Source organism: Agelaius phoeniceus, chromosome Z (assembly GCF_051311805.1).
Source record: "Agelaius phoeniceus isolate bAgePho1 chromosome Z, bAgePho1.hap1, whole genome shotgun sequence".
NCBI classification, from domain to species: domain Eukaryota; kingdom Metazoa; phylum Chordata; class Aves; order Passeriformes; family Icteridae; genus Agelaius; species Agelaius phoeniceus.
Window position 1 is genome coordinate 71,307,681 of NC_135303.1, and position 144,179 is coordinate 71,451,859.

The following is a 144,179-nucleotide window of genomic DNA, read 5'->3' on the forward strand; positions in this document are numbered from 1 at the left end:
CATAAATGAAAGTCAAAGCAGAAACAGAAGATATATTTTCTAACTTGGCTTTTTTCCTCCCTTTTCCTCTTTGTGTGTCCATTTCCTAATTCATCATTGAGGAGGCAGATTCAGGCTTTAACCACAAAAGTAATAACATCAACTCCAGCTACTTCTTCATCCAAAAAGAACAGTTACTACCATCTTTAATACCACCTAAAAGGCTGCCAAATACAACAGCTTCCATTATTACAAAATACAAAACAAAATTAACAGCCACTACTGCAGCTATTGAGAAGGGAAGTTAGAAATGTGGTTAAAATTTCCCTCAACTCCTTTCCTGATTTTTTTTTTGGTTTTCTTTGTGGCTAATAAAGGTTTAAACTTCTGGGATTTGGCTGGATTTTTGTTGTTTTTTTGGGGTTTTTTTAAAGTCTGGGTGCTTGTTGACAGACATTTGGGTGTCTCTGAATGGCCAGACTTTAATTATGTAGTATGTGCAGTGGGTCATATAAATAAATACCTTTTACCCTCCTGACTCAGTTGTTCCAGTAAAACAGGCAAAACATTTGTAATTAACACAGGATGCCACTGTCATGTATCCATCCCTCAGAGAGGACTCTATAAACACTGTGCCATTGTTTCTTCATTATTTCCTTCATCCTAGTGCTCTTCCTCTCACAGCTTAGCTGACAATCCCTGGGTTACCCCCCTGTTCTTACTGCCTTAGGAACCTCAACCATGTCTGCTCTCCCTAGGCAAGAAGCTGCTCCAATCCTGATATCCATTACTGAAGTGAAAGGCAGTCCTTTCTGCTAAAACTCAGAGTCTTCACTTTTGATTATGAAAACCTGAGAAACACAAAATGAGGTCTGAGGGCCTTCTTATATCTCAGGTTGTTCATATTCTTGCCTTCAAGATTCTGGTTTACAGCTAAGGTATAATGATTCTGCAGTATAATGGAACTGCAGTTCTACCCTCCCTTTTGGCCTCAGCAGTCACTGCCACATCTCCAATCCTTTTTACAGATTGTCTTTTGTGTAGCCACTTTCCTTGGAAAGACTCTATACATGACGGGCTCCTGGGCATCCATTCTCTCAATTTACTATTCCCTATCACGGATTCCAGCCAAATATATAGCCAAAGCACTTCACCCACTATTGAAATGACAGAAGGTAAATAAATCATACTCAAGGAAACATCTTCCCACCAGAGAGAAAACTCAGCGGTGTAGTTTACCTAACATGACTGAGAAATCTCTGCTGTTGGATACATCAGGAAAGAGATGGTAGAGTCTTCTGGTGAGTTATCTTGTGAGGAAAGAGTTATCTGCAGTGGATTACATTCTGGGAGAATGGACGTTCTATCTGATCTGTTGAGACTTTTCCAGACATAGCTCCTGATTTTGGAATAAAAGTAGGAATATCTGAGTACTGTTCAAGCAGCCACTTAAAAGCTGTGGTTAAATTGCATTAGAGCTGAGCACTTGGTAACAAGTTGCTTAACAAAAAAAAGTATGTTGCCACCACCTACGGCCTAGTTGCAGGTTGCCTTTTAAATACAAGCCTTTTCCCAGATCCTTTCTCCTGCTTTGTAGTGCCTGCTATGACTGCAAACATGACAGGAGAAATAGCAGGAATATTTGCCATACCACTTGGAATGGATAATATTCCTTTCAAGTCAGTGAGGCAATTCAGAGTAGTGAAACAAAGCATGTAATTTCTGCAAAATATTAGTGTAATAACAATGAAGATTTGAGGGATTGTGCAGACTCACACTTAAACAGATGTAAAAAGGAATTACAAATCAACCACCTTGAAGGTAAACTTTCAATGAGGGGAATGGCATTGAAGATTCTGATATTGCACAAATTAAAAATAATGTGCTTCAGGAAATAGATTTGGTAGCATTCAGATTACTCAAGAAAATTCCAAATACAATTTGTGAAATTAAAATGAAGGGTGCTAAACAAAAGCACCAAATGGGGAGTCTCCTGTTACTGATGAGATCACAAGGGAAACATTTGTTCCCAGAAAGAAATGATCAGTATCTCACTGGAGGAAAGGTAAACAAAAGATGAGGTGATAGAAATTTTTGATTCAAGATGTTTAAACTCCCCTGACATGTCCAATAAAATAAGAATGCGATGCAGCTGACTTGAATTAGTTGCAACTGGTGAAGTTCTTCAGTTGGTCCATTTCTGCCAGCAGGTGGATTCAAAACTTTGAAAACTATCAAAATAAAGAATAGGTTAAAATTCATCAAGTTTTATAGAAAACAGGGAGCCACTACAAAAATGCAGCTGTTAATTACAGAGGAATCATTGATATTTTAAATAAGCAGAAACAGAGTGATCGATGGAATGTGTAAATGAGTTTTCTGTGTTGGTAAACAAACAAGGAATTACCAAGCAATATTAACAGGGCCATCTTTCAGTATTTAATAAATACAAAATTACATAATCAGAAAATCAAAGTCTGTCCTAGTCCCGTAGACAATGTAAAGAGAAAGTAATAGACTTTAACAGCTACTGATCATATCAGTCAACAATATTTTTAAAACACATTTTTCTCCAACTTCATTTGTCTAATAAAAGGCATATCTCAGTCATTTTAACCATTGTTAGACTCTTTTTTTATAGCTATGGTTATAAAAATCTGAATATCTCCAAAAGGAATAAACATACAGAATACAGCTTTGATAGAATTAAACATAAAAGATTTGCCATGGTATGATGACAAAAAATTATCAACAGGAACTTCAATAACAACTCTGAATTCTTTAAATCTTGCATCAACAGCAAAGGATGTTGAGATGTGTTTGTCATATGATGTAATTCTAGGAATAAAGACTGGCTGGAAAAGATGTCAGCTGGTAATTAATGACGAGCATATGACAAATCTTTAATAAAAGCTTTTCCTATGGATGACCAGTTTCCATGCAAAAGGAAACAAGATCACAGTCATAAAGCAAATATACAATACCATAACAAAAGTTGTTTTTTATGTAATTCTTTTACACATGCTATATAATGTTAAAATATGTATGACATATTATGTTAAAAGTAAACTGGTGACTGTTAGAACGTGTAATAACTTATAGAGTCATTAAGTTTCATTTCAGTAATGTCAGGTATGAAACAAATTTACTGAACAGATGCTGAAAGTAAGCCTTGGAAATATGAGATGCAGAGCCTGAGCTAGTAACATTGAAACGAGAGTCTTGTACCCCACTGCTGGGTGTCTGAGAAAAAAGGCTTACACAATCACCAGCCATTACTTTGTGTCCCTGCCACTCCACACCTAATAACACTTGAATGGGCTGGCCAATTCTTTCATTTGAATTGCAAAATAATAATTCATGCTGGATGAGTCTAAGTGATGAAGAATCCAAAGTTAAATCAATTTTAACAATTTGAGTCACAAAATTATTTGTATTGGATTAGACCTCAAGAGGTCATCTGCTTTCCACTGATGACATGTCAATGGGTAATTCATTTTTTCTAAATTAAAAAAAATTCCATTAACTTACATATTTATATGCACAGCTTATGCTTTGTATCAGCTGACTGAACAACTAAGACACATGTACTTGTATTAACATAGCTCTAGGTGAGTCATAGCACATACCTATGTTTACCCAGATGGGATGGCACCCTGGCGAGTGCTGGGTGGGTGAGTTAGGACATTGAATTGAGGATACAGAACACAAATCTGTAAGAAAATAGCTTTGAACATTCTATTGCTCATGGAACTAAATTGTTTGCCTGAGGCATAAATGTAAGAACTGAAAATAGTATGACTTATTAAATGGGCTACAGAACAGTAGCATAATATCTAATGTAGGTAATCTTCTAATTTCAGTTTAAAACACCACGTTTCATTTACTCTAAAAAGTAATTAATTATATGGACATTGTTTCTATTCTAAAGGGCCCACAATCAGAAGGTGAATTTCTGTGCAGAGTTTGAGATACTGCTTGAGGGGAAAAATGTTTATTTCTAAAAACGAAAGCTTCTTCTTCTCATTTGCAAGGCTGATTTTCTTTCAGATCATGTATTCACCAGCAATTACATGAAAGTAACAAAGACTCAAAGAAACAACCACCCTCTACAATTGCTGAACATTTTTCAAACTTCTGATCAAGACTTCTCTCCCTTCTTCAACACTTGCACTTAAATCACAAATCATAGCTCTATATGATCTCTCTCAGACTTTATTACTCTTCAAAATCTGATCATCTGAATCTAAAGAGGGATTTTATACATCTGTTGGGAAGCAGGAAGGCCCCTCAGCAGAAGATCTGTACTTGTTTTTTACAGGACTGTTCTGCTTTCCTCAGTGCAGGCAGTGGGATCATATGGCAATTTATCTGAAGATGGAACCAGATGAAGATACCATCTGTTTCTTCCGTACTGTGTAACTGGATCAGACTCAAGTATGTAGCAGCTGTGGGTGTAGCTATCTCTATAGACTGCAGCTGATGCTATCCAACACTTCTCCAGAAAAGTTTAATCAGGATGAGAACTTTGGAAAGTCAGTTAATTGTCAGGCCTTCTACTGCTGCATAGAGGAGAACACCTTAGATCTCCTAGCTGTAGTGTCTTGTCTTGACATGCTCGTATGAACACTCAGGAGGAAGTCTTCATCAGCACATTACTGTGTGAACATCAGCAGCATTACTGTGACCTTTCCCTCCAGAACATGAGCTTGTGCTGTTGTGTAGAGTGTTTCCACAGTAATGTGGAAAATTTTGTTGCAAGAGTTTCTCACTCGTGTATTCCTTTGCCCAGCAGGTTGTCCTCTGTCTTGAACTGTCTCTAGTCTCACTGGATCCCAAAATACTGGAACACATATGTGCCAAACTATTACTGCTACTAGTAGCTATTTCTGCTGAAAAGCTGGTGAGGCTTAAACTTTACTCTGACTTGTGTTTTACAAGACGACAGAATTTCCAAATGCCTAGGGAAATAGCTGTGTTTAGTAAGTATCATAGAAGTCTAGTTATTTTTTATGTTCTAAAGTCTGTCAGTATTGGTGTTTACTTTCTGTTTTAGCTTCTGTCCCAACTCTGCCTCTGTTTTAGCATACTCAGTAGCTCTTTTGGTAACCAAATCCAAATTTTTTAAGATGTTCCTTGTCAAAGGAATATTTAAGTATGTCCATACCAGAATCAGAGCTGTGACTGATCCCTGCACAGACTTATACAAGGCAGCTTTAACAGAAGGATGTTGGACATTTAGAAAAGTAAAGCTGAAACAGCAGGGACATTACATACAAAGAGAGATACTGTAGTTTCTGTGGCAAGTCTAGCAAGTGAATTAAAAGGCAATGGACATCCCTGAGAGGGAGAACAAATATTAAAGATCACTAATTATTCGTGGTCTTCTCTGACCTGTATGAAAGCTGGGCAGAATGATACATATCATAATGTCTTGGGGGAAAAAATACAGTATGTTTAGAAATATAAATCACAATTTATAATTGATACTTCTTACTATTGTAAACAAAATAAAGAAAGCAATAAGGATTAATGGAACAGGAAAAGACAAATTCCCTGTCATTTCCTGAAGGTATTGCCTTGATTGACATCAAATTCCTTGTCTGGGAAGTACTCTTTGAAATCAAAAACATTGCAAACAAATCCTGATGTTTTCTTGGATCAGTGCAGATTTTTGTCAATAAATTTACCAGGTTTGAGCTAAGACCTCTTGTGTATTGGCTAGAAATGTAACACTTTACCCATAATCATGTAATTGAGCCATTGAGGTCCCTTACTCAATATATACTTGGCCTTTTAGAGAAAAGTATTTAGAAATTTTACAATCCAAACTGTGACCCAAGGACGGCATTGGCTGTGCTTACAATGAGTCTGTTAGGGTCATCTCAGACAACACATATGCAATGACGTAAACCCTGCAGAATCTTGCATAGGTCAGATTGCCTGGAAATGTACTGGAAATACAAGTGACTCATCAGTGCTCAATTTTCCTCCCTCACACTACAGAAAAAACAGCTTAAATGTTTATGGGATATGCCAAGGATTACACATGAGAAAGATAAGAGGTTGCAGTGGGTTGATCTTAGCTGTCAGGTGGCCACCACAGCTGCTCTATCACTGCCCCTCCTCACCTTGATGGAGGGGAAGAAAATATGATGAAAGACTTGTGGGTCAAGGTATAGACAGGGAAAGATGACTCCCTCATTACCATCATAGATAAAACAGACTCAACTTGGGGACGTTATTTTAATTTATTGCCAATCAGATGATAAGAGGGAATAGGAAATAAGGACCAAACTAAAGACACTTTCCCCTCACCTCTCCCTAATTATTGGGCTCAACTTCACTCTGATTTTTTCTACCTCTTTCCCTTAAGCAGCACAGGGGAAGAGGGAATGGGTCTGCAGTCAGTTCAACACAGATTGCTTTTCCACTTCTTCCTCCTCACACTCTTCCTCTACACCTGTGTGGGGGTCCCTCCCATGGGAAATAGTCCTTCATGAATTTCTCTAACATTAATCATTCCTACAAACTGCAGTCTTGAACTGCCCCAGTGTGGTTCCCTCCCATTGGGTGCAGTACTTCAGGAATCACTGGGCTCTCCATGGCTCCAGCCCAGACTCTCCATGGGCACACAATTCCTGCCAGCAAACCTGATCTAATGTGGGCTCCTCTGTCTATGGGTCCGTAGGTTCAGCCAGAACCTGCTCCACTGTGGGCTTCCAATGGGGGTTACAGCCTCTTTTGGACATCCACATACTCCAGCTTGGGATCTGTCACAGGAGGCAGATGGATCTCTGATCCACCATGGATCTCCATAGGATACAGGGGCACAGATATTTCACCATAGTCTTCCCTACAGGCTGAAGGAGAACCTCTTCAGTGCCTGGAGCACCTCCTATCCCTTCTTCTTCACTGGTCTTGGCATCTGCAGAATTTTTTCTCTCTCATCATCTCACTCCTCTCTTAGGCTGCTGTTGCTATTGCATAGTTTTATCCCCCTTCTTGAATACATTATCCCAGAGATGCTGCCACTGTCTCTGATGGGCTTAGCCTTGGGCATGGGCAGGTCTATCACAGAGCCACCTAGCAGTTGCTCCATCAGACACAGTAATCCTCTCACTGAGGCCAACCCCTGCGGCCCCACTACCAAACCCCATATAAACTCAATGTAGAGGCCAGAAGCTAAGTGGAATTGAACGTACTCTTTTAATCCAAAAGACAGTCCAGAATTCTTCATATAAATAATTTTCCATACATTCAAATAATTTTAGCACAGGCCTGGTATGATCTTGCAGACAGAGAAATTGATCTATCAGTGTACCAGGGACAGAGATGACACCTTCAAAATATCTGGACTGTTTTCTTGTCATTCGTTCCACTGATTAACCAGAAGGCAGACTGTATTAATTGCCATAGGAGCTATAATTTCCATTTTTAAGATTTGCATAGGTATTTTATCTGTTGTAACTTGATGGTTGTTCTGTGGTTTGTGGCTAGCCCTCCTAGTTACAAATGTTCTTGATTGAGTTGAATTGTGGATGTGGCTAAGCATATTACTTCCCCTTTTCTTGAGTAATCTCTTTCAACACTCCACTACAGTCTTGATACTGCTGCAGAGATCAATACACTGTATTCAGAGCCAAGCAGGCATCTTCTTTATAGAGAAATATTTTAAGATTCCTCAGGAATTACTTATGACTGCAGTTTTTCACTCTTGTCCTCAAAGAAAAAAATACTTTTGAAAAATATTTTTATAAAACTATTTTTTAAAATAATAAGATATTAAACATGACAAAAAGTATTTTCAATGCCAGAAATATTTCTTTCATTTTTATGCCTAAGATAAAAGAAAATTTTTCAAATAAAATTTTGTATTTATCAAAGTTCAAAATTGTTCTTTCTGTCATCAGGATAGTTTTCTGTATCACCATGTACTTTCACAGACAATGTGAGAATAGTGTTTCTGTTAAACAAACAAGTTGACAAATTGCTTTGTAAACCACTAAAAGAGCTGCAAGAAACACCACTCCCAAACAATCCAGCTTCCAAGAAAGGGGTGTTCCAATTTTCTCTCTTGCTGAAAAATATTTTCTATCTACCACAAAGATTACTGATATCTTTAATGCAACTTAGTAAAATTCTTACTACTTAGAGTAAAAACTAGTTAAATGGCACCTTAAAGTTATTAACTTCGGGTTTTGTAAGATTTAACTTTGTAAGATCAGATCATCATCTGATCTTACAAAGAGGGACTCTTGAGAATTATCAACATTATATTAAATTAATTCTGCCTTTTATTTGAACAGACAAACTGACCTTGTTTGCTTCCTTGTTTGACAAGAAGGGAAAAGATTAACTTTCATGAACCATTGTTTTAAAGGAAAGGAAATTATTTATACTTAAACTACTGTGCCCTCTCAGCAGTAAGCAAGAGATTACATTACATGTTCAGTTCATCACACATTTGTAAAGCTTATCATACAGTTATAATTCCACGTGTTCTACAACTGCAATAATACTTGGTTGCAGAAAGTTCTTCAGTTTAGAGCCAGCATAAATACCCAAAGTATACAGTTGTGCTCCATAAAATGGATGGGCTATCACATGCACTGTAGCTATACTGGTACTGCTGTACAATGCAAATCCATGTCCTTGGAAACTACTTGAAATGTTTTCAATCAAAGCTGTTAGGGATGGGCACTTCCAGAATCTCAAGTGCAGATACAGCTAGAAAGTATGCTTTTGGGTGGGTGTTTCATTGCTACTAAGACATCACAAAGCCAACAGTGCTTGTATGCAGCTAGTTTCTTGTCTCACTTCACACAAACAGAATCACAGAAACACCATTAAAACTTTTGCCAGAATAAAAAAAGGACTCCAACCAACCAACAACAAATAGATGTTGCTATTTGGCTTGCCCACACTAAAATTTGAATCACACTATCAACAGAAAACTACTAAAACGGCTTGTCCACTATAGCTATGTTAAGCACAATACTTAATAGCAATTTCAGGACACCTAAATATAGTCCTGATGCTAAAGTTCTTTGAAGCATACTACTGAATTACCTCCCCCTTTCATCTCAATTGCCAAAAGAAAATGCATTAACTGAGTTAATTAGTTAACTGAGACTCTATAGTCTTGTATTCAGGCAGAAATCACTTTTCTATAGCAGGTGTTTGGAATTGATCAAACCTTAAACCAGGCTTCTCAGATGAGGCCTTGTTTCTCATGAACATTTTGTACTAAAGCTCCTTTATCTAAGGTGGTCAAGGATTCAGATCCAGATGGGTATAATTTCAGCTCAGCCTGCAGCATGCTGCAGAAATCACAGACCATGTGCTGGAATGCTTGTATAAACACAAACAGGAATATTTATATTCCTGTTCACAACATCAGCATGCAAAAGACAATTTAAGCAGCATCAGATGAGATCACTTTGCAAGGGTTCAGGTTAATCAAAGCTTTTACACCTGGCAATTACTAATCTACCTCGCACATGTGCCAGTAAACATATATGTGCAGTTCCATAGGATTTCATCCCATGGCCTGTTCAGGTTTTGCATTCATTATGTATGGATCTGGCTAGGCAGGTCACCTTTCCTGCCAGATTTGGATTCTACATTTTCCCTGTTCTCCCAACACCAGCCTGAACTGAGATCACATTGATAGAACCAGCAAATAGAGGCTCAGGGAAATGATACTGCTAGGGAGAAAAAGCAGAAAACTCCTGGAAATTTGCAAATCTACTCGTTGCGGTACCACTCGTTCAAGATTTTATTAAATATCACTGCCCAGGGACAGCAATGATTCAAAGTACTCCCTACCTTAAAAGTTCTGGCACTTGACCCAGTTCTTAAAAAGAAATAGGACATCAATTGAATTCCTAACTTTACATTTCAGCTCACTAGCAACAGGACTCTTGTGGCCCTCTCTCATGGTTTGACACTGGCTGAACGTCAAGCACCCACCAGAGCTGGCTGCTCACCCTCTCCTGCCACAGCTGGGCAGAGGAGAGAGAAAAATTTAACAAAGGGTTCATGACTTGAGATAAGGACCAGGAGGAAACACTTCAAGGGCAAAACAGGTTCAGCTTAGAGGTACAAAACGAGTTTATCGCTAACAAAATCAGACGAAAATAAGGAGTAAAAATAAGCCCTTAAAGAGCACCTTTTCCCCCCAACCCCTCCCTCCTTCCCACTGACAGCACAGGGAGACAGGGCGTGGGGATTTTGGTCAGTTCATCACCCGAGGTTTTCTTCTGCTGCTCAGGGGGAGGAATCCTTCCCCAGTGAGACCGTGGGGTCCCTCCCACAGGACACAGCTCCCTGTGAACTTTCCCAGCATGGTTCCAATCTCATGAGCAGCAGTCCTCCCAAACTGCTGAGAGTCCCTCCCAGGGGCAGGCAGTCCTCCCAAAACCGCTGTGGGATGGTCACTCTTCCACGGGTGCAGTCCTCCAAGGACAAGGCTGCTCCAGCCTGGAAGCAGGGCCCTCTCTCTCCATGGAGTCTCCCATTGGACCACAGCCTCCTCCAGGCATCCACCTGCTCCAGCATGGGCAGCTGTGAATCTCTGCATCCCCCATGGATCCCCATGGGCTGCAGGGGCACAGCTGCTTCACCATGGTCTGCACCATGGCCTGCAGAGGAATCTCAACTCCAGTGCCTGGAGCACCTCCTGCCCCTCCTTCTGCACTGACCTTGGAGACTCCATGTTGTTTCCTTCACATGTTCTCATCTCCTCCTCTTCTCTGTCAAGGAAAAACTGTGCACACTTTTTTTCGTTTTTCTTCTTATATATGTTATCACAGAGACATTACCAACATCTCTAACTGGTCCAGGCTTGGCCAGCAGCATGTCCATCCTCAGAGCCACCAGGGATTGGTTCTGCCAGACACGGTGGAAGCTTCTGGCAGCTTCTCACAGAAGCCACCTCTGTGGCTCCCCTGCTACCAAAAACCAGGCTGTGCAAAACCAGCACACCCTCAAAGAGTTTTGGCTCTATTAACATAATAAGCCAGCTTGTTGCTACTTCCAGCAGCCCTCTTGGTAAGGTAACCACGCCTCTCAGGCATGCAGTTTCCATGATAGTGGCAGGAATTCCATGTGCTGCAGTGTCACACTCTCAGCAGCAGCATGGCAGCAGCAGCAGTTCCCTTTCTCTCCAGAAAGTTTTGGGGTTTTTTTCAGAGACACTTCTCAGTAGTTCTTGCAGTTGCTGCAAACTTACCATCTTTTTAAGACGTGTGAATCAACAACTCAGGTGGATTGAGTGCTACCTAAACCACTTTTTTTTAGTGGTGAATGGTCCAGTACATCCCACCACAAACTGCAGGCAATCTAGGTCTTTTAAAATGAGGTTTTAATTTTTTGCTGGTTTATTCAGGAACAATCAGTGATGTTTTTCCTTTAACCACCCTTAAAAAATTCACTAACATCTGAAAAGACTTGTCTGTATTTTTATGAATGAAGAGTTATGGATGTTCCCCAATACAGAAGCTGCTATGAAGGCTCCTCAATGCTTATTGATAATGTAATTTTAAAAAGTTACTTCCTTTCAGGTCCCTTTCTGTAGGGGTACAATTTTAGCAAAGTATGACAGCTATTGAGAGCTGATGCTATGGCTTTTCTGTGCCTGAAAAGAGGCCTATCAGAAACTCGATTGTAGCCAAGTGATTCTAGACTAGTTTTCAGCCAGCTCCTAAATGTGACATTTATCTAGTTCTTGCTTTTTGAGAACAGCCAGAAGACCTCAGCCTCTACACTAGTGTACCTGAAACAGACTAGGAGTCTCATCGTCTGATGAAACATATTCGATCCATGTTAAATTTTCTTAAGCCTGGACATTTAGGGAGAGATGTATATTGCTGCATCTTCACTGTTTTTCCTTTAACACATTAAAAAGACAAAGCTGGCCTGCTGATTACATTCCTCGCATAATTTTTTTTTTTAACAGAATATCATAATCAGAGAAGAGTGAGGGTTGGAAGGGACTCCTGGAGATCATCTAGGCCAAACCACCCACCTACAGCAGTTGTCAAGCAACACATCCAGATGAGTTTCGAATGTCTCCACAGTGGGAGACTCCACCACCACCCTTTATACTTAACAGAAAGATACTATATTTTCTTCACCAATGTATTCTTTCTTTGCTTGATTAGCCACTTCTGGATGGGTTGTAATCAAATATTTTTCACACCATTTCACAGGTGCTTTGGTCTGATGCCTACATTTACAGTAATAGGAAAGAATGCTGCAATCCAAGATGTACAGAATATGTCACCCTTAACCTTAGGAACAGAGGTAGTACATCTTTGGGATGCTGAGCCATAGTTCCCTCCTTTTTTCTAACAGCTAGGACTTTCAGAGACATAACCTCTATTCTCCTGCACACCCGAGGTTGCTTGGTTAATGCCCAGAGAATGTCTGAACTGCCAGAGGCCCTTCTCAAATACTTTGGCCTCCAGGGACAGGATGATAGTCAAGAGAGTAAATTTAGAAAAAGGTTGTGACTCATTCTGGCTTTCCTGGCAAAGTCTAATGAAATTTTTTTTTATTTCCTCAGTGTTTCCTCTAATTTGGAGCAGGACAACAATATCACCGATGGGCTGTATTTGGTCCAGCTCAGATGAATTTAATTTTCCCTACAGGAGCCTTCACAGTGCTGTGCTTTGCACTGGTAGCTACAGAGGTGTAGATAACACACCAGTGTTTGGCTTCTGCTGTACAGCACTGGCACAGCACAAGCACTGTCTTCTCAACATTCTGCTTCCTGGAGGTAAGCAAGATTTTGGAAGGGGACACAAATAGGCCAGCTGACCTGAACAGACCAAAGGGGTATTTAATACCATAGGATATAAAATATCATAAAGCATAAAAAATGTAAAATCTAGCAAAAGGAGGAAGAAGGAGGAGACATTTGTTATTTATGTTTGCCCTACAGAGCAATGGCTACTTGTGCTAAAGTCCTGCTTCCCAGGATGTAGTCTGACGTCACTTGCTGATGTGACATAGTGAATAAAATCTTGGTATTTTTCCTTGACTTGTCTGCATAGAATCTTTTGCATTTGCTTAAGTAAAATGCTCTCAACCCATAAATTGTCTTCCATCTTATTCTCTGTCCCCTGTCCAGCTGAGGAGGGGGAGTGATAAAGTAGTCGGTGGCTACCTGGCATCCAGCCAAGGTCAAGCCACCACAGTTCTTTTTGGCTTCTGATATGAGGCAAGACAATGGCAGTTTTATATCATGCATGCTATCGTTATAGTGGTTGTTATGTAGCAAGCTCCCTTTCAGAACACTAAGTTTGTGAGCTGCTTATCTCTTTATTTTGTGAAGTTTAGGAACATGTTTACACAAACAATGACTCTGTCCTTTGCCCTTATATTGATGGCTTTGCCATGCTGGGGGAGCTATCTTGTGGGGATGATGAGGGAATACATCTCCCTTTCTCTGACCAGAATTGATGTAGATGGTTATATTATGCAAGCTCCTGCAGTCCTTGTTCATCCCCACAGTGAGCTGTTTAATACTAATAATTAATACTGCTAGCATAGTACAGGATTTGGGTAATCTGGTGTTGTCCTGATGTCATGGAAAACAGAAGATGCAACAGTTAAATGTGCTGAAGTGCTGCTTCCCAGGAAATGCCCAGACATCAGTTGCTGCTGGTGAATAGAGAATGAAATCTGTCTTTCTCCTTAGCTTGCATGCAACCTTTTGCTTTTGCTTCAGTAAACTACCTTATTTGAACCTACTGGTTGTTTTCCATCCTACATTTTCTCCTTTTTCAGGGGAGAGAAAAACTGAAAATAGGGACTGATAAAGTAGCATCCAGCAAAGGTCAAAGGTCACCTACCATAAGGGCCAAAGCATATTGTCCATCAGTCTTAATTTTGATGCAAATAGTTTCAGTTTGTTTTAGTAAGAAGTATTTTTGTTCATTTGTACGTAAGGATAAATGGGATATCCTTAAGGGCACCAGGAAAGAGCTTCCCTTGAGCTTAGAATCATTCCTTTCAAGACAAGCTTATGAGAATTGTCTGTCCAACTGCACTGAAACCTACGTGTTTTGCAATAAAATTGGCAACCTGGGAAAGCACTAAAGACACTGAAAATTCCCAAGGTGTGAGCACAAAAGGCCAGGTCTCAGTGCAGTTTCCTTCAGTTATAAAGTATGCAACTGCCTCAATACAGCTATTTCGGAACATGCCCTTGTCGCCAGGATTCCTCACAGGAGCTGCACTCTATTGCAGACTAAACAGGAGTGCAAGCTCCTGTTGCACGGCTGTGCCGCTAGGCGCTCCCGACAGCTGATCTTTGAAGTATTTTGCTTCAATCGCCAGTCAGAAATAACGCACACAACTGCCACCGAACCACTCCCTCCCGCCGCCGCCTCCCTCTCCCCGCCCCCTAGCGGCCCCTCCGCACGGCGCAGCGCGAGGGCGACCGAGCAGCCGCGTCGGGGCTCCTAGCGAAGGGGCGGAGCGTCGCCCTACCACGCCCACCGAGGTAGAGCGAGCGTGGCGGCTCCGCGGCGCGGCCGGGGCGCGAGGCTCCGCCCGCCCCTCTCCGCCAATGGGGGAAGGCGTTGCGGAGGGCGGGGCTGCCGCAGGCCGCGCGGGGGGCGGGGCCAGCGCGGAGTTGCCGCAGCGCCGCCGCTTGTAAACAGATCCCGCCCCACGTGACGCGCGCGCGGTGCTTGCGCGGGGGCGCCGCGCATTGTCCGCGTTGGTGACCGGCGGGACCCGCGCGGGGAGCGGAGGAGGCGATTCCCGTCCGCCATTCCTCCCTCGTCGCTCCGGTGGGGAAGCAGCGCACCCTCCCCCTTGTACCCTGGCCGCTAAGATGGCTGGTGGTGGGCGGTAAGGCGGTGCGGGGCTGCGGAGCAGCTGACGGGACGGGAGCGCGGAGGGTGGGCGGCGTGTGCCCGTGTGCGGAGTCGCGCAGCGCCATGTCCGCCTTCGCCTTGGAGGAGACGCTGGAGGCCGACTGGGTGGCCGTCAGGCCGCACGCCTTCCAGGAGCGGGAGAAGCACAAGTTCGCCTTCATCGTGGCCTGGAACGAGATCGAGGGCAAGTTCGCCATCACCTGCCACAACCGCACGGCGCAGCGCCAGCGCAGCGGCTCCCGTGAGCTGCGCCGCGGCGGCCCCGAGACCGGAGCCGTCCCCAAGGCTGCCGGCCCCGCGGTGCGCAGGGACCCGGGGCCGCCCCGGGGCTGCGCCCATGCCCGGGCCGAGGCGCTACCCAAGAGCCCGCTGCGCCCCAAGGGCAGCCCGGCGCGGAGGCCGCAGCGCGGCCCGGAGGCGGCAGGTGCCGCCGAGGAGATCGAAGTGCTGGAGCTGGGGAAGGAGGACGTGGCCGCCGCGCTGTCGCTGCCGCCCTCGCCGCCTCGGGCGAGCGAGTTGAGCGCTCCCGACGCGGAGCCGGCGGGGGAGGAGTGCAGCTGGGCCGGCCTGTTCTCCTTCCAAGACTTGCGGGCCGTGCACCAGCAGCTGTGCTCGGTGAACTCGGAGCTGGAGCCCTACCTGCCTGCCTTCCCCGAGGAGCCCTCGGGCATGTGGACGGTGCTTTTTGGAGCACCGGAACTATCCGAGCAGGAGATGGACGCTCTCTGCTACAAGCTGCAAGTTTACTTGATTCACAGCTTGGATACCTGTGGCTGGAAGATCCTTTCGCAGGTGCTCTTCACCGAGACCGACGACCCCGAAGAGTATTACGAGAGTCTGAGTGAGCTGCGACAGAAGGGGTACGAGGAGGTGCTCCAGAGGGCCCGCAGGCGTATTCAGGAGGTGAGGCTACTGCGTGGTCCAGATGCTCCCTCTTTAGTGTCGCATTTAGTTTAATCTGTGCCATCTTTTTTAGTCGTTTTTGTTCTTGTTGTCTTGTTCCTTAGTGAGAAAAATGGGGCTTAACCTTTCCAACGTCCCTAGGGTCAGGATTTAAGGAGGTGCAGATTTCCCTACTCATCGGAGTGTGTGTGGCTCAGTACTTTTTTCCGTGCAATCAGATGTGGATGTTTGTAAATAAATATCCGATGGATTTGGCAAGGTCTTGCTCCCATATTTTTATTTTTGCGTTGCCTTGCACCAGGATGTGTTGGGGGCTGAATTTTTTTCTGTTAAATGAGAGCAGCAACATGTGGTGTTTATTTTGATACTACAGTTTAGGCATTTAAGACCAGAAAATTCCAGGTTCATACAGTGGTGCTGAATCTGGTATTTATATAGCAAGATTATGGTCTCCAGTGGAGTAAGGAGTAAGTACAACTTTTGTTCAGCTGAGAAGTTCCTAGAGTTGGAATTTAAAGAAAAAAACAAGCTGTCTGGTCCTAGTGGGTATTTGCTGTATTGCCATTGATATTGTCTGTCAAGACTTGGGTGTTTCAGGACACTTCGTGTCTTTCTTAAACTATATACTGTTCTAGACAGAGTAGTTGAGGATGCCCGTCTAACTAACTTCTAGCATCAGGGTATGAGAATTTTTACTTTATTGGTCTTCATGGACTGTGTTGTATGAGGACCCAGATTTCACAGGTATAAAATGAGACTTTTACACTCATTTTTGTGCGTTTTGTGGCCTTGGTCCAGAATATACCCGGATCTATCAAGGTGTGACTATGAGTATGAGTCAGGTTACACTGTGCTTTATTTTTACAACATCATCTTAATTCTGTTGTGGATATAGGTCAAGTTTGGCTGCTTCAGCTACCCACGTATATCCTGCCAATATTCTTTTGCAAAATGTGTGGTGTTGATTTTTTTTTTCCTTGATGGAGTGTGAGTATATCCTCTTGCTCTCTGATGGCATAGTTTTGAGTCTATAGAATTCATGCCAAGCTTTTCCTTTGTGACAGGAGTTACAGAGTATGAGAAAATTGTAGTATCCATGATGTAATCACTGTAAGAACATCCAAGTATAGCATTGCCAGGTAGTTTAGTTCCAAACTGTTGTGTTAGGGTATATAATTTTGATTTTTTTTTTTTATGTCTGTTTAAAGGACTGAATTAAATCTTGCTATATGGTCTACAATTGGTAATTTTTTTGGTAAAATTCAGCATAGAAAAATCACTTTGATAAAATTCAGCAGTAGTTTTAGTCCACAGACTATGAAAACATTGTTCTTCAGTGGTTTTTTAAACTGTGTGAGTGCTTGGGAGTGTATGCTTAAATTGGATTTAGTCTTCAATTCATCAGTTTTTAGAAGGAGCTGTGCAGGATAGAGAAGTTCGTGTTAAACACGTGGAATTTGGGAGCTGGATACATAACTCGAGGGATATGGTGTTTTTGAGGAAATACTAGTTAAGAATTACTGAGCAAGAGCTACTTGTTTCTTGGGGAATCTCAATTTCTATTTTGCCAGTACTACTGGCAAAAATAAATTAGTTTCCTAAGCTACATAATTTTATTCTGTGTTAATGTTCTGAACTTGGTGCAGGTAAAATGGCAGAGCCTGCGTATGTATTTGACTACTGTACAACCCTCCTTTCCCATGATAATCAGTCTGGTAGTGTACCTAAAGTCAATGCAGCTGTACTTTTGTCAGTTGTGTAAGTCGATCCTTCTTTAATTAAGGGTAGTTCATGTTTAAGAAAAGAAACCAGTGGAATGACCTGCTCTTTCCCTCTTGGCTCTCAGGTTTCTCTTTTCCTTACCTGTTAGGGGTTTGCTTGGTCTACAGGAAATGTCTTTTTTTAAGCAAATACTGATGCTCCTTGTCATTGCAATTCTAAGCAAATGAAGCAGTGGATGATGGGCACTGCTTGGTATTTTTGAAGTAAAGATTTATGTACTTTAAAGAAAAAACACGCATTCAGTAGGTTATCTCACATTTTACCTTTCCATCTGTGCTGGAATTCTCTCTGCTAATAGCAGGAATGTTGGATCCAAGGAATTTTAAACAATTTTTCAAATTCTTACAAGAATTTTTTGGGAAAAGAGGAAGTGATTGAGAAGCATTGGTAACCAGAATGGTATCTAGGAGGAAATGTGAAGGGTCTTCATTAATGTAAAATTGTGCAACTCCCAAGACCTTGACTTAGCATTGTAAAATGTGCCTCTGTAGTTTATAGTTATTTAATATATCTCTTATATTTTCTAGGACAAATTCCTCTGTGCAGTTAGACTATTACTTGAGAAATGCTTGCAGTTTCTCTTGATTTGTATTCTTAAGTGAGCAAGCAAACCTCATGTTCATTGTTTTAGCATCTCCTGCTTGGACAGTCATTGCTTTCCATAAATAACACACAAGTCAGTTTATTTTCACAGCAGTTAGTAATCACTGCTTTTTGTAATAGTAATTTTTATCTCAGTTCAAATTTTAGGCCTTTAATAAACCATAAGAATGTTACAAGTAGAAACAGATCCAAGATGAGTAAGTACAATAGTTGTAGAGGAACTATGTGACCTGGGATTAATTTCTTCTGCCTGATTTGTACTTTTGAAATAACACATCTTTTATTTTTTTTCAAATAAAACTTATTAATTTTGAAATAGTTGAGGAATTTATTTAAAGTAAAAACTTGTTCATTAAGTTTATACCTGTTGAAAAAAACCTTCAGGTACTCAGTTAAAAGATAAAAAGATATTATTTCAACAGAGAGTATAGCATTGAATCCTTTTTTGGGATTCCAGCTTCCTGGACAGTATTTCCAAAATACTATACTTTGTGTCAGAAAGGCATAAAAAGTTTGTCACTGTACTCTTGGTCCTGCCAGTTGCCTGTTTATGTTCTTCCTACATAGAGAAGAGTTTTTCTAGATTAAGTGTAGATGTTTGTAAATTTCTGTGAGTTTAGTAATATTGGTAATGGTGCTGTATCTCTTTGTCCATTCTGTGTTTTCAAAAGGCTGAAGGTAGTCATGTTTTTCTGAATAAAAAATGATGTTAGTGTAAACTGTGATTAGGAGGGATGGGTGGCTTAGTCATGCCCCAAACATATTTCATTGTGTGCTCTTGCATAACAGGTTGACTATTTGGGAAATCTATCTGTATGTTAAATGTCTACTTCAGCATCTTTGAAATATCAGCTTCTGGGAATGTTCCTGTTCCATACAGCTCTTAGTAGACCAAAATTTGGTCTACAGCCATGGTTGCGTGAAATTTATTGGATGATAGTCTACAGGATCTTGAGTGCCAGGTATAAAACTAGTCAGAACCTTGCTTTGGTTTTCTTTTTGCTTTATAAAATCTATGAATTCCAGTGCTTGCAGGTAGACAAAGACTCTTTTGTATCCCCACGCTGTGTGTCTTCTTTTAAATTTTTTTTTAATATGAAAGTTCAAACACTTGTAAGTGCCTGATTAAATTCTGAAGTAATTCTGAAAGCATCTTTTCTTCAGTGGCTGACTTTAGACTGCCATGAAAGTGATGGCTATTTATAATCTCCATCTCCTGTATAGTGATATATTTGCTAAGCATGAGAATAATTCTGCTTGGTTTAATTTTCTTTTGATTCAAAGAACTAGAAAGGCTAAGGAAAAATAAATCTATTTTGTTACAGTAACAACTTGTATGAGAAGAAAATGTAGCATTTTTTGATGGAAAGTTATATGGTCACTTTATTTCCTTCATAATCAGATTTTTTTTTTTAATTACTTTTGTGTGTTTAGTAGGCAAGTTTTTTTGTTCTGAATGAATGAAATATGCTTGTGAAATTAGGCAAAGTGGGAAGGAATTGGTTCAGATATATATAATGGAATTTTACATTTGTTACTTATCAACATGTACTTCTTCCATATTGTCACTCATTTCTGTTTATATCAAAAAAGGTATATATTGTCCAATAACATTTTGTTTTGTTGAAGCTGTTCTAATATTTAGTAATCAATAATATTCAGGGTTGTCTCAGTAACTAGAAGAATTTCATTTCATTGTTTTTGGCTGTATGCATTCAGTTCTAAAATAAATGTTTATATGGTAGGTAGTGGGGCACTATAACAAAAGTGGAAGTTTTCCAAAAGTGAGGTGACTGGTTGCTGTTCAGTGATCTGCATCTAGAAACAATAAGATTTAAAGAGAGTTTCAACATCAGAATCAAAGGTAATGCAAAAGTAAATATAAAACATGACAAAAAAGTATTCCATGTTCCAGTAACATGGAAAAAATGTTAGCAACAGTAGTGTTTCCATCAAAACCAATGTAACATCTTTCTATGCAAGAAGAAAGAATAAGTTAATATTGTATATGATCTGCAGTAGTTAGGTTTAGAAGACACATAAGGTGTTTCAGGAGGGAACAGAACACCAGTTTGAATTTAACATTGGGAGCACAGAAGATTAAAATAAGATACTGGGGATTTTTTTTCCTATTGATATGAGGAAAGCACAGTTAAGGCTAATGCTGGGCATTTGGGAAGTCCAAGCTAGTTTTGCTGGAATGCTTTTTTCTGCGTTTATTATTTGTAGAGTTAACACTTGTTTCCACTAACACTGTTTGGATTATAAATCCGTTGTAAATAAGCTGTTTAAGTGTTGAACTAGTACTGTAAGTTAGTACTGACCAAAATATGTCAGCAACTGTAGGGTAAACTCTGTAGAACAGGCAGGTAGCCTCCAAGCCCTTTGGAGACACCTGCAAGGTGTTAATACTCCAGCTGGTCTTGGGTGCTTGCTAGAGCAAGGTGACAATGCAGCTGTACCTGAAAGTCAGAGTGGTTGAAACAATGTACTTTTCTTCAAAACATGGGAAACTTATATGTACACAAAGAAAAGGGCTTTGACTTAAAAAATTAGATCATTCTTGACAGAATTTAAATCCTAGATGAAAAGTAGAGGTGCATTCTGTACAATATAGTGGTATTAGTAACCCTGGTCCTTATTTTTAGACCTGAAGACAGCAGCTTGCAAGTCTAGTAATCAATTTCCTTATCCAAATACCTGGAAGAGAAAAAAAGGAAAAAAAAAAAAAAAAAAAGAAATGCAGTATGTGGTCTTTTTAACTGCCTAAAGTGGGATTGGGGAACCATTTATGTCTATTACTTGGGGGAGTACTCTCATGCTGAGACCATTTAATTTGATATTCCCCTGGTTTCCCTAGATATAAATTTTCCTCTGTTTTTTGTTTAAAATTGTTGGTACCTATTTGAAGCATTTTCATATGACAGAATATTTTGAAAAGGTGCAAACAACCTGTGTAATATATGTTCTGTACTCCACTGTGCTACTCAGTATTCACAACTTCCTTCATTTCTTAGCCTTTAGAGATTATATTGGGTTGTACTTTCTTCGTGCTTACCTTTGTCTTGTGTATTTTTTCTCATTTTTTCCTACCATTATTTTCTTCGTTTTCAATTGAATGCCCTTCCTTCAAGTAAATGCTGTTTAAAACTGCTTTCTTAAACCAGCAACATTTTTTTTCTCTCCTTTTCTGGCTGGCATAGTATTTTTACCCAGGCAGGTGTTGAATTTGAAAGCAGATTCACTGTCATAGTTTAATCTTTTTATGTTTCTGTAACATGACAAGACACTGTTTACAAATAGTCAGGGACTGTTGTGCTTTACATATGTAAATATTGCTACCACAAACCTAAAGAAGGCTTTGTGAAGCAGAGATTTTTGGAAATGACTGCATTTTTTGGTTTTGAGGCTGTGCTTTTACATTTATTTTTTAATATTATTAGAAACATAGCATTGCAATGCACCAGGATATTGCTGTTACTGGAGAGGACTTCTGCAGAATTTAGGGCTCAGTCCAGCTAAAGATATATCTGCCAAACTATTTTTACAAGAGATGAAAACCTAGTCATTAGAAATATGGGAGAGAGAGAAGGAAGCTAGGACAGGAAGAGATGGAAAATTATATTCTAGGGATACAGAGCATCAGTCAATATATATATGTATATATGAGAAGACAGCTTCCCTGGCAAGCCAGGCTTTGGACATGATCATCTGCAGCCATTCATTGTAGATGTAAATAGAACATGGGTGATATATCCTCATGACACCACTCACCAGTTACAAAACCTTGGGCAGATACTGCTTTCAATTCAAAACCTTTCAGTGGTAAGACCCTATGTCTGAGTTTCTTTTCTATCTATTCTTTTCCGGGTGTGGTATTTTTGTAGGAATATCAGATGTATGTCTGTGAGTCTTTTTGATTACTAATGACAAACATTACCCATTCAGAGAAATTTGAACACTTGGTGGACTTTTTTTTGTTAAGGATTTGCTTCTGGAAAGGTCTTAGAAAACACTTCCAGTCATTCAGCAGACATTGAAATTTTTTTTAAAGGACCTTGAGTACTTCTGATTTCTTAATTAAAAATTTGGATTGTTTTATGTATTTATATACTGTTACAATACTTTCCAAAATGTATTTGTGGCAATTGGTTCTGACCTTTTGGAATAATGCTGTGATATTAGTGTGAGGAACTGGATGGGTTTGGGTTTTTTTTTTCTCTGAAAAATGTTATTTAAATAATCAATTAGCACTTGTTTGTGGTGACTTTTAGATGATTTATGTGGGTCATCTAAAATTAATAGTAGCACAACTTTTCACAAAACAGTACTGCATCATGACTTGTTTGAGCTACTTTAGGGAAAGGTTGTTGTAAAAGATTTTCAATAATTTAGAATCATAGATTATTATGTTAGGAGGAACCTTACTGTGTTTTCTAGTTCGACCCTTTGCTTAAAATACAACTAATTTTGATTATGGCTTGCTTTTTTTTAAAGGAAACTTGAACTTTAAAAAGCACTGTGTTTTATATCTCTTGAAAGGAAATATTAAGAAAATGAAGAAGAAAAAGAAGAAATGAAAAAGATCTGAATGTATTAATTAAGTTGTGAAAGTTTTGAGGGGGAAAATCTGTAGATTAGTTCTAGAAGTTTCTAAGTTTGTAATTGTTCTACAGTGTAAATAGCCCTGTGACTTCAGGTTCCAAATTCTTTAGCCTTCAGTAATGTGTTACTTGTTCATTATTAAATGTCAAAATTTTAAATTGTAGCATTTTGTCACTTCAGAGTAATATAATTCAGAAAAAAAAATCATATATGGGAGGAGGTTAAAAAATCACAAACTACTTGCAATATTGGAGGTCTTCTGGAGGAGTTGAATGAGTAGGTAAATGGTATGTATAATTTCAAATGTGTTTTATCATGCTGCTTTATCACACATGGATTTTATTTCCCTTAAACATTTAAACTGAGTATCCTCTCCCATTCATTTCCCCCTAAGAACAGGAATAAAACCAATTCAAACAATTAGCACCACAGAATACAAGTCTGTGTTCCCCTGGTGCTAATAGAAGTTGCTTTTGCCTGAAATACTGTTCTGGTATGAAAGCGATTTAGTAGCTTGTAATTTACTGTATTTGCTGTTAAGGTAGGAGGAAAAATATGCATGATATGGGATCTAAGGATTTTCTTCATATCTTATTTAGCCTTTTGTTCTTAATAGTGGACTGTAAATATGTTGTTTCTACTGGGCTTTTTTTTTGGATGTGTTCAATTTTTAAGTAAAATCCCTATTATTTCAGCTTGGAAGCTTTAAAAATTGCATTTAGTGATGCAAAATGCTGTTTCCTTAGGCCTGCCTTTCCATGATTGCACTGTAGTATAAGGTGCCATAGAGGCTGAGCTCTACCAGCATTGAAAGAATTCACAGAGGGCTATTTGAGTTACTTCTCATCTGTCACCCAGGCTTAAAGGTGGTTCATCATCTGTGTTGTTGAAGGGAGCTGAAGAACTGGATCATCATCTTGCTAGTGTTGACAGGGGGGGATGCTATCGCTTTCTGTCCTCCCCCATGTCAGCTTTGTGTTCCTTCCTGTTTTTCTTCTCTGTCCTTTCAGTATGCTGATTCAACTCAATAAACCTCAGTAAATTACTCCTAGAGAGACCACAAAGTAGTTTTTTGCCAGACACTGAGTTAGTTTGTTGAAGGATCTGAGAAATACTAAAGGCAGTGAAGTGGAGAATCGAGCACCTGAGAGCAGAAGGAACATGGAACTGGAGTAGACTGGGAAGAAGAGAGGCAAGAGGAGATGGGAAGAGGAATCTTCTCTCAATGGGTGCAAGCTATTGGGTCAGCTTTAAAAAGTAAATTCACCCTCACAAGTACTTAGAATCTGGTATTGTCGTAAATCTTTTCCTGCTTTGAAATAGATTTTTAGAACAGTCTGTATAAGTCTAACAGTAGACTTATCAGACATTTGAGAATTATTCGCTACCATGCCAAATGCACTGTAAAACTGCTAATACTACTAATTCAGTGCTGCTGATCTAATTCCCATGAGCTGACTTCACTGTGAAATTATTGTACCTTTTTTTTTTCTTCCCATCAAATGTTCTTCCTTGTTTTCATAAAAGAACATTTGCTCTTTATGGCAGGTGAGTATTTGACTAGGCCTGTGTCCTGACATGGCAAATGTTATGTGAAAGGTTTTAAGACTAGCACTATAATACCTGCTAACTAAATGTATTTGTTTCATGTAAAATTAGTTTGTTTAGATAATTGTCAGTTTTGATGCTCTTGAGTATATTGTCCTGACTAACAGCGTAGTTCAGAAGGATAGAAGAAGACAGTCTGTGGACCAAAAGTTAAAGTATTTTATGGCACAGCCTGAACACTTATGTAATGTCTGTTCTCAGTCTTCTGACCTGCATAAAAAAAAAATTACTTAGAACTCATTAGGATATGTGTAAAGTAAGTTCTTTGCCAAGCCTTCAGGGTGAGGTGTTGCCTAGAAGTCTTTTTGTTCAGAGTTACCATGTTCCAACCAACCAGTGATTCATTAGTGACTTTATCTTTTAATTATTTTGCCCCTTTTCAAAGGAAAGGAGTCCCAAAATACCATAATAACTCTGAAATACTGACCTAAACAGATCTATTTCATTCATGAAATTGTGTTACAATGTAAATACCTATTTCGGTGTTACTAACAGGAAAAGGAAAACCTACCATTCCTGTCCCATGACTGCTCCCATGCAGCTAGCCCTTCTTTGCTATGATTTCTGTAGCTCATCTATGGCTATCCAAGTAATATACTGAATTCAAACTAATACCTCGTAGTTATAGACACTCATTTGACATGGCAGTCTGACTAAGGAGTTGTACAGCCACATCACACAGTAAGGTAAGGTGACCAGACTAGTACCAGCTTAAAAAAGCAGTTTTTAGTTGTTGACATTTCCCTTTTGAGCTTTCAGAAGAGCTCTCGTTTGCCATACATTGTTGTCAGAGCTGAGAGCTTTATGCCTGAGCCTTGTGATTTTCCAACAAGTTATATATATGTACATACAGTTCTGCTGAGATTTCTATTTAGAATTCCATGTGGGAGGAGAGAAGTTGCATTGTTCAGTAATGATGCATACATGGAAGTAATGTTTTGGCTCACTTGGCTGCATTAAAGTACTGCTTCAGTTTTTCTTACTCAGTTCAGCTCTTTTCTTTATGTTTGGAGTTGTATTACGGGTAGTATGTTGAAATGAGGTGCGTTTTGGTAGGCAGTGTAAAAGAGCTAGACAAAGGTAATTGTTACTGTGCAGGAGCTGTAACCTGTGTATAAGGGAGAGTCACTGATAGGAGTGAAAAGTGGCCAAGCAATCTGTGCTGGTCATAAACTCCTGGGGTGTGCTCTTGCACTGGGTCGCTGTTGTACATCAGGTGGCCACCAGAGCCGCTCTGACTCCCCTCCTCAGCTGGGTAGGGTGAGAATATGATGTGGGTTGTAAGGATAAGATGGATGTAGGATGTAAGGATAAGAAGAAATCACTCACCAGTTACTGTCACAGGCAAAACAGAATCAGCTTGGGGAAATTAATTTAATCTATTGCTGATAGATCAAATTTTGATAGTGAAAAATAAAACCAAATCATAAAGCATCTTCACACCACCCCTCCCTTCACCTTGGGCTTAACTTCCCTACTGATTTCTCTACCTGCTCTCCCTGGATACCATAGGAGGATAGGGAAGGAGGGTTGTAGTCAGTTCATCATGTGTTTTCTTTACCACTCCTTCCTCTTCATGTTTTTCCCCTGCTCTAACATAGGGACTCACCCACAGGAGACAGACCTCCATGGATTTCTGGCAGTGTAAGTGCATCTCATTGGGTGAAGTCCTTGGGGGGAACCAAGTGCTCCAGTGTCCGCCATGAGATCATAGGGGTCCTATCAGAAAACGTCTCCAGTGTGGGCTCCCTTGTCCTTGAGGCCACAGGTTGTCAGGAGCCTGCTCCAGCATGGGCTCTCTGTGAAATTACTTCAGGGGCCGTCCATCTGTTCCAGTGGAGGGGTCTTCCACAGGCTGCAAGGATATCTCTACACAGGTGCTTGGAGAACCTCCCGCAGATTCTTCTTCACTGACCTTAATATGTACAAAGTTATTCCTCTCACCTGTTCTTGCTCCTCTCTTGTGCTGCAGTTGTTGTGCCAGCACTCTTTCCTCATCTTAAATGCATAATCCCTACTATGGTGCTAGTGTGGTTGCTGATGGATTTGGCCTTGGCCATTGGTGGGACCATCTTGGAGCTCACTGGCTTTAGCTCTGTTGGACATGGGGGATGATTCTGGCATCTTCTCACAGATGCCACTTCTGTAGTCCCCCAGTACAAAACCTTTTCCATCCACCTGGAACACCTCTACACACATGTACTGGGGTCCTAGGCTTACTGTGTACAGGTAAAGGACTGTTTTAAGTAGTGTTTAAAGGGGAATGATGTGGTTCATTTTGTATTAGTAGCTCTTAACAGGCCTAGATGACACATCTTAGGCAAGTATTCTTTATTTCTTGTGCTTTAAACACCCCGTGTTTTGCTTTCCAATATCTTTGTTGGGTTTTCTTGTTTGCTGTTCCGTTTTTTCAACACATGTGGACTTTGAACTTGTTTGCTATGTATGTTTTATCTGTGCTTTTAGTTTAATTAGTTGAATTAGCTCAGCTCTTCTTTAAACAGCCATTTTAAAAACTACCCAAATCCAGGCAATAACCTTGGCAGTGCATTAGCATACACTTCAATTCTCTGTCTTCAGAAGCCTTTTTGAAAAAAAATGGACAATTTTTGTGCACTCAGTAGGTGGTCAGTTGCTGTGTTGTTTCCAAAAAAGTTACTATAGAATTCACTTGTTTTTATCTTTTTTAAATCTTAGAAGGCTAGACAGATGTAGTGCTGGATCCAGCACTTCCCATGCTAGTCAGTATTAACTAATTTATTTATGACATCCTCCCTCTCTATCTAGATTTTGTGTTCTCTTAGATGATTTCTGCCCTAGCAGTAAAATGTACTTTAGATCTGTGTGGGAGAGTCTGGCTTTGGTCTGTTACTGCTATAGTAATGCAGCTGATCTTTTTTTACCACAAAGGTAAGGATTATTGATGGCAATGCAATCATGCAAACAGCTGGATATCCTGGCAAGTCTTAATCTCTTAACTGTGATGGGTGACATTTAAGTACAGGACCACATGTTTGTAAAGTGAGAAAAGCAGTTTGCCTGTCGTAAAGATTTCATGTAATTGAGTCTTCTGCTTATTGTCAGGACACGTAGGAGTATATTTGCTTTTAACAACAATTTCTTTTTTTTTTGGTTAAAGAGAAACAGTTCTAAACATGTGCTATGCAAAAAAAAAAAGTTGCCTTCTAAGTCCAGTCGCTAGAATTTTGCATACAGATTTTATGTGTTCTCTAGCTTTACTTCTTTATAACTCATTGTCTGAACGTCGTTGCGGACTATTGCCAGTGCATCATCAGGAGGCTTGAGTATTTTACTCCTAGGAATGCTGTTCTCTGGGCAAAGGATGGAGTATCTAAAACGACTCTTACCTGCAGTACTGTACCTCTCTGACACCAGCTATCTGTGGTTCTGCCTGTGAAACTGAATATGCTTCAATTTGAGTCTTTAGAACTCTTCTTGGAAATGGCAGGTAATACTGTCTGGCTTCTGACAGCCTAAATTAATAGAAAAATAGGGTGTTCTGTAGTTACTTCTGAAGTATGAAGGAATTTAAGAAGATACTGAAAAAATATCTTTATGACTGATTTTATCTAAAAATGCTTATGTGTCATATTGCAATGTTTTTATAAAATACGCCAAAAAATAGGAGTAACAGGGAAAGTTTTGGGAGTATTAGCAAAGGAAATGTAAGACTTGACTCTTCTATGATCAAATTAAACTTTGGATTATGCACCCAGTTGAGGTTAACCTGCACATAATTACACTGTCTGTTGTAATGCTTTTAAAGCTTTTTGAACAAAATAAAAAATACAGAAAAAATCTTTGTTATATAGTTCAAATATATGTACTGTTAAATTTAAAAAAAAAAAGTGTTTCCTGCTGGTTAGAGTGTATCTGCATAATAGTTGCCTAAAATATATGGATTCATTTAGTTGTGAACAATGTAACATCTGTGAAACATGATTCTTAAAATAAATGCAGCATTCAATGGGTATAGAGCTAGTCAGGCCTGTACAGGATGTTACTCTGCTCTCCTCCACCCACTTCTTTAAATAATGTAATTAAAAAAACTGTGAAAGCCAAAAATTCATACTGAGACTGTTGAAGTCAATGAGCAGTAACACTGAATGTCTGTGCTGAGAACTAGTGTTCACTGGGGCATAAAACATGCCACAAAAATTGTTAGTGTGTTTTATGCCAACACCTTGAAAACTGCCTGGCTTTAATATTCTGAGTTGGTCTAGACACTTGGCTAGGTACTCATTTAGTACTGCCTGTGTGAAAATGTCAGCAAACAGAATCAAACTGTCTGTGGGTCTATGGAGGGTGTGGTTTTCATTATGACATCAATTCTGTGCTAGTCCCAGCATCCCAGGTATCTAGTTGTCTGAATACTATCTGGATAGCAGCCAGCTAAAAAAAAAAGGCTTTAGCTTGCTTTGATCTGGAGCAGGAAAGCTCCATCAGACTGCGTTATAATGGGAGGTGCTCTGTGCAGCCAGTTTTACACCATCTGTTTCCTGTGTCAGTGCCCCTTCCATACTGGTGGCAGTGAAGCACCTGGACTCTTCATCAGGGTTAAAAGCCTCCATATGAAAGTAGAATCAAAGCTAATTGGTCTTCTTTTCATACCAGCCCGGACTGTTGAAGCCTTGGTGGTTGGTAAGCACTCCAGTTCCAAAATGTGAGAGAGAATAGTTCTGTATTCCTTTAAACCACTTATACAGAATCATTTAGGTCAGAGAAGACCTTTAAAATCATCAGGTCCAACCATTAATGTAGAGCTGCCAAGCCCGCCACTAAACCATGCCCCTAAGAGCTACATCTGTGCATCCTTTAAATACCCCCAGGGCTGATGACTGAGCCACTTTGCTGCACAGCCTGCTTCAGTGCTTGACAGTTCTTTCTGTGAAAAAATTCTTCTACTATCCAATCTAAACCTGGCACAATTTGAGGTTGTTTCCTCTTGTCCTGTCACTTGTTACATGGAAGAAGAGATGGATCCCCACACAGCTAAAAAAAAAAAAAAAAATTTAAAAAAACCAGTCACCAGTAAGACAAGCTCTACATTTGCATTAGGCAAGATTAGGGAAGAGGGTTGGCAATGGTATTTCCAAGTGCTGTATAGCTACACTGTCTTTTTTCTCTTTTTTTAATAAACTTAGAGTTGTCTTTTATAGTTAGTTCATACAGTTCAGGTGACTTTCCTGAACGGTATGAACTAACTATAGTAGAAGCTTCAGTAGAAGCTGATCTACTCTTCTTGGGGAAGATTGGATATTTGCTTAAATACACCTCTTCAAGTGGGTTTTAAGTAAGCTACTGTACCATTTTGAGAAGTGCTGTATCTAGAAATCCCATTTAGGTTTTTGTAGGTCTTTCCCTCCCTCTCTCTTCTCTTGGGGAAGGACACATTGCAATAGGGCACTATAGTTTTTCTGCTTCCTGGTTCCTTGGTTGCTGATAGGACGAGCAGCTATTTTTAATCAGGAGTCCGATATTTTGATTTATTTAGGCTAATCTTGTAAAACTTATTCTCTAGACAATTCACCAGTTCCATGAAAGGCACCTTAGTGCTTTTCTTGTAATGATGGTTCCAAAGCTGAACACAGTATTCAAGCTTTATGTCCAAGGTTAGTGTTTCTCATGAAAATAGGGCGTGAATAGATGGATGGGTGTAATGAGACTGTATGTAACAAGTACTCTCAGGCTGATAACTTTCCTATTTGTTTTGAAGAATTGAAGAATACCCCTATTGAATAGCTCATTGATCTTTGCATTAAACCAAATAAGATTATACTCTTTGGTTTCTAAGTAATTTTTCTTACATGTTTTTTTGGAACTGCTGAATAGACAAAATTTTGTTACCATTTTCATTCAGAAAGCCCTCATTAGTAATAGGATTCTGCTTGCATCGTTGCCTTAGGGATGAAGAATGGAAGCTCATTTTCTTGAATTGTCATTTTTTGTTGCCCTCTAGAATTTGTATCCTAGTGGAGTAGTAGTGTTTCACAATGAAACAGAGGTGTAAATTTATTTAATAGTAAGATACTAATAGCCTAAGCAACTAAAAGGAAACTGTCATGTACTGGTAGAGTTTCTCCTTTGTGCAATGGGTGGCTTGAGAGGAAAGATTTAGTAGCTTGATGGAAGTCTAATTATAGCTTTGGGACTGAGAGAGGGGTTTCTGGTTGTGCTCGGGGAAAGTAGGAGAAAGCTGGTATATGGCAACTCTGCTTTTAGGCCCTAGTGGCGTGAAGTGGAGCTGAGGAAGATGGTGCATTTTTAGACTAGATGGTTGAAACAAATAGTGAGTTGGAATAGTGTGAGACTATTCCATAGGGACTTAAGGCATGAATCCAAGAGTATCTGGGTTTCTATAGTTTCAGGTTATGTTATGTGTGTCTAAAACTGAAAGTTAATAAAGTGTTAGTCTTACAGACTGCAAGCCCAAAGGCTTGTTCTCAGTGAGAACTCAAATGCTACAAAATGCTGTGTGCTACTGGAAGAGCAGAAGAGCATAGGCAATGACTTTGTGATAGGAGCAATTGTCTGTGTGAAATGGTTTAGGTAACAAAGCAGTTTGCTTTGTGCTGAAGTTTCCTCCTTGTGAGGATTCTCACATGTGTTTTATATCCTCTTTCCCAGACCTTTCTTCTCTGCTAAACCTTAATAAGTGAAAGCTTTTCCTGTCTTCTTGTGGAATCTGTTACTTTAATGGTGAACGTATAAATAGAGCCGCTACAAGCATCTCTGCATTCTGCTCTGCACCCTCTCTCCAACCTTCTTTAGTGCTTCAAAGGTAGAGCTACAGAGATGTTCTAAAACAAACTTTCCATTACAAAGAAAGACATTTTTCATACCCATTCTGGTAACTGAAACACAGTTCACTATAGAGAGGGATTTCATGGATGGCTTCGCAGTCAACTTCAATGAACAGATAGAAAATAGGATGTATTTACGCCACAGTGTTACTAATCTCTAAGTTTAAATAAACTTGGACTGTGAATATATGCTTTTGAGATGATAATATAAAGGGCAAGAGACTTTGACTTAGAAAATTATATAAGAGGGAAATTAATTTCAGATAATCTTGTCTTCGTAAATACATTAACTACTCCACATGTCTGTATGAGATTAGTTTTTATTAAACAAGTAAACATTTTTTATTAGACATGGTGAAAGGTTTCCAGCACTATGTGAAGTCTGCTCAGGCAAATGCTCAAAATAGATGCAAAATGAGCATATACAATAAAAAAAATCATACATCGTAGCTAGTTTGTACAAGTGAATTGTCTGCTTCATAAGAACAAAAAGATAGAACAGACAGACTTTGATGTTGTATTTTCTTATATGAATTAAAGTTGTTTTAGATTAGCATCTAAGTATTTTTTAAAGGTTAGAATGCTTAGGTAATTCCTGTTGTAAAAATAAAATGAATGAAAGGTTCATACATTTGAAGTTTTGTGATTGAACTTTCTAGGAAGTTTTGTTTCATATGGGTTGCTCTCTGTCTGAGGCCACACTGATGAAATGGGGGCTGTGTGTATCCAAAGAACAGACTGACAGAAAACCGCAAAACCCAAACACCAAAAATTCTCAAAAATTTAGAAAGTTGAAAATGCAACTTCTCTTTCTGTCTCCTTGTCTATCACTCAGTTTCCCCTGCTCTGTTACCCAGAAGTGGGAAGTGTCTGAAGTAGCATACCTGAACACTACATTATAAATTGTTATGCTAAGTTGCTTTTTCTGTTTTCTTTGTGGTCATATTCATTACCTTCCAGAAATCTTTGGAAATTAAAAAATCAGTCTGAGTGTTGCTCAGTTAAGGTTATCAGAGATGTTCTCATACTTAATTGGCTGAATTGAAGATGTGTTTTGGGGACTAAGATTGTTTTGTTTATTTGTCTGGTGATTTTGTGGGAAGGGGAAGATGATACAAAAGGATAGGCTAAAAAAGTTTTTTAAATTGCTTTCACTTTTATCAGCAATGTTCCAATATTTTCATTAAAACTTGTACTTTTTCTGCAGCTTCTGGAAAAACATAAGAATACAGAAAGTATGGTAGAGCTCCTTGAACTGTACCAAATGGAAGATGAAGCCTACAGTAATCTTGCAGAAGCCACCACAGAGCTCTACCAGTACTTACTGCAACCATTCCGAGATATGAGGGAACTTGCGATGCTTAGAAGACAGCAGATAAAGGTAGGGTAAAAGCAACTGAGATGCTTATTATTTGGGAAGTTCTGCTTTTTAGTTCCTGTTTACTAGTTCTGTTATGCAGTTTATGAAGTGATATTTTTCCACTCGATGCTGACCCTATTTTTCTGGGCTCTTCACTAAGATGAGTGTTTTTGATGAGTGAGAACGTCTGACATATGTAGCTGAACACCACCTGTTTATCTTGCTGTCTTACCCTTCAAATGCATGGCTGAATTAAATAGGTCAAACTTAAAATTTTGTGGTTGGGAATATTGAGTAATATATAAAATACAAAGAGATGTGCAGTATTTATGCTATTGTATATTCTAGAAGTTTATTTCAGGAAACTAAAATGAAAAGTAATTTTTTGTGTAATCTGGTGAACTGTGAAAAGTCAGTAGCTTTTTTTCTGATGTTGCAAAAGACTTAAACTCATGGAACATAAATTAAAATACATCATTTGTTGTAACACTCGGACAGTATATTCTCCTAAGAGCTAAAAAAGCCATCTGAAGAATACTGCGTTTTGTAAATTTGATCTGGAATGAGTATGTTTGTTATATTTGAAAGTAATTCTAATCTTGAATGCTTAGCCAGAACTAACAAATGTTATCTTTATTGCATCTTGGATGTACTTTTGGTAAAACTATTAGTTCCTATGCAGATTATTAAGACTACAGCCTTCTGATTCTAAGCTAAAATTTTATTTCATTTTATCTGTATTGTAAATGTCATTTTATCTCAGCTTGATACCTTGTTCAGTTTTTTTTTTTTTACCTTGTTCAGTCAATTTTTTTACTGTTTTCAGCTTAAAAATAGTGTTCCTTTCTGGTTTTGAGAAAGAATGAGGGAGGCAAAAGGATTTATGATGTACTAGTTTTATTTTGACATATTGTTGTGAGCCTAAAATAATTTCTCAGAAAAATCAGCAGTCTTAAAAGAACTTCATCTTAACATGATGATGTTTTAACTAAAAGTGCTTTTTCTTCTCTTGAATGATGTTACTGCACAGAGAATTGGCATGAGTATTTTTTTCAGACGTACGATACAGTTGAAGCCTATAAACACTTCATTTATTAATATGCTTTCTTCAAAGCATGGTGAAATAATTCCCATTTTATTGGAATTTATAGTAGAGAAAAAGATTATTTGTTTGTTCTTTTGTCAAATAAGAAAAGTAAATATTACAATGAGTAGATATACATATTAAGAGTTATATTGTGTTTTGCTCTGTTTTGGTTTTTTTAAACCTCAGTAATCTCTTGAATTCTGGTTTTAAAATGCATTATTTAATATTCTTCCTGAAAGATTAATGTTGATAAACTTCAGAGGTGTGTTCTGTGGTTGATTATTTTAGTCAACACATAATTTATTATGTGTTTTTAGTCAATTATTTTAGTCAATACATAATTTCTTCTAAGCTACATTGTTTTCTCTTCCTAACTTGGCAATTTTTGAGTTAAAAAACTTGGTTGTCTGTATCATGCAGTAGAGAGAGATGCCATGTCTTGTTTTTCCTTTCATCGTCTGAGAGAAAGCAGTACTTGTATCTATGATGACAAAACATATATTATACTGGGTAGCTAGGGTTGAAGAAATGTTTTATAAATAGAACTTGTGCATGAAATGGTTTGTATTAACTGGCTACATATGTTTTTCTGGCAGGCTTTAATGTTTCAGACCTCTTCTGTATTAGGTATCTGTTTCTGATTTGTAGGGAAGTTGTTTTTGTTTGGTTTGGTTTTTTAAGAATTTGGAAGGTTTTAAGTTTTTTAATCAGCTTAATTTTGTCAGTTTTCGCAGTGAGTTTAGAAGGAAGTTAATTACATCACCCGTAATCTTTGGGAAGAGTGTTTTCTGATTTTGGAGCAGGACATAAAAATTGGAATATATGTCATATGGTGTTAAATTTCTGCTGTTCCTGTGAAATTTTAAGGAAGAGACAAGCCTATAGGAGGCAAGGGAAAAACAAAAACAAAGTTCTGTCTTCAGTGGAAGCTTACTGGAGAGGGACATCTGTATTGTACCCAGATTCCTTCTTTGAGGAAAAAGCCCACCAAACAACAAACCAAACCAAACAACAAACAAAACCAACTCAGAATAAAAGTTCATAACAAGGTTAGAAACCACGTGGAAGCTTGGAAATGTAGATTACTGCTGCCCATTATAGACATGATAGAATCTTGTTTCATTTTATATTTTGATCGTACACTCATTTTTCAGGTGTATTTTGCTTCATTTAGTGTAAAGGATGGAACATTTAGGTGTGTGAAGAGTCAAAGCTGTGAAGTAATTAAATATTTCTGGATTTGAAAAGCAGGATGAAAAAGATATAAGATCATGAAAGGAAAAAAGCTGGGTTATTATGAAATGAAGTGTCACTGTGGAAAAGTAACTTCTAATGGCATTTCTGCTTAATTACGGGCTAGTCATTGGATCCTAGAACAATGTGTTCAGTAAGTGATATGCTTGTCTTTTTTTGGGCTTCCAGCATCAGAAACCTGGTTTTGTTTATATAAATGCTCTTTATATGTAAGCGCTGCTCAAATCCATGGGGACTTCCCTCCACGCATGTCAAGATGCTTACCAGATACCATGCATTCTTGCAAGAGCTGAGCATTACAAGCACAGCTGTGTTTTGGACTTAAATCTTTGTATGTATGATATGGGAACGACCTTGCTTGCCCCAAGGCCTTTATGAGGGACACAGAAATAAAAGCCAACTTGTAATGAATAGTATTATCAAATTGAGAAATGCCTATCAAAGAGGCAAGTCTGAACTCATTTCAAGATTAAAATAAAGATTCACTTACTAGACATACTCAGTGCTTAGTATGACTGTATTTTGTAAGGTAAATGTGAAAAGTTGTATTTATAAGCCAACCAAACAGTCCATATGCTCACTGAATGCTGGAGAAGGCATAATAAAGGAATTGAAGACAGTATTATATTTTTTTATATGCATAAAAGCTGGGCTGGATTTGTATAGGCATTTTCTGATTTAATTACAGACTGTTGCTGGTTTAGTTGTAATAATAGGTAAAGACATTCAAGCAGTGAGTTCTAGCATGGTAATTTCACTTTATGCATTACTGGCCCTTTTCTTCTGATTTCAACTTTTCTTTCTGATTTCGTCGTGTATTATATAGGCACCAGGCAAGTGAGGCTTGATACTCAAATGCTGTTTTACATGTTTTGGGCTCTCTGTATATTCTTCCAAGAACTGGTTAGGCAACTGTGAACATAAAACCACAGGATAAACAATGTTCATAGATTAATCTAGCATTGATGTTGAATTTTAAATGGAATTTAAGATACTCTTTTTGCTAAGAATCAGACTACTTGGCAACTAAGAAAGGGTGTTAAATTTTTGATTCTAAAAATGTTTCACATTTATGCCCACAAATTTTTCCTTAATCAAAATAAATAATTTCCCTGTGAAAAAATGCTTATTTTTTGTGTGTGCAGAACACACGTTGCCATAGCAGAAAAGTTGGAGGTAGTAGTCATCAATATCTGGAAATAAAAATGCTAAGTGTTTCTGAAATTTGGAAAAATCAGAGTAGGTACCTCTGTTCTGGTGCCTTTGATTTCAGAAAGTTAAATCTAAACTTTGTGAGATCCTCCATATATAGCGCTGTGTTCTTCAGAAAGTATGTAAGGGAGCGATGAGCTTGTGGTTGATAGTTGGCTGTAGGTTACTGTAATCAAGCTTTAAGTCCCGTAAGACTAAGACATGAAGGTTTCTTTGATACAGGATACCAAATCTGGTAAATTAGAAAAGACAAAAAATTTATTTTAAAAAATTACTTCATGGGCTAAACCTCAAAGGCTTTTTTGTCTGTACGTCTGTGTTCACCAGTCTTCATGCAGTCAAAGAAACTACCTTGCTACTTAGAATTTTTATGGCCTTGTAGTTGTGGACAGTATTTCAGTCGTGATGAATAGGCACTGGGTTTGTTCAAGCGCCAAGTGAAATCAGTGGGAGGCCTTCTCTTTTCATGCTTGAGGGTTTTTTGGATGTCCTTGATATTGGACTAAAGATAAAATGTAACAAATTGCTTCACAACCTACATGTAGATGCCAGCAAAACTTCAAAACATGCATTATTGAAGGTCTGAGTTGAGCTGGTTTTGCTTAACTGGAAACTGATAATATCTCATTATGGGTGAAAGCTTAGAGCCACCATTACATCTCAGCTCATCTCCAGGAAATGAGCACATTGAAAACTTACTGTATGTTAAATATATTAAACATACTCGTAGCTTCATTGCTTATGTGTTAATGATTTTTACTTGCATGTTAGTTCACATGAATGTGAAGAGATTTTAATGACTTCAGATACATTAATATTGAAGTCTATCACTGGAGGCTTGAGATGAGAGCTGCATATATGTTGATGATTCATAACATCCTGCTTTTAAAAATTTTGAAATCTTTTATTAGTCTGTCTGAAAGTTTGCTTCCCTCTCAAGCTCACTTATGCAGATTCTGGTATATTAAAAATACAACTCTAGCTCAAACTATGTTTGAATTCCTTGTTTAATATATTGTGGTGAATTGCAGTAGTGAACTTTATAACTAATTTAACTTTGATTTATGCAAAATTAAGTACTTAGAAATAAATTACATTGTATTGAATATGTAAAATTTTGGTTAAAAAATAGTTTAATGAAGTATGAAACAAGTTCAAGGCAAAAGAAATTTAGAGATGAGAACAGCTGGCAAAACTGAGAGAATTACTTTTAAAAGTACTTACAGAATATTTTGTTTTAAAAGTCTCTAATCACATAAATATGTTTTGGAGAAACTGTAAAACATCAAAGGATTTTTAACTTTTTAAAAAATCTATTTGCAGCTGAATGCATGTCCTCGCATTATTAGGAATAATACTTAAATAAACATAGCTTTTGAAAAACCTGTAGACTGGAGAAGAAATCTAAGTTTATGCAAAATGGTCAGAAACTTCAGGGAAATTACTGCTTGCTTGTTTGAGAATATGCTGCAATGCGGTGAATTATGCTAATTGTCTTTATAGTTTGATTCAAGAGGATTGTATGTCAGTCTCTGTTTACAGTCTGGACTATAAATCCTCTAGACTATTATATGAACTCAGAACAGAATATTTTGCTGATTTAAAGTCAGGACCTAATGGACTTTCTCAAAAAGAAACTTGTTCCAAAGAGGCAATCTGATAGAAAGCAGGCTGGTACCCTAAATCATTTAATGAAACTTAGGTCCTGGTAAGAGGTAGCTGACTACAAAACTGTGGTGTGTGTCTGATTGGTTAAATCTGCTTGTCTGCAAAATGAGTAGAGTACAAGACTGCTCTAGGTGTTCAGCTATAAAAGTGGTTACTAAGACTTGTAGAAAAATTTGATTATGTTAGAATGCTGAAAGGTTTATTGTTTAGTTTTTTAAAAGTCGCAGTACAAAAAGCTGGTTTGGATAATAAAATGGTAGGTGAAATTTCAATAAGTAAAAATTAATGCATGTGCAGAAGGTTGATGACAACCTCCAAAAGCAGATATGTGTGTTTATGTACACCTAATTAACTAACTACTACTCTTGAGGAAAAATGTATAAGATTTATCTTGAGTTTGCTGCCAAATGCAGCAAAATGGTGCTTTTGCCAAGCACCAAGTAGAAAACATCATACTTTGGTGTACATTCATGGTATATTTGCATCTTGAATGCCAGAGTTTTAGTTTCTTCCTCTCAAAAAACATACCACAGTATCAGAATACTGACAGTATGGAGCGTAATGGTGTTTTCCTATTAAGCATTCTCAGGGCTAGACCAGATTGGATTTGGATTGCCTTAGTTTGGAAGGCATGTGATTTATCAAAGATCAGAAAGATATATAAATCGTGAGTGTTAAGGGGTAGAAAGTATAGAAAATAGGGGTACCTCAATGAACCTGTGGTGCTTTAAAACAACCTACAAATAAGGCAGAAACACATTCTTAGTACACCTTACATGCTCTGTGGCAGTAATTTCCACAGTTGAACTGTGGACACTAAATATATGTGTGTTCAAAAGGAGAATCATTAGTGGCTATTAATGATTCAGATTAACCATCAGTTTAGCAGGCTTGTAAAAGAATTTGGTAGTTAGCAATGTATCTGTACCTTGTCTTAATTTTTTTTTCCTCAGGTATTAATAATGGAGGAAATAGTGCAGAAAAATGCAGAATCAGTGTATCCGTTCAAAAAGGCATCTTGATGGAACTTGGAAAGGCTGGTGAACATGCAGAAAATTCTAAATTATGTGTCCCTGAGGATTAGAGTCAAGGAGGGTGAACCCTAGAAATGTGTGTTGTTGTTTTTTGGTGTTTTTTTCAGTGTTGGAGATAGGGAAAGAGGGAAAAGGAGGAGACTTTGATGCAATGTTATTCAAACTGTGGAGGTCAAGGAGAGGGACCAAAGGCCTTCAGAGGTTGAAAAATTTGCTGAGAGTTTACAAAAAGATTTTTTACCTAAATATCTTAATTACTTGAAATCTAGTACTTTTTAGTACTTCTTTTCAGTAGTGCTTTTTCAATACTTAAAAAAACCCTTTCTGTAAAAAGCTTTCATCATATTTTCTAACCTCATACTGAAACTTATCAGACTTTATTTGCTAGTTGTTAGTTATTTTCAGTATCTATGTTCATGGCTATTTATATGTCTTTAATCTGATTTTTTCTGGCTAATACTTTTCTCGCTATTTCTCTTTTTTCAGTATATCTGTATATAAAAATTGTCAACCATATTTTGATAAACTCTTGACATATGCACCTAACATTTCTTCTATTGCATATATTAAGTTTTTTTTAACTGAAGATTTAAAAATCCATCCAGTTATTTTCATGCACAAACAGAAACTGAAAACTGTCTGGAAACATTCAAGCCCACTTGCCTTTGAATTAACTTGGCTTAAATAGCATTTTCAAATAACTAGAAGAATATGTCTTCTTAAAAGTAGATTTTCTGAAAAATCTTTCTTTTTGAAGGTGAACTCTCTTTTAGTCTAGGTCTCAGTCAGTGAAGCTGAAATGTATGTGGAAAGGTTTTATGCTATACAGATGAATGAGTAAGGAAGGTGTAATGCTGGGTACACTGTTTAGCTTTAATTCTGTCAATTTCCAGTATAAAATACTGTAGCTTAGTGTTTTTAACACTGTACCTCTTAACATAAATGCTTGTGTGTCTTGGGAAAAAATACCAGTTAAATAAACCCAGTCTTTCCTCTTATGCTTGCCCTAACCTACATCTTCTATGATTTTTCTCTTCTGACTACTTTTTAGGTTTTCAGCATTCTCCATCATTCTGGAAAAAACATTGACCCCTGCACTTCACAGTAGTATGACATTACTATTCAGTCTTCTTTCTGTATGTCCTAACATCTTGTAACCTTTTGGTTTGTTGCTTCCTTTACAGTCTTGACTGAATTGTATATGTTGTTCTCCTGTGTTTTAAGTTAATCAAAACTCCTGCAGTTTGTATTTTAGTCCTAGGTGCCAGATATTTTGAGGAATCTAGACCATGCAAACTAAATGGGTTTTTATGTATTAATACTGAAGTCCATGTCCATATTCCTTAGGGTAAAACTGTGAAGCCCTTTTCAAAGCAGAATGCTTTCACCTAATATATTTAGAGCTGTATGTACAGAATTATAACTTATTTGGGGAAATAGTGTTGGGTTTGTGTTAACAGCTGGGAGCACAGTTAAATTAAAAACAACAACAACAAAAAAGTTAGTAGGACTAACTTTGAGAAGTCTCTGACTAGATGCTGAAATGCATGTTTTCTGGCTGCTATGTCTAGCAGGCAGTGGTTGGACTTACTTGTTTGACCTCTTGGAGAAGGCAGATAGCTGAGCCTTTGATCTGAAACATGCTTTCATGTATAAAGCCATTTCCATTTTGTGTTTTGCCACTGTCATCTGCACTACTCACTCAGCTTACTTTTTTTTGTTCTTATGACTAACTGAGCTGCTGTTACATGTCACATTTTTCTCCTTTTCTACCTCTTACAAGTCCATCCAGGAGAAGAATAAGAAAGGGAGCTGGAGAGATGTGACATATACCTGCCTAAGTTATTACATGGCCTGGGCCAAGTCTTACTTCTGTCAATCTTGTCCATTGTCCAGAAAAAAACATAAAAAGTATTAAAGACCTTGACTTAGTAGATGTATATTATATGTGTATCCCACCGTTTCAGACCTGTTGCTTATATTTTCTTTGAATAAGCTTACTTTAGCCTCTTCATAACTTCACCATAATTTTCCAACTGTTCTAGAGAAGGATATTTCCAGTACAGCATTGCCTCTGTTGATCCATCCTCATTTGCTTATGGGCTAGTTTAGGAGCCTCCTTTCAGTTTGTTTTCTCTGAAGAATTTGTTTGTTCTCCTTCCGAAACATATCAATACAGTGTTGAGATGCATTCTTTTATGTTCCATTAGTCTGAAGCAATAGCTGATGAAAATAGGTGTTTGTGCGATGTGTTGAAGCTAATGGCTTCTGCTGTTTCTATTCCTTCTTCTGTCTTTTGTGACAACTACTTTTGTGAAAGCTATCATAATTTTCTTAGCTTCAAAGCATCATTTGAAGTAAAACTTGTAAGACATGAAAGTCTACAAAAGCAAGCTTCAGCATCGGGGAAAAAAATCATAGCAAATTTTACTCTGAAGCTTGGATTCCTCTCAAGGAGAATATAGGATTTTTAAAGGAAGAATAGCTGGATTGTTTTATTGGTAAAGTGATGAGTAGAAGAGAAACTGTAGATTTGGCTTCTCATCTAGTTGTGAGATTGGTGATTTTTCTGTAGACCAGGCTTTCTCCAAAACTTTTGAGTCGAAATGAGCAATTCCAGGCCAAAAGCTCACTTTGAAAAAATGTCAGGTAACTGCAAAGCCTTTTAGGTTAGGAAGAAACTTCAACTACATTAGACTTTCTTAATTTTTAACTGAAAATATAATTAAATCAGAAGTAGATACACGAATTTACAAGAAATGTCATTAGGTGACAGCACTTTTGAGTTATTCTTTGCCTTCTTTTAGTCATATTTAACATGGAAAATAGTAATTTAAAAATTATTTGTTTAGTCTCTAAAATGACATATGCTCTTTTATGAGCTATAAAAACTGAAGATGCTTGCATCATAAAGGTGAGCAAAATAAAGCATAAACAGGTTATGCATATATTGCAAACAATAATGGAATGCAGAAGCATGTTAGAGTTTCCTTTAATTCCATAATGAGAGTTGTCTTACATCAAGGTGATTAATTATTGAAGAGAATATAGAAAACAAAGTCTTCAAGATTCACAAGCCTGTTCATGTTGATGTTTAATAGTCCATGGCTACTCCCTTTTCCTTTTTAAATTCTTAGCTAGGACAAAATGAGGGAGTGGTCACTTCTGTCCTGGAGGTGTTTGCAGGTGGGTGGAAAACTTGCCATTTCATAAGCTTCAAACTCCAGAGGCATATTCCTTATCTTTACTTCTCAACTTTTCCCCCTATTACAGCTGTAGTCTTCATTTAAGCTATCTCTTTCCCCCCATGGGCTTTCTTTCTATTTCCTGTGATAACATATGCTATGAGTAATTTCTATCTTGTATATAAATGTACCAAAGTCATATTTTTTAAATTGAATATTATGATGTAGTATATATATTTGTATAGATTTTTCTCTAGTGACATTTTGTTGGACTAAGATATAATGCCCAGACCCCTGTTTGGCAAGGGGGATCATATATTTTTCACCCCCATGTCTCAGTTCTTCATCTCTGTTTTTCTCTGGAGATTCTGTGCCCTGCCCAGGATGACAAGCATAAGTTTAATTAATGGCCAGTAGATTACAGTAATTCTCTAGCTAGGTTGCACTTGAGAACTGGTAATTCTTCTAAGTTGTTGGTGCTGTCAGGTTATGCACTCATAATATGGCTATCTTTTTTTAATATGTTTTCCCAAAGTGTGCCAGGTCCATGGCTAAAAGTGTCTTTTTGTATGCCCTCTATTTTCTAGTTTGTTATAGTTATTTGGTTTTGATTATAAGGAATGACTGTAATTACCTTTGGAAAGGTTGCAATCAGTATTTTCTTTTATACTGTGTGGTTTTTTTTATTGTTTCTTTTTAATAACTGATTTTCATTTTTACTTTTTGATGGCAAAATTGAATCAGGTGGAATGAAGTGGCTGGATGGGAAGAGATTGGTTTTCCCACAGGGAGCATTGGATCACCTTCAGGTCAATGGAGTGGCTCTCAGAAGGCCACAGGGCGTGTGTGTCAGGCAAACCCAGCAAAGCAAGCTTGGGCAGGAACATCACAAGCCTGAAGTGAGAAGCAGGGAGCAGTAGCCAGCTAGATCTGAGGCACCAAAGGAACTCCTGAAGTTTGCTGCCACTCAGAAAGTCATTGACCTAATAGAAACACAGGTGGGAGCTGTCTTCAAGGAGGCAGTGCAGACTATTATTTGTATACTGTTCTGGAGTCACCTTTTGACAAGTCTACTTTTCCCAAAATTAGATCCTGTCTTTCATGTATCTGAAGAGTAGCAAAGATCTTTGTGACTGAGAATTGTTACTCCAGCCTGGAAGCTTGTTCTTGAACTTTCTCATTTGGAATTTGTCACCTTGAACTCAGTTCTCTCAGGCTGTCATAGCTGTGGAGAGGTTGTTGCTGTGGTAGTCTGGTCCAACAGCTTCAGAAGTGAAGGGAACAAGCTTTTCAGTTTAAGGTTCATCCTCAGCTTCTAGCCATTCAACTTTATTAAGAAAGCATGTGGGATATTTCACCTGTCAAAGACAGTTCTCCACTCGTACTTAGATTCTGTCTTCACCTTTAGATTGAATGCTGCCTTTGTAATAGTGAGAGCCTCATTCTTTGTCATAGTTGAACTGTGACCATCAACTAAACCCCACATGGCTGGAGCAGTTCACTCTAGCTCAGTGGTGGTGGGAAGAGAATAAGAGGAGTCGAACTGAGAAGACTCATGAGCTGAGATAAAGACACTTCAGTATGCAAAGCAAAAACTATGCACGTGAAAAAAGCAAAACAGGGAATTCATTCACTGATTCCTATGGGCAGGCAAATGTTCAGCTATCTCCAAGAGTGCAGGGTAACAGTGACTTAGAAAGACAAACATCCATCCCTCTGAACATGACCTACTTCCCTCAGCTTTATTGCTGTGCACAGTACTCTATGGTATAGAATGTCTCTTTTGGTCAGCTGGGGTCAGCTTTCCCACCTGTTTCCCTTTCCTACTGGGAGGAACTCCCAGTCTCCTCACTAGTGGAGTGGGGATGAAAAGCAGAAAAGGCCTTGGCTCTGTGTCAGCACTGCTAGCAATAGCTAAAATATCCCTGTATAACTAAGACTGTTTGCAGCACAATTCCAAAACAGAGCCCATACTAGCTAATACGAAGAATATTAATCTAGCCAAAACCAGTACATCCATCCTCCATTATTTCGTGTCATCAGAGCCAGAAAGTTAACACTCTGTGTGTGTCCCTTATCCAAGCTGCAGAATGCAAAGTCCAAACATGAACATTGGCTGTACCTTTGGTTTTTTTTGATTCTACTGCAAGATATTTAAGAACCATGTTCTAAGAGTTTGACTGTCTGGCTAGATGTGTAGGTGTGGGCAAGCATGAAGGCAGATCAAGTAACATTAGTTAAGTTTCTGTCCATTTTATCTTTCTGGGGCTCCTTTCACACTTCTGTTAAGCATGACACTGTTCCTGCAGCCTAAAGGCAAGTTGTTGATCAGTTCTTCTTCATGCAGCCACAACTTCTTGGGTTTTCTCTGTGTTGCTTTATGAGTACCTTTAATGCCAATTATGATATATGGATGACATACTTGGGATTGTGGATAATGAAAAGATGCTTCCCTTTTTTGTTATTTGTAAATACTTGCTCTAGGGAACAAAGATACAATTATATTATGCAATCATAGAACTCTTTAGCTTGCACCATGTGTGAATAATATTTGGCAGACAAAACTTTATGAAAAAATGTTACTTTGAGGCTTATTCTCCTAGAACTCCTGCCTAATAAGAGCATTACTCACATTATCAGTGATCCTTTGTCTATTCAGTGTCAAGTTACCTCATCTCTACCAAGGAGCAGAAAAGGATGACTTTTACCTGTGTTGCTTTTTATCCAGCTTCACAAATGAATTAGCTGTTTCAGAGTTCTGTGTAAATAGCATTAATTTCACCAGTGAGTAATTCACTGATATGTGTGTGTTTGTATATATATATATATGTATGTCTACGGTTCAATATTTATTTGGAAACCTGTAACATGATGCATACCTGCTCCATAGAATGACATGTTATCATGTATCTAGTAAGTGTTATTCACTTACCACTTGTCCACATTATGCTTCATCTGTTGCCTTTATAAGAGTTTGGGAAAAAAAAAGAAGTAGATTCAAATACCTTATTAATGTCTAAGTGTTTTTCAAGAAATGAACAAGTATTTAGAAAGCATCTATTTTGTTTTACTTGTGAAAATCATCCATCTGAGAGACAGAGACAAGTGGGTATGCAGAAGTAGGTCCTGAACAGTCGCTTAAAAACCTTTCACTTGCAATTTGAGTGGAATGGCTATTTAGACCAAATTGAAGCTCTGTGAAATCAAGATTGATACTTGAGGCACTAGAACTTCAGGTTGAAATATTCAGGGATATACAAAGTTATGAGCACTTTTGCTTTTGTTCAGTTTTGCCTGTACTATTAAGCTGTCTTCTTGACTGATAGATATGAAAAATATTAATAATTAATACTTTGGTATTGCATGAGCAGGCTTAAATTTTTAATTAAGATACAAGATATGTAGTCTGTTGTTGTAGTGTGAGTGGTGTGTAGAAATTCCCAGGTTTGGGAGAGAAAGCTATGTATTTATTAATTGTAAAACAAACTCCAGGTCTTTTATTGGCTTCAGATAGCTGGAACCTCAGAATAAAATTGCCTTCCATCTTGGCAATGAAAGGATGTTTGAGCTCCCAGGCACTAGGAAAATATACTTTAAGTCATCTATAACAAAGAAAAACTTCTAAAATGTTGATCCTTACTTAGCACTACCCCAGGACAGCCATGGTTGCCAGCTTCATTCTGATCAAAGAGCATTTATTTACTTCAGAATGAAATAGTCCAGGCTGGAAGAAAGCCTGGATGAAGCATGAAGCATGTAATCTGCAGGTAATAAGATACATAATAAAAAGATGCTGACAAATCAAGCTTATATGTGTGGGTTTTATGTGTCCAATAAGAACAATAATTATGAAAGATGGATGTACTTTTTCAAGAGGAGGGAGTGCTTCCAAGGAGTTTTTTACTGTTGACTAGAAACTGTGGGTAGTGGTTTTATCTCCGTTTGGTTGCATTTTCTTTCTTTTTCTAGCCCTGAAACTGTTTGCTGTTGGCAGAATAGCTGCAATTAATTGTATTTTTAATTATGGACTGATTTATTTTCAGATCTCAATAGAGAATGACTACCTGGGCCCCAGAAGAATTGAGAGTCTGCAAAAAGAAGATGCTGATTGGCAGAAAAAAGCTCACATGGCTGTGCTTTCTATTCAAGATCTTACAGTTAAATATTTTGAAATAACAGCTAAAACACAAAAAGGTAGTTATTTCCTGTCATCCTATCCATCACATAAAAATTAAATTATTTAATGTTTACTATGTCTACCTTGTACTGTGAGTTATTTTTTTCATCAATTCTTCATAAGGAAAATGCAGTAATCATTCCTATTTGTTTTTTCTTCTGTGTCTATTTGAATCTTTCACTTGTAAACCTTTTCAGAACATCAGCAGCAGTGAACAGAATAGAAATTTTAGGTAGAAGTTTTACAGCCACTTTCTCAATGCAATTGTATTAGTGGTATTCTGTATTTGCAAAGGATTTAGGAGCATAGAGTCCCTGGTGGATTCTGTTTTCTGTATTGGATATGGCAGACCCTCATAGTAAATGTTAATTGTCTTTCAGTTGATTTCCTTTTCTAGTCTTCCTTGCCTTTCAGTAATTTTTTTCATAACTAAGCATTAACCTCAGTTTAACTACTCAATGAAAGCTGCTCTGTTGTTCAGAAGCCTTCATGGATATAGCCTTGGCTTTTTTGTGTTTGAAGAATGTGATGGTTTCACTAAAAAGTGGTACAGTAGAGCGAGGTCAGATGACTTGGTACGTACACCCGTGCTCTCATCCTTGTACCATTTTAACTTAAATAACCAGTTTAATAGGGCAAACAGACCTTTTTCTAGTTCACTGACAAAGTTTGTCCTGGTGTCCTCCCCTGCCTAACTGCAGGTCCCTGTTTCTTTCTTTGCCTTGGTGATAGTGATTGTGCAAGATCCACAGGAGAAATCCTTTTTTGACTGGTAGGTCTCTTGTCATCTCTGTACATGACTGTTACATCTGACTCAAGAGATGCAGGCACTGCAAATTTACTCTGTTCAGTGACCACCCAAGTTAATGTGAAATTTCACCTTACTCTGACTGGATGACTTAATAGGTTAAAGCATGTTGGAATAAATTTAATTAGAGGAAATTCTAAATGTACTAATCAGCTTTGCTCCTTTTCTAGTATGACATAGGCAGCCAGTAAGATACACTACTAGTTGATAATGCATATTTGTAAGTATTTACTTGTTGGTTTTGTTCACATGATTTTTTATGTACAGCAGTCAGGATTTGGGGCAAAACCAGTGGAAAATGACATGCCTGAAGACTGATTACAGTGTAGATCTTTAAGATACAGGTTACTTACGTGGTTTTTGTGTTTGGGGTTTTTCTTGGTCTCGTGCTGATTGCAGGGTAGTCTTACATACCCAAATGTTAGCAGACGGCAGAGGAAAAACACATGAAAACATAAAGGTGCTTCTTATTACCTAAGAACAGCATGTAATAGCATGTGGTGACTTAATGCCACCCCTTTGATTCCATTATTTTTGTGGCTTTTGCTTTGCAATGCTAAGTACAGCGTCACATGATCTATATATTAACAGTGGTGAAAATCTTGTATGTGTCCGCCTAGATGTTATCTGGGGCCCAAGAATAGTAAATCTGGATCAGGCAAGGGACTTCTGCATTTTGAATTAAAAGATAGATGTTGTTTTAATGTCATGCAGTGTTCTTACAGAATTGTACTTGAAGTTAAGCTGAAATCTTTGTTTTAAGTAGTATTTTTTTCACTCTTCAGATTTACTTTAATTTATGACTATACTATAAATCTTATTAAGGTAAGCTGGAGACTTTAGTAGTTGATAATTGGTGGTTACAGAAGTGGGGAAAATTTGGGATCCAGTTCAAGACCAAATAGTTGTATTAATGAGATTTTTATTAAGTACAAATGTGTGCATTTTCTTTGCAGCGGGATCACTAGTGTTTGAAGAGTAGACTAGTAAGATGCCTGCCTCTTTTTTTCCTTTCTGTAGCTGTGTATGATCGAATGCGAGCAGACCAGAAAAAATTTGGTAAGGCAGCATGGGCAGCAGCAGTGGAACGTATGGAAAAGCTTCAGTATGCAGTTTCTAAGGAGACTTTGCAGTTGATGCGTGCTAAAGAAATCTGTTTGGAGCAGAAGAAGCATGCGCTGAAAGAGGAGGTAAGTTTTCATGCCAGCAAGTAGAAAATTAAAGCGCACAGAAAGAAGCAATGTTAGACAAATTATGTAGGTTAGACAATGTTAGACAATGTAGGTGTGGTGAGTTATGTGCCACTTACATATGTTTTCTGCTCACCTTTTCCTGGTTAGTCAACCAGAAAGACAGTTTTTGCTGTTAATGTTTACAGCCATCAACTGGGATGAGTGAAGTGAAGATAAAGGATAGGATAGAAATTGGCTGCTGTGTAATCTCTGCAGTTTAGCTCTGAGGCATGACCACTTTTTCAGAATAGCTCTGACATTCCAGATGGAAGGTGTCTGACCACTAGTAAATATATGGGTAGCTGGATGGTTGTGTTACACTCTTCCTCTGCTTACCTTAATTACCAGGTAATCTTCCAGAGGGGGCTGTACTAGTTACGGTTTTCCTGAGGAAAGAGTTCATGCATGAAACTGTGCTTAAATGCCTTAGCAGGAAAAAAATCCACATTTATTGGATTTTATGACATCTCAAAAGTAACAGTGTTTCAAATTCTCTTTTAAACTTTGCTAGCATATGGATGTTTGATGTAAAGAACTTTCTGTCATACTAATGTTAATGTGTGTTCTAGCAATTAGATGATTGTTTTAGGAGAACTTTTCAAACGTTTCAGCAAAATTTGACTAAACTGATGGTGCTGTAATGAAAAGGTTATCCAGAGAGCTCACAACTTTAGCACTGCAAAGGCTGGTAGGTTTGTAAGGCTGATAGACTATGTGTCTATTTAGGGAGCTTCTGTAGAAGACAGCTTGATCTGCAGGGAAGAGAGAGTACATGCAAGACCCAGAACACAAAAATAGGTTTGCTGCATTTCAGTGCTCTTTAGATTTGGAAATCCAAGAGTTGTCTGAAAACCTGAGTTTATCAGGCTGTTGTCATCCTTAGTCAAGAGTTGATGAGACAATCCAGCACAACTAATTGGAAATATATTGAATATTTTCACTTAGAGTAACCGTGCATCTTCTTTTTGTGGCACATTTTATTTTTTTCCCTGTTGAGACTTGTGCATTTTTGTTGAATGAGACCTCAGTCTGGTAAATGAGTGAGTGTTTGGTTTGATATGCACAAGTGTTAGGGGCTGCACAGGAAAAGGAAGGATTCCTTGTAGTATACATCAGGATGAAAGTGAGCAATGAGTTTGGGGCTTTTGGGGACAGAGAAATAAGGAGTATTTAATGGCCATAGTGCTTTGGGATGGTGTATTACAAGGTATAGAGAGCTCTGGGTCTGAGTATAGTAAAAGGGAGATAGCACTAACCAGATTCTGCTCGGATACACATCATGTGTTCTGAGAATGTAAAAGGTTTAAGTATAAAGAGTTGAATGTGAGAAACTTGACTGGGAATCCCATCTTTGCAAAGAATGGTGGCAGTCTTATAAAGATAATGTTTGTACAACTGAAATACCTCCTGGCAAATCATTTAGCTACTATATTCTAGAAGATAAAAACAGGATATTTGTTTGAAGAGACTAAATGCTCAAGAAATTAATACATCTGGATTTTAGCTGAGAAAAATGACAATTCAGAACAAAGACGTGATATGACTTCACTTGAGGAAAAGTGTTTGTGTTCAACAGGATGTCTATGGATTTTTGAACATACAGTCTTGGAAAATAAATTTTTTGCAAGGGCATATTGTAGTAAGAGAAGGGGAAATAGCTTTAAACTGAAGGTAGATGAAATATTTTTGGAAGAAATTCTTTGAACTTTGAGGGGGCAAGACTGGAACAGGTTGCCCAGAGACATTGTGGATCAACATCCTGAGAAGTGTTCAAGGCCAGATTGGATGGAGCTCTGAGCAACCTGGTCTAGTAAAAGGTGTCCCTGGCTGTGGTAGAGGGATTAGAACTTGATGAAATTTGAAATTCCTTTCAACCCAAGCTGCTCTATGATTCAGTGAACGCAACCACTCTCTGATTGGTATAAAGGCAACAACAAATACTGTAGAGATTAAATTATTTTATTTCATTAGTGCAGAAAGTTGTGACATTACTGGAAATTGAACTTGGATCTCCCCAGTTTAAGTTTTTTGTTCCACCACTGTGGTGTTTTAACCCCAGCAACCAAGAACCATGTGGCTGCTCACTTGCTCCCTCACAAGTGGGATCAGAAGGGTTGAAAGCTAGAAAACTCATTGAGATAAATACAGTTTAATAGGGAAAGCTAAAGCCAAATATGTGAGCAGACCAAAGCAAAATGAGGATTCATGTCTTCCCATGGGCAGAAAAGTGTTCAGCCACCTCCAGGAGTTCAGGGCCCCATCACAGGTAACTGACTTGGAAATATGAAACTCCACTAACTCCAAATTTTCCTCCCTTCCTCTTTCTTCCCCCTACTTTATATACTGAGTGTGATGTCACATGGTCTGGAATATCCCTTTGGTCAGCTGGGGTCACCTGTTCTGGTTGTGTCTCTTCCCAGCCTCCAATGCACTTCCATCTTTCCTGCTAGAGTGACCATACAAAAAGCATATAAGGCCTTGGCTCTGAGCAAGCCCTGCTCAGCAATAACAAAAATATCTCTGTATTATCAACCCTGTGTTCAGCACAAACCCAAAACACAGCACTAAAACAGACACTGAGAAGAAAATTAGCTCTAGTCCAGCCAAAACCAGCACAACTCCAGAATGCTTCCCCTACTGTTCCCATGTTAAATTTCTTTGTGTTTCTTTCACAATGTTGATCAGCCTGAGAGCTACCAAGGATGCAGAAAATTAGTAGTACAGATTAGGTAAAAACTCATAAGAATTGCCCTCAATTAAGAAGAGAAATTTTTAACAGCATATACTGAAATATGTCCAAAAGTGATTATACTGTTTTGAATTATCACACATTATGAGTATCCTACATGAAGTTTTACATAAATTGTTGAAATTCAAGGTCTTTGTTTTAGTTTTACGTGGGGAGCTGTTATGTAGCTAGGATATCTGCCCATGAATCATACAACAGTACTAATTTCCCATTTCTTTTGCACCTGAAAGCTGAATAAAGTGGCGGGGTACCCCTAAAACAGAGCAGGTAACTAACAGCATCTGTAGTGTATGCTCTTTGTAGGGCAAAGGTACAGTTGTCAGATGCTAAGGTCCTTTATCAGGCAGACACTAGTGCAACTGAATGAAGTACTCAGCTGCTATAACTTGGTGAGCTGATACTTTTGGAGATGATCTGTGTGTGTCTTTATGTCTTTATTCAGTTTTTATATGCATGGAGTATTTAAATTTTGGAACATTTGTTTTTAAGAAAAAAATTATGAAGGTTTGAGTAATTTTCACAGTTCATGGAAAAAGGGAAGTTCTTAGGTGTGGCCACATTTGACACTACCTTAATTTAAAAAGAAACAGACATTTCCCACAATGACTTTCCTAACCCCCAAACCCACCAAATTCTTGCCTTTTTACAGTGAGGAAATACTTGAGAAATGTCAAATTCCTTGAAAAAATGCTAATATCGTGCCTGAACAATAACCATTATCCATCTTATATGGAAAACTGGAGAGTTCAAGAGAATCAGTCCTTTTGTCTTGAAAAGTACCCTGTAGTTCACTCCAATTATGCAATCACTATATCATTTACTGTTCTGGTCAAATTAGTAACCTAATATGGATGCAAAGTAATAAAATGGCATAACAAGACATTTTTGTGTAGCAGAGGACTCTAGCATATGCATGATACATTCATGATTGTAAGGTTTCTCTGTTCACTTAAGGACTTACTGGAATTTTCAGACTAATAGTTCATATACAAAAATGCATACAGAAGTACAAAATGTAGCAGAAGAAACTTAAATTAGAAGTTGCAAGAATTGATTAGCTGATCTTCTGTCTAGCAGTCTTATATGGAATTAAGTGTAGTACACAGAACTATTTGCGTTAATTTGAGCTGTGAAATCCCTGTCAATGGATAATGGTGCAGGTGCTAAAAGCTTACATGCTAAAAAAAAACAAAAGGGATAGGACAAATGTATTAACTAAGTCTAGTAAGTCTGTTTCATATAAGAGGCAGCAGTGTGGTTTAAGTTGTGCTACAGGTTATGCTGGAGGCTGGTGAATCCTTTTGGGAAGATATCACTGCACTGCCTGTTTTGTTTCACTGTCCTGGATTTTTGCAACATTTTCCCAAAACAGGATATTGACTAAAATGGGTCATTGGTTTAATTCAGTACAGATACCTTTCTAGTTTACTACAGTCATATTTAAATACTCAAGGAGCCCATTTGTAGCTGTTTGTTACAGACTCAGTTTTACAACTTTAAGATAACACCATAATGTACAGAACATGCTAGCAAATATTTTATTAAATGTATCGCTAAACAGGTTGGGTATTTTTGCTTGGTAGACATCCCTTCTTAATGACTGACTGTCTATAATATGAAACTGGACATTTCTTCTGAATAATGAGGTAGACAGATCACAAATCTCTATTAAAATTTACCATTACTTTCATACAGTATCTGAGAGAAACTATCATATATACATTATTTGAGCAGGTAAAAAATTTGGATGTGGCCCTAACTCTTCTGCATGCAGGTTGTAGAAGTGTGTGAATTCCCTCCAGCCTCAGCACATAAGATTCCCTTACATGCTGGTATTTGTTTAAATAAGATCTGAATGGCTGACTGTATTGAGCAGATAAATCTTGTTTGACTCAATGAAAGAGACTGGTTGCAGTTCACTTTGGTTGTGTGTTACTTTTCTTTTCAAACATATAATACAAATGAGAACTGAAATATATGTAAATATTTTAATCTGTGTAGTTATTCTGTGAAGGACTCCAGAAAGAACAGAACAACTAAATTGTCATTACAGGATGATCAGTGCATGTATTTATCCCTGTTTGCACATCCTTTCACATTTTTTCCTCCTTTTACAGGTTTCCTCCTTTCACATTTCTCCTTTTACAAGTTTAAACTGTAGCTTTCTAGATGTCTACTTCTAGACTTGGGATTCAAGATAGGAGAATTCTAAATTAATTATGTACCTTCAGAGAATCAAGTGGTAGAGTAAAAAAGTGTGAGGAATGTTTCACAATATGCACTGTATGACTTGACAGTTGCAAAGTGTAATTCAATGCAAATTGAAAATTTGCAAATTGCAGTTGCAAAATGTAATTCAATGGATTTATTTCATTGCCATGTAGAAAAAAAGTCAGTTATTAAAGGCATCTTAAAGTGTATGTCTGATCAGGACATATCTTAGGGACTTGATGTGTTCAATTTTAACACGTTACATATACTGTACTGCACAGTATCCAGATGTAATAATAAAATCTGTGGTTTTGTTCTCATAGTTATCCTGGAGTTGTATGGTTTTTGTTTGTTTGTTGTTTTCTCTTTTTATTTAGATGCAGAGCCTGAAAGGTGGTACAGAAGCATTAGCCCATTTGGACCACTTAGAAGCTGATTACTATGATCTACAGCTTCAGTTATATGAAGTGCAGTTCGAGATCTTGAAATGTGAAGAGCTGCTACTGACAGCACAGCTTGAAAGCATCAGAAGATTGATGTCAGGTGCTTCATTTATTTCAATTAATACAAATCTATGAAAGATAATTTTCTTCCTAGGAGTCCAGGGAAGCCTGTGGGAATGAAATGAGAACAGATTCTTTGCCATGTGAAGAGCTGCAAAAGTACTGTTAAATTAAAATTTACACCTGTTTATAAGGCATATACAGACACATAAAGAAGTTCTGGTATGGTTCTCATTGCCTATATTTGGAAATTTGCATATAAGATATGCAAACTGTGTATGTTTTGAAGAACTAAGATCAGGGAGGAGGAGATGCCTTAATTACTGGACTTGTCTGAAAATACGCAATATGCATTGATATTGCTCATTTCTTGAAAGTGATTGGTTTTCAAAAGCTATATCTGCAAATGGGATTCCTTTTTCTACACTTGAAGTTCATATTGTTATCTCAGATTTAGAGCAGCAATGAAAGCCTTATGATTCCAGAACTATCCTACTACATCTCATGTACTTAGAAACTGTGGAAACAGTACATGTAAATCATACAGCATTTTTCAATCCAGTTCTGTCCTTTAGACCTTTTTATCTTTAATGTTTGTATTTAAGCAAGCTTTGTTTTTAGAGTGTAGGGGTTGAATAAAAAATTTTGCTATGGATAGAAAATTCTTCTAAGAGAAGTTTGAAGCTGGATTGTATTTTGAGTTGCCACTGGAAAAGGAGAAAACAAAGGTATCACAGATTTGTCTCACTGTAACATTAAACTCCACCTTTATGGCTTCTGATGGAAACAACTATAACTGTATGCTTGGAACATAAGGCTTGGAAACTTTGCAAATGAGTTACAGAAATGTGGCAGCTTTGACTGGGTAGAGAATTAGTTAGTGCTTTTGAGGTAGATAGATTTTGGACTGGGAAATCAGACATGTAGTTTTGGTACTGAAGACGTCTGCTCACTTCTGAACTGAAAGAAATCCCCTGAACAGGAGATAGAGAAGACGTGTATCAAAATCCTTTGTCTTTGGTGTAGTGATAGTAAAACGTCTGGGCTGTCAGAGACTAAGCTGTAAAAATGTCACAGGGCAATATAATTTGTCATTCATGTTTTCTCCAGAAATCTCAGAAAAGACCTCAGCCCACCACCTAATCCAAAATACAACCCTCAGGCACCTAAACCATCACCCTTTTTCTTCCCTTATGGCAACAAAACAGTTCACCATTCTGGCTTCCTTTGCTATTTTAAATTTGTAAGATACTGTTTAATAATAAATCCAAAACTATCCCACAGGACAGAAGATGAAAAATACAGTTCCTAAATGTCTGGGAATTGTTCAACACATGAAATTACCTTCTCAGGCTTTCCTTAGGTGGATAGAACAATTAATGTGAAAAATAATGTGATGTGCAAGTGACTACATATGTTTCAGACTATTCAATACCAAATCTGAATTCAAGCATCTAAAACATTTAGTGGTCTTCTAATATGTGTTGTTTCCTATGATGTCAAAAGAAAAGCATGGTCTGTTAAAACTTTCTTTTTGAAGTGTGCTGATAGTAAAGTAAGAGACTTTGATTTTGCACATCTGTATGATTTGAAATTCATGTGTATAAGCTGAGGAGATGCTGTTGCTTCTCTCTAGTGTCTGACTGTAGTGGTTCTGCTGAGATAATTCAGAGAATTCTCAACTAATGTTTTGAGAGCATGGTTTGAATTGACTGCAGTTGGCTGTGACCTAGAAGAACATTTTTGCAAATTCAGCAAAGGATCTGAAAGGATTGAATGATAATAGGTTGTCATATTATGAGCAGCACTAGTCATTAAGCAAATACCTGCATTAAAATTGAAAAAGCATGACTTTATTAGGTGGAATTTACAATTTATCTTATTCGTATGAAGTGTGAGTACATTCTTGTCAAAATGGTTTTGCGATGAGTGAACTTCTATATTTCTGGTTTTAACTTTGCATTAATGTCTTGTAAAGCAAAATTCAGGTGTAAATTCTCCCATTTTATAACTGCGTGGTGAAATATAATTGTCAGCCATGAGTCTTCTTCTTACTCAGTGGTATCTCAAAGGGAGTTCCAGTGACTTGACAGTTACATATTGGTGAAGCTTTACAGGGTTTTTATTTTTTAAACCGAGTGCTGAAGTAAAGGGACTGTTTAGTGTATTTTATTAGCTTTTCTTTTAAGGTGAATATCTTGCTGTGCTTTATTGTCTGGTCCTGCCATGGCTTCTGCTGAGCTGAAATCAGCATGGCAGTCAGAATTCTTGTTGCAGCAGAGACTGTACACACAAATTACATGAAGTGACAACTTCATGACAACAGCTTTTAAAATGGAGTGTGTACTGAGGAAAATCCTGTTCCTGTCCCCAAATAATCAAGTAGCTGAAGTAGGAGAAATTACAGTCCTTCTGAAAGTAGTTGAAAAAGTTGAAAAAAGAAAGTTTGATGTTGCTGTGGAATAGACACTTGACAGACATGCCAGCTGCATCTGCCTGTTTCAGACAGCAGTAACGCATTTTCTTCTTGCTGTATGACAAATATATCCTACTTTGTATGCCAGTGGAATAAGAGCAAGAGGTCTTCACTGCTTCTTCATCCCAACATCTTGAAGGATTTATAATCACCACACATTCCTTCTTGGCAAGAGATGAGAAGGCAGCATTTAAAGATGAGCTCAGTGTTACTCCAAATGCTTCACTCAGGAAGCTAAAAATCATGAGTGTTGATAAAACTATTAGTAATTACCTCCTTTTCAGGCCTATAGTGCTTTGAAGGATTGCCTTGAAGTTGCCCTCCCTCCCAGGAGCAGTGACTGGACATCAAAAACCTGTGAGAGGGTTTTTGGTGTCCTGTTATCTGAGTCCCTTACATGAAATTACGAGTTGGTTGTAACAGAAGAATCTCATACCAAGAACTTCAGATAGTCTTGTCTATCCTGAGCTTCATGGTGAAGACCAGAGAAAATTGCTACACACCTTGGGTCCCTTGTGAAACCCAAAGGCATGCATGGGCATTGTGTTCAAATTAGGCTACACATTATAGCTGTACGTTTAAAATTGCATTTGTGTTTTAATACTCCGAGCTTGCCTGAATAGCAGTCTGAGCTTCACTGGTATAAATTTCTGTTCCTCATAAAGATCTTAAAGCTGCACAGTGCCTTGCTGAGTAATGCTTTTCCTCTGACCTATTGATTTTTGGTAGTAGTCCTCTGAAAGGGCTGTGGCATTCTTCTGCATCCTATCTTGCAAGTCAGTGGGAGGGTTGTTGTTGAGGAAAACAAAATGTTAATCAAATGCAAACCATTGAGTTGATTTTTTTTTTTTTATTGCTGACATCTTTAAAACAGAGAAGAGAGATGAAGTGGTGTATTATGACACTTATGAAAGTATGGAAGCCATGCTTGAAAAAGAGGATATGGCAACATCTGTACACTTGCAAAAAGAGGAGCTGCAAAAGTTACAACAAAAAATCCGCCAGCTGGAAGCAAGGCGTGGACGTATTTCAGCCAAGAAAGCCTACCTCAGAAATAAAAAGGTACTGTTTAATTGCCTTTTTTTTTGACATAATCAGCAAATTCAATAAAACTTCAAAAGGTTTCCTTGCAGATACAAATTTTCCAGAATTCTTGTGGATTACGTTCATTGTTTGCTAAAAGTTGTTTTACAGAATACAAAATAAAATAGCATTATATTGATACATTTAAGATTCTGTTTACCTTTCTTGTAGCTGTAAAGGAACCTTCAATTACTTTGAAGGTAACAAATAAACTTATTTCTATTAAATAATCAGAATACTTTCATGCAGGTAGTCCATGCTAGATTGAATGTTTTTATGGACAGTGGAAGTATTGGCATAGTTTTGTATATGTTTGCCAAAAAGAACTTTCAAGTGTGTTTCTCACTAGTGAGTTCTATTTTCATTCTCTTACCATCCTTTTAAACTTATGTCATGTGTTGTTGATACTCTGTGTTTGGCAGATCTATATGAAGTACAGTCTGTATTCTTAATTTGTAATTCTGGGTGTGCTATTTAGGTCAAAGTATTGGGAGACCATTGTTAGAAAATGGTCTCCCAAATGGTCTCCCAAAATAATTGTTAGAAAATCAGTTCCACCCCATACTATGTGCTGTAAAACTATGCAGAAATGTCAGTTGGTGTCATTCTGGATTAGAGTGATTGGTCGGTTTGGTTGTGTGTTTGCAGTCATGCCCGTTATGTGAAAATGACCTCTTCATAAAAGAGTTCTAGCAGATTGACAGTAAACCTTCAGGTTTTGCCTTCCCTTGTTAACGAATATATCTATTTCTGTATTGTCATGGTTTGACACTGGCACAATGCCAGTGCCCCCATGAAAATACCTTCTCCCTGGTGTCTGCTGTGAGATGGGACCAGGAATCGAGCAAAGCAGGCTCCAGCTTAGGAATAGAAGGAAAAAAAACTTTATTAACCTACAATATATAAAAGAAACACAAAACTCAGGATGAAAACCTTCCAAACATTCCTCCTCCCCCCATCTAAGTTCCCAATGCATCACAGTAAAACAAAACCTTGGACTCTCAATTCAGTTGCCACCCCCCAAATCACCAACACTTAGTCCATCACCACCCTTCAGATAATCAATTCTCAGTTCATCAAGAGGAGAGGGATCCTTCTTGTACCATGGGCTTCCCCTGGAAACACAGTTGAAACCTCTTGTGTTCCCATGTCACTCGTGGCACCACCTGGAGAACATCTGCCATCATGACCTCTTCCTTCCATGTCCAGTGCTCTCACCAGTGCACATGGACCAGAGCTGCTTCTGGGGTTTGCCTTTTAGGGGTGCTTTGTCCCGTTCCAAAAAGAGCACAGTATCTCACTTCGGGACACCTGTCCCCCCCAAATTTCACCCCCTGGGGCCAAGGGATCTCAACACTGAACTCTCTTGGCTCTGAGCCATTGCCTCCCCTGGGATGCAGTCTCTGTGTCACAGGAAACATGGTTCTGTCCATGGCTATACAAGAAAAGTCCAGCCAAAGGCCACTCCATCATCTCTTGCCACCTAGAATTCTTCTCAACTTCTCTCGGACATCTTTAATTTGCACGGACTTTTCATCACACTTGCCCATTTCCTGCTATTCATCCCTATCTCTCTTCTCATTCAACTGCAGGTGGATCAGCATTAGTAAGGTTTCCATCGTGCAAGAAAAGGGTTAAAAATCTCAGGCTCTGCCTGTCCAGAACTCCCACACTGCACGGCATGCCGCACCCCCCCTTCTCCTTCTTGCTGGCCCTGCTATCAAATTTCAAGGTGGCACAGGCACAGACACCGGCTCTCTCTCTCCTGGGTGATGGGGGGGTGGCTGCCCGATGCCTCTTGGTGCTCCTCCATCCATCCTCAGGGCCCAGGCTCACCTCACCTGGCCACATGGCTTCCCCTGCCCCTCCCAGCCGCAGCCCAGCAGGAGGAGGTCTGAACTCTTCACTCACCAGAACCCAAGAGAGGTTTTCTGGGAGTGCTCTGCTTTTAACCCCTGTGTTCTCAGAGGCGTGTCCATGTCCTCAGTGGCCACACCAGCTTCCAATATTCAAATCTGAGCACCTATTGGTTTGACCACAGCATCCCAAAAAACTCGCTTCCTCTCAAACCACGACATGTATCTAAATCTGAAGCATAACAGAGCAAATGAAAAGCTGTTGATATATTTTATGTATTTTATTTTTTGTATTTTGTCAACCACTGCCTGGTTTCTAGTTAACCCAATATGGAGAAGACTGTAAATGAAGTATTACAGAAGAGAGGTCTCTTGTTAGCTGATTATGTGAAGTAGCTTGCTTTGTCATTGTGTTTGTTTTATGTAAGTTTGTAAAGACAAAAGGTACCTTGTTAGTATTTTAAGAGAATTTACCTGTCGTGTTATGCTAATTTACACAGGCTATAGTATATGATATTTTCTCCTGGATATGAGAAGACATTGCTGGCACCTTACAAAGTAGACAAACCTGTTTAAAAGTGATAGCCTGTTTGCTGTTCTTTGCTTAACTTATTGGAGTTCACAGGTCAAGAAGAAACCCTGAAGCAGGAGTAGAGATTTTTTTAGCATGCCCATATATCTGTATAATGAACTAGTCACCTTCAGTGGCTCATTTGTTTCAGTGTTGTGCTATGATAGAATACCTTTTTAAGCTGAGGGAGTTGATTTTGGCTGTAGCAGGAGTATCAGCATGCCTGGTTGTGCAGTGTGACAAGATGCAGAGCTGTGTGTGGTAGTGTTGCTTTTCTGCATCTGGATGCAGGAGTGGTACACTTACATCTTGTCAACATTGTGCTGGGATAGCTGTGGCTATACTGCTTTCAGGACCTGCAGTAATGTCTCCTTGTGGAACTTGGGCATCACATTGCTCTCAGAACTAGTTCCAGCTTTCATACTTATGTCGTTGCCCAGCATAGCATTCTCAGCAGTTGAGTGCTGCAGAGAGATACTTAGCCTCTAAGAAAAATCACAGAGCAGAACAATGTGTGTTTAAACTTACAGGAGAAAATAAATTATCTTTATTTGAGCAAAAAGAAAGGGCAGAATCTGTTGTATGACATTGTGTAGCACTTGTTGGGCAGAAAAGAATATGGCCATTTTTTAGCTTCTTGTCTTACTGCTGGATAACACAGAGTCCTACTAAGCTTTCTGGCAATTATCTGAGAATCAAAGCTCATAGATTTATCTCATTTCTTTAAGCAATCTTTGCATTTTCGATGGCCTTTCTAGTGATACTGTAAAACATTCATGAATGTTACTTAAGGTGCCTGATGTGAGTACTTGTATTTGTGGGGAAAAAAAGTATTCTTGCTCTGAAGTGTTTGGAGGTTAAGTATGCAGAACTGAGATACAAATGGGACACAAAAGCACACTGTAGATGGTGAGAATGAGGGCAGTGATGACTGAATGCCATGTGAAGAAAAGTGACTTTTTGAGGGTGAATATAGAAAGTACATACTGTGTGGTAAATCTCTGTGTCTGTCTCAATTAAGAAACATTTATTGTTGAACTGAGATGAAAGTGTACTTAATGCTTTTCAGATTGTGTTCCTGACTTCGCGTGTTTCAGCACAGTGTCTTAAAACAGGCTTTTAAACTGGTATTCTGTTTTTCATTGGGTTGGTGAGATTTTGGTGACGGATTGGTGGGGTTTTTCCTTCTCTTTTGTTGTGGCTTTTTTTTTTTTTTAAGCTTGTCAGTTCTGTAGATGAAAACAAAAAGTAAGCTATGGATTAAGTGGTGTACAGGACAGTCTTGCGATATGTTTAGAAATTACAGTCTTTTCTCATTACCAAGATTTTGGCAACCAAAAATGCCCTTAGGAGAATGTCTCCTTTCTAGCAGCAGATATCAGGATTAAGGAAACAATAGGAAATTTTTCTCTGTCATCAGTTTTATTTTTTGGAAGAAGGTAATTTCATCATCCAGGTATTTGAAAATTTTTCTATTGAGGAGATAACACAGTGAAAGGAAATAAATTACTCTTTGTAGAGTAAGATGATTTGTAATTTAAATATTAGCTTCAGTGACTGTAGTCTCTATTTTGTTTTTCAGATATTCCTTCCCTAATTTTGCAGATGATATATTAGTTTTTTTAGTGCTGTTGTCAAATAGTTGTACCAAGCTTTTATTTAGAAACTTTTGTTAAAGGCTTATTACAAACATAATTCAGTCATGACTCTTGAATAACTGAACTGGCATTTTAAAAATTCATGATTGTACAGAATTCGATGTTTTTCCACTGTACTACCATGAGTATAAACTCTTCACTCTCTTTTTTTTTAATACAAATCTCTTTGCATTTGTTAAACAATCATTTCCTGATGTTCCTTTGTGTTGATGACAGTGATTTATTAAAAAATAAATTTTTAATAGCAGTTTAATCTTTTTTTTTCCTTACTTCTAGAGAGCTAGCTGTAGATTTTTCATGCAGGAAATTGCTATTGTTATGCCAGTCTACCCCCTGCTGGCTACACATTAGCATTAATTAGATTATCATATGGAGCAAGCAGCTGATTTATTAGGGAGCTAGATTTATAGCAAGGAGTCAAGGTGAAAAAAAATGGTATAGAAGGTATCTCGAAAACTCTGAAAAACCAAGTTGTGATGAAATCAATTACTTTGCACCCGGAAAGAGTATTCCTTATCACAAACAGAGTGGGAGAAGCAACTGGTTGGTGAAGCTGTTTGGGGCGTGTTTATAATGTGTGCTTTTATCTAGGAAACTTCCTCAAATGCTTTTGTGTTCATTTAATAGGACGTCTTTAGAAAGACACATTTTAAAGCACAGCCTGTGCCAGAATAGGCGTTACGAAGATGCAGTGACAGGTGGGATAGGCTTATTGGTATTCTGTTATTAACTTCTATTACGGCAACAGCAGCATAAGACTGTAACTACACTGAATGCTTATAGTAAAATATGGTTTCTACATATGAAAAGCTAGCCCTTTAATTGGGATGTTAAAGCTGACTAACTGGAACTAGTTAGATATAATACTAATGCAGATCTCTTTTACATATATTCCATGTTACTAGTCTTACACATTGTAGTTCATGCAGTGACAAAGGTTGAAATGGTTCCTCAGCTCTCCCTTTTTGTCTCTTTAATAGAAGTACTACTTGATACTGTGAAATCAGTCAGTTGATTAAAGAAAGAATGGGTATTACTTCTTGTTGCTTTCCCAGTTCCATACAGTTGATTAACATATTTCTTGAGGTGTTGCTCTCACTCGACATATTTTCACAAGGAGGTGGTAAAATGATCCCTGAAGGTATTTGAGAAGAGTCTGGATTTGGTGCTGGATGATGGATTTGTGGTAACAATGGCAGTGCTGGGTGGACAGTTGGACTGAATGATCTTAAAGGTCTTTTCCAAACTTGATGATTCTATGATGTGTCTGCTTCCCAGTGCTTAGAAGTAAGGACTACCTTGCATGTGCAATAGGCCTGCTTATACACCCAATTATTATGTTTGGTTTTGTTGTTTTGGTGTTTTTTTGCCAGAGTTAATTGGTATATATTGAACTTGTCATCTGCTGTAATCATCCAGTTGGTTTTCTTACAGCTGCCGTTTGGGTGTTTTTAATTTCATCCTTTATTTGTGGTCACTTAATCTTGTCTACAAGTAGAACCCTCCATTTGTCCCTCAGAAATTGCAACCTTTCCTTTTTTTCTTAGACCATTTCTGTAATTAGTTAAAATGATTCAGATTTCTAATCCTGTCCTGCAACACGTTTTCAGCCCCTCCTAATAGTTTTTATTATTTCATGTCAAAGAGATCTAATTACATTGAAGTAGGTTGTTTATTAAAAACAAACTCAGCCCTAAATACGTTTTGGTCATGTTTGTCCTCTTTACGTACTTAAAATATCTTTCATTATTGCATTTAATCAGAAATGTTTAAGTACTGATGCTAAAGTGAATACATTACATAAAATTGTGCCCCCTGAGTATCCGAGACATGTCAAAAAACCCAAACCATGCTTAATTTACATTTTCTCATTATTTTATAATATTTAAAACCTAAATGAAGAATAAACTGTAAACTAGTTAGGAGTATTATAGAAAGTTGTTCAGATTTTCTGTTAGTATTATGTAGCTTGCTGTGTCTTTGAAACACAGAGATGAAGTATTTTGTACTTTTTCAGCTACAAATTAAATTGATTGACTGTTACAGGATTAACTCTTTTCACCAGATGGAAAAAACCTCCTGAAAGAAATACAAAACCCAGCAATGTTTAGCTATATATATGTGTGGACCTGTTAGAGCAAGTCCAGAGTAGATCCACAAAGATGATCAGAGGGTTGGAGCGCCTCTCCTGTAATGACAGGCTGGGGTTGTTCAGCCTGGAGAAGATAAGGCTCTGGGGAGACCTCAGTACAGCCTTTCAGAACATAGAGGGAGCTTATAAAAAAGAGGGAGAGTGCCTTTTCACATAGACAGATATTTTATATGGACAAGAGGGAACAGTTTTAAACAAGGAGAGATTTGAATAGCTGTTAGAAATTTCTTTACTCTGGGGGTGGTGAGCTACTGACACAGGTTGCCCCAAGAAGTTGTGGATGCCCCATCCCTGGAAATGTTCAAGGCCAGGTTGGATGGGGGCCTGAGTAGCCTGGTTTAGTGGAAGTTCCCTGTCTGTGACAGGGAGGTTGGCACTAGATGAGCTTCAACATGTCTTTCCACCTAAGCCATTCTGTGATATACCTCTGATGAAGGTGGGCCAGTATTTGCACAGAAATCTTTGCTTTAGTCAGTTACCTATATACGACAGCAATATTGATGGGTTTGCTATCCTATCCAGGAGCACTGGTTCCTTTTTTCATGTGATCAAAGCATGTCCATAGACAATTTGCAGAACAGCTTTTTCTGCATTTTTAAGCATCCAAAATAGTGAGGTTTCTTTAATCCTTTCCCTCCTTATTTTTGTGCTTCATCAGCTCCCTCAAGCAATGCTTTTAATGGCAAAGCTCTTTTCTGAACCTACCCAGAAAGTCATACTAAATGATACTTGAGAATCCCATCAGCTCCATGCTCTATCTGGAGTCACGCTCCAAACTGCTAACATTGCACCTTCTTGCACAACTGTGAGATTTGTTTATGACTGCACGTCTGACTTTGTTGTAGTTCTGCGTGGTGCTTGTACCGGGCCTAATTCCATTGCTCATACTATCCAGTTTCCTGGCCCTCGGTATCGTCCAATGAAGTTGTCTGTCTACTTGAAGTTTGGCTGTTATCCTCTTTGTCAGATATTGTAACATGGCCTAGTTTTTTGCTTGTTTGTTTTTAATGTATTCTTATTTGCAGACAGTGCAACAAATTCTTGTTTTATACCAGATGTTAGAGATGTGAACTTAGTGGAATAAATGAACACGCTGAATTGTAACAACTTGATTCTAGCCTGTGCTTGCAGAGAGTACATGGAAAAGATGAACTGACATCTGTAAATGGGAAACTGTCTATTTGCATAAACAGAAATATGTGGTACATTCAAGAGTTAGTTATTTTCCATGGGTGCAAATACATGGGGTTAAAAAAGGGCTTTATGAAGTGTTGACAGACTGGTGATTTTTGCTACTCTTATATTGGTCCTGTAGAACAGACTTTCCAAGCAACTGTCACTTGGATCTACTCTTGATAGTTAAAAATAATAGATTTGGGGTGGTCTTCTGGGGCTTGTTTTTTTTTTTTTAGTTACAGTTCATTGTAAGTTAAATGAGCCTGTATGAAATCGGCTCTGCAGGGTCTATTTTTCTACCTGCCATTTGCTAAATATGACATAATGTAAATCTGTATTTAAATTGCATGGTTTATAGGTTGTGGTTTGTGTCCCTGCAGGAGATCTGTATTGCAAAGCATAATGAGAAGATCCAGCAGCGTCACCAGAGCGAGAAGGACTACAAAATCCACCATACTGTTCAGCTGGTATGTTTGAGCTTTCTGCTGTCGAGCTTAGCCTGTCGTTAATAGCTTGCATTCCTCATTATACATTAATTAGGGGAGCATTCAGAGTGATAGCTCTTTCAAAAGATGCTGTGTATCCCTGGCCTTTGCACCATGGATTTCTGTGTCATATTATGCTGGCAAGGGGGAGGATATAGTGTTAGGAAGACATGGGAACCAAGCAAGTAGAACAGTTCTTTATGCTAGATTGACATTCTGAGTGTTTTGTTATGTTTATCATCATGTGCACATAAATGATTCTGAGCATCTCTGAATACTGTGTTCGCTATGCTGATAGGAGTAAGGAAATCACACATATTTATTCTTGAATCTTAATAAGCTTGGTTACTACTTTTCTTCCTTCTACTAAAGCAATTACTGGAATTATGTTGTATAAACTTCTAGTTCCAAGTAGTTCCAGATGGATGCTCCATTATTTTTTTCATAGTCTTGTTGCGGAGAATAGACCAGCTGGACTCTTATGCTGTACCTAATAGGCTTATCTTAAAGAATATTCAAATTTTGGACTAGGTCTTGGGAGCTGATATAGTATCAATATTTGATAAAGATCACTGACAAAGATGCATTGAAATCCAAGTCACTTTAATTCAGGCTTCAATTAGATTAGTGAAAGTGATTCTATTTCATCCTTATACATTTTTAACATTGATATTTTTGTCCAGGAAGTCAGCTGCATAATTTATTTTGTGGAAAGGCTACTTGTCAAAGGCAGTATGTATTGGAATATTCTTTCAGGAATTGAAAAAAAATTTTTTTTTTCATCAGTTCTTACAGAAAGGCAGAGGAAATTACTGTGTGGACTGTAGGCCATTTATCAGTCTTACAAATAAGACTTGACAAAGCCAAAGGACTTCATTGCCTCTCAAGTACTGCAGAGCTTTATATTATGGTATTGCCCGCTTGAATGATATAAAGAACCTTACCTAATTTTTTATGTTTGTGTGGGGTTTTTCCTAGTAAAAATGTGACTGAAAAATTCTAGCATTATGATAAAATAGGTTTTAAATTACTGGATTTCATTAAGAATTTTGAAAAGAGGGAGTCCAAATTTGAAACCAAATAATAATTGCAATTTTACTATTTTCCTTAAAAGTGAAACAAAACCAAATACACAAGTCGTCCAAAACAAGAAAACAAACTCCTTGATTTTTAGATGCCTTCAGGAAAAGTTTGATCTGAATGCATATATAACATTTAGGTACAGTGATAGAACTACTTTTCTTCCTTTCTTTATGTTTCTGTTCTAACTTCTTTGGCCATTGTTCTTATTTTCTTTTACCACATGCTTTTCCTTCTCTTCACCTCTTTCTGTTGTCTGTCCTTACTATTTTTCAGACATGTTCTCATCTTTCTCTCCCTAATGCATCTATACTTCCTTCTTTCCAAATCACAGGAGTTGGCTTTTTGTGAAGGACACCAGGCCACTAGCTGACTTATGAAAATGGCAGGCAGACACTGCTTTTGTGGTGACTGAATGAGAGTAAAAGGTTCACAAAAGTGATCAGAACTTTTGATTATGAAGATACGCTTTCAAAAGTAATATTAAATGCTGTGAGTCATCTTAAGAATTAAAGCTGCTGTTTTTGCTCAGGGTTTTTGCTTTATGGTCATCTGTTACATCACTTTTCCTGATAGCTTCTGAGCTTGCATGCAGTGAATTTCACCTTCTGGTAATTAGCTTCCATTTCCAGTAAATTTGACTGAGGAGTGAATGTTTGTTTCAAAGGTGTAGTAACTCATGCTGAAATTCTGTAAAAAAGAATTATTAGTTAAAGGAGATGTACCCAAAGGTATGTTTTCCATGAGGTAAAATCTCTGCACAAGTAAAAACAACTGTACCAGGTGTGAGGAAGTGCTTCAGACCTTTACTTGAGTGCAATTACATAAAATCAAGCTAGATTAAGTAACAAAAGCTGGAGTAAATACAAACTTATATTTACTGTTGTAAATGTAAGGATAAAAACATTTACTTAAATTGCTCGCTGTTGGGTTCAAAACTTTGTGATGCTGAGTTTGGTGAATTCTTGTACTTTGAGAATACTAATACAGCTTGTTTAAATGGGCAGCCTTGCGATTTGGACAGTAATTTTATTTTTGGAATGAGGGGAAACTGATATTGCTTTGCTCTCTGGCTAATTTATATAATTTTAATTCAGTAGGACCTCTCTAAGTATAGCATTTTGTCACTTGTTATTTCTCATGTCTCAAAGTAACAAGTCTGCCAAGTGTTCCTGTTTGAGATTGAAACATTTTTTTTTGTTTTGCATTTCTTTGACAAAACAAACCAGGAAATGTATACTATTTTTTAAGGGAAAGTCAGAGGCCAAATTTTGAGGTTATGTTCATTTGAGAAGTATCTTTTAAAGTAACTCTTCACATTAAGAAGAAGAGGTTTTTCTCTAGTGAAGCCAAATAAAGCACTGGATGTAATATTTACATGTCTTCCATATATTTTCTCAGAAACGAGATCAATTGCAAGATGAAGAGGAAAGAAAGAGCTCCTGGGTTAGTCAGGAACGACAGAAGACCCTGGACAGACTTCGTACATTTAAGCAGGTAACAGAAGAACAGTTTTTCTTTTCTGGCTGTTTTCTTTCCCAAAGAACTTCTCACTCATTCCAGTAATGGCATTCACTTTCTTATTAGTGATTCTCTTTCACTGTATAATTAACTAGTCTTTGGAAAAGTCACAACAAAATATGGCATTGGTGGTAACAGATTCCTCCAGCTGTTGCATTCCCCGTGCCATAATAAGGTTCTATTTACTCTTACACCTATACCTTGTGACAAGATACTTGGCAAATATTCCTGAGAAGTATAATCTAAACAGTACTTCCCACAAAGAGCGTTGTCATCTGACATGGCCCTCTGCTGCTGATTGCTAGAATACCTGTCCCTTCTTATTACAATGGAAGCATCAGAAAGTGCATAGAAGGTGGAATGAAGGGGAAGGAATAAGGAAAGGGCTGAAAGTGAAAGAAAACAGACTGTATTAATTGGTGAAGACTTTTTGTTGTATACATTAAAAAAATAAAGGTATGAGAAGTTTCTTTGCTGGGAAGTTGTCTTCTTCAGTGGTATTTCAGAAGTATATTCATGTCCTTATTGTTTGCAAGGCTCTTGAATTCTGTAACTTCTGTAAAATGAAGCCAATTTCCTTATTTTAACCAGCAACTGTTCATGAGCTAACTTTTTTTATTAACATACTAAGGCTTTAGGCTATTGCTCTAGGCCTTCCACAGTTGTGCAAAAAATATTACACCTGTCTTTTGGAAGCAGCTTAATTTTTTGCTTTAAAAAGGCTATGGATGAAACTAATATGAAAAGACTGATAATGAGGCAGCAAATATAAGAAGTAAATTAAGGCTAAAAATCTTTGATGTTCTCAAGATATACCTTTTAAAACAGTTTGATTCACATATAAGGCCAGTGTATTAAGTCAGGACTGGTCTGCACTTGCAGAGGGAGCCATTGGCCAAGTTTAGAAGAGGAAAGCAAGAGGGAATTTTGAATTTTAGTTTCCAGTAAAAAAACAGTTTTGAATGTGTAATCTGATTCTTAGTAAAATCGTAATTCTAAACTATGTATTTCACTGATTAGACTAATCAAATCGTGGCTTAAATAAGAATAAAAACTATAAATAATTTTTTGCATAAAGCTGGGGATATATTTGCTTTGTTTTTACATACAGAGCAAAATGAATATTGTTAGTCAGAAATGACAGGTATGTAAAATCTAAAATTGTCGATTGCAAGTGCTTACGTAATTGTCAATACCTTATTCACTTTAGCGGTACCCTGGGCAAGTAATACTTAAATCAACCAGACTGCGGCTGGCTCATGCTAGAAGAAAAGCCAGCTCAGTGCCCTGTGTCGAGCAGCCTCAATCTTTGCCAGCAACCATACAAATCCAAGAGAAGAGTGAGGAGGTGGAATTGGAAAAAGCAGTTCAGCCTTTGCAGGTGCAGGAATCCACAAGCCTAAAACAACTTCAAGATGTCTCCTTGCCTCCTAATGGTGTTACCTCTGAACTGCCCCGTGATAGCACTTCTCCACTCACCAATGACCAGCTTCAGCCAGAGACTGCTAGTGGAGTACAGGTTCCACCCCCTTTGCCTCCTCCACCTCCACCTCCACCTTTGCCCTCCAAGGAAGATGCCACCAAATCCTTAGAAAAAAGTGACAGCTTTGTTAAACGTCAGAGTGTGGAGAAGGGAGTCCAGCACTCTTCTGGTGTCCCACCAGCACATCTGTTTGATAGCAGTCAGCTAGTCAGTGCCAAGAAGAAACTTAAGAAGACTGGTGATCTAGAGGGTTTACAGAGGAGAAGAGGTAATGTTTTAATTTCTGCATATTTAATTTGAAATTTGTTGTTATTAATTTAAACATTGCAGTGCACATCAGTTCATTTTTTGAATTATTCTGTAGGAAAATGTATGCTGTGATTAATTTATTATCAATGGGAAAGTTATTAAATCCTTTTTAGCTGAGAGATGCTGGCAACTGTAACACTAGGGCTTTTACGACAGCATGGCATACTTGTTCAGTGGGAAAACACTTGTGAAATTGAGTCTACATTATCCCGTCTTAGACTAGATAGAAAATGGACTTAAATGCTGTTGAAAAGAATATTTATGTATCTACATACTGGTAACCCTGGAAATATTCTATGTTTCACCTGAAGATGCAGTGTTCTATTTAATAACAGAATAACAATAATTTTTATGTGGTCCTATTGTTTATTTTACTGACTCGCGTTTTATCTTGCAATTTTTTATAAAGCACCTCTTGTGTGTGCAGTTTTATATGCATCATAATATGACAAATATAAATTCAAATCAGTTATCCCTCTCAAGAATATTGTTCATGTCTGCAGCAGCACTCTACTCTACACTGACATGTTCCAAGTTTCTAAGTGGCTTCAGAAATTTGTCTCTGTATGACAGATAGGGACATTACATTCCGTCCTTCCTCCTTCAAATGTGCAATACTGTATTCTTTTATATTTCTCTTTTCATTGTGTCTTTTCTATCTAGGCCTTTAGTAGGACGGACAAAGCTTATTCCTAAATGCAAAACAGGTTTTAAAAAGCATATTGTACAATATACAAAAAAGAACCTGGAGATACATATGTATTGATAGAGAGGTGCCGCACAAATTACGTGCTAGTGTTTGCAAAGTGTTTAAACTTTATTATACTTTATTATAATGCATTCTCTGAGGTGAAGATCTTTCCCGCCCATGGCTCTTACAAGAGCAAAAGCCTGATTTTTATTTTTGCAGAAGACTAGTTTCCAAATTAGGGATAAAGGAAGGATTTGCCATAAAGAACTGTCTCTGACTTCTTTGTTTTCATTAATTATAAAGGAAGACAATTTTTATAACTGTGCTGGGACTAGATGCCAACAAATACTTGAACCCAGAGAAGTGACAAAATGCATGCTCTTGCTATTGACTATATTGCTGCTTCCCTTGCTAGCTTGTGGAAATAGTCATGCAATAGGTGAAATTAGCCTAAAAATGCAAGTGATAAGAATGGATCCCACAGTCCAGTACGTAAGACGTACTCATTACCTGAGTTCTAAAGTAAAAAAAGGTGATGCAGTAAACACTTTCACTATGTTGAAATCCTTGCAGTTTATTTGACTTTCCTGACTGCAAACAGAAAAGCCACATTGTTCAGAAAGTTTTTCTTTCTGATAGGAAGTTAAGTGGTTACAAAAATTACAACTGTCTGTATAAACCAGCTTTACTGTGGTAATAAGGAAGATTATTTAGAAGCTAAAACAGTATTGGAGCTACCATTATACTTGTCGTATGGGACTATCATATTAATAGTATGCAGGCACTTTTTGGTCTTGAGGAAATAAAAATTAAAACTGATAAAATTTTGTGAAAATAATACTGAAGGTCTTTTGATTTGCTGCAGTGAGTTCCCCGATGGATGAAGTGCTGGCTTCCTTGAAACGTGGCAGCTTTCATTTAAGAAAAGTTGAGCAGAGAAGTCTCCCTCCTTTTCCTGATGAAGATGATAGCAATAACATCTTGGCACAGATCAGGAAAGGGGTGAAACTGAAGAAAGTACAGAAAGATGTTTTGAGAGAATCCTTTACAATTCTGCCTGATACTGACCCTCTGACAAGGAGCATCCATGAAGCATTGCGAAGGATTAAGGAAGCATCACCTGAGTCAGAGGATGAAGAGGAGAGTTTGCCTTGCACAGACTGGGAAAACTAACCTGTAATTAAGCTACGTTTAAAGATAATATTTCTACAACAGTTTCTTATAACAGTAGCAGTTAAGCCTCAGGTTGTGCATTCTGGGAGACTTAGTAGGAATGTGACTAAACTGTCTGACATCCAGTGTGATAGAAATGCACATATGAATTGAGTATCACTGACTTTTCAAAGAATTTAAGGTTTATAATAAGGAAAACGTCTTTTTAGACAGTATGTTAGCCTTTTACTGTTCCAGTACTTCTGTTGAATATTGACAGATGACTGCATAAAAAAACTCTATTTTATTTAGTCAATTTGAAGGGACAGTTCCCAGTTTACCTAAAAAGTTTAAAAAGCAGCACAATCACTCTGGGACACACCTTATACTTACTTTCTGATTATTTCTAGCCTTGTAAAAATTGGATATGTCTTATTTCAGACTGAGTAACTTCTAAGTGAAGGAGAGTTAGGTTTGAATGCTGAACACATTGAAATCTCATGGGTTACCCTGAGTGGCTGACTTCTTATGGCCTGGTTTCAGTCTCTAAAATCTGACTTAATTGAATTTCCAGGCTGTAAACAGTAAATATACAATTTATACCTCTGCTGGTCATATGAATTCCATGAACTTGCATTAATACTAAGCTACAGTGCCTGAAAGTACAGATATCAGACTTCAGCAGATGAAATTAATGATTTCAGAACAAACCAAAAATTGGCAGGAGATCAATTTCCAAAATAATTGCTGCGTCAGTAGCATAAAGATATTTGTGACCACAGCAGCAGCATAGGGCACTTCTCTGTGGTGGCTCTCTCATGTTACACTTGCATGAATGAACTTAAGTATCAGTGAAGGTTCCCACTAAACCTAAAATCTGAGAAACCAGAGGCATGACAATCTGAAAAGAAATTGAAAATCTGTTTAGAAAGGCTATTTAAACAGAATGGAAGACAAATATTTGTAATCCTTGCAACACAGTTAGCAGTAGAAAAAATATTATCTTTTTGAATGTTCACAATCCAGCATTTCTACCCTGGTTAGTTGTTAACATAGCTGGAGAGTGACTGTTGGTAAAGTGCTACAGCCGTTTAAAAACTGATTCTGCTTGGCACATCATCTGCTGAATGTTCTTGTGATTATGAAGTACTGTCTCAATCTGTTGCATTGGTGGGCTATTTTCAAATTATAATATTTTAATTTTTTGAAAAGGTAAATAAATGCTGCGTTCAATTCCTCACAAACTAGCCATTGGCCACCCTAATGATTTCACACTGTTTAATTATGGCTTGCTCGTTCTATTCCATACCAAATGTACTGCTAGTTTTGGAGTTGAAACTCCAGGTGTGGAGATGTGCTTAACTTTTGCTGAAACTCCAAGTAAAAATTATTTTTCTTTCATGTAACTTCTTTCTGTCCTTGTATATTGAAAACTCCCACTACCACAGCTCTTCAGAAATCAAGTGACAGCTATAAGAAAAGACATGTCTTGGAACTAACTTGGCTTTCTTAGTACAATTGCAATTAGACTGCAATCTCATTTCCGAGATAACAGATCAAATTTAAACTTTGTGATTTGACTTTGATTTTAGTAAATCTGTTTGACTGTTTGGGATTTTTTTGCATTTTTTTGGCAAAATACAAAGGAATTTTCCAAGACTGACTTAATTTTTTTTAAATTAAATTGGTTGACCTCCTAAGCATTTTACATTGGAAGTACGTCTTAGAAATATTCTGTGGTCATTGCCACACAATGTAAATACATGTTTTTCTCTGCTATTTGCAGCCCCATAAAAGGAGTTCAGAATGCAGCCTGAAAATCACTGCCAGGTGGTCCCTGGTTGTTGCCTCCTTTTTACCTGTCTACATCCTGCTGAAGTCCTGTGAAATCATTTAGACCTAAAAGCAGTATTCAGTGTCAGTTCAGTGTCAGCAGTATGTGCTCCTTGTTCTTTACATATCTAAGACTTGCTTTCTCTTACCAATGTTGTATTTTATTACAAAAACAACCCTGTTAGGATTGTTTTTAGGTGAGATTATTTAACACATAATAGTTTAGATTGAAAAATGGTTGTAAAGAATAGCTCAGAAAATTTGGGGATATTCACTTCATCAAAAAATAGCTCAGAAACAGCAGAGATTGAGACAAAGCCCTTGAAAAACTCAACTGAAAAAATGCTTTCCATATAGATGAGCATACTTGCTTGAAGATACAGACTGGTTTCCTAGCATTCATCATACAAGAGTAAAGTAATGAAAGTCTGCTGTAGAAATAGCAGGCTAGTATTTTTTACTGTAAGGTTACCCACTTAATGTCATGCTTTAAGATTGATCGACTGGTTTTTAACTTGTGCTACACATGCCAAAACAGTAGCATAGAGATTTTAGGTTGAAAACATGTGTACAAGAAGTGTGTTGGCACATATTTTTTATGAATTAAGCTTAATTATAAATATGTCTGTATAGGCTAAGTGTAATGTACATATTTGCCTTACAAAAGAAAGGCTAAATCTGATACAGTGATGTATATTTATTAAGTACTAGAAAGTTCCTTGATACATGTGAAAGAGGGAGTGTTAGTAGTGCTCACTGAAGTGGTTTCATTAATTGAAGTTTGAAGACAAAACTAACAGTAACTAATTCTTGCAGGAGACCTAGTAATTTCTTGTATTTCCTGTTCTGTGAGTTAACTTCTACATAAAGTTATGTCTAACCTTTTAAAGAGCAGTTCTTTCCAGACAGACACTGAAACATGTAAAAAGATACTGAGGCATTCTGTATGTTGAAGTAGCTGAGCAAGCAGTATAAATATGTAGTAGCTTCTGTATGAAAAATCTGAGAGATTACTGGTAATCAAATGTATCCTGAGAATATCTGCACATGAGTACATAATAGTGCACCATAGTACACTAAGAGTACTGTAAGTAATGCAGAACCTGAGTTCCTCTCAGTGATGGACGAAAGTAACAGATAACAAGGGAGCTTTTGTTCTCTCATCCAGTATTTTGGGCCTCTTCAAAATCTAATCTGTGTTAACTGCCAGTAATACCAGAAGGCAAAAAAAAAAGTCCTGGTCATATGTGTGTTCTGGCTTCAGAGTCACTGTGTCATTATCCTGGGAGCAAAGAGAACCTTTGCTCAGTATATTGCACTGCTCACGATATTGCATGTTAGAATTGCCTAATATGTTGAGAATATCTGAGAATATTTGTACAGCAGTTTAGTTTTCAGATGTTTCTTTTTTCTTTCTTTCCAAACAGGTGCTTGACAGCCACCAACGTGCGAAAAGAAACCCCAGTTGAAGATTTACTTTTCTTCTGCATTTCTGAGAATTCAGAGCCAGCAGTTATGACCATCAATTCCACAGAAGGCTTTCTTTGGCAAAGAAATAGTCTTTCTTTGGCAAATAACTCAGTACTTGGAAAAAAATGGCCTGAAATGTTAATTTCAGGTCACTTTTTTCTTTATTTGTTCAAACAAATTCTGGTTGGGGCACAAAGCTAAGTTGTTAAGACATGCATTTTATACTATCAAGAATGCCCAATTCTTAAGCACTTTTTATATTTGCGTTAGTAATGTATGGCCAGTTAAGTGAGGGGGCCATTTTGAGCTGGGAGACTACTTGCTGTTAGAGTAACTTGGGGGTTCTAAACCAGCTGTAAAACGGCCCCTTCACTGCACTGAATATCTCATGTGCTTGAAAATTCAACAAAATGGCTCCCTGCAGAGAAGCTTGCTGTGTAGCAGTCTGATATTCCAGAAAGAGAATTCCTAGTTGCACTACAGTAGCTGAAATTCAGTAACATGCAACTAAGACTTTTTTTCTTCTTAGCTTGAAGAAGCATATATCAGTATGAAAAGCAACAAGTGACCACAGCACAATGAGAATTAAGAGTTGAGTTCAGTACATATTCAAGAATGTTTGTTTCCATCATGATATATTTAGTAAGACATACTGCAGCACCTTTTTAGAAGGTCATGTTTAGTCTGACATCTTTTTAAAGTAGACATTTTCATGCTTTTTAAAAATATTTAGCTATGCTGAACCAAGTTAGTTATACTTTTATCATTTGTTATAAGAAGCAATATTTTGTAATTTCATACTTAAAAATATTTTTCTCTTTTGGTTTAAAATGGCTTTTGATTAGTCTAAGCAGCCTTCTTTAAAAAAAGATCAAAGCACTTAAGCATTCTGATAATTGAGTTGTGAAAATCATGCTATTCTTGCTGGTTTTCATTATTCCCTTTAGTGGCTGCAAAAATGTTTGTATTTCATACCCAAAAGCCTACTGGCTGAAAAAAGTTTCTTTTGATTCTGACTGTTTTATTTTTAAAGGAGAGTTACAACTTCCTCTGCAGTGAATACTTAGGAGTAGTCCTAAACCTCATGACTAATGGCTGCAGGCAGCTACTCTTACGATACCACAGTACCAAGAGGTATGTCAATACAGAGATACAAGTAGCCTTGTACCACCTAAAAACCTCATGTGGTATTAAAAATCAGCCCATTACACTTCTAGGAAAGCTGAATTTCCACTAGCATTTTGTTTTTACTAGTGTAACATACACTGTGTTTGAGAAATACACAGTCCCTGTCTTTTGTGTTGTGTGGTCCATTCACTGTTCCTCTTTTGACAGATAAACTACTTTATGGGGATCTGGGTTCTTTTAAGTGGAGTTACTCATTGCTGCTGTCGTGTAATGGAACACGTACTGTGTTAACATTTATAACAGGGGATTTCACGTCTTGCCGTTTACTTACAGAGAGAGGAGCAGGAGACCTTACCTTAGCAATAGGCTGTGTAATCTAAAGGAACCTCAGCTCTGGGACCCTTCAGTCTATTGAAGATGTTTTGCTGTGGCTATCCAAAAATTAAAGCTCTGTCAAACATCTTGGGAGGATTTTCTTAACCATGTTGCCTTACTTATAAAGTTAGTGAACATTGATTTTCAAAGCACCTGCGAGCAGCGTTACTGTAGAATTGTATAGATTTTGCTGTGTTAGTTGCTAGGTCTCTATTTTTCAGTTGTGTGAAACACCTGATACTGGCTTTCCACAGGCCTAAAACTTCATGATGCTTTTTTCTTAAACTTATTCTCTGAATTCTGTGCTACGTGATATGGTTGCGAGCTGTCTGATGCTGTGTCCGTGCAGCAATAGCAGCACTTTCAAGGTTCATCATAATCATTCGACACTGCCTATACCATCAGCTGTTTAGTTCTACATTTGTTTGTACTTTCAGTCACACCACACATTAAAACCAAGGTAATCAAATAAATTTTTGGCTGTAGCACAAAACAGAACTTTGATGTGAAATGGTAATGCACATTATACATTTCGTCTGAAACTTAGTGCTAAATTAAACAAGGAACTTTTATGTTCATTTTTCCTATTTTCCAGCCTGCGGTTTTATTCCTTAGAGTATGCATACAGAACACTAGCAAAATTTCAAGCCGAGGAAAAATAGTGTAATTTTAAAGTGTTTGTGCAGTGGTTCCCTTGCACAACACGTTTGTCTGCAGTTTACCACTGTGTTGTTATCTAAATAGCTCCATGCTGTACTCTACTACAGTTTTCAGATATGTTTGCCATGTGATCTGTCATCTTTGCCTTGAAAAATGTGTGCATGACTGATGAAAATTACTCTTCTTAATCTGTTTCATATTTAGCTGAAATCTTAGATTTCTGTAGTAGCTTAGTCTCAATAGAAATGGAGTTCTCATATGAGCATGTATTTTATGGCACACAAAAACTAGTTGTTACGCTGAGCATAGCAGTATGTATCAGTTCAAAACTGCCATCTTCTATGTGGAAAATGAATTAATTTTTTTCCCTCATCCTACTCAAAAAAAAAAATCCTGAATTTAAATCTCCATGAGTCATTAGATGTCACAATTTCACGTAATTTTCACTTTAATATAAAAATTGTGCATATGTAGTGTACACAGGCTAATGCATAAAAGGTACCATCCTCTGCCATATGAAATTTTCCAGTGGGATGGCTACTGGAGAAGAAGGGGAAAGTTTAGTGTATTTATAAGTAACTTAGGGAAATCATGACAGTCCTGCGTTGAGGTCAGTTCCTCCACAGCTGAGAAATGCTGTAATAATTGTGAGAAATCTTGGCAAGCATCACTAAGGAAAAACACGTAAACATGCGCAAGGAAAAAGAGCCTCCATAAAAAGACCTGCCTATTGATATTTTTCATTTTATTGTTGTGGCTGCATTGTTCTGTTGCTAGTTATTTATCTTAAGTAGTTTGTCAGCTTTTCGGCTTTTTTCTATTTTTAGAAACTTATTTCTTTTTTGAAATTAAAAGTTTTACTATGCTATAACATCCAGTGAAGTAAAGATTTGGGATGCATAATGTCTATTGTACAAATGCTTATGTAAGGACTGAAAAACCTTTTATAAATGGGAACAAGAAACTAAATACTCGGTTTCTGCTAAAATAACCAAAATGTAAGGTAAACAGCAATAGTCTTGTTCAGAAATTGAATTTATATCAACAAGAATTTCATGTTCTCATTCATGGAGGTTTCCAGATCCTTTACAAATGATCAATAGTCTTACTCACTTTACTGTATTTTCATGTTAGTTATCTGTGTAGGGTAGATGAAGGCTTTTTTTTTTATTCTTTTCAAACATCACTTCTAAGTTTTGCCTGGTTTTGTTTGTTTTTTCTTTTTTTTTAATCTGACAGTCTGCATTCTATACCAGACACTTGTAAAATAAATTAGTATGATTATATATTGTGTACTTTTGTGACTGAATTGGGGATAGAACTCAACATACTTCACTACGTTATTTGTAAAGAATCATTTTGAGTATAAGCACTATATTCTGTACTGTTTAATAATAAAGTAATGATAGATGCATTATTGAAGATGCAACTTATTGAGAAGAGGAGGCAGAAACATTATTGGTTAATGTTATCCTTATTCCATTTGTTGCACTGAATTTCAGGAGTGTAATTTGTAAATCAAGTTTGCTCATGCGTGTAATCAGATTTTATTTTCATTGTAATGCTTATGTAATTAAATTACCTGGATGTATTTCTGGTAATGATTTCATAAGCATGGACAATATGTTGTTGATGTTTCGCACTACAGAATTAATGTTAAGAACAAGCAAAGCTTCTTGCAAAGAAAAGGAGTAACAGAAGCACCTTACTGGGAGAGCATGTTGCATGATTTCAGTCCTCTTGGAGCTGACAGACAATAGGTCATCCTAAACTTGACTGCAAATTGCTCTTTGGTGTAATAAGCACATCAACATTCTGCTATCAATGCTATCAACACAATGGCTATTTTTAACCTATAAATATACTGTAATTTAAGTTTTCCTACAAAGTGAATTTATATTTAATTGCTGCCTAATACATAAATACTTAGAATTTTTAGGAGGGTCGAGGGAGGGCGGGCATGCCAATATATTTGTGGGAGGGGCTGTTGCATATATGGGTCTTTGTACTTCCCTTTCAGTTTAACTGTTAATCCAAAACTCACAGCTCTGGCTTTGGTGAATCTGCAACCTGACATTTATGTATTTTTATTGTGATTCAGGTCTTCTATATTCTGTTGCTCAGAGCTTCAGAATTTGACAGAAAAGGTCATCTTTCCATTCTCAAATGTGAATGCTCTGTACCTCTAATATGGAAAATGACCAAGCAATTAATTTTATTCTGCTGAGTTTTTAATATTAATTTGTAGAGCATTATCTAATGCTCATTAACCAGTAGTGTGTCCATTGAAAACAAGTAGAAAGGATGATACGCACCGTTCTGGTGTGTATAGTCCAAACTCTGCAGAGACTTTATTCCAGAGACTGTCGCCTATCCAGGAATTTGTTTGCCATAAACTGGCTTGATTTTCAGAGTATAAACATAGTTTTGACTTCTGAATTGGTTAATAGGTGTTGGCATTGGGGATATTCACTTAACATCTTCCAGCGTGTTGTTGCTGTTGCTATATGTTTTGAATTTCATTTTACGTGTATAGAAATGCATCATCATGAAAGGAAAGCTAAAAAAATACAGATGGCTGCAAGTTGTCTTACATTAATGAAGCCAGTGAAGCTTAATGAAACTAACTCCTTTGTTAAGCCTGTAGAATAAATAAGAAATAATGAAAACAAATTTTCCATTTACTAGCTTTGTGCAATATTATCATTAGACTAAGACACTACTAGCACATTGTGCTTGGCTTTAAGAAAGTTCTTTAATTCCATTATATTCAAAAGGACATATTAAATGCATATTTTATTGTAAAAACTCTGCAAATTTACTATGCCTGAAAATGCTCAAAGTTACTAAGTATTAAGCACAAGTATGTTTAAAAAAAAGTTTAATAACTAAACAAAGATTTCTAGCAATACCTAGAAACTAAAAGAAGTTTTAATCGTCTGCTTCTTGGTCTTTTTTCTTTAGTGCAGCTTTTCTGCAGTGCAAGTTTATTGCTGTGTATTTCATGGGATTTTATTATCATGATTCAGAAATTTAAACCTGTACACAAAGTACTGCATTCACCTTATTGTACATGCAATGTAACATCATACTCACAGTTTTGGTGCTTTAAAATTATTCCTCTTTTCTTTATTAAAGGATATTTATTTGATCACTGTCTTGGTTTTAACTTTGATTATATACTAGCATTTAAAAATACTTTTGGTACAGTTTGGTTCCCACAAAAAACAATTTCAGATCTAATTCATTTCAGTTCCCATTGGTATTCTTACAATTCCTCAAATTCTCTGTCATGGTTTAATGGTAGGTGGTTGCTTCTAAGCTATGTTGCAGCATGGAATATTTGTAGCTAGGTAACATCTTTGTAAATGAATCCACATGAACAATATAAGTATTACAGAAGAACCTTGCTCCTGAATGATGCTGGGTAGTTGTGCGTAATTACAAAGCACACCCACTTTCCATCTCTTGATCAAAAGACAGAAACACTCTATCAAAAAGGGTGAAAGTTTAAATACTGAAATGTTAAGAGCTTGGCACCCTTATTTACACCTACCATGTCCCTCACTAGAGTTCCTAGGTGTTTGTGAGTAAGTTCTTCCTTTTATTGCTCTAGCCATTTTGTGTTATTATTTATGTAGACCTGTGTCTTGCAAAAAAAGGTATCTTTATATTGTATCTCTTTTCCCTTTTGCTTCTGTGTTTTTGGTGCAGTGCAGTAGGTTCTATTTCTAGCTGGTTCCTTAATATGAGGAAACGAAAAACCAGTGTATTTCTGAAACAGGAACTTTTTAGTGCCATTACAATCCTGAGAAAACAAGAAAAAGGATATTTCAAAGAGTAACATGAAACCAACTTTGTATTTGCAGTGCAAATCTACATTGCAACATGTCTTGTACAAAATCAAAGCTGTCTGACTTTGGTTTCCTAATGGTGTTTTTCATGCCAGGTAATAATGACTCTTAATTCTGGGTTATGGAAGAACATGTAGAACAAGTAGAAAATGTGCTTTGAAATAATCAGTTCTTTGATTGTTGCTGACTTAAGAGAGAAGAGAGTTTCATTTGTGTCTGAGGTCTGTTCCTAAAGCTCTGGCAGTGTGTGATCTTGATGTGGGTGCCTGCACAGGTTTTGCTCTGCAGGACAAACTGATGCTCCATCACATGGTTCTGTTTGGCACTGGCTTCAGTAGCTAAGTTGATTGTTATTTTTATAACTCTCTACAGTGTCAGTACAGGTTGGAAGTGAATTTAGTGTATGCATCAGGATTGCAGATGAGTCAATGTAATCTGTAGGCAGAATTAAAAGGCAGTGGTATGCCATGCAAAATAAGGCCTCTTTTTGGTACAACACAGAAGATGAAAGAACCATTTTTTTTTTCCTGCTTGTAACATGTCACATGTAAATCAAAGGTACATTGTAAATAAATATTCAGTGGGCCACAATGCCTCTGAAATAGGGGAACTACTGGTACGTGCAGGGTTTGTCTCTGTTCCACCTCTTAATGCTCAACAGAGGCAGTAGGTACAAGGGAAAGAAGTAATAATGGAAGGTGTATTTTGCAGATTTTTTTTCCAAAACCTATGAACTGTTGCTTTTCTCAGCAGTTCTTACTGCTGCTTCCCATCATAGGGAGAAACCCATTTTATAGGCTTCATTCTTCCTGCAATTGGAGGGAGTTTAGAGGAATCCTGGACTGCTACAGTACCTCTGAATCTTGGGATCAGCAAGCCATAAGCATGTCACTGCCACCACTGCAGCTGGAGCTTTATGCTCAAGGCAAAGGTCTAAATCTACCATTACAGAGTTGTGCACACTGTGTGTGCTACTGTGGTTTTTACCATTTATAAAGGAAGGTTATAATGTCCATAAAAATAATTAAAATGTGGTCTTAAACTTTAGATATGTACCATGTCAGCCATTTAACTGTTACAGGTATCACTTTGCTTGCACAAACTGCCCTTCAGCAGAAAACCATCCCAGAGGTGTTCCCAAGAAGCTACAGTATCATCACTGTGTAATGTACCTTGCTCACAGAAGTGCTGCAAGTATCTGTCCAAACCTCCATCCTGCAGAACTGATCCCACAGAGAAGCATTTCTGCCTTTCCCCCTTTGCAGTAAGATTCTCAGTCTCTAATTACTTTCTCTAAACTTTATACAAATCTTCACCACAGTCATGCTCACTGTCCAGATTTTCATCAGCTCAAAAACAGCACATCTCCCTTGAACTGTTGCCTCCACAGGAAGGGCTGGTGGATAAAAACAGGCACAGATTACTCTGTGCTGTTAAAGCTGCTGCCTCTGTCGTTGCTGGGGTTTACTCATCATTAATCAACCAAAACTTTGGGAATAAAAGAACCTAAACCAAAACAAAAGTTATATTCACATTCACACTGTATCTGCTGTCTTACCCCTTTTTCCTATTGTAGTTTTGTGCTGTTTCTGGGATGTTTGTTGTATTGCTTTCTTGTCACTCATTCCTCACCATGGAATGCAGCAGCCTTCTTGACTTCTCTGAGACATCTCACTATACCCCACATTGCTTACATAAGACTAAGCACATTCACAGACTTTCAAACATAAGTCACTGTTTACTTCATTCTTGCATCGTGACAACTTTTCTAATTAGCATCACATTCCCTCTGTACATTACTGTTTAAAAGTCAGGAATAAGGAAGATTGAAGAATCATGCAATTCATACAAAGGACTTATATTAACTATACTTTTTCTTCCTCAGTACTTTATTTTAATCCCATTCAATTTCAGTAAGAGTGTAACTGAGTTGTTAGCATACAAAATCATCAGTGCATGCTCAAACTGCCATGCATGTTAAAAGCACAATTTAAACACCAGTAACAGACATTTATGAATCAACTTCTTTTGAAGCACCATAAAAGGATGGCCATTTTCCCCCCCACATGCACTTGGCTGTGAGTAAAATGACTGTTGGAGTGGATAAAGTCCTGTGAAAACAATTTGACAGAAAAACCACTGCACACTGCTCTTGGTTTCTAATGACATGTTAAAAAAAGTCTTAAATTGGCATTATAAAGTAATATTTATAGTATCAAAAAAGAGAAAGCACATATCCTATATTTCTGTCGATGGCATACATATATTTTTGTCATGGTTTCCTAAAGATTTCTGCTGCTGAAAAGTCTTCTCTTAATAGCAGAGTAAGTTGAAACATAAGGTTCGTTCTCCTGCCCAGCACCTTGGGAGATCTGCAGGAGGAAATTTATTTCCCCCACTTTACAACAGTGTTTTTATGTGTCCCCTGACACACACATACCTTGCTCTGTCACTCAGCTCTAAGTCAAACTGTGCTCAGTGAGTCAGGCTGTTGGTTTTTGCAAAGTCTGACCATTCATGGGCCATTCCGTCAGTGCTTGTGGCCAGGAGATGGTCAAAACTCCCCAAGTAATACTTGGAGGGCGCCTACTCTTATTCAGCCATTCTGGGAAAAGATTAGAGGAGTGCAGAAATTGTCCTCAGTCAAAGGTTCTATTAGTTAAAGCAAATCTCTGTTTAGGAGATCAGGTTTGTCACTCTTTAATAAAGTCTACTTGGGCTATGTATTCAGGGAAAACGTGAGCCACACAATGCCTACCAGGGCATGCTTTGCTTAATTGGTGTACAAAATAACATGCATTATATTTAAATACTCAAAAGCAGTTACATTTCCAAGTTAGTGCTATGTCCCATTTTGCAGAAAATGCCAACCCTTCAAGTACTCAACTTTTAATCTCTCTTTGCAGTAAGAAACTTCGAACAGAAACTTTGTGTTCCAGACAGCATTTGTTGAGACTGCGCTGTCAGCCATCTGGGATAAACCTGGGTTCTGCTCCCAGCCATTAGCTGCCTGAGATAACTACAGAATCCCTGCCTTTTGAGGCCCAGATGAATGAGTTTGCTGCAGTCTTGGTGGATGCTCAAGGTTGCAGGGATGCTTCTGGATAAGGAAGTGCTTGGTACTATCACTAATACCAGCTTGGCTAATTGAATGCAAACTTTGCTTCTGCTCCCTTCCCAGTGGAAGGAGCCTAGCTGTTTCCCAACAGGACAGTGTCTTCTATTAACCCATCAATGTGTCATTGCAATAGCAAGCTGTGAAGTTTCAGTTAAAAAAGAAAAACTTACCCTGAAATACTGTGAGTTAGAATTTCTTCACTTAAATCCATGAAGACCTTCCAGGTGATGAAGGCCTGATCCTTTGACATGCCACTGTCACCAGCTAACTATTTTCCAAGTAGCTGCATGCCAGCATTTATGCCATGTAAGACCCAGCACTGTGCTTGTGGGAGCCGTGGAGGTCACCTTACAACTGCCTCTAGTAGTGGCCCCCTCTTCTGGTGCAGCCCCTCAAAAGTGAGACTTGAAGTGTTATGGCAAATTCCACAGCCACCTAACAGCTATTGCTGAGCTGTAAAACCAGCCTCAAGGCTGGTGAACTTGCTTGTTCTTATCCCATAAGTGAACCATCCTCATTGCCAGGTTCAGAGAGACGATTCCATGTTTGGACACACCAGCAGTTCCAGTGCAGTTGCTTGCTCAGTCACAGAGCTGACCAGTGCTGTGCTCTGTGAGGCCTTATTCCCTTCTGGATTTTAGATATCTATGTCCTTGTCCCAGTTGGATAACTGCAGTGTGGCCCAAGTGTCAAAATTCCTTTAAACCCCTCTGAAACGACAGTACTGTTTGCCAGCTACCCAACCTGTTACTCAAGACTAAGTCCCATAGATGGATTTCCCAGCCTGACTCAGGTACAGAGAACTGTTCTTGTCTTTGTACTTGTTCTCTTGTGGAGATTTCCAACGTAGCTATAATTCATTTGCAAAAGACCTGTTGCCTATTCTAGCTGATGACAGAAATCTTCTAGCTTGATGGGAACTTTTGCTGTCAATCCTAACACATTTTTGCATTTTAACTTGAGTTACATGTGCCTTATAGGTATTTTCTATTTGTGCAATACAGTTATCATCATCGGTGAAGAGCATGAAAACTCATGTCTTCTGAAAATATTTGCATTGCTGTGTCTATGACAGCTCTGATTCAAGGTACTTTCTAGTAGCATGCCTCAGTAATGCTTGTTTAGAAGATCCCCAATGCTTCCTCACTGAGGCTGAAATGTTCATGCACAACAGTCAGCACCTCATTCCCACAAGTATCTCTTTTGTGGGTGGGTTTTGGGTTTTTTGGGTTACTGATGTCCCTGCTGAGTGAGCTGGACACTGAATATTTGTTTCTCATTCCATAAGCAGTTTAGGACTTATATTGACTATTAACATGTTTAGTTGTTCCATGTTATGCAAGAGAAAAGAACACAGAACAAAAGAAAAAATGCAAGAAATAGAAGATAATGAAAGTTTTGGCTGGTAGGTTCAAATGGTAACAATAACCACCTCAAATAAAGCTTTCATAATTTCTTTTTAAAGAGGTGGGGAAAAGCAGCTTATAGCAAATCTACATATTACTCTGCTTCTTTAAGATATACAGAATGAAATTTCCCCCTTTCTCCCCCTGCAAGCAAAACTCTGACTGTGCAAAATGCTCTGGAGCAAAAGGGCTCCAGACTGGTAATGACAGAGCTACAGTTTTGAAGCAGCAGCTTCTGAACAAAGGACAGCAAGCCCTCCTGGGTTGCTTCTGGGACAGACAGCAAGTGCAGTTGGCAGGGTGTAGCAGTGAGGCTGTGCAGCAGGGACTAGATGCAGGATGCTCGCATGAAATACTACTTGAGGCACTCATCTACAGACTTCTACCCTGGCTCCTCTCACTAAGTCAAAGAGAGCTGTACCTTACACTGATGGATTTCTGGTTCTCATTGCTGCAGATTCCTGAGAAACAAAACTGCTGGAATTATAAAAATAACCATATATATTCAGATGTGAAGAAATAAGTAGATTTAATGTTAAAATTTCCATCCATAAGTAAGGGCTATGATCTTTCTCCTGCAGGCAAGTACAAGGTCATTTTGCTTCCAATTTCTTTTGTTTTGTTTAGAGACAATTCAACTGAACATTTAATAAAATACAAGCCAGACTCAGAGAATTTCAAAGGCCTTGTTCCCTCTCTGCAAGTATCTGCATGACCATATTTAATTCAACAGGAGGAAATCCATACACACAGATTATATTTACACATACCTTGTCAAGTGTAGCTCTTCCTCTCCCCTTAGCACCTGGATGCATGGTATTGTTTGTGAAGGTCCTTAGTTCTGCCCTCCTTCTTGATCTACTGAGAAAAAAACCTTCTTCTTCAAGAATTACCACAGTCACAGAAATGCAAATTCTCTTCCAAGAAAATGTCTATGTTGCTATTCTCAACCTAATGGAAGCAAAAGCACCTGACACACTGCTGGATCCATGCAGCGAGATGAGGCTTGGATGAGAGCAGATGAGAATTCCCAAAGCAGGGAACAAGGTTGGAAACTACTTCCAAGTTAAAAGAAAGAAAAAACCCCAAACTCAGTTCAGAATTCCATTACCATCATAGGAACATCATAGGATCGGATGACAGCAGAAAACAGGGAGCACTGATGGCTAATACTGGTATCAAACCTCTAGAGTGGTGAAGGTAAAAGACAGAAAGGACATGGGGTTTGCAGACTGTCAGGACTTCAGCTGTGTTCATGAAACACACCCCCAGTGCTGACCTTGGGAAGCCTCTAGCAATCAAGAGTGGACTTTTGGGCCAAGCCAGGTGTGCTCAATGTCAGCATGATGTGAGCACCTAAGGAAAGTGAGATCCTTCCAGGTGGTTTGTCATTCCCTATGCAAATCATTCTCACCTATTTTACAGCTACACAAGGGTTCCACACTAGGGAATCTTTTTGAAATCTGTGCTTCCCTCACCCACCCCAAATTTACAACACCTTTGATAGTTACTTTCCTTCCATGGCTTTATCTGAAAATACTAAGGAATGCCAGATATATCGTTTCATCTGAGCTCTGCTTATGCAAGACCCAGCAATAAGGGGGAAAGTAGGTATATTGTGTTTCTTTGGTCCTATGATGAGCTGCCAGCAGTGCAGAAGCAGAACTGGCCACTGCAGGTCCCTGAGAGGTTGTGGCGGGCAAGCTATGAGACCCCTTATGGTGTGAAAACCCCCTTATGTCTATAGTATCTAGAGGTATTGTGACATTTAGACTCACGCCTGCTTTCTGGCTAGGCATGGCCAGAAGAGTGGACACAAGCTGAACTGATCTGGGATCTAACACAAAACTCCAAAATGTTTAACAAAATTTCAAATTTCAAAATGTTTAACAAAACAGGGAAAATTCATCTTGTCTGAAGTAAGTGGAGTAAAATGAGGAACTAAGGCTGCTAAGCAAAACCACAGATTTCAAATAATGTGTATATAATTTTATCCCATGATATGGTCTCTGCTTAGCACTGTTCAGAGGTAGTGCACAAATGCAGCATTACTAAGAAAATGTAAACAAGACAGTTTGAACATTGCTTAGCAGAGTCAGGTCCATTTTCTGAAAAAGAAACCCCAGTGTATAGGTGTGCACTTAACTGGCATGTTCAGTTACTGAAACTGAACTACACACATTGGGATGGAGTTTCTTGATGGTATTTTTTAATTGTCTTCTGACATCCAGATCTAATCTCTAATTAGATCTGTCTTTGGCCTTAAGGTTTTTGCAACTAACCAAGTTAAGTGCTTTTACTGATATCTGCAGCTCTGCAGAGAATTAAGGTCTGCAACAGTTTTCCATTCCTCTCTCCATGCAGTATTTCTGAAAAATGGCTTTGATTTTGACTTTTGAATGCAGTGCTCACAGAGTGCTGTTCAGCAGCCACTTCAGTACAGAATATATGAGATGACAGAATGAAATGAGGTTTAGCCTCTTATTGAAGGCAAACCTGAAGTTAATCCCCAACTGGTAGAAAAATGAGCAGAAATCAGAAACCTTTCACATTTGACAACTGAAAAGACATATCCCAAAACATTAATCTTTAATTGATGCATTATTAATTCTAAGGTTTTCTTTAAAGGAATTATCTTGGGAATGCCATCGATAGCATTAAATGATACTTATTTGAGTAACAACTGGTTTAGCCCTTTATTTATTTATTTATTTATTTGTATTTTACCTGAAAATGTATTTTCTTAGAGATGTTATAACCGCATTTCTGCATTATCAGTTCATTTTTTTCTCCTCTTTCCTGGATATATTGGCCAGGAAAAGGAACTTCCAGTCATCTATAATGGACAGTTTAATTCACATGTTTTACTTTGTCCACATAGAAAAATGCAATTTCTGGATCATTGAGGCATATGGATTATGAACAATACACTCCAAAAACTAGCTATCCAGACGGGGATATACTTACAAAAATTTTTTATGTCAAAGTCAGGATTTCACAACATAACACACTAATGCAAAATCCAGTAGCACCTGAAAGATTAAGGTAGCTGCTGCTATCACTTGCACAAACTTGAAAAAGATTAAAGGAAAAAAAAAAAAAAGAGTAATACATTCTCCAGAGAATAGCAAGTGTATTTCAAAATAAAGAACTGTGGGTTTAATTTCTTTTTTCTCCTTTTTTTTTTTTTTTTTTGTTCTATTTCTGTATTTCTGTGAGGCTTATGGTAATTCTTTTGTTATTTTTTTTTTGTTTGTTTTTCTTGTTTCTTTTTTTTTTTTTTTCCCAAGACTGTAGTTGCCACGTAAATTTATACACAAAGTAACTGCTCTCCCCTCCAGTGCAAGTTCACGGTCATGTTTTCAGGCTATAGTACTGAACACTGTTTTCTTGTATACATATTCCCATTGTTTCATTAAAGATAGATACAATGTACAGTACTTGTCTCTGGGACAGTAATGTTTCAAATGGCAAAACCTTTATGTTAAAACAGAAGTGAAGAGGCTACAGTAGGTATAGCCACCTAAGTATGAACTTTAGATCACAATTTCTAAACACCTGCCTACTGTACATAAGCATTAAAAATAGTCTTAGACATAGGATTTTATTTATATGTGCACGTATGTCCACCTCATCCCATATTTATGTTTGGCAACTATTTGGGAATTCAAAGGTGCAGCCCTCAGTAATTGTATTGTTTAAAAAAAAAGAAATGAAGCTTATCTATTCTATGAGAAAAAGAAATTCTCAAATATCAATTTCCAATTTTAAATTTAATTTCAATAGGAAAATATTAAAAATGTGCACATCTAAATTTTTCCATGTTCTGTATATACATATGTGTGTGTACTTATACATAGAAATGCTCATGTACCACACATATTCACAAAATTTAAGTGGAAATATTTTGTCCACTATTTTTCCCACACATATGACATCATATCTTTAAAAATGTCAATAATAATATCATTAAAAATAATATTACATTTATTCCATCATTATGTTTTTTTTATTCTTTCTTCATCCTTATTATGTCCACTGAGCATTAACAGGCCGAATTCTCCTTGCACTTCCACGGATGTTATGCCAACGGAATGTTGCTGACATCACATCAAGGACACATCTGGTTTACAGCAGCACAAGTGACAGGAGAATCAGGCCCAAATATCCCCAGGAAAATTAAAAACTGGCTGTATCTGCTCATATGGACCTGATGAAGATATACACACTACTGTCTAAAATCCCCTGAATGATTAACATGTAGCTCACCACAAAATTTTCAACCAGTAGCACAATGAAACAAGCTCCCCCCACCCCTTTAATAAATGTGAGAAAATACCCTAAAAAATATGGAGAAAGCGTAAACATTGTGTATATTACATACCATATAATACATGACAGTTTCAACATTTAACCTAAGCCACTTCCCTGACTAGTCAGGGGAGACCTGATAAATTACCAGTTAAGGGAAAAGAAAAAGTTATTTTAGAAATAAAGCATGTCTTTCCAATATAAATGACAACCTGCGTGTATTATATGGTACATACACACAGTACATACATGAAAACAAACTTATCTTTTCTAGTTTTGAATATCAGAATCTAAGTGAAGAAAACTGTGTTCTACAAATTGAATAAGCAGCTAGATTTCATGTTTAACATTCAAATTAATTTGGGGAGCAAACAAAGGTTCGTGCATCTTTCAACTCTGAGGTTTGACATTCATTCATACATTTTAAAAAAGCCCTCTTCAGCATTACAAGCAATTTATGGCAAGAATGCACTGTGATGCAAGACACATGACAATTGGCTTACCTTTCAAGGAGTTGGGTTTTTTAAATAAATCTATTATATAAAGAAATATGTGTTTGCCAAAAGTCTGTTAAAATTACATCAAAACAACTTTAAAACCTGCTCACTAAGGATAATTCAATTCAATGTCTTGTTTTTAAACACTTAGTTAACAGTTCAGAATATTGCCTGGTGTAGTTTGGATAAAGATGTGATATGAAGACCCATAAAAGAGTAAACATGTCTTCAGTTCAATTTGCTATGACAACAAAACTTCAAGAAAAAACTTCTAGCCTTTTTGGCCAGACACGTTCAGTGTACAAACAATCCCTTGCGGTACCTCTGTGCTCTTAATGAATCTGTAACAGAACAGTGCTCCCCGTAAGCCATTATTCACAGAACCTCTACTTCATGTCACATTCTGAAAAAGTCTCTTGCAGAACAGATTAACAGCAAATTGAACATTCAATATAAGTATCAAGGCCAGAAACAAAAAACCGGCCATTCCTTGTTATGTGTGCAGGTCAAATTTAAACTGTTAAGTTTACATTTAAAATTCTCAGGGCAGTTTGGGCTTTTTCTTTTTCCCTTGGGACTCACCTTCTATCACTGGTTGGCTTCAAAATTTAGTTAAGTGGAAGATACTATCTCACTGTAAGTACATGGAATTCATATGAAAAACTAAACCGTACATTGGACAATATTGTAGAACACCAAAGTAAGCTCCATAAAGAAATACGGTATCTTCCAGTATATATGTATAGCTCCAAAAAAAACCAAAAACCAACCAGCCAACCAACCCCAAAAAAAACAAAAAAGAAGAAGTTTATACAAGCAATTATAGTAAATTTCTTTCAATTAAAGATGCAACTCTCTCTCATTCCTGGCAAGAATAAATTTGTTCCGGCACTGCTTCTCCACAGTGCAACATATCCTGAGAAATTATTAAGAACAAAATACAGGGCTGTCATCACTAAGTTCTTGCACAAAACACAGTATTTAAATATCTTAAATAAAACAGCCAATAACCTATATTGTATCTGTCACAAAATGGGGTGTGTCCTGGGACACTGCTAATTCTTCCATCACTGATAATTAGAAAAGGATTGCATTCAATTATTGTTAATGTTTTTCAAAAGATCTGTGGCCAATAATGTAAAAGGAGGTAATTTTTAATTCAAGTTTTTTTTGTTAGTTATTTTTTTCTTAAACTGGCTACAAGCTAAGTTCTAAATTTTACATTGAATTACAAGTCAAATTTAAAACAATCCCTCTCAGAGGAGCATTTTCTAATTTTGTGCAACTTTGATGCAGAGCCCAACACAGTCCTATGAAGAGAGACAGTGCATCTTTAAGCTGATTGGCACTGAAATCCCATTTTCTTTAACTGCACTCTATTAGCTTGGCCAAGTTATCTCGTAATTCTGTTAGTTCAAATATTTTTCCATCAAGAATTTCTAAAAGTGTCTTCAAGTTATTGCGAAAAGCTTCTTGCTCATTCTGACTTTTCTCCAGACGTTGCTCTAGATCAGACAGCTGTCCTTCCAGGTCTTTGTTTCGAATTTCTACTTCCTTCAGAGAAAATACACAACATGTTAATGTGTTGTCTGCAAACACAAAGCAGTCTAATGTCCTCTTGGTGCTCATGTACTATTTTTGTCAACTGCTTTTTAAAATAGTATGTAAACCTTTCCAGTTTTCAGTATGTCAAAACCAGAACCTGAATTGTTACTAAGATTGCATATGTATTGCCACTTCCTCCATTTCTCCACAATTATCTGAAGGACTGAAACTTTTGGAGAGGAACAAACTCAACCAGTGAACAAATGATACACTTATTCAAGTGTGTTATCACTTCTATCATTCAGAAATGTACTGCCTAATGAAAACACCTTCTCAGAGTTTACTTACATTCAAGTATGCCCTGATTTAGACTACATTATTTGGTCAAGGACACGGTTCTCTATCAAAAGTTCTCATGCAAAAACCCATCCAGAACGCTGCTTTAGAGACAGAGGAGCACCACTTTATTTTCATCCTGTATATGGGCTTTGCACTCTGAAAATTAAGACAGGAACATGGCTGGGCCCAAGCAGAGGTCAAGGTGACTGTGACAAATGTAAACCAGGAGGTGCAAGCTGCACATGGTGCCTTGCTGCACAGCGCCCACCTGTGGAGCAGGGACACTGGGAGAGCCACCACTGCTGCACAGGTCTGCCCTTCCCATGCAGTGCGGGAAAATGGAGCAGCAGCATGTGGGACACAGCCCAGGGGGTCTGACCCTGAGCAAGCTCAGCTCTCACTCACAAGGAGAAGCCCTTGGCATCCACCCCTGGGACTCCTCACAGCTCCAGCTTGCACCTGTTGGGAGACAGTGCCAACTGCTCTGCCCTGTGCAAGACAGGTGCCCTCTCTTCAATCAAATCACAAATGAACCAGTCACCTAGGTCTGGAATAGCATATTGTTCTTTGTTCGATTCATTGCCCACCTAATAAATTTATGCTAAGTTTTGTAATTTCAGTTACAAAAATCATTTTCAAAGGCAGCACAGAGGCAGTGTGTTTAGTCTACCATACACCCTGTAGAGCATCTCTGGAAAAGTGCATAGTGAATTCATAGTATGTATGGCAACATGTTTTTCAACACCTCCTCCCTTTACAGTGGTTTTGTGCCACAAAGCTTTAACAGGCCTCCTCTGAGATTTTACTACAACTACTTTTACAAACAGGAAGGGAGATCTGGCAGCAGACAATGATCACAGCATGAGCAACTCCTCTTTCAGCCCTCCAACTCTCGCACTGGTTTTGGTGTGATTCTTCTGTCTCCCTCAAGGCTAAGAAATATATTCATGTTTACATTAGACAGATCTCAGCTACCCACAGAAAACAACCTGACCTATACAGAAAATATATTGGGTCATTCAAGAGTAACAGGTATGTAATGCCAGCCCTGTATCAAAACCTGAGAAAGGTACCCACTTGCAAGGGGTCTGGCAGCAGTATTGATTGGGTGCTGCATCCCTGGCCAAAGGGGGGATGGGGTGACATGGCCAATGCTCAGTTTCAGCTCCCAGCCTCTGCAGCAGCCCAGAGTTCTGGCCCCCAGCAGTGCTGCAGGACATTCACTGCCTCATAGCTGTGGCTGCTTGCAGAGCCAAGGGTTACCTCCCAGCCAAGCTGAAGGCCTCCCCTACTTCTTGTTTGCAAATGAGCAAGTAAAAAATTATGGAGTTTTGGGCACCAGTCTTGAACAGCCAGCACACCTGAGAACAGGAATTACCCCTTACTGCCAGGCTTAAGAGAAGAATTAATTTGTGTAGCACTGAACAATTTAGTTGCCAAAGCACTAAAAGAAGCTAACTGGATAGTGCACTTGCAGAAATTATACAAATAAAATGCAAACATGCTTATATATTGAATGGCTACTCCATTGCAGTTACAAATGAAGACAACTGGGTATAACCCAGTAATACCATGTAAAGACTCTTCTTCATTTGGTCTACTCCTGCCTTCCAGGCCAAGCACTTACAAGTACTACCTGGTGTAGTGATTGCACATGTTCATTACCCTCCAAGGGCCAAGTGATTACAGTATAGGGCATAAAAGTGAAATCCAAGGTCCTCTCAGCTTTGCCAGAGTGACACAGCCCTTTCTTTAGCTCACAGAAAACTGATTGCTGTTTTTCAGTATTTGCCCATCCTGTCATTGCTCCTCTCCTAGTCACCAAATCTGTGTGCTCTAGGAAGTCTTCTTGCCACTGCTCTAACCTCAATGATAATTAATTCCTGCAAGCAGGCAAGCCAGTGATGAAATAGATCACTTTGGGACAAATCTATAGATACTTATATGGCTTTACATTGTAATATCTGGGCTTGACTAGAGCATTCTGTTGGCCTGTATCTAGCACTGAAGAACACCCTTCAGGCCCTTCTCACACATTTTTAATAAAATATGCCAGAAGATATTGCTTTTAATTTCTGGAAAATGCTACTTCTTAAATTTACATTTGACCCTTATGCATATTTACCCTAAATTAGTATTAATGCTTTCTGCAGTGTTATTGCATTGTAAGTTCATGTCCAGCTCATGTGCAGTTTCCTGTTTCAAATCAGTCAACCACAAAACTTGCTTCTTGATTGGAAGAAGTGGGTTACATGTAATGTAATCTATTCCCCTAACTGTGCCATTTCCCTTTACTGGCAGCTGATCTCATCCAACAACAAATTTACTCTTTGATACATTCAGGCCCTTTTTAGAATGTATTTTGCACTTGGATTTTTTACCTTTGGTTTTATAAGCTCTTCTTTCATCAGATGTAATCATTTCTCATACTGTTTTGTCTTACAGAAAAATGAAATCATTACTAGTTATGTTTATTGTTCACTCTGTAACAATCTTTTGCAGAATTCAGTGCAAGGATTGGAATAAAATATTCAAACGATACACAACAGCAACATTTAGGAATCAGCCATATTAATAAAGATATTCTGACCTACTGTGAGAGTCATGCTCATCATGACTCACTGATATGACTTCTCTACATCACAAACGGAATTAGGACCCCGATACTTAACCTTCACGATAATATATTGTTCTTCATTAGAGTTTTCCAATGATTGATATCTAATCAATTCCTGATATGCATCTGTCAGAAATGCAGTACGCCTTGAAATACTAATTTCTTTGTATAGCATTTTTCATAGAGGATTTTTACCAAAATTTTTTAAAGTTACATAATCCACTTGCAAAGCACAAGAGGGGAAAAAAAAGCACAAGAACAAAGAGTGAGAGAAACAGATACAAACCCTGGAGAGAATCAGTCTGAAAATAAATGATGAGTCAGGTAAGTGAACATACATGAGACAGTGTGAAGCTACAGCAGAGAATGTGACAGATGTAGGATGAAGTGGCTCAGAAAACACCAGTATAATCAAAGCAAGACAATTACAGCAAAGACTCAAGATCTTTTTCCTGGGCAGGATCAGGACAGTAATTAAGTTTAAGCTTAATAAAGGCACCTTTTAACTCAGATCCTAAATGATCCTTTAAATTTACTTGAATAAAACCATACAGAGCCATTTCCAGAAACACATCACTTACAATGTGTCACATGGACGTATATACAAAATATATCCATTTGGTGATTAAACAATCACAGAATCATAAAATGGATTAGGTTAGAAGGACCCTTAAAACAACACAACAAAGGGTTTCAAACCTTTGTCATGGGCAGGAACCCTCTCCTCTAGATAAGGTTGCTCAAAGTGCCATCCAACCTAGCCTTGGACATTTCCAGGGATAGGCCATCCATAACTTTTTCGGGTAACCTGAAGCAGTGCTTCACCACCATCACCAAGTGGAATTTCTTCCTAGTATCTAATCTGAACCCACAGTCTTTCAGTTTGAAGACATTACTCCTTGTCCTATCACTGCAGTTCCTGATGAAGAGTCCCTCCCTGGCTCCCTGTAGGCCACTGTCAAATACTCTAAAGTTGCTGACAGTAACCTCTCCATGCAACCTTCTCTTCTCCAGGCTGAACAGCCCAAATGTTCTCAGCCTCTCTTCATGGGGGAGGTGCTCCAGTCCTCTTATCAGGCCTTATCGTGGCCTCCTCTGTACTCACTCCAGCAGGTCCATCTGTGCTGGGAGCCCAGAGCTGCAGGTGGGGTCTCAGCAGGGCAGGGCAGAGGGGCAGAATCCCCTCCCTGGCCCTGCTGCCCACCCTGCTCTGGATGCAGCCCAGGACACGTGTGGCTCTCTGGGCTGGGAGCACACGCTGCTGGTTAGTGTTGAATTTTTCATCTACCATCACCCCCAAGTCCTTCTGGGCAGGGCTGCCCTCAATCACTTATACATAAATATACCAAAATGGAACTACTGACTTTATAAGGTAAAATTTTAATAAAAAATTTACCATTTTCTAATCTTTCATCTCTTACTAGTCTCATAATTCTGCTTGCTAAGGATAATTCTGGCTCACTGCTACTTTTCATGTGATCTTACAATGAAACTACTGCATTTGCTATTGCTAGAACAATTTCCAACTCTCTTTACAATTACAATGTTATATTACAATGTCTCTTTTTAGTCTCACATAAATGCCTTTTCAGATGAAAACTTGTAGATTTAGCCTAAAACCAGCAACAGTTTTTGGAACAGGGAAGGTCAGTGTACTCAAAACACTCTTTAAACACTGTTCAAAGTAATAACATACTTTGTACAAACAAGTTGATGTAAGAATGGGGAAAATGAATGAACTCATTTTGATCTTTAGTGTTTTATTCTGCAGGTTAAAATTTGATTCATGGAGGTTCCAATTCATGTCACACATTTCAAAGAATAGCTGCCTAATGACTTCTAAGCTATGGCTGTGACCTGATGCAGCTTGCTTTCAGCATGCTAAGCCATAGAACCAAGAGAATTCCCTTTCAGCACTTTAGGGTTGGAGTTATTTAATGCCTGAGTTTCCAGTTCTTTCAAAACTCAGAAAGCTGAACCCAGAGTGTAATCCACATAAGCTTTTGGTCATTCCAGAGGCAGGTGTGACAAGGAATGTGGCTATGCAGGCTGGTCAGTGCGGCAACAGACTGGAAAGAGCTCAGATGGAGCATGGGAGGATATAATGAGAGAACATGAATTCCAGCAGCCTCAGCTACCTGGGATTACACACAGTAAGAAACAACTGCTAAGAAACAATAAAAACACAATGTTTCTAAATAATTCCAAGAAAATGTAGAAAGTGTGGTTTTAAAGCCTGTACTACACAAGAGCATTTTAACCCTTACTTTCTCAGGACATATTAAAAAACTGAACACAAACTCCTCCCAGGCTGATGATACACAGACAGACCATTTCAGTGGCATGCAAAAACTATGGGAAGACAGTGCTATGAAAATGAACCAGAACCAGGACATGTATCAGGGAAGGAAGTTTGCTAACCTGAGAGTACTCTGTGGACATGTAAAAACAATGTGGATGTGTTTCCTCAGAAAAAAATAGCAATTTAGAGCAGGTAGAAATTTTGATACAAATCCCTAAGGGTCATTCCAACCCAGCACTTTCAGGGCAGTCTAACCTACACATTCATCTGGCACATTCAGTAAATATAGCACAAGTTGCACATGTGAACTGCTCATTTGCTGATAAATTAAGATGATGCACTTTCTCTAAATTAAGATGATGCACTACAGCTCACCTGTAACTTCTGGGTCAGAGAATCCCTCTGCGCCTGGAGCTCTCTGGCATTTTCAATTTCTTGTTTCAATCCTTCTATTTCCTAAGGGAGAAGAAACAACCCTGCTAGCAATGTGTTACCTGGCTTGGCCTCAGTGCTGGTAATCTGGCTCCTGCTTCTTCTTCCGAGAAAGTCATTGCAACAATACCAAAACTGCCAGTTGGCTACTGCCCATCAGAGAACATGATGTGTAAGCCCTGCTTCCAATACTTCCGAATCACAGCCCCAAAACAGCAACTCCAGTGTCAATGAACAACAATAGACAAAAGCATTTTCATTTGTAAAAGTCCAAGTTTTCTTTTCCCCCTGAAGAGACACGAAATAATTTTTGCCCAAAAAATTAAGAAAACAAATTTTTTAATTAATTAATTAATTAATTAATTTTAAAAATGTAATTAAAAAACAAATTAATACTTTATATTCTATCAGAATCTACTCTTCCCCATTTTTTCAAGGAAAAAAAATCCAATTTTCAAATGTAAACTGCTTATTATGTCACCAGCAGCAGGGCTGAACATCAAAAAACTGCATGTTTTGATTGACTTCTGTAAAAAGAGAATCTAAAAGAAATGGCATCTTTAATTTAGCAATTAGAAAACAATAAGGTATAAAATAAATATAGATGAAATAATGAACAGAAGAGAAACCTGTTCTTAGTTTACTTCCAGAGACAAGAATAGAAACAGTGAACAAAACTAAAAGGTATCAAACTTAAAACTAGTAAGTACTCTTGTCCAGATAGGCATATTCACCTCCCAGAACTCCTTTTGGCAGGATTTTTTTGCAGCCAACAACTCAGCATAATCAAAAGAAATGGGCAACAAAATGGGAAACATTACCAAGCTGAGCCTAATCTATTAAATGGGAAGGAGTTTGGAAAAGGCTTCATTCCATTTTGAGAATATATTCTGTAATGACTGTGCCTCTCCTGCATCCTCCTTGGAAACACCTCACAGCACTGAGGGAAGGCTTGGCAAGACACACTGCCCCTCCAAGTACACACGCCAGTGCCCACAGTCTCTTACACGGGGCAAATAATTCTTCCTGTGCAGCTGCTTCCATCTCCTTTTTCCACCCATAAAGGGGTGATTCTTGATCCTTCTGTGGCACAGATATGCTTTCCTCTAGGACATATGCCAATGCAGGTGTTACTCCAATTCCTTTTATTTACTTGCTGCTGATCCAGGCCAAGGCACATGGCACAGTAAATACCAAGTTTCAGGCTGGGGGTTTGGCATGTTTTTAAGGAAATTGATCTTATGGAACTGATTTTATGGACCATAAAGGTCAGCTCTATTAACAGAGCCTGAAAAAGAGACTGGCTGGACAAAGGCATTGACCTATTACTTGTCTCAAACTCTATTCTCCAGAAAAACAGAAAGCATGCCTACAACAGCTTCCTTTCTTAGTGAATCTGGACTGCATCACTGTGATTATTGCCCTGTGGAAACCACTTATGACTTACTTTTGCAAACAGAAATGTTTGGCAAAAGCAAACAGGAAAACATGATAGTTTTTTTGTTGCTATCCAGATACCCAGCTCTATATTGGGCTAATGTAATTATATAAAAAAAAATACTAACAATTCAAAAAAGTTGAAAAAGAATTTACTTTGTAACATCAATAGCAAATAATTCAGTATCTAGCCATCACAAGCTTAATATTGAAAGGTTTTAGAAATTATGTAATAGAAAAGCCAAAAACAAATGTTAGCAGATACCTCTTCTTTTTTCTTCAGTGTAGACTCTAATTCCTGTATTGTCTGGTTTAATTCTGTCTTATGAGTGTGGACTGCATTGGCTTGACTGCTCACACACTCCAGCTCAGTCACCTGTTGAAATAAATAGAAGAAACACATACAGAATTAATTTCAATATATTCAAGGTACTATTATTTCTTTGCATCAAAGCTGCCTTTGAAATACACCCTAACTTCTGGATGACTTCTGTTGATTAAAATGGTGAAGGTGTTCTTATAAAGTTGGCATAATGTTCCATTATATATCATTATGTAAGTTGTTGCTGTGAATTCCTGGAAACAAATTCATTTGTTATATGCTGAGAAGAACGCTAATTAAAACTTATACTAATTATCAAAAGTTTTAACAAAGTTCTGAATTACCACTTCAAACACAGTAATGCCTTGATGACTAAACACAGATCTGTCTGTCTAACTAACCTCTCCATCTGACACTTAATCTTCTACCACCTTACTAAGTCACAATGTTCACACACTTCCTAGAAAGCCAATTAACATTTCACAGCATCACTCGGCATCAACAGTGCAATAGCAGACACTCAGCCAGCAAAGTACAGCTGCCAGCTTCTAACTTTCCCTACTAATGGAGCTCATCTCTCAGTCACAAAGGCAACAGCTAATGTCACAATTTGGATCTGCTCAGTTCCCCTTTTATTAGCAGACAGCAAGCATGTTCCCTCTGCCCTTGATTATGTTAAGATACCTGGCAGTGGTATGCACTTTTGTTTTATTTCATAATCAAAATGATGCTAATATTCTGCCACTCACAGATAAACAGTTTTAAAAAACAGCTGCTGCATCAAAGAAACAAAATCCATGCAGCTAGAGCCTATGCAAAAATCTCGTTTATGTACCTCTCACATTTCAGGTCAGAATATTAGAGAACTTTCACACCACGTCTGCCTGCATGTGTGCACTAAAACATTTTTGTTTAATAACTAAAACCTAATAATGAATTTCTCTCCATAAGTTATAAGCCTGTCAATCCTAATATAAAGTTTTCAACAGAGCTGCATGGCATGCCTACAAATCTGGCCATGAAACTCCTTTGAACAAAATGCTAGTTAATTCTGCAACAAAAACCTTTAACACTCAATTTAACATTCTTAGAGAGGCAGCCATAAGGCTGAGGGTAGATATTTTCCAAGACAATTTAATTTCTTAGGTAAAATAGTATCTCAGGGAATCAAGGTTGCTCCTTTCCAGCACCAATGTCCCCTAGCTAATAAAGCCACTGTGATACCAGCAATTTCAAACTCTGAACTATTTGTAGGCTCAAAAGGTAGATTACTGAATCAAGTCCAAGGGAAGCCAAGATGAAACACAAGGAAATTTAAACAATTTCTCCTGTCTGAATCACAGACCACAAACCTCTCCTCTGCAATAGCCATGATGAATCTAGGCTCTTCTGCTGGAAAGCTATTGGTTAGACATTTCTGCACATGAGGTTTGTAATGGAGAGAACTGAGATTGGAACAAATTCTTGGCAGGGGGTAAAGGGAATGAGGGAGTAGGATATAGCTTGGTAAGGCAACATTCCCTTCCACCCTAAAGAACTTTCTTATTTGCTGGTATTGTCCCAAAAGGAATACCAGGCTCATGACAAGACAAAAAAAATTTTAAAAAAAGACTTATTTGCTTCATTTTATTACATGCCACTGAGCATTACAACTGAAGTCTTAGATGATTTTCTCAATTACACATATCTATCTGTATTTAGATTCTTATAATACTGTTACAGTGTTCACCACTGCAATTACACAAACAAGAACTGGAACACATCAATGAGGACAAACCTATGTCTGTACAGTGTCTGACCTAACATCTAGAGGGAGCAAGAATCAGAAAGGCACAGAGCAATTTAGACTGGAAAGGGACTGGTGGACATCTGGTCAAGGCCTCCTGGTCAAAACAGGGCAAATTTTGAGGTCACATTTGCTTGCTCAGGGTCTTGCCCAGTCAAGAATCCTCCACTATTCAAGCAGAACTGCGACAGTTCTGACATTGCAGGTTTATGAAGAGCTCTAGCTCCTTCCTAAGTTTTGCTGGAACTGTCAAACTCATTCACCCCTTTCACCTTCAGCTCTTCTCATGTTTAACTTTTCAAACATTTCCAAGCTTTCCTGCTGAGATGTTGAATAGTAACTTCCAAGAAGACAATCTCTCTTCAAAAGCTGTTGCACTCAGCAAGACCCACCGGCCCTCAGCAAGCACCAGCACAGAATGCTCACTTACAAAACCTCATCTGGAGAGATGAAAGTAAGCCCAATCCCCAAACTACCTCTGCCCTAGAACCTCATGCCTTGAAGCATGCCTGCAGAGGTCTCTTGTCCTGCGACTAAGGAAGCACCTGGACTCCCCCTGTTCTCCATATGGTTTCCTCTTGGCTGGTACAGAGGATGTATGTATTGGTGCAAGCTGGGAATCCAAGGGGTGATGAATCAAAGTGTTGGATGAAATGTTACATTCTAACTTGCATCTATTATTGCTAGTTAAACACACCTCCTGCAGCAGCCCTGCCAGGTGCACAGCTCATGTGAATACTCCCAAGTACACTCTGGTCCACGTTAACTCAACACATTTATTGAAATTGCTTAAGCAAACACAGATGATTATTCTTAAGCAGAGCAGGCCGTGCTCCCACAAACCTTCTTGCCAACAGAAGCAACTGCTCTCAGAGGGACAATTAATTGCCAGCACTAAAAGGGCTGTGATGACTTACTCTAGCCCAGCTTTTCTCTGGGCAAACATCCATCTCTTACTGATTATGCAAGAAAATAATGTTCAACTGTTTTGTTTACTGTTGATTGAAAACTCAGTAAGCTGGGAAGAAAAAGAACAAACTCAATTAAAAAACTGGGTTATTTTAATCAATCTTATTTAAATGCCCATTTCTACAGAGATCTGAAAAGATGTCAAATATTTTCAGGTTTTTATCTTCTTGAATGTACCTATAAAGATGAAAAACATACTGTGACCCTTTCAAAAAGATCTGTATAGTAAGATGGGCTGAAAAAGGATGTGATATAAAGAATATGCAATTGAAAACAGAAGTAACAAAAGATAAAGCTCTAGGCAAAAAATCTGCATAGCATATACTTGTCCTGTTTTTTGTCTCAAATTGCATTTAATTTTCTCATGATCAGTGGTCCAAAAATCATTACAAGTAACTGTTAATGCATTATGCACAGAAGGGGGCATAAAAGCAAGTTAAAGTGCTTTAGCCTGACCCTCCCAAAAGCTATTATCAGGGACACTCCTCATTCAGTGTTTCAGGTTTAAAAGCAAAGCTCAATCAATCCTTCAAACCTTTGCACAGCAGTATCAAGCAATGTACCCGTGATTACACCTCATTTTGAGTACAGAATTCAGACTGAAAGAACAATCTTTGAACAGTAACTGGCTAAACAAAGTCCTGCTATTGTGCTACCCTAAGACTGCACTGACTTGCATATCTGAAAACGTCAATAACTCTGGCTTTGTATTTGAGACTAAAAAAGAAAAAAGTTACTGTTCCTAGCCTCTGTTTCTTTATTTTGCATTTATTATCCAGGTAAGGATTACATGTAAGGAAAATATTCTGAAAAGGCTTTTTAGTGACTATTTAGTGTGCAAACTCTTCTAGGATGTGGATGGTGTTATACTCAACTGCCTACTTCAGTGTGGAATACATCAGCCAAAGTAGGACAGCAAAGCAACTTCTTCTGGCAGACCCTAGACCCTCCTAGCAGTGGCCATTGTAGAGTTTTCTGGAGATTTTAGTCTAGGTTCAACAACCAATAAATGCAGAAGGATTCCAGGAAGAGATTTTCATTGCAGCAGAGGGCAAGCACATTGGGCTGCTGGGAAGACTGGAGGAGTGAGGCCTCAGGCACATACTACAACAAGGAGTAACAGCCTTGGTGTGAACTTAAGACAGTGACTGCCTAAAGCTTCAGAAAACTGGAAAGACTATCAAGAAAATCCTGACCACAGAAAGTTACTTTGCAAGTGAAGACTTCAGGTAGACAGAAGAAAAGAAGTGGAATGGCACAAATATTTTGAGTGGTGACCTGCCCCAGGCAATTATCGACTAAATGATTCTGTGCTGTGTTTGCTCCAGCTGGAATAATTTTTTCAAACCACTTTCTTGAGATGAATTGTAAGTTCAGTACCAACAGATCATGCAATTCCTTCTCACCTACATACAGAAATTATTCCAACTTCTACAGAAAGGCAAATCAAGACACATTAGACACAGAATCCATCTAGAACACAGAATTTGTCACACAACTGTAGAATAATTCAGGTTGGAGAAGACCCTTAAGATCATTGTTTCCAACAGTTAACCCAGCACTGCCAAGTCTACCACTAAGCCACATCGCCAAGTACCACATTTACACATTTCTCAAATACCTCCAAGGATAGTGACTACACCACTTCCCTGGACATCCTGTTCCAACGCTTGACAGACCTTTCTGTGAAGAATTTTTTCCTACTAACTAAACTGGCACAACTCAAGGACATTTCCTCTGGTCCTCTTGCTTGTTACTTGGGTGAAGAGACCAACCCCCACCTACAGACTCCTTTCAGGCAGTTGTAGAGAATTATTAAGGCCCCTCTGAGTCTCCTTTTCTCCAGGCTAAACACCCACAAATTCCTCAGTTGCTCCTCACAGGACTTGTGCTCCAGACCCTTCACCAACTCCACTGCCTTTCTTTGGACTCATTCCAGCACCAAAATGACCTTCCTGACCTGAGGGGCTCAGGATTCAAGGTGTGGCCTCCCCAGTGCCCAGCACAGGGGGCCAATCCCTGCCCTGGCCCTGCTGGCCACAGCATTGCTGATCCAGGCCAGGATGCCATTGGCCTTCTTGGCCACCTGGGCACAGCCTGGCTCATGTTCAGCTGCTGTCACCAGCACCCCCAGGTCCTTTCCAGCCACTCTGCCCCAGCCTGTGGAGCTGCCTGGGGTTGGTGTGACCCAAGGGCAGGACCCAGCACTGGGCCTTGTTGAACCTCACACCATTGGCCTCAGCCATGATCCAGCCTGCCCAGATCCCTCTGCAGAGCCTTCCTGCCCTTCAGCAGATCAGCACTCCCACCCAGCTTGGTGTCACCTGCAAGCTGATTGAGGGTGCCCTCCATGAGATCATTGGTGAAGGTATTAAACAGGACTGGCCCCAGTACTGAGCCCTGGGGAACAGCACTGGTGACTGAACACCAGCTGGATGTAACTCCACTAACCACCACTCTCTGGGCCTGGCCATTCAAACACTTTTTAACCCATATTAGCAGCATATATTCAGGGTGGCTGTAGCCTTTTTTCTTTACCCGACACAACTAACTTGCTTTTTCTATATTGTATTTTTCTCCCTTTTATTTACTGTAGATGCAATATCCAAGATTTACTAGCCCAAGCTACAGTGCAGAACACATAGAGTGCTCTGAAGTCACACAGAGTGCTCATGCTAGACTGAATTGAAGTATTAATTACCTATTTTAACTGATTAAGTTACATCCCTAAAAGGATCGTAACTATGACTGTGACAGTATTGTTCCATCAATAATTGAAGATGAACTTCCCACAAATGAAAAAAGAGCCCTTTGCTTTCCATGAGGAGAAGAGAAATGCTATTTCATGGGTCAGCAAAACTGTGGTTAACTGCAAAAAGTTTCACATAATTTATGCAGAGAAAATGTCTCAGTTCTTAATGGTAGACAGTACTATGAAGCACAACAGAATGCAACAAGCTAATAATAAAAATTATTCCAGCATAGCTTTTAAGAATAAAAAATTCTGGGAAGACTTTTGGTGTTAAGAAATGTGAAAATGCAGAAAACAAGAAAAATTGATTTTTAAGGGTGATTCTGAAGGAACAAAAAGCACACAATGGTATTATTCATATAAATCACTTCTGACAGGAAATTAATTACTGTAGTTTTCCAAGATTTACCCATAGATAAAGCAATAACCTGGGGGTGAGTGTTGTGCACTACCAGCAATTTATTCCTTTTTTCAACAGAAAAAACAGAAGATTTTGCTGAAAAAGGACACATTTCTGTCTTTGAGCAGTTGATACCTTAAGCGATGGAAATACCAAAATGTTTTCCACAGTAGATGAAATAGGAATAACCTATCATCTGCTTGATTTTTGTGAAGAAAAAATGAAACTGTGAAGAAAGCAATGAAACTCTAGTAGGAATCTTTGAAAATATAAGTCTACCAGAATTGATGATTTGACCTTCAGCCATGCATTATTATCTGCAATTGATATGGTAATACTAAATTCAAAGCACCTCCCTTTCCCTACAATCTAATTAGCAAATACTTTTTCCAGTCACCTGGCCAGTTCATGAAACACATGCAATGTAAACACTGTACAGATATCATCCTTCAGTCCTGAGGATCTAAATCCAGTAATTTTCTTATTCTCCTGCAGAGCTTTGGAATTATAGTATGTATTTAATTATGCAAGCTTTAACTATGTAAACATCTTGTCGCATGCCTCCACAAAGCATGTGTTTTATAATTTGTAGATACACTTTTCTTAGGATTTTCTAGAAATAAGATGGTGATGAGAGAGCATTTCTGTGAAAAATTATTTTATTAGCCAGAGTCAGAGTAGCCTAGTTGTTGGTTTGTTGAGGTTTTTTTCCAAATTATTATCTTGTATATGACACGTTCAGAGAAAGTAAATTCCCAGAAAAAAAAAAAACAAAAAAACCCCAAAAAACCTAGCAAAACAGTCTTGGGTCCTAAATGCAAATCTTCTCAAAAAAAAAAAAAAAAAAAAAAAGGCAAATTCACATTTTGATTCAAGGAACATAACCTGATACAGCTGCTCTGTCTGAAAAGAGATCATTGTTCTTGTAAAGTGTAATTATCAGCCAAGGGTTGAATCTTCATAAGTGCTAGGTGGATTATCTGTATGAGGGATCATGGACACAAAGAGAGATTAAAATATGTGCTGGGTTTCACAATTCTTCACCTAAGAAATGCTCTGATAGCCTAAGACTGACAACACATACCATTTCAAAAATAAGAAAGCACTTATGATGGCTGAAATGGATATTCTAGGGACTAAAATGTACATCTAAAAAAGAATTCCCAACATATTGTCTGAAATAAAATGCTTGGATTTTTTCCCACTGGTATCCCTAATGCCATGCAAAAAAGTGGTCAACTATTTTCATTGTAAAGAAGAAGTACAAAGCTGCTATCTAACCACATGAAAATTACAGTATCTTAAGGAGAAGATTTTACTTGGTAAACTTTTTTTTTCTTAATCAATCAAACCTAATTTATTCAAAGCTAAATTTGAATTGTTCAGTAGGAGGGACACAGTCTTAAAGGGAGAATGACAAGAGATATACATCAAATGAAAAAGGTGAATTACCAGTAATTTTTTGGATCAGAACTCCATTCATAAATTTCTTGTTAGTATGTTTTCTGTCACATTCCTTCATATTTCCACTCTTAGATAAAGTTCTTCCTTGGGCATATAAAACCAAACAGTTTTCTACAGTCGTCACAGGGCTGCTAACAAGACTTGTCAGCAAATATGAAGTCCATGGCATGGGCTCCAACCCAGCAGATAAATTCATCACATTGCAATTGCATGTTCAAAAGTTAGTTTTGGCTATTCAAGTATCAATGTAGCTGATGGAAATGTGGAGGTGACTTCTAAAGGGTCTGCAAAGATTTTCTACAGATAATCTGAACAGATGATTTATACAGCACTCCATACTTCTTTTGAACTTTCACAATCCTTTTACAGACTGTTGTTCTCTTTAAGTGACATGGAAACAGTTCAATAAAATGACCATGTTTTTATTTTGGTATGCTCAGGCAATTTTTTAATATCCATTTTAAAAATTGTTTTAACAGTAGGAAAATCACGGTCCATTATTTGTCAGGTGATTTTAATAACTACATAAGATATCTCACATTTATTTCATTCATTGAATGAAAGAACACAATAGCCTAATTTTTATCTTATTTTATGGGAAATTTTTGAAAAATAACAAGCTAGAATTCAAGAGTTTACCTCTCTGTTTTTTCATGAGTACCCAGGAGCTTCTTCACTTCCCTTCATCTCTTTTTATCTTAGGCTTCTTTTCCTGAAGATGAATGATATTCAAGGACTGCAGCTCATATTATTATGCACTGGTGTTATTACTTTGTGCTATTGCCCAGTGTCATAGGATGATTTACTTAGCAGATAGCGTGCATGAAAAAAAATTAATCATTTTCTTTTTTAACATGACAAAGACAGAACTTTGGGTTACTTTCCGTAATTTATATCATCATTCAATCCTTTCCTCTTTGTGGTACCAGGATTAATGTTAGGGCCCATGCTATTCTATTTGTCTGGAGCAGCTTACTTCAGGGTTTTTTCTTTCTGTTACTGAGCTGTTCTAAACTCATGAATCCCTTTTGATGTCAAAAAGCTATGCAAGGTGTGTAGGAGTGCTCATCAGCCACATTTAAGGGAAATTTTTTGTTGTTTCTGAGCAGATTAGAGAAGGCTGAGAGCTCCAAGTTAAGCTTGTGACTGGGCATCACATTTTCCTAGAATTATTTCTTTGTATTTGAGAGGTAAAAATCCATACACCCATTTAGCAAACTTCTGAAAAATAAACTGTCTGATAAAATATCAAATACAGTGCTTCTGAATTAAGCCTAGAATGTATCAGGAGAAAGCACAACACTTTAATTTATTGAGAATGTTTCACTCAGCCACACTGAATCTGCATTATGCTTTATCTCAGCTCTAGGCATTATTAAGGCAGAGAACAAATGGAAGAAGGAAGATAAAAGCCTCAGGGAAAGCAAACAAATGTAGGTTAACACAAAAAAACTGAACTGATAGATGAGTAAACCTTATACTTACTCAGAGTTGGCCAAAAAAGAAAAGTGGAATTATTTTAAAAGTGCAACCAAAATCAAAGAAAGAGAACCAACCTTAGACAGTTTCCTTAAGAGTGGAACTCTTATTCTCCATGCTTTTATCTCTACAAGAATTACTAGAAAAAAGGAGAACTATCTGAGACTTGTGGGAGACTGAAATTGTTAATGGGTCAGCACTGGCAAAATCACAGGAGGCCTTTTGCCCACTATAGCAAACTGCAAAGAAGCATCTGTTCATCATCTGACCACCAAAGACCACCCCTCCCCAAATACACCTACTAACTGGAATTTGGATTGTGACTGGAATTTAAGATAAAGGGGGTGCTATTGTCCAACCATTCCAGGTCTGGGGAGAAGAATGCATCCACAAGTAATACTGGAAGAGAGACTGGAATGCTAAAGTCTCAAACATTCAGGGGGCAATCTGCTGATGTGCAAAGTATCCACCCAAGTGCAGAGGGCTGCCTGGGCAGTATCAGGGACACTCACATGAGCCTGAAGGAGGCTCATCTCTGCTGATGGCCATTGAGCTAAACTGCACTGGCACAATAGGCCAGATGTAACAACAGTGACCCTGAGCATATAAAACTCATGAAATCTTTTGAGTTTTGTGGACTTTCCCCACCCCCGATGGACCAACATCTTCAATTCAAGCAACAGACATCAAAATTATACCAAGTCTTATTTCTGGAGCTAACAAGGGGGGTTGACTATAAATCTTTCCTTATTTGCCCTTTTTTCTCTTTCTTTTCCTCACACATTTTTAAGTGCTATTTTTATACTCTTATATTGCTATTTTGCTGCAGATAATAAGAACTAAAATGGCTACAATTGGCTGTTTGTCTTTCCAACCAAATTGTTTTAAAAGAAACTGTGTGTATATATATATATATACACATATGTTTACAGATACTGACTATTCAGTGTCATTTCACTCTAATCTGCCCCAAGAGATTTATTAACAAGAACATGGGTTACCCTTGTCTTCTAGAGCAGGATGTAATATAGACTTGATATATAATTTATACATAATCTCAGGTGAGATTGATTCCAGTTTGGGGAATATTTTTTGGATCAACTGCAGCTACAGGCTTACACAGAACAGATAAACTGCACAGAAAGACAGCACAAGACAGGGACTGAACACTGCTTGTTGCCACATGAGCTGTAACCAAAAGTCTCCAGATCTGCCATTTAAACAGCACATTTTTTATTTTTATAAGAAAGAAGCATCTGACTTGTAGTTTGTTTTTTTTTTGAAGTGAGGCACTAATTCAGTTTGAAAGATCAGTCTCCAGTCTCCATGCAGTTTAGAAGAGTTTTTGTATTGCACTGCACTGTATGGTAACAGATGGCGATTGAATTTTTTTTTTTAACACTACATACATTTTTTTGCTTAGAGAGTTTAATTCATTGGGTTAGCTAAGTCTATATTTTTCTATAAGCAATTCCAACAGAGGGCAGTACTCCCAATGAACTCCCCTATTGTAATAAACTGGCATTCCCAGAGAGAGTTAGGAACAGAGTGTTTCCATATTCTTTGTGAAATATCAACAAGTCCTGAGGTCACAGGTTACAGAATCACCTAATAAAGGCATGTAAGTAATGATCAAAAGGGCACACCATAGATAATACCCTGTTATGGATTTTATGCTTCCTCAGAAATACAAATACCTGCAGGAAATTTGCTCAGAAAAAGTTAAGAAAAATCATCAACTGTTAATGAATATAACCTCAAAGACCTGATTAATACCGTTAAATGTAGTATCAAATAAAAACAAAATTAAATGCTAAAAACTCCTATATTCATTAATTTTATTTTCATTAATTTAATTTTTCAATAACAGATTTTAAATAAGACTTGACTGAGAGTGGGAGTAACATAAAAAAAATAAAGTGATCTTTGCCTGTTTTGTCTGGCTGAGTCTCCCAAGGCAGACACAGCTGCTGTTGTTGTGCATTACTTTTCTTTCTTAGGTAAGGATTTTACTGTCTCAGCTTTGTGTTGCAAAGCTGAGACAATACATTTTTTTTAGGAAGAATGCTACCTTATTATGTCCACATTTAGCAATGAGTTATTCACTATAAAGCCTATCTAGTGTTCAAATTCACCTGAACATTTGCACTGTAGTAACTTTAATAGAAGGCTGTAATTTAAATAATTTTATCAACTGTGACTGTTATCATCTATTCACAAACCTGGAGCACAGGCTACAACTCCCACTTTTCCAAATGAGAAGCTTAAATGAGATGACAGACAAAGAGGCAGTCTCCCTCTGTACAAACACACATTACAAGCTTCTGCTTCACTGGAACAATTCTGAAGCAAAGTTTTGTCAGCAACTGCCAATTTCTTGAACTGAAAGCACTTTGCAAAAATCACCAGTCTTAATTACATTTCATGTGTTTTGTCCAGTCAGCTATGGCACACAGAGTTACAGTCTGTTGGAAGTTGTTGGTTTTCCTATCAAATCCTTTGCCTGGGACTTCAGGAGTGTTCTCGGCAAGTCTGTCTAAGTGTAGGACATCCCAACAACCTGCCATTTCCCTAAGTTTCCTAAACTGCGGGGTATTCCTGTTTGTCTTTCACACAGGTTAGGTGTAGTCCACTGGATGAATACAGGATTATTCTTGGGACTACATGAACAGCCTCCAGTTAGACAAGTCCAGCATAGGTCGGAAAGATGGATTTTGCAGGACTTGGCTAGCTGTAAGTGCCATATCTTATTTTCTATAGGTGACTACAGCATTCAAAACTGAGAGGTCTGCAATATTCACCCTTCTTTTTCAACATATTCATGACACCCATTTTCATGCATAAAATTACAATGGTTTAGTTTGGGTTTTTTGCATTTTTTCCTTAAATAAGTGTCACAGAATCATAGAGTGGCCTGGATTGGGATGGACCTTAAAGATTATCTCATTTCAACCTCCCCTGCCATGGGCAGAGACACCTTCCACTAGACCAGATTGTTCAAAGCCCCATCCAACCTGGCCTTGGACACTTGCAGAGATGGGGCATTCACAACTTCTCAGAGCAATCTGTTCCTGTGCCTTGCCATGCTCACGGTAAAGAACACCTTTCTAATGTCTAATCTAAATCTACCACCTTTCAGTTTGAAGCCACTTCCCCTTGTCCTATAATACATGCCCTTGTAAATAGTACCACTCCAGTGTTAAGTACACCTCCATAATTTTTTCTAAGCTAACCTTTATTAACAAAAGTGATAAAGCTTCATCAAAGACATCTTTCCTTCACACATGTTACTCATGCCTTCACTTTGGAGAGGAATATGCCCTAAGCTATGACAAATTCATATGGATAAAGGTTGATAGACTATACAATAGAGAGAGTCATATGTGAAAAGAGGAGCAAAATTAGATATTGAATACTTGTTTTCATAACTTAGACTTCAACCTTGCATGTTATATTCCTTCCTCAAACATTGTCCTTCCTTCCCCCATTGTGAACTAACTTCTGGTTTACCAAATGATCTCTGCAAAATTTGTAATGCAGGAAACAGGACCCAGACCCTTCTGTATGAAAACAGGTGCAGATCTCTACTTGTATATAGTGACCTTGTGTTTGAGTTGTTCAGAGTCCTTCCTGTGCAAAGAGGAGGGCAAGCTCTTCATCTTTGTTATATGAGGGCATTACAATAAGGTTTCTTGAACTTAAAAATTCGATGTCAAGCTTCTGAGGGCTTAAATGCAGAAAGGACTGGACTTCAGTGCTATGGAGAATGTAATGAAACAGATGTGATGGCATCAAATAAAGAGTTAAAGCTGCCAAATAAGTCATAAGGTTTGATAACTTCTTGCAACAATAACCTTTGCGGAAAAAGAACTCCTACAAAGCAAGTAATTCCAACTGGAGGAAATGCTTTTAAGAAACCTGGAGGAAATGCTCTTAAGAAAATCATTAATTTCTGTCTCGAAGATTAAACCTGAAGCTGCAACAGTAAACTTGTTTTACTTGAAAATGAGTGAATACAGTCACCAGTTCCACCTCAAGGATCCTGGCCATTTGCTTTGACTTACCCGCTTATGAAGACGCTCTGCTTCCTCCTGATATGCAGCAAGTTGCTGTTTCCATTGTTTCACGTTGGCAGTGGACTCCAGCAGGGCTGCTGTGAGCTTAGCATTATTACCCTTGAGCGTGGCCAGTTCTGCCTCCCAATGCTTGCTGATTGTCGAACTGCACAGACAGAATGAGAATGGTCAGAACTCTCAAATCTCTTCCTTTATGCTTCTTAAATGTCTTATAAATTTTCTTTTAATATCCAGCAAAAAGAGAATTACACAAAAAATTATATAACTAACTAACTAAAGAATTATATAACTAACTGGATTCTCATTTAGTTGTTTTATTTGGTATATAATTATATACCAAATAAAACAAGTATATAATTATATACCAAATAAAACAACTAAATGAGAATCCAACTGCTCAAATCATCAAAACTATAAATTAAGAAAGTATAGGTAACACCATTATTGGAAAAAAAAAATCTACCTTTCCCATTCAACAGGCTATATTTATAATAACATGTTAAAGATCATGAAACCCACATAAGTTTCCCAAAAGCTACAGCCTGAAATTGGAGAATATTCATATGATTAGTCACTCTTTTAATATATGCACATTGAATGGAAGTGCTTTTTTAATCCACTACTTTATTAAATGTATTGTAGGAAAATATTTGTTATCAACTTGATTAAAGAGAGTTAATCACATGCTTTGGAAGTGCACCTTTGATGTCTTAATGTAAGTCTTCCATTTCTGAAATATACTTTATTAAACACCATATTTAATTTGTTCTTGCAAATTCAAAGACCTTGAATTTTATAATACTGTTAATATTTTTTCCTCACTAATATGAGCAAAGAGAGTAGAGATCAAATAGGATGGATATATTACTGCTTTACTTCAAAGTGGAAGCTGATGTTGAGGTTTACTGAAGCAGTCTATAGAGGAAAATTCCTGCTTACAATTTAGTTGCTCTCTTGGAAAACACAGGGTTTTAATTTTCACAGGTAGTTAGTTTGCCATCATCTGCAGACCATATCTTTACACTCAGTATGCAAGGGAAAAGTATCTCAGATATATCAGGTGAATGCATTATATGCATTATATGCAAATAGCTCATTAACATGTACTTGTATAATGCTAACAGCATGTGAGTTGCACACCTACATGGACAGTACATGCAGAAAATAATTTTTTTTTCATTAGCTCACTGCCTGAGGCATCAGTGAAAACCAAAAATCTGTAACTCTGACAAAAAAAATATTCTATGAAGAATTATTATATAATTACATATTTTAAATATATCTCTTAATATTATGAAATTAATTACTATTTTGAATGTAAGTTTACAGATTTATTTGAACTTTGTACACACGTATAATGAAATATTTTGCCATTATTCTGTCCACTTGGTGTCTTTCTTCCACTTCCTGCATATGCAAAGTCCATCCCATCAAAGCATATTTCAAAAACATTATGACTCCTATAAATGCTCCTTAGGTGTTCAAAATTAATCATATACTGGGGAACATTCATTACCTATTCAGACCATATTTCACTAAAATATTAGATCTGATTCTTCCATGGTACAGCATTTCCTTCCAAATAGTACTTTGTCTCCTTGAACAGGAATACAAGTTTCTCCAGAAGAGGAATATGCTCTAGCATTTAATGATACAACTAATTACAAGTTCACCACTGGAAATTTTAGATCTTAAAGGACTAAACTAAAATAGTTATGATCCTACTTCCTCAGGGGACACAGACTCACATATTCAACAAGATAAGCATGAATTTCTGTAACCATGTTCACTCTTCTGTTCCTCTAATCAGATTAAAGTTTCACTTATGGTAGCCCAGAATATAAGCAAACTGTATTAAAAGAATGCTCAAAATGTCTAGTTCATTAGTATATTCATACTCCTCTCCTGATGTTCTGATCCGACAATAGCCAATCCAGTAGTTTCATGCGAGTGAGTTCCATTTAGCAGTCCTGCAGGACTATTGGCTACTACTAGCTTCTAGGAAATTGTTTACACATGAGACTCTCTTACGAAATGTGCCTTACTACTCATCTTTGCCCTCAGAAGATATATGCACACAAACTGATGTAACACAGCTGTATCTCAGGCAAAGGCTGAGAACTGTCTGATCATTCGTTATCCAAAGAACTGAAAGGATTTTTTTTTAATCTATTAATGCATATATCTACAATGATACCCACTAATCCATGAAGGACCCAGAAGTCAGACTCTCAGGTAGAGATGAGCAATAATGTGAGGGTGATTTGTGGTGTGTATCACTTTCACCTTTGCCTGGTGCCCCTACTACAGTGTCTCCCAAGAAAATAGCCAGAAGCTTTTAAGTTATTCCTTGTATAATGGAATGTCAGTATGAAATATGAAGCATGTATTTTCTATTACTGCTACGGTTACCCTAGTTCAAAAGCTGTAAGGTTTCTTTGGATCTGGTTATTCTTCAATTACTTATTCTCAATAGGTATTATTTCTCAACTGTACTCTTTTTCCCTAAGAGACCCACATAGTTGGCAGGAACGTTCCTGTACTAATACAGGTTTGACTTGCTTGTTGCATATACTGGGGGTTTTTTGCTACGAATAATTGTTACTGTATCTTCTACAGATTCTGCTACAGTGGCATAAAATGGAAACACTTTAGTTAAATCAGTCTAGTTCTGTATTTGGTAACATACAAAGACTTCCTAACTCTTTAGATTTATCCTTTCTTCTTAATGGATATCATACTGGGAAACACAGTCCCAAGGGTGTGGATTTTTTTGTTTCACAAAATAATAATTTGATTAAAATAGCCCTTAACCAGTCCTGGCAGTTTTGACCTTCTTTCCTCAAATACTTTCTTAAGAATTAAAAAAAAAAAAAAAAAAAGAGAAAAGGGAAAATAAAAACAACAAAGAAGATAATGAAATTATGTTCCATGGATTAGCTTAGTTAAAACTGGATTTATATTAATTACTTTAGAACCAGATAAAAGCACACTTACAACAGGCTGTTCTTAGGTTAGGCTGAAAATATCTGCTTCTGCCTAACTGAAGCTTGTATCTGTAGAGCTATTACTGGTTCAAATTCACCAACCCTTCCTGAGAAAACACTGGGAAACATATGATTCAGACACAATGAAATTGTCCCTTGGAGGAGGAGATGCTGAGACTAACCCCTGTGAAAGTGAACACAGAGATCAAGAAGATGATGGACACATGGAAAGTCCAAAGGGGTCCCAGAAACTGCTCAAGCATGTAGCTGGAATTTTGATGGTGGAACAGGTGCACTACAGTCCCTTGAGATAGGTACAGGAGAGCTGCACATACTTTCTCTCTACCTTTTACTTAATTACTGTCTGAAAGGCTTGCTGCTAAAAGGTATTGATTTTGCCCTCACTGCATTAGATTCTGTCATAGAAAATACACACAAGTTGTCTTAACAGTTGTAAATACCTAAACCTAATCTGAATCATCCCTCATGTGCTTTGAGACTATGTACTCTACAAAGCACTTAAAATATGTACACTTACTCAATGATCACACTGATCCAAACAGTAATATCTACCAGAGCACTCTCCAGTCTGCACTGTTGCAGAAAGCTGTACATAGATGCTGAGGGACATACAGTCATACCCACTTGCAGTCTTGTGGGGGCATGAATTCAACCTGCATACATGCTTGCTTTCTTCTGAAAGCCATCCATCCCTTTGCTGGCAGTGTCACAATTTTAAGAGTTATTTCTTAAAACCTGTCAGAATTAACATCACTGACTGCCTGACAAGCCCAAAGTTTAAGACAGTCCTTCAAAAAAAGAAATATTCTTAACACTCTGGCTTGTTGCCTGTTTTTCAGCATGAAAAACTACACAAAAGTTTTAAAAATACCCTAACAGAGAATAAAGTCTGGTCATTTCCCTTGTGAAACTTCAGAACATCTGAAAACGAAAGGACAAGCTGTTTTGCATACATTCCATTGGTGCCAAATACAAGAGAGAGAAAGGGATCCTCTAAAGAATAATAGCAAACCATGAGTTTTATTTGCTCAACTATCATGCTAATTAAAAAAAAAAAAATAAAAAAGAAAAGAAAAGAAGAAGCTTTCATAGCAGAGGATTGGATCTCACAATGACAACTCTTCATGGGATTTCAAGTGCCCTTAAGTGAGCAAAAGGCCAAAACTCTCCTGAATCTCCTGTCCTTGGTTTTGGCCACAGTATCTGGTATATGTGTAACATTAGATGTGACCACAGTCAGAACATCACAGGGTGCCCCACTGTCAAGGCAAATGATTCAAAATGAGATTTTTAACATCTGTGACATCGTGTAATTCAATCACTTTCATAAAACACTCCTAGAAAAATGGCTGGCTGGTACCACTCCACCTAACTGTGATACCCTCTGAAAATTGAAGTAGGAGTCAATGATCCTTCTTCCATACATTTAGGCATTCTGGCCAATTAACATCAGGCCAATCTCCTTTCTCACTAGGGATTAGTTACAAGCCCAGTAAGTCACTGAGGAATTGCTTTGGTATCTGTCCATCTGTGACCTGAATAGTGTGCCAGAGGCTATAAATGCATGATTATCTTTCTCTGCAAAGTAGGTCACTTAAGGAAAATTAATCCGAAAAGCTCCAGTCACCACATTTAGCCAGTTGGAGAAGGCTGGCGAAGGGAAGGGGGGATAAGCACACATTGATGAGCTCCATTCAGAATGAAGTTATTTTGAGAAACACTTTCATGAAACAAAGAAACAAAAGCACTTCAAATTATGTTTCTCCTTTTTGAATCATTATTGCTTATTTGCTGTTTGCTTAGTTGAATGGAGCACCAACACTGTGAAACATTGTTTAAGGTTTATTTCAGATTTTTATCAATAAAATGTGAAAAAAACATCTACTTTATTAATATTTAGGGTCTTAATGTTGCATTCATTGCATAAAATTGATTAGTTTAAAATTTATTCTATAGCATAGTCATGGTTTCAAGAAACTACTGTTATTCAAGAGCAGGTAAATTATTTTCTTCAGGTGCCACTGCAATCTGCTCTGCCTGTGTGGGGTGAGCAATCCTGTCTTGGGACAGCAGATGTGAAGAGGAATTTAGCCAAGTAAGAATGGAGTACTTTCAACAAAAAATGTGGATTCTGGTATAATAATGAAATCCATGAGACTTTACAAATATGAACAGAGCACAGTTCTGGTAGCAGCTGCCTAGATCATAAATAGTGGCATGCATTGGAAGCAGCCCAAGAGTCTGGTGGAGTGAGTATTATCAAGCAGAGGGAGTGGTATGTCAACCAGCTGGTAACAATGCATTAACTGTGCTGGCAGCAGGGAGTGACCCCTTCTGACAGCTGGGCTGGTAAAGCCTTACAGAGCAGCTCTTCATGCTCAACAAAGCACAGGGGCATTGTCAACCATTTGGTTCTGTTGCAGTAGCATCTGAGAGATCCAGTGAACACAAAGCATCACTTCTTCTCCTTGGAAGTGTAAGGCAAGTGTTTGCGTTTATGTAAAATTCCCTGGTACATTTGGAAAGTATGTAAAATTCCCTGGTACATCTGCAAAAGGTCCTTATGAAAGCCCCCATGTCAAATAAGCTCCAGCTAATGCAGAAGGCTGTAAGGGCAAGATCTCTTCAACAAGCTATGCTTGCTATTGCCTACACTGAAATGAGGTGACTGCTTGATTTGATGGAGATGTTGACTCTGCTGGTACAGCAAGAGGTTGCAGCATCTCTCAAGGCATTCCTAAAAGCTCACAAGAAACCTCCTCTCATTCATGCTGAAAATGAGACTCAAGCACCTCAGCTCACATCCTGATACAGAAGAAGTTTTAAACAAGCATTTAATTTAATTCCCAAATTACACCCCTTTTTGGAGATTTCAATAAGCATTTACTGTGGCCCTCTATTAAATGTCTAAAACAACTTTGTAATGGAAAGGATTTAAACCTGATGGGTTTTGGGAGTTTGTGCCCTTGCTATTCCAAAGCACCATAAGCCTTTAATAATGATAGGGAAATCTCTCCCTCTCTCTTGAATATTCAAAGCAATAGGGAAGAGAAGGGAATTTTATCTTCTATTAAATTATGGAGGAGGAGGAGGAGCTCTATTATGAGCCAGAAGTTGAAGAAACAGCCATGGAATATACCAGGTTCTATCTCTCCACTCCAGGAAGAGGCAAGAAAGAAAGGGTGTGAATTGGTCTGCCATTTTTGTCTTCCTACAGAGCTGTCTGCTTGAGGCGTCTAACTCTGAATTTATGTACATGTGGGACAGAGTTACAGAGTTAAATAATTTTAAAAACAGCAAAAGAGGGAAATCTACACTAAGAACAAGAGATTTTGTAAGAGGAAAACGTAAAACACAGAACAATTGCCTCTTCACAGCCATTGCTCACTGTCTTACATGCAGCTGTGATTAACCATACACATGCAAGAGGAAGTCTTACTTGATAAACTGGAATTTATTAAAAAAAAAAATCTTCTCAAAGTTATAATCCAGAGATAATTACCAGGAAATCACTTTGAGTTAAATATTTTGAGTGCGGCCAATGAAAAACTAATTAATATTCAAAGAGATCCTTATCCTTAATTAGAGTACTCAATTTTTAGCAAAGGAGGATAGGTCCCCTGGGGAGAGAAGGAAGAATATTAACAGAGCATGAAAGATCTGTTCTTCCTTTTGGGATAAGGAATATCTACATGATCTCAGTGGAGTTACATCAGCACAAAACCAGAGAAACATGGTTGTGAATCAGCTCATAGCAAAAGAGATGAAGGAGGCCCTTGAAGCACATTGTACTTTAAGTGAGGTGCCTAATATCAAAGCCATCCCGCAGGAAAGCAAAAAAGGCAGCTGAGTGAATGAAATGAGGAATCAGCAGATGAGAAAATTATATGTCTGGGAGTCTCTCATTCTGTACAAATATTGAAGGTTCATCCCCCTCCAGGACATGTTACTTTGTTTTGCACACACCTTTGTTCAATCTGGAACTTCAATATGCTTGAATTCCCAATTTCTATACCAATGTAGAAGGCAAACACAGAAGCTTTTTCTGCAAACTTGGGCAGCTACAATATATGGAGATAGAACAGATTTCTTCCTCAAGGTGTTTCACAAAGCTTTCACCTTTGTTACCCCATGAGCTTGGCCAGCCTTTTGACTGGACTCTCAACCACCCAGAGTACCCACGCAGCCCATGTACAGAAGACTTGCCTTTCCTGTTCTGTCACAGGCAGTAGTGCTCTTAGGCAGCTTCTGTACTATGCCTTATCAGCTCACTGAGGAAGGATCAATAGTTTTGTAGACTTATCGGGTGAAAGTGACAAAAGAAGTTGAATAATGATACAGACTCTTTCCATTATAAAGCAGACCACTATGCAATGGAAATGGGTGCCCATATCCTATTTAGCTCCACCACTTAAAGTCATGCTCTGTATTTTGTTATGCAGCCTTTATTAATCACAGGGCTATAGAAACCACCACAACACAGACTGCTTTATCATGGAGGAATAGACTGGATATGAAACTCAAATTTTTAACATAAATACCACATCCAGTAACCCAGCATCATATGCCTGCAAAAGGCAACAAAGCCAGAGTTAAAAATGGCAAAGTATGTGTTCACTGCTCATGGAAACACTAAGAGTTAATAGAAAAGAGGAGCTCTTGAAAGACACTTCACGGGATATTATGACAATGTTAATGCTTCAGCAACAATCTCTAGTCATGCAGGACTTGGGTCCCAGTCCTGATCCAAGTTAAAGGAAGGAACAAAGCAAAGACAAAACAATGACACTACTAAGTTTCCTGTACTGCATGTTATTGCACCCTGGATGTGTTTACACAGGTAACATTTAAACTCTGATTCTTATTTAAATTATGCTGTTAAGCACAGAACCAAGCATGATTTTGTACACTGTATCACAAAGCAAAAACTCTTTACTTAACCTGAACAAAGTCCCTGATCTCTCTGAAGAGGCTGAACTTCTGATTTTATACTTTCAAAAAGACCTTTTTTATTAGTAATTAAATTTAATAAAGTAAACAGAATTTGTTATCTCTTTATGAAGGCCACAGAGTATAAACAAAGCACAGTAACTCTTTCTTATAACTTTAAGCCCTTTGAAAGCACAAACATGGCTAGTTAATTTCTAGGTTTTTTGCAGTAATCATTAAAACCTTACTCACCTAACAATTATCACATATTCTAAAAAAGTGAAAGGAGAAATTGTCCTTGTCCCCTTATTGAAATAGCATATTGGTGTTGTTGGAAGTAGTTTACTCTCAGATCTGCAGTGTGTAACTGATACCCAGTAAGTTTTTTTAGTGCACTGAACATTAGGCATAACTCCTTGCTGTTGCTATGGTGCTGAATACTTCAAATATTCCGATAAAATTACATTTTTAAAATCAACCAAAGTTTTTTAGGAACTTACATCCTATTTTCTGAAATGAGTAGGTATTTGACTGCAAAGAAAGTAAAATTGACTCTGGCATTTATGGCACTTAATCACTTTAAGAAATCAATTAGATGATGTGGCTATCAGCAAGTCAGATACTAGGACATGGTAACCCTGACACTAAAAATGATCTTCATTGTGGAACTCATCTGTACACACAAGAATTTAAAACAGTTTAACTCAAATTCACTGAATTAGTATGGATTAATTCTGCTAGGCCCATGGCTAGGCAAAATCTCAAATTTCTTTCAAAAATCTGCTAATAACAATAATTTGTGCGTGCACTGAATCAATTTGCACTCTATCAACAATGTAGCAGAATAGAGTATTTGACTTCCCTACGCACCTCTTACTTGGGCTGTCTTTTATTGAGTGCTATTCAGATTTTAACAGTTTCACTGAACTGCGCTCTCAATTACACCTTCAGTGAGTTTTTTTGTTGCAAAAATACTGCGGTGGCGAGGACAAGAAACAACTTCTTTCACAGTGACCACTTTCTCCACCTAGTAAAATAGGGCCAAAAGCCCTGAGCTTCCAAAGGTTGTATGGACTGGGGAGTTTGCACTCTTTGTAAACTGCCCTGCCCAGTGACGCCTGGCAATGGAGATTCTAAATACAGTTTGCCCGTGGTCACGTTTAGCACCCTTCCATCTTCACAATCTTCTAAGACCTTATGGGATCTGTAACCCTTCCATTCCCATCTGAAACACTCCTGGGCACGCAGTGTTGATCTGTGTTTTTGTGCAAGGAGAATACCACTCAAGTGGGTGGCAGTGAAGCCCTCTGATCACTGCAGGTATGCTGGAGTGGAAAAAAATGCCATACAAAACACAGTAACTGTGCCCTACAGCCACAAGGACACTGAACAGGCACAGAAGAGGAAACATGAGGAAACAATTCAGCCCACAGACCTCAGTGCCAAGGCACATTTTATTTAGTGGTCTCGATGAGGCTCAGAAGGCTTTGGAAGCTGCAGGTCGATTCTACTGGACTCAGCTCAGGTTTTCAGCTCTGCAACAACACAGTGAAGACAGTAAAAGCTACTCTCTGGGCAACCACAGCCACATGCAGAGCAGTGAGCTGGCTGAAGAGACTTCTACCCTGTAAGCCTCACATAAGCCTCACACAAGTAGTGGAGATCCTCAGCACAAGCCTCTGCCTGAATTTATAGGTGCTGTCACAGCTGTAACTGGAGCGTGTTGTGCCTCTGCTGAAGATGGAGCAGCTGTTACAAGTGGTTCAATGTGAAAGATTTACAAATGCCTAGTTTAGTTCCTAGCTGAACCTTCTGTTACTGATACAACAGGATGGCTTAGCCTATAAGATCCCTTAATGCTGGCTCCCATCTTATTTTTATAGCAAACACTGACCTCAGCAGAAGACTCAATACAGCTTCAGGGCTTCACAATTTCACTACCAGCAATAAAAAGGCATTTTTTGAAATGACCTACAGAAATGGTTCTATATCATTTGCATAAAGATTCTGATTTATGACTACTGGGCCTCCACCCAGGTACCTTAGGACCTTAGGTTGTCGTATGATATCAAATAGTAACTACTGGTGCAATTCATTTTTGCATTACAATTGGCAGTTTGCTTATCTCAGTAAATACAAGGACATGCATTAATTACACAGGTAGTGCCAGAGATGGACTCTCGTTTGCATGCTGACAACAAAATAAGCTTATTCCATTAAGGGAACTGAAGCTACATGGAAACATTGAAAATTTAATTAAGTTTCATTTATCTCCTATGGTAGCCATGCACTTACTTTAGAGTCAATAGCCTAAATATAAAGTCCAACCTAAAGCATCTATGGAACTCTCAGAAGTACTTTGAAGAACAAGCAGTAAGTAGCATGATATGATGACAGTAAAATATTTATTGACTGTATATGTTTGAACAAAACAAATCACAAGTGAGTTGTAACACATGCGGATACTGCAAGCCGTATTTTTTTCCATTCCACTTCCTTAAGAGAATGGAAGTATTACATTTGCCTTGTTTAAACCAAATCTGAATCCAAGAAGAGACTGTATTACTTGCACTATGTTGATCCTAAAGCCAAATTTACTAAAATCTAGTTAAATTGGTTAATCAAGAGATTAAAGTTAATACATGGGAAGCCTCTGATACTGATACTTTCCCCATTAACTACAGCTTAACTGTAGGAAGCAGTCCCTATGTAAGTTTCTCTCCCTAATTGTAAAATATCCCATTTTTAAAGAAAAAACTAACATGGCTCCTTTCTTAACAAACTGATAGTTAACAGTTCTTATTTACTCAGTCTAGACTAAGTAATTTTAGATTTCCTTCATCTTCTTTTTGGAATAATGAAGATGATTAGGCTCAAGAATTCAGCTGAAAGGTAAAATATAATTTATAGATCCATTCTTTCCAATTCAACACTTAATTGATGTAACAGTTTCCAAGAAGAATATAAAGCTTGGCTCCCCTCTTATCTCCTCATCTCATCTTACTTAACTCATTGCAATCCAACAGGGAAAGAATGAGTTGCACATGAGTTTTTCTAGTTGTGAGCTCACAGACAGCAGAGCAGAGACTGAACTTTCATCCATTCACAAGGCTGTGCCTATGTGCCACATGTCATCATGTTTGTTTTCTAGTATTGCAAGCTCTAGTTCACTTTTCCTGATAAGGCCTCCAGACAAGAAAAAGGATAGGGCAAACACAATGATGTGAAGATGTTTAAAAGCCAGCTTTCTTCAGCCTCCCACTATGCTGATCATAAGCCCAGCACAAATAATTCCTAAAGTGCCAAAGAATAATTAAAACAAAATACTAAAACCTCTGGAGAGTATAGAAGGAAGGTACTGCACGATAGGTGTTGTCATGTAATTACATTAGTTTTACATTCCAAAGTATTTCCTAAATAAAGTGCAGGTAACTTGCCGTCATACACAGTGATCAGTTAGAACACACTTCACACACATAGGAAATTATTTTGGCTATTTTCTTAAAATGGGGCCAAATTAATCTGAATGTATTACCTACATGCAATTGGCTTCAGACAACAAAACCATATTTTTCTGTTCGTATTACAGTGAAAAGAAAAATCCCTTTTATTTTTCTTCCTTTGGCAAACTACTAGAGCTGAATAATGAGTAGAATTCAGTCAATTCACTTTCAGGGTTTGGTTTGGTTTTGGATTTTTTGTGTGAACCATGTTATTTGAAGAAAATTACTTCTTAATTACCTGTGGGATTGCAGTCTCCCAGAAGAATGGTTTCCACTACTCTAACTTTAATTTAGAAACCAAACTCTCTGCATTTCATATCAAAAAGACAGAACATCATTACATCACAGTGCCATGGAGTAAAATCAGCAAAGGCAACAACTGTTGGTTGTTGCTGATCAGGAGATGTGGACAACTCATAATGCTTTATTATTGTGTACTTGAGAAACCAGAGTTCTGGACATTCCAGATATTTTATTTCAACATGTTCACACAGCTCTAGCTTCATTTGCCAAATGGCTTAAGAGCTGATTAAAAAATTCTTATATTCTAGTTCATTGCTTATTTGTGCCAACTCAATTCATTACAGACAAAACTTGATGGTTGTTTGGTGTTACTGTGAAATACTCTTAAACTCAAAAAGATAACACATTAAGTACACATTTTTGACAGACAAAATAGTTGTGTTTATGTGTGCCTCCCCCTAACCTCTACCCATGTTTGCCAGAACAAGGCTGACACTATTGATTTCCCATTTCCAGGGGTCTGCCTGCTACAATGTGACAGAAAATCAACATGACACAATTATGTTTAATCAAATGACTTGTTCAGGTGCAGACTGAATGCTGTTTGCACATTTAGAGACATCCTGAAATGGCTTAGAGGGAAGCAGCTTTGGCTGTTTACTTGATCAATCAGATTTTACTCTGTTCTTCTTGAGGCTTACACTATCTGGACAGGATTCTTGACCTGGAGGGTAGGGAGAGTAATTGAAACAGTCCATCAGGGAGCCATGGCAGGGTGACCGCAATCCCAGGGAACATCACGCTATGTTGCCTCCACAGAATACAGAAAGCAAAAGTGTGGATTGCAACACTGCCAGGAGGTACAAATAAGGCTGTATCTGGGAAAGAGGGTTTAGTGAATTAGACCTGCCTTCAGCAGGTTTAGATGTTTAAAAGCTAAGTGAGGTTAAGTATCCCAACATGGCACTTCATCCACCCAATTTTAGGTGCTTCTCTAGGAAGAAAAGCATCAGGCACTACTGAAACCCTTCAGGTGTTCTTTTTTGACCTCATTGTCACATGGATGTGGGAGAATTTGCTCCACCAGAGAACCCAGGCCACAACATCCTCCAAGAGAATTACTACCTTAATTACTACCTATTAATTAATTAATTAATTACTACCTATCACTAAAGAAGGGAAAAATCTTTAGCAATCTTAATTCATTTGACAAAACCAAGACACTTATAAAGTATCATATAAGTAAAACAGCATGGATCTTTTGCCTTGGACTTGAAACTAAGCTTTTAACTTCATGTAAAAATTAAAAGCTTCTCGTCCTTGGTTCATTGGTCTTGCAGGGATGTAAAATGATCCCTCAAAGAATATATATATCTTACATGCATGCATGCATACATACACACACACAAATAGATTTTATGAATTCCAGATAAATTCTAGAAAAAATAACTTGGTCGAAAGCTATTTTTTGTCTAAGTTATTATTTTAAACATGAAATATTCCTTTAAAAAATACATTATGTTAGTTTTCTTTTAACGTAGAGAGTTTTCTAAACTGCTATTCTCTTTTGTGTTGAACTTTAGCTTTTATATATGCATTCTTTCAAAAAGTGGACAGAGGTAATCCATTTGATTGAATCCTATCAATAAATATCTAAAACCAGCAAGTGGCTTCATCAACATGATCTCTTTGCACCACACAGACAACTGTATATTGGCTCTGAACTGGTGAAGTTAAAAGGCACGACAAAGGCACATGTGTGCCTGAGAATGAAAAATATTCCAGGGACAGAAGTGCTCTTGCAACTCCATCCTATCCTCCCTGTTTTGTGTAACTGCTGGAGAAGCCTGTACGAGCTCAAGGTACAGTTGTCAATTCTGAAGATTTACTCTGGCATCAGAAAGGTAGCAAAGGAACAGGAGCTGCATTCACATCTCCTGAATTCACACACTATTTCTGCCTACTCTTAAGCCAAGCAGAATTTGGTATAGCAGCACTTCTACCTCACATTTTCCACTAGAATAAAATCATAACTGAAGCCAGCTCTCATTGCTTTACCTCATTGGAAGTCCATATGGGTTTCATTAACACCATCTAAGCACTTTATAAATGGCAAAGCCCATGGATGAAAGAATCCATGTCATGTGTTTCAGGGGAATCCACAGCTGACATTTCACCAATACTCAAAGTGGAAATGTTTCATGACTGAAGATGTTTGGCATCTTGTAATTCTGGTGCAGTTTATACTTTACAGATGCAGTGTAAATTGCCCTCTCATATATCTAATACTTCCCCTATCATTTAGCATATATTTAATACTATCCCCATCAATGACATCACAAATAAAATTAAAGACTGGCTCTTAAGCTTAAATACTTGTAGAAGATGGTGCTAGTCATCCCCTTTCTGTTTTCAGAATATATCTCTTGTGCAAGGAGAGAAGGTAGATAGGAAGGGAGTAATACAGCAAATTCTAAAAAGAATATAAAAATCCATAGACTAAATTGGTCACTTCATCTTTAACATAAGGTATTAAACATAAAGTATTAAAGGATGAAGTTCCATTTATTTATTTTCTGATTGGAAGTTTGAGAAAAATGAGTTCTACACTTTTTCAAGAATAGGAATTAATTAGTCTTTCTTTAATATTGTCATTATAGTTGTTTGTTTATCATAATGTCTACTGGATGGCAGTGAAACCATAAAAGCACAGTACACATAACTTCAGGAGCAGATATCTGTTTATATATGCAGCTTCTCATAGGAGATGTGCACATACCTCATGATCCCCCACTACACCTCAAATAACACAGGAGGCAGAGTAACTTGTTGATATCAGTAAAAAATATCCAAACTGATATATCCATCCAATGGAGCTTCACTTTTGTTAAAAAGTGTATTCAGCTACAGGCTTTCATCTTATCCCCTCTCTCTTTTAAAAAAAGCCTTCTTCAAGTATTCTACTGGGTTTGGCCCCAGTGCCCAAAAAGTGTAACATACATCCTCTCTCAGAATAAATCAGGCAGATAAGGAACAGCAACACAGGGAAGTTTCAAAAGAACATGGGAGCAGGTCAAACAGACATAATACCTGGTGCAGGGTAGAGGGGCCAAGTGACTTGGAAATGTAAACACCCTACAGGTGAAAAGAGCTTCTAACTGAAAGATTCAGGGTTGTTTTATTTGTTTTATCATAGAATCACAAAATGGTATGGTTTGGTTTGGAAGAGACCTTATTGACCACCTATCTACAACTTGTCTGCCATAAGCAGGGTCATCTTCCAGTAGACTACGTTGCTCAGGCGCCCGTCCAACCTGTCCTTGAACACTTTCAGGGATGGGACATCCATGACTTCTCCAGACAGCCTGTTCCAGTGTGGCACCACCCTCATTCTAAAACATCTGGGTGAAGATGGATATAAAATGAACAGCTGGAGATGTTTCCTCATTAAAACATAAATATTCAAGAAAGTATGGCCTAGGGGAGGCAGGTTTATGTAGACTTTAAAGGAGTAAGCTTTAAAGCTGTATTTTGAAACTACGTTGTTGCTACGAGTTGGAACATATTTTAATACAAAAAACTGACAAAAAGCCAAGTTTTCTCTTGCTGAAGTTTTTTTAAACATGATTTGAGCTTGTGGAATTTGAACTCAAAACTATTTAGCAACACTTGAATTTCCTTCACTAAGGAGGTATGACAGGGGCATTCTTCCATGACTACTGACTGTAAGTTGCACAAGTGCATCTGATTTTACTAAAAAAATCAAAGTTAACATGAAGTGAACCTTGGGATGAGTAAAATACACAAGAATTGAAATGCAATAGCGATGGATATTGTTCTGCACAAATCTTCAATTCTCTTCAATGTTTTTTTCTCTAACACTGTATAACCTTTTCAAAAAATTCTATGTGGATGGAAATATGTACCCTGAAACCCAAGACCAGATTATTCTTGCACTTCACAGAAACACGTCATAATGACAGAGTCAATTTAGAGACAGAAAACAGTCAATTAACAAGTCTGGAAATGTTTCTTTAGCATTTGCCTACCCACATAGATGGTTGCATAAGCGTTGTATTTTTGTGTTGGCACAGGTAAGGGGACTTGAAACAAAGCAGCTACACAACAGCTACTAGGAGTCTTCATTTTCTAACATAGACTTCTGAATGACTTCTGGGGCACGAGACAGGGTACTGAAGAGATCTCTTTGCTGAGGCAAAGTATGTGTGTGTGCAGACGGGTGTAAACTGTGTGATACTCTTACCTGCAGAACCAACTGCCATAGAAAAATCTCATTACAAATAGTCCAAATTTCAGGTACTAAAGAAAGCCCCCAGCTTTCTTATCAATAATTAATTCTAGCTGAATTTACAAGCATGGGTGGTTCATGTTACATTGGTCTTGAAATACTTCCATGTAACTCCTTTCCTAGCCAATGAAGAGGAGACTATGATGTTTGAGTGATCAGACCTGGTGAAAAACGTGTTTGTCCTGCAAAACATCCCCTCTGTCTTTCTTTTTAAAAGGGCTTCTGATTTCAAGATCAAGACTTTTGGAAAACCCACTGAGACCCAAGTGATCAACAGCCATGTGGTTGTTATGTTTTTTTCTTCCCTGGCAACTTCAGGTATTATTGGCTTTCTGGTTTTGTTCCTTTAATGGGAGGCTGAAAAATTCTAAGTATACAGTGAACTTTCCAATGCAAAGAAAGCGTGACATTTGTTTCAAAGTGCTAAGTCTTTCCACAGATGAGTTTCAAATGAAAAGCAATTCTACAAAATGACTATTTCCTCTCAAAGCTTTTTGTTTGTTTGTTTTCTTGGGGAATAGTGTGTTGAGACCTGCAGCATTTCTTTGGTGCATCTGTTCTCTTTTATATTAACAACAATTTTCAGTCTTGAAAAAAAATTTTAAAAGACATCCAAAAGAAATCTCTAATATATTATGGACAGGACTTTGGTCTACTTCATGGTGCCTCAGGGAAGTTCAATTTGTAGTTTATAAAATTATAAAATGACAGAATGTTAAGAGTTGGAGGGAACCTTAAAGATCATTTAGTTGCAAACCCCCATGCCATGGGCAGGGATACATCCCATTAGACCAGGTTGCTTAAGACCTTGTCCAGCCTGGCTCTGAACACAGCCAAGGTTGGGACATCAATCTCCTTGGGCAACCTGAGCTCCAGTACTTCAGCAGATTCAAAGGAAATAATTTTTTTCTAATATCTAACTTAATTTCATGTCTTTCAATTTGTACCAATTACTCCTTGTCCTAGCACTACAACTCCTGATGAAGAGCCCCTCTCTGACTTCCCTGTAGGCTCCTTCAGATACTGAAAGGTTGTTTTGAGGTCTCCACACAACCTTCTCTTCTCCAGGTTCAACAGCCGCAACTTTCTCAGTATGTCTTCATAGAGAAGGTGCTCCAGTCCCCTTAATCCTAATCCTTATACACCTAATCCCTTCTTACTGATTGAAAGGTTTCCCATAATGACATGAAACAATATCAAAAACAGTGATGGAAGGAGGAGTAAAGAAGGCATGAGGTATCAACTGTCTACATAAGATCTTCTAAAACTACAGTTTTAATGTTTTTTGAAAAGATGGTGGCATGCTTAAGTTTACAACTCAAAATCCATCCAATTTTAAAAATTATATGTACAAATTATACTATGTACAAACCTCACAGACACTGCTTACAAATTTAAACAAGCATTCACTCTGGTATCAAAATGCACAATAGAAAAAGTTTGTTATTCAAGTAAGTTACTTGGAAAATCTAGAATAAAGAACTATCTCCTCTACTACTGCCTAAAAATGACAAAAACAGGTGATTTCATGCTTAAGAGTAGACTCCTAAAATTAATTCCTGCAGTTCAAGAATTGTATTTGTGAGAATATTAACAAAAGTAATGATTGTTAAATAATGGGTGCGACACAGAAATCCAACCCAAGCTACTCGCCCTATCGAATCAGACTTAGCGTTAAGCATCACATATCCCAATTCACAAAGCCAGTGTTTACAGTTGCTGAAGTATTAGCAATCTTTAATGCCATCCATACTTTGAATAGGTTGAACCCAATGCATTTACTTCAAAAATAGGATTTCATTCCTTAAGCAAGTTCATTTTCTTTTGGTTTTAACTGTTTTTTGGGGTTTTTTTTCTTATGTATATGATTAAAGGAAGGAAAATCACACAGCAAAAGTAGTATGGTTTTGGCTTGTTTTGTTGTCTTGTTTTTTTTTAAATACAAATTGCATAAGAATTATATTCCTCTTCTAAGAATGTACTTGACAGGTATGTTTCAAGAGTGCTTTGTTGTCCCTGAAGATGGTATTTATATAATCTAATTTCAGACACCCAACTCATATAATTTACATCATTCTCTAGGAGTTCTTACTAAATAAACCTCAGGAAGTAAGCAATTCACATACCCTAAATAAGAACATGCCTATGTGCACAAGGGAGATGGTGAAATTACTCTCTTAAGCGTTAGATTATTTTTGCTTTCACCCATTTCCCAAGCTATTAAAATTAGCTCTTTTAGTTCCAGAGTTTCTTACTTTTGAAGACTTAAGCCACACATACAACATGGACATTCTTCCTCTCTACCTCTCCTTCCATTACTAGAAATATCTTATTTAAATGGTTTACTATGTATTTCAAAGATATATTAAAGAATCACCAGAAACTGACAAAATTAGGGAAGTCAGACATAAGAAGAATAATTACACAAACACAATGTGAGACCTTCCTTTCAAACTACTAATTTCTTAGAAGGGACTTTTATTTTGAAGGAGACTCTATATGAGCTAGATTCCAGCAGCTTAGGCAGAAGTGCAGGAGTTTGGGAAGCAGCAGGAATTGGGTCAGGAAAGGAGGGGATAGCACCAGGCTCACGCCAGTGAAGCACAAGAGGCTGGAAGAACAATACTGCTGGCCTTCACAATATCAGAAAATGCTAGTTGAGGGCAAGTCAGATCTAGTCTAAGTTTCTATATTAACCAGTTCTTTGCTTACACTCTCAGCTGGAACATATCACCTCTTAGTTTCTTCTCTGAATGTGACACAAGAAATAATCTTGTTCAACAGAGCAATTGAATTTTGCAGAATTCCTCTAGTGTGCCCTAAAATGTTACAGTTCACTATAGTACTGTGCAATGTGAAGAAGTTGCTGCCTTTTACGTTATACAGAAACCTTTCAAAAATGCCTGATTTACCCTTTTCCATTCCAGAAAGCTTTCAAAACCCAGGTGCATAAAGTTTAGAGCAGCTTGATTTCATCTCATAGCTGTTCTTTACGCAGGAGCTTTGATTAGAGAGCTTGTGAGCATCCTCACAAAAATAAATAATCCTCTGATCAGGTTAAATCGCATTCAAACCCAAGTATTTTTAAAAAAGCAATATGCGCCCCTGGACTACCTGATAAGGAAGCATAACTCTATAATAAACATCTAAATTCTAGGATTTGAGTTTAAATTCAAATTACAAAATACCCCAATAATTATTAACTCAAAGATTTTCCTTAAAGACAAGTTAGCAGTTCTGCCTGATTCACAAAGTACCTGTACTATAACACAACTACAATATTTAAGCTTGTAGAAGTGAATAGTTTCAATACACACAGTGAAAAAATCTACTGAAGAGATTTCTAGGAACAACTTTTAATGAAAACTCAGAGAAAGAGCATGACCTAGCAGCAAGACTTTTTGGTTCTTTGTTGTACAGCATTGGATTTACATGCAGCATTATTAAATGGTAACCTATCTAGACAATAACATATCTAAGATATAAGCATCATTCGAATTAAGTCCATTTTCACTAAGGCAATGAGTCAAAATTCCCTGTTAAAAACTTCAATACAAAAATACGAGTTTTAACGAACAAGCAACAAACACACACATTATATATTATCTGATTAAAACATTATGCAATAGAAATTCCAAGTTTACGTGTTACAAAATAAAATGAGGTAACAGGTACAAGTCATGGTCAACTGGAAATTGAAAAGTTTCGAAGTTTGTCCCAGAAGAATCCTCTTACATTTCCTTTCTGAAAATGTGTTTTATCAGCTTCTTAAGGTGTCAAAAATGGAATAAAGCTTGTTATAAGCAAATGTATTCCCTTCAAGAGTGAAAGAGCAAATTCAAGTTATCAAAAAGCAGCACTTGCAAAGTTCACCAAATACGCTATTCAGCCTTAAAGTATAATTCAGATATTAAAACTGAATAGTTTTAATAAAAGTTTAATCCTCATGGTGCATAGTAGACAATTGCTGGTCATGTGAAAGCTTTAAAAGTCAGTCACATCTGTAGTGGTCAAAATTTTTTAGCAACTTTTTTTTTCTCCAAACCCCAATTTATAATCAACAGTTTTCAGTTGGAGAAAAAGACCAAAAAATCACAACTTGAAGAATGTGGAAAATACTTTTAAACAGGAAATATATCTGAGGAAACTAAATTTTACTTAAGAAATATATATATAGAACAAAAATAGAAATATGTATATAGAACAAAAATATGTATATTTTTTAGTCTTTATTTAAATGTTAGATTTGATTACCTAGATTTTGCTAGAAAAAAAGTCTTCTTGAACTAGCTATTGTTCAGAAAGGGACTGATAAATGTCATGGACAAGACTTTTAAAAATTCTGATGCCATTCCTTAAGCTGCATTTTACCTCATTTGTTCTGGCAACATTTACCCATGACAGCAGTGCTCAGTGTGTAGAATATTATAGGATGTGGGAGTTCACAGTAATATTACTTCATTGTTCAACATTAACCAACATACATAGCTTCAAAAATGCAAGATATTTAATTACAAGAGTTTATCTTTGGTGCACGACTTGTAACTGTTTAGTACACTTATCTCTCAAGCAGTTGATCTGAATTACACTGCTTGTGAAGAGCATTAGGGCTTTCCAGATTAGAATTAAATTGAAGCAACTAGACTTCAGCACTGTAATGCTCAAGGGGAATTAATGGAATTTTAGACATATTCTGGAGAATGTCAATTTCAATTCTTACAACTATTTACTGAAATAATAAGACATTTGAGTTCTAGTAAAACTCTGGTGACTCAAGTAATGCTGATTTTTGGGGTCAGAAAATAACTATAAATACAAAAGTAGTCCATACTCATGCAGCTGAAATAAAAGATCTCAGTTACTTATGCTAAGACCTACAAGGCAGGAGAAAACATATATGGCCAAAAAAGACACGCTATAACAAAATCCAACTCAACATTTTTCAGGTGTGCAGATTGAAAATGACAAGCAGGAGGATAAAAACTAAAGCATGACCTTCACACCTGTAATTGTTGACCTTTTCCACTCCTATCAGACCTCCAATTCATATAAGGACCTGAAACCCCTTACTTGAATCACTGTTTTGACAGTGGCCCCCTTCAAACCTTTACTCATCCCCTCCTCTGTCACAGACACACCTGGCTCTGCTGTGTTTGACAACCTTCTTGGCAGCCACAGCTCCCACCTGGCCAGCCACCACTGCCACACAGAGCTGCTCACATCATCTTAGCTGCCCACGAAGCTACAGCACTTGCCCCATGACTGCATGGGCTCCTTCTGTGCCTCCCCACACCTGCTTCCGTGTGCTCCAACACACACTGAGGACCACATCTTTTCATTCTTCACACAGTAAATATCTAGTGTTAATGCCAGAGCATAATGGAGCTTTCCCATTTATTGAATAAATGAACTTGCTATGGTAGTGTTATTTCACAGCAGGGTAAACCAGCCCGGGTGACTCTCACATGCCCTACAGCTAAACTCACTGCAGGGAAATCCACAATGCCTTTTCTTGTGAAAAGCACCTAGAGATTGATCAGCAGTTTCTGGACTAAAGGCAAATCAGTGAAAAGAAATTCCACAAACAAGACAACACTCAAACACCCTTGCAGCATTACCTTCCTCACCCAGAAGTGCTGACTAAACTTTACCTTTGCTGAAATGTAGAATGCAGAAGGAAAAGGCCCAGGATCAGCAGAAGTTACCAGGGTGGACAAGGAAAGGGCTCATTTCAGCCATCTTCTCCATCACACACGGAATGCCACATACACACCACATCATCAGAAAGGCAGGCAACAAGCAAAAGCACAGCTCTTTCCTGACACATGAGAAGCCCAAGGAGTCTCCAATAATTGGGACATAAGGTTTTAATTTTTTTTTCCTTGGTAAGTCAGGGCAAGCAGACTGCCTGCGGAGAGCACTGTTCTAGACAGCACAAGCAGCTAGGTGTATCTACCTAGTTGCTAAGTTATTATTATGAAAACCCTCTACAAAAACATGCCCATTTAACCAGGATTAACACAATCCTGGAGGCTTCACTTTCCATCTCCTTTGTGCATTGTTTCATGCAAATTTATTTATTTATTTATAATAAATAAATAAAAATGATAATAAATTTATAACAAAATTCTTACCTATTCCAAAAATTTAATTTATTTCAAAGAGGTATATAAACTTGGGTTTTCTTCAGTAATATTTCATTAACAAACTTGAAGCTACCATTAGCAGGACAAATCACTGGTCTTTTGAGAATGAACAAGAAGTCTCAAAATGCAGAGTTATTGTTGGAAGATTAATTCTAGCTACTGATATCTAACAGGACAAAAACCTAAAACTACGCACTCACACTGCATACATTAAGTAGACAGAAAAATGCAATGCATGTAAAAGTTTTGTAAACTCTACTCTATATCATTAAAAATGACAACAGGATTTCAAAAGTGTCTTCAGTAATGCTCAACGGAGACCAAACTTAGTTACTACATTGGCATACCAGAAAACATATTTACATATGCAGAACCAGAGGGGATATCATCAAACTACCATTTTTTAAAAGAAGAAACCACACTTTTCATGTGCGGGCTTTATCACAACGCCTTTTCACAAAAATATTGATAGAAAATTTTGATACTCAAACAGTTTAAACAAACTTGTTACAGAGCACTGATAGATCTGCAACATTTGTAATACTCCTTCACCATGCACATAACATTCCCACAATGCACCATTTCTTCTGAAATGTATAATACATGCACCGGTGACAGTATAAAAATAATACATGCACTGGTGACAGTATAAAAATAAAAAAATAGTGTAAGAGGGTTTTTCTCATTTGAAAAATGCAATTTTTTTCCCCAGATCCTTAACAGTATTATTCTCTTACAAAAACTGAGATGTTCTGCACAATTTTGGTTTCACTTGTGCTCACTTTGAATTGCATAACATATCTGAAGTATTAATATTCCCCAAAATTTGATCAAGAGCTCTTAAATTCTACTTAGGCTGAATTACACAACACTTAAAAAATAAATGTAGTATTTCTAGATGTGTTCTAACTTTATTAAGTATTTCACTTACTCTCCATGGTCCCAATAAATTATGTGTTTTATTGAGAGCAACTCGTTTACAATTACTTCTAATAGGCAAGATGTATCCATTGTAACTCGTCACTTGCATAATTAAATAAAAAGTCCTACCTTTCTCAAAGAACAGAGCACAGCATTCCTAGTGCAAAAAACAAGAATTCAGTCTAAAGCAGAGCTACACTTCTCTTGTATTTTGAAAAAAAGTTGAAAAATTTTACAACTGTCAGAGAACCGTGCAATTAAAGCCTGCTTTAAACATGATAATCCAAAAATGCTGTAAGAGTCCCTTTTCTTCCAAGAACTTGTCAATGAAAGGTTGACATTGAGTCCCATCAGCCACTCAAAGAATGTGTACAAAAATAATTTAATTGGAATATTCTATGAAGAAGGTAATTTTACTAAGAGCTCAGACACTGACATATTGATTCCTGTTAAAGGGACACCTACACTAACCAGTGTTCAAGGGCTGATTAAACTATAATGTTCCCCCAAATCTTATTCCAAGAGATTTTCTCATATTTTTTTTTTAATTAGAAAAAATATTACAAATCCAAAAGTGAGTCCGCTTTTGGGGTGAGAGGTGGGTTTGTTTTGTTTCTCCAAACAACATGGGAGAAGGTCCCTTTAACAAGGAAGGAGATAGGTATCACTTAATCAGGATGTGGGAATGGAATCTGTACCTATGGGTAAATGGCAATGCGTTCTGTGTTGGTTCAGCCCTTGGTTCTGAGTTCTGCGTCACTTCTGGCATCGCTCGCTCGTCATCTGTCCCGTTAATGCTCTCCGGAGTTAAAGGAGACTGAATATCCCCTCCAGCTGATTCCTTAAGTGAAAAAAACAACATATTTAAATTACAAACTAACCTGCCCAGAAAGGCTATGTACATAAATGCACTAACATTCATTCTTAAACAATACACAAACTTTAGTTAGTATTAATATGGTGTTCAGATTTCCAGCATCCCTCATGATCCCATTTCATCATGTGTATTTAATATACAGAAGTATATTACCAAAAGATTCACATTATCTTACACAAAACATAAGTGGCATATGAATTCTTTGCAAGATCCAATCTTTCACTTACTACAGACCTCTCTCTTACCTGGAATTACATTCCACCCTCATTCTGATACATAGTGGGTGACTCTTGACACTTGGAATTCTTGTCTCATACTTTACATTCTAATGCAGTGAAACAAATTCTGGTATTTGTTTCAAAATCTAGCTTTTGTGCTGTGAACAGTGGGAGGGCCATTTGTAGTGCGTTCCCAGTTTCATCTATAAGCCATCTGTAAAGAACACTTGTTCACCAAAGTACAAGCAAAAATTTTCATAGGCGTGTTAGCCTGGCCTAGCTCTTGCTGGTCATGCTATTATCTGCAAAGTAGAATACTCCAGCTACAGCCAGGTGTACACATAGCTATGGCTATGCAATTGAACACCTGGAGAACTTAATGGTTGCCTCCCAGCAGAAGGCACTGCTGTGGTTTTCATTACCTTGCATCACACCAGCATGTACATTTGTGTGTACATTTAAGTATGAAAAAGAAGAGAATTGATAATATAAAGAGGCAAAAAAAATATTCTACACAAATGGCATGGTTTTGTCTCCTACTACTATTATTATTGTTATTATCATCATCATCCAATAGGATAGAACAGTTTCCATTGACAATAAATGAAAGACTTTCTGAATCTAAATGCTTTTCTTCTATTTTTTTCTTTTTCTCATAATGTAGTTTCTCAAACTACATTATGTATTATAAAAATTTACATACCACTTTAAAATATCTGAATAGCTTTAAGATAAATAAGTATCTTCAAGATAAAATTACTGCAACACTACTACTAGATACATAAAATCAGAATGTACTTATTAAAATGTTTTAAATGTGAGTGCAAAAAAATTATTTCAATAGAAGGAAAAAAATTACAATTTCCATCTAGGCTTTTTTTTCATTAAAGTACTTCCGTAGACTTCTAATATGAATGAAATGCAAGTAACAAAAATTAAGGCAGAAAAACATCCCAGTCTATGTAATAGCTAAAGGTTCATGGCCTGCAAATTCAGGAACAAAAGAAACATCAGTTTTTAATGTGTTTCTTCTCCACAAAAAGTACAGGTTAATCAGTGCCTCCACACATTCACAACCACCCCTGCCTGATAAGTAATTTTTTTGCAGACAACTCTAATGGAGCTGACTATGAACAAAGCACCAAATATAATAGAAAAAGCCACTTTAATTGAAAAGATTTTTCATAAATGTTTACAAATAATATTTTCCCATTTTATATTAATTAGAGGAGTAAAAGTATTTTAGAAACATTTTGTGACATGTGCATCTGTAATTAAGTTTTTATTGTATACCATTATAACTTCACATATCCACTCCAGATTTTACAAAATTGGACATGACATTGTGATATTTAGTATTTAATTTAAACATAATAGTGGGGTATCCATCAAAAGACATCTTATATTTCAACATCTTTAAAAAAACCCACAGAAGTGAGGGTTGCATCTTTTCTGCACTTACAGAAGAGTCCTTAAAGTAAAACAAGTAGACATTACAGCACAAATCAAACCACCTTTTAGTGATAACAATAAGGGACAGAAAAAATAGAAGTTATTGGTTCTAAAATAATGAACAAAAAACCCCCAAATCCAGCATGTTTAGATATTGAGTATTGTACTGTTATCTCAGTAAGGATTCCATACACCTTCTTGGCTCAGCTATTCTTCATAGTGCTTCTCTGCGCTGGCTGGCAGAGGCATAAGTCTACCAGCTACTGCCACCCAGACATGTATGAAACATTTGTTGCAGCATTTGTTGCAAAAATTCATATAACATCCCAGATCTTTTTCAACAAGCTCTAACTGAATTTTGTACTTCTACAGAGAAAAAGACATAATAATAATGGATATTATTAGAATCACAGACAAGACTGTGATTTTAAATAATTTACCCACCCCACAATTTCAGAAACCGACAAAGGTCTTAATCTGAAATGACTAGGGTCAAAAAAAACTATCAGAGCACAGTCATCCTTAGAAGAAAAGGACTGAGGTTCAGATGCCAACTGATTGGGGTGAAACCTCTCAAGACTGATAGGGTGCAACTGCAAACTCTATAAACTGCTCTATTTTGTTCTGCACTTAAATCTAATTAAGGTTACTTTAAGTTAAAAGAAAGGGGTGCAGGTAGGTAGACACAATTGTAAGGCTATTGCTTCATGCAGCTCAGTGAACTCCAGATCTAAATGTAAGTGCATGGGGAAGCTAGTAACTGAGAAATGGGTGGTTTGCCACTGCGAGATCCTTAAGTTTTATGACAAAAGCAAAATGATTTCCTGTATTACAAGATAGATCTGGGAAATAGGAGGTGGCAAAGCAGGGGACCCAGTATTTCAGTTTTATGTAAACATAGTAAGAGGACTGCAAGTTTTTATTACCTAAGGCTCAGTTAAATGGACAGATGGTATAGCTATGTGCATAGGTGGTCTTAGAAGTCCCGAAATAGACAACGTCTTTCTAGACCAAAGCCTCCAGACATACCAGATATAGCTAAATTGTGTACTATTATATGAATCTGTCTTCATACAGATGGCTTTAAAGTACAGGTTCTCTGACACAGAAATAATATGCTACTCTTCATCTCAAGAAAGCCCAGGGTACTCAATGGGACTTACATTTAAAAAAGCAGCACCTCTCTTCTAATTTGGTGGTCCAGGCCACTGTCTTTCTCTGAACAAGTAAAGTTCTCTTTATAGTTAAGGTAAATGGTGATTTTATCTATTATCTGATATTCTGGAAAATTAAAGTAAAGCCTGCTGGTAGGCAGGCGGAGAAAGGGGGTATCAAAGAAACAAGGAGAATGAAGAGTTTAAAATTAGCACCAGCATTGCTTAGGGGACAAGGCACTCCTGCGAATTAGGCTATGTATGGTTTTCTTTCTACCACGTGTTTCCCACGCACTAAAAAAAAATCTGAAGAACATATTCCATCAAATGAAACAAAATATCAAAAAAACACATGGAACTTCTACTTCCTGGCCATTGAGGCCCTTTATAGGAGCAATACTTTGCTAAAGCACATAACACCTGACAGAATCAACCTAATTTCAGTGGACTTAAGGCAAAATTGCTCTGAAATTTTAACATGGCTAGAGTCTGCTAAATATTTGAACTACAAATACATACCAAATTTCTGAGATATTTTTGCTGCTATCTCTTGATTTCTATTTCTCTGCAGTTTCCCAAGTTTTTGCACAGCATTCAGAATTGAAATTCACATGTAGCAGAGATATTTTCAGGCTTGCATCAAACAATAGTGAACAGCAAATGTCTTGTGCAGTGTCTTGTTACATTAGTTGTAGAGATATTTCATAAAGATTCAATCTGTAAGGGCATACTGAGGTAGAAAAGTGTACTTTTACTCTTTTAGAATTCTGTAGTAGAGAGGGTGGGAAATGTACCATATCCAGTACTTGCACCATATCCAGTACTTGCAGTAACTGATAAATAAAAAGGACATTTTTTAAAGCTGTACCAAGAGAAAAAAAACATTCTATTTAAGTTTGATGTTTATATTTTCCAGTTTTGATATGCAGTATTTTCCTACTTATTACTAATTTAACACACTTATTAAAGATATCTGCATGTCCAAGACTGCAGAGGGACTGATCCTTTTAGATACCTGAGTTATCATTACAGAGCTCATAAACCTCCCAATGTCATTCCTGCCAATGCCACCAAAGCTCCACTGAAAAAGCCAGGTTCCTGCAAGACATTTACTGACCATTAAAAATATCTCCTTCCTCTTACACTCTCACCCCCTGCAATGGATCACTATGCAAAAGGGGAAGAACAGCTAGAACATGATTCAGAAAGACAGCAATTCAATTGTTTGCCTTGCATCCACCTTTTAGCAGATGATGAAAATGAGACCAGGTGCTCTTTCAAATGTCTCTATGGTCCCAACTTTCCTCCCTAGTACCAAGCACCCATCCTCCTCCCAGTTATAAATCTGACTGAATGAGCCCAGTACCACAGAACCGCTGGAGTTTGTCATGATGCCATTGCTTCTTATCTGTTCTAAACTCTGAAAATTTGATTCCCTTCTCTCTACGGAACTAGCATGTGAAAACTACTACGCTCATGTGTCAGCACTTGCACTAACTGAATAACTCAGAATAATACACTAGCTTATCAACACAGTGAAAAGCAAAGAGAAGAAAAGTAAGGCCTGAATAGGAAATTATGCTTAAGTGTGCCATAATGAAATTGCAGCCCACAATAGGCATTATAGAATCACTCCGAGTAACATTTCTGTAACTGCCTACAGCATAAAATGTTAGGTTTCAACTGTAAAAAGAACTCTGTTCAGGAAAATGAACAAAATTAATAGCTCACTCAGCTCACTCAGAAAGCTTTAACCCTGATGAGTTGCAAGAAGAAAGCATCTTACCTCTGAGTGAATAGCTCAAATTTACGATCAAACCATGTAATAAGTCACTCCACGTGACAGTGTCAGATTTAACTTCTGAGTCCAAAATATTAATCAATGTGTCAAAAGAGAAGCATAATAATTTTTTTGCCTATAACATCAAGTAACTAGAGGCCTGGGTGAAGCACTTCACTGTTTCTAAAGTCAAATGTGCATTTTTGATAAGTGTATAATATTGAAATACATACTTCCATTGTCTCTGTGGAATTTATCAAAAATTTAGAGACAGTAAAGTAAACTTACAGAAATCCCTGCCTTATTTTTCTTCCATTTCATTGGAGTAAGAAGTTTCCCATTAACAGCAAAAGCCAGTCTAGCATTTGGGCAAAATGCTTACAGGGAAAACAACATGATGCTTGTTCATTGTGTATGTTCTGATTTCCACTGACTTCTCTTAGTAGGACACCAGATGTAGCTTTCTACTAGAAATAAAACTATTTCTGCAGCACACTGCAAACTGCCTGCCATCCTTACTCCATCAAAGAGCAGGAGACTATTACAATAAAAAGCACTGAAGATAGACTGATTCAATGAAAAGACTCCCCAGAAAAAAGGTTCCGTCTACTCAACTCAGGAATCCCTGCTGTAGTTTTAAAGTTGTTGCATTCTCCAAGAGAAGGAATTGTATTTGTCTTCACTACTTCTTAAAACAAAGCAAATAGCTAACTGAGTCAAAAATCTTGGGCAGGGGGATTACAAGAGAGATGGGGCATAAAAGCCTCAAGAAGTTTCTTTTTTCAAAGCAAATTCTATGTATTCACAATTAATTATAGCAATAACTAATGTAAATGTGAATATAGTAACTGACCCTCTGTGCCTAGATTAACTCAGTTAGTGTTTTAAGATACCTTTTATAAACTCTTACTATACATCACAGCTAACTGTAACAAAGCTCCAGAACCAGCCTGTGAATCTATCATCTTCCTTCAATGCATCTCACAAGAGAAAACTACATGGTAGGATGTAAGTAAAAAATGGTTTGCTGTTTCAACCTTTATTTTTGGTGCAATGATTGTTCTATAAAAGTTATTTACAGTGCATCACCTGAAGTTTTGTGGATACAATAGGAAATAGTGCAAAAAGTGTTTAGTATACTTCATTTACATAAACATGTTTACTCATTTTCTTGGGAAAACTGAAATAAAGAAAAAGGAATAAAAACCACAATTTTGTGAACAAGTCCCCTTGATTTCCTTGTAGTATATGTTAAATGTATTTTTAAGACTTGACACTCTTGCTGACCAATGAGAGGATTCACAGTAACTGAGAAATTGCCCCTTAATTTTTAATGCATATGTATGTAAAGAACAATAACAGTAAGTAGCACAGGCAAGAAGTATGATACTTGAATCAGGCAATAAGACTCACTTGAGAGGGTGTACTTGTTAGCTCCATCTTTTCGTGGGATTTTTCCTTTGCTATTCGCGCAGCTTCTTTGAACTCCTGAAATTTTTCAGCAAACTGAAGGTACATATGTTTAAAGAATAAAAAAAAGAAAAGAGAGAAAGGGTAGGCGTGAAATAATACATTGCATGCTGAACAGAATGCTGTACTGTGCATTTCACAATGTCAAATTCTGTCAGTAATTTTAAAAATTTTTCTCCTTATTAGATACTCATTTAAATGAGTTACGCAGTGACATACCTTTCAGGCACTTAATACACACTCTTTATATGTCAGGAAAATGACAATGCAATGAAGCATGATCTGTTGCTGGTAGTTTTAAGAAACTCACCTCAGAGATGGCTAATAATAGGGACAAACTGCCTTGCATAGCTGCTTTCAGATTCAGGTTTTACCCTCCTCAAACAATAAATAATCTTCTTCTGAAGCCTAATGTGGTCACCATGAGCTAGGAAAGCTTTCAATGTACTTTGTTCTTTCATGACTGAAACAATACTGCCTTCTTCCCAAATGTTAACTGCATTTATAATTTCAAGAGCTAATCAGAGAAGAAACAGTGGAAATACTGTGTTCATCTCTAGAACGTTCATTGACATCAATCAAGTTAAAGAACAAATTCACTGAATTAGAACTGCCTATACTGAACACTAAATCATGAAATTGCATATGGAACTGCCATAGTAGGCTTTATTCCTATGCTACATGCACCTCTTCCAGAAAATGGCTAAAGCAGCAATTTAGAAATATATGCCCTCTTAAACCTGAAAGATTAAATTAATTTGTTAAGAATAGGGCCTGGTTTCTCTGGCTGGAAAAAAAATTGGCTTCACAGTTCTCACCTTGCCACTACACTAATTGCTAGAGTGGCCACAAATTTGTTTTTGTGTCCTACTTCTTTTATGCAGACCATTATCTTAATATGATCAGCTTAAGAGTGAAATGATTCTGAAAAAATATCAGAAGATTCTCCAGCAGCTTCTAAATCTCTTTGGCAGCAGCATATGAAGAAATTGTTTTGCACTCAGTGTATATGCAAAGTACAAAGGCTACCTTTTGCGTGGCACAACCTCACCAATTATTTTCAATCAGAATTTCACTTACTACACAAGACCTAAAAACCTTAGCATCTTTAAACCTTTTTCTGGCAGCCTACTAGTATCTGAGGACTTTAATTTCTCTCTACTTGTATCCTGTATTTCATTTGTTACATTATTTGAAAGCTTATTTTTCCTGAAAGTTTAACCCAGCATCAAAAAAAACAGATGATGAAATTGGCAACAGATGATGAAACAGGTCACCAGAACCAGATACTACTTTTTTAAGACTTGTGCCTAAACCTCAAATCTCATGGGTAACCTATTATTTAAATCAGTCTTAAGACCAGAGAATTATTAAATGGTAAATATGATTCTGAGGTTTGAAATAAATGGCTGAAGACAAAGGCAGTAATTACAACAGCCACAGAAACTTTTTTTAAAAAAAATCATAGATCAATAGACAGCATTCTAAGAAAGAGCCAAAAAGCCCCATTTGGTGGAGATTTTCACAAATTTTCTAGAATTCTTTGACACAGTCAAAGTCAAATTTTATCTCTTGATAAAATTCCTGAATAACAAAGATGAGTCTCATGGTATGAAAGAAGATTTCTGGAAGATCACATTTTTAAGGAAAGGATGAAAAATTGTGCATGGAGACTACATAAGGCTGCTGCCAGTATCCATGGTGGCACTTTCCATTTAGCATATTCTTTAAGCTTTATGGAATAAATCAGGTCAGCTAACTCAAGAAGCTAAGACAGAGTACCCTAAAAGGATATTTCTTATACATCAGGATACTATCAAAAGCATAGACATATTCTGAATGAGAAAGTAGTCTCAATTTTTCCTGAAAGTGAGAGGACATTGTGTTTCTCCTACTGCAGCAGCAAGAGGGACTCTGCTAACAAATTGTGGTCCTGTGAATATCCTTCAACACAGGTACCTTTCAAATATCGTCGACATCTGATGGAGCAGTCTTGAGATGAATTTGTGGTCTAACATTGATAAAAGGCCTAGTGAACTATTTAATTGATTTTCCTCTATACTGTTTGTATGTGAAGTTGATTAGAGTGCCATTACTTTTCCATCAGACAGTCTCACTTCACTAATTTCTATTCAGAATAATTGTACAGAAAAGAGGTTGCTATTGTTGCACCAACTCTAGCAATCAGTTCAGAAGGACAGGGGCATGTGAAAGAGAAACAAATAG

At 37.6% G+C, this 144,179-nt stretch overlaps 2 protein-coding genes across 2 annotated transcripts in view; one reads left to right on the forward strand and one right to left on the reverse strand.

The window, feature by feature from the left end:
- Positions 1–14,596: 14,596 nt before the first annotated feature.
- Positions 14,597–79,988, forward strand: JMY (junction mediating and regulatory protein, p53 cofactor). Its single transcript, XM_054652855.2, has 11 exons — positions 14,597–15,776; positions 32,406–32,579; positions 46,042–46,192; positions 48,004–48,173; positions 53,553–53,718; positions 57,029–57,216; positions 65,031–65,117; positions 67,617–67,712; positions 68,947–69,487; positions 71,085–71,395; positions 74,632–79,988. The coding sequence occupies exons 1-10, from the start codon at positions 14,937–14,939 to the stop codon at positions 71,390–71,392; spliced, it is 2,721 nt and encodes a 906-aa protein (XP_054508830.2). The 5' UTR covers positions 14,597–14,936; the 3' UTR covers positions 71,393–71,395; positions 74,632–79,988.
- Positions 79,989–88,556: 8,568 nt separating this feature from the next.
- Positions 88,557–144,179, reverse strand: part of HOMER1 (homer scaffold protein 1) — an 88,320-nt gene continuing 32,697 nt past the window's right edge. The window contains exons 4-9 of the mRNA XM_054652671.2: positions 141,897–141,989; positions 135,701–135,843; positions 111,932–112,088; positions 98,961–99,071; positions 97,202–97,282; positions 88,557–91,577 (exon numbers count right to left, since the gene is read on the reverse strand). Coding sequence (XP_054508646.1) covers positions 91,389–91,577; positions 97,202–97,282; positions 98,961–99,071; positions 111,932–112,088; positions 135,701–135,843; positions 141,897–141,989 — 774 coding nt within the window. The 3' untranslated portion in view covers positions 88,557–91,388. The remainder of the gene's footprint in view (positions 91,578–97,201; positions 97,283–98,960; positions 99,072–111,931; positions 112,089–135,700; positions 135,844–141,896; positions 141,990–144,179) is intronic.

What these genes read in the sequence shown, in the direction of transcription:
- JMY (XM_054652855.2), top strand. Translation starts at nt 14,937, where the DNA reads ATGTCCGCCTTCGCCTTGGAGGAGACGCTGGAGGCCGACTGGGTGGCC. An exon ending in AGCATGCGCTGAAAGAGGAG is followed by an intron (nt 48,174 to 53,552) that starts GTAAGTTTTCAT and finishes CTTTTTATTTAG; the next exon opens with ATGCAGAGCCTGAAAGGTGG. An exon ending in GGGTTTACAGAGGAGAAGAG is followed by an intron (nt 69,488 to 71,084) that starts GTAATGTTTTAA and finishes GATTTGCTGCAG; the next exon opens with TGAGTTCCCCGATGGATGAA.